Source organism: Prosopis cineraria, unplaced genomic scaffold (genome assembly GCF_029017545.1).
Source record: "Prosopis cineraria cultivar Desert tree isolate PC_DT_omini unplaced genomic scaffold, ASM2901754v1 PC10, whole genome shotgun sequence".
NCBI lineage: Eukaryota > Viridiplantae > Streptophyta > Magnoliopsida > Fabales > Fabaceae > Prosopis > Prosopis cineraria.
In genome coordinates this window covers 2559808-2703664 of record NW_026555341.1, presented here as the reverse complement: position 1 = coordinate 2703664, position 143857 = coordinate 2559808, and the positions used below count along the sequence as shown (strand labels likewise).

General features: G+C 33.7%; 13 protein-coding genes, 1 long non-coding RNA gene and 1 pseudogene across 27 annotated transcripts in view; 8 read left to right on the top strand and 7 right to left on the bottom strand.

Moving 5' to 3' along the window:
• Nucleotides 1-19209: 19209 nt before the first annotated feature.
• Nucleotides 19210-20419, top strand: LOC129323026 (methylesterase 1-like). Its single transcript, XM_054969553.1, has 3 exons — nt 19210-19647; nt 19756-19884; nt 19979-20419. The coding sequence occupies exons 1-3, from the start codon at nt 19273-19275 to the stop codon at nt 20261-20263; spliced, it is 789 nt and encodes a 262-aa protein (XP_054825528.1). The 5' UTR covers nt 19210-19272; the 3' UTR covers nt 20264-20419.
• An 8947-nt stretch (nt 20420-29366) lies between these two features.
• Nucleotides 29367-30697, top strand: LOC129322321 (salicylic acid-binding protein 2-like). The gene is made up of 3 exons (XM_054968594.1): nt 29367-29796; nt 29897-30022; nt 30199-30697. The coding sequence occupies exons 1-3, from the start codon at nt 29398-29400 to the stop codon at nt 30475-30477; spliced, it is 804 nt and encodes a 267-aa protein (XP_054824569.1). The 5' UTR covers nt 29367-29397; the 3' UTR covers nt 30478-30697.
• Nucleotides 30698-34842: 4145 nt separating this feature from the next.
• On the bottom strand, nt 34843-38788 carry LOC129322320 (methyl jasmonate esterase 1-like). The gene is made up of 4 exons (XM_054968593.1): nt 38583-38788; nt 38090-38476; nt 37685-37813; nt 34843-35336 (listed from the first exon to the last, which is right to left on the bottom strand). The coding sequence occupies exons 1-4, from the start codon at nt 38640-38642 to the stop codon at nt 35043-35045; spliced, it is 870 nt and encodes a 289-aa protein (XP_054824568.1). The 5' UTR covers nt 38643-38788; the 3' UTR covers nt 34843-35042.
• LOC129322317 (uncharacterized) lies at nt 38471-49914 on the bottom strand. 9 transcript variants are annotated; one of them, XM_054968585.1, is made up of 14 exons: nt 49718-49886; nt 49556-49627; nt 49313-49462; nt 48870-48956; nt 48222-48794; nt 47173-47655; nt 42299-42360; nt 42108-42213; nt 41931-42010; nt 40739-41071; nt 40546-40631; nt 40287-40414; nt 38809-39201; nt 38494-38683 (listed from the first exon to the last, which is right to left on the bottom strand). In XM_054968585.1, the coding sequence occupies exons 1-11, from the start codon at nt 49793-49795 to the stop codon at nt 40556-40558; spliced, it is 2100 nt and encodes a 699-aa protein (XP_054824560.1). In that variant the 5' UTR covers nt 49796-49886; the 3' UTR covers nt 38494-38683; nt 38809-39201; nt 40287-40414; nt 40546-40555. The 9 variants fall into 9 exon arrangements, with proteins under 9 accessions (XP_054824563.1, XP_054824564.1, XP_054824560.1 ...); XM_054968586.1 differs by lacking the exon at nt 38494-38683 and having other exon boundaries at nt 39182-39204; XM_054968584.1 differs by lacking the exons at nt 38494-38683; nt 38809-39201 and adding an exon at nt 39935-40192.
• A 9-nt stretch (nt 49915-49923) lies between these two features.
• On the top strand, nt 49924-52294 carry LOC129322319 (pentatricopeptide repeat-containing protein At3g50420). The gene has a single exon (XM_054968592.1). The coding sequence runs from the start codon at nt 50018-50020 to the stop codon at nt 52142-52144; it is 2127 nt and encodes a 708-aa protein (XP_054824567.1). The 5' UTR covers nt 49924-50017; the 3' UTR covers nt 52145-52294.
• Nucleotides 52295-53774: 1480 nt separating this feature from the next.
• LOC129321561 (nuclear pore complex protein NUP58) lies at nt 53775-58065 on the bottom strand. Its single transcript, XM_054967365.1, has 6 exons — nt 57666-58065; nt 57081-57195; nt 55844-56317; nt 54643-55171; nt 54452-54492; nt 53775-54261 (listed from the first exon to the last, which is right to left on the bottom strand). Exons 1-6 carry the CDS (start codon nt 57917-57919, stop codon nt 54223-54225), a joined length of 1452 nt encoding a protein of 483 aa, XP_054823340.1. The 5' UTR covers nt 57920-58065; the 3' UTR covers nt 53775-54222.
• A 5378-nt stretch (nt 58066-63443) lies between these two features.
• On the bottom strand, nt 63444-65477 carry LOC129284442 (GDSL esterase/lipase At2g23540-like). 2 transcript variants are annotated; one of them, XM_054919929.1, is made up of 5 exons: nt 65067-65476; nt 64826-64956; nt 64503-64751; nt 64153-64408; nt 63444-64064 (listed from the first exon to the last, which is right to left on the bottom strand). In XM_054919929.1, exons 1-5 carry the CDS (start codon nt 65326-65328, stop codon nt 63841-63843), a joined length of 1122 nt encoding a protein of 373 aa, XP_054775904.1. In that variant the 5' UTR covers nt 65329-65476; the 3' UTR covers nt 63444-63840. The 2 variants fall into 2 exon arrangements, with proteins under 2 accessions (XP_054775904.1, XP_054775905.1); XM_054919930.1 differs by having other exon boundaries at nt 63896-64057; nt 65067-65477.
• A 2690-nt stretch (nt 65478-68167) lies between these two features.
• LOC129323021 (uncharacterized) lies at nt 68168-71784 on the top strand. Its single transcript, XM_054969537.1, has 5 exons — nt 68168-68605; nt 69064-69297; nt 70477-70560; nt 70843-70972; nt 71068-71784. The coding sequence occupies exons 1-5, from the start codon at nt 68325-68327 to the stop codon at nt 71539-71541; spliced, it is 1203 nt and encodes a 400-aa protein (XP_054825512.1). The 5' UTR covers nt 68168-68324; the 3' UTR covers nt 71542-71784.
• A 12907-nt stretch (nt 71785-84691) lies between these two features.
• Nucleotides 84692-88651, top strand: LOC129322724 (uncharacterized). The gene has a single exon (XM_054969075.1). The coding sequence runs from the start codon at nt 85424-85426 to the stop codon at nt 88250-88252; it is 2829 nt and encodes a 942-aa protein (XP_054825050.1). The 5' UTR covers nt 84692-85423; the 3' UTR covers nt 88253-88651.
• A 685-nt stretch (nt 88652-89336) lies between these two features.
• On the top strand, nt 89337-91870 carry LOC129321213 (uncharacterized). Its single transcript, XR_008595955.1, has 3 exons — nt 89337-89670; nt 90407-90543; nt 90728-91870. It is a non-coding gene; the product is annotated as an uncharacterized LOC129321213 (long non-coding RNA).
• A 1775-nt stretch (nt 91871-93645) lies between these two features.
• LOC129321977 (uncharacterized) lies at nt 93646-98796 on the bottom strand (annotated as a pseudogene).
• Nucleotides 98797-99892: 1096 nt separating this feature from the next.
• Nucleotides 99893-106150, bottom strand: LOC129322325 (extra-large guanine nucleotide-binding protein 1). 2 transcript variants are annotated; one of them, XM_054968600.1, is made up of 8 exons: nt 104374-106150; nt 104147-104284; nt 103873-103977; nt 103615-103800; nt 102992-103169; nt 102619-102863; nt 101509-101672; nt 99893-100907 (listed from the first exon to the last, which is right to left on the bottom strand). In XM_054968600.1, exons 1-8 carry the CDS (start codon nt 105679-105681, stop codon nt 100310-100312), a joined length of 2922 nt encoding a protein of 973 aa, XP_054824575.1. In that variant the 5' UTR covers nt 105682-106150; the 3' UTR covers nt 99893-100309. The 2 variants fall into 2 exon arrangements, with proteins under 2 accessions (XP_054824575.1, XP_054824576.1); XM_054968601.1 differs by having other exon boundaries at nt 102619-102860; nt 104374-106149.
• Nucleotides 106151-108589: 2439 nt separating this feature from the next.
• LOC129321244 (protein JINGUBANG-like) lies at nt 108590-110323 on the bottom strand. The gene has a single exon (XM_054966956.1). It carries the CDS (start codon nt 110016-110018, stop codon nt 108795-108797), a length of 1224 nt encoding a protein of 407 aa, XP_054822931.1. The 5' UTR covers nt 110019-110323; the 3' UTR covers nt 108590-108794.
• Nucleotides 110324-133160: 22837 nt separating this feature from the next.
• LOC129323208 (wall-associated receptor kinase-like 14) lies at nt 133161-137109 on the top strand. 4 transcript variants are annotated; one of them, XM_054969816.1, is made up of 4 exons: nt 133161-133472; nt 133746-134493; nt 135445-135519; nt 135625-137109. In XM_054969816.1, exons 2-4 carry the CDS (start codon nt 133764-133766, stop codon nt 136887-136889), a joined length of 2070 nt encoding a protein of 689 aa, XP_054825791.1. In that variant the 5' UTR covers nt 133161-133472; nt 133746-133763; the 3' UTR covers nt 136890-137109. The 4 variants fall into 4 exon arrangements, with proteins under 4 accessions (XP_054825791.1, XP_054825789.1, XP_054825787.1 ...); XM_054969814.1 differs by having other exon boundaries at nt 133653-134493; XM_054969812.1 differs by having other exon boundaries at nt 133646-134493.
• A 2562-nt stretch (nt 137110-139671) lies between these two features.
• LOC129321901 (uncharacterized) overlaps nt 139672-143857 on the top strand; it is a 4532-nt gene continuing 346 nt past the window's right edge. The window contains exons 1-6 of the mRNA XM_054967866.1: nt 139672-140173; nt 141157-141410; nt 142489-142689; nt 142848-142938; nt 143138-143360; nt 143451-143857. The exon at nt 143451-143857 is cut by the window's right edge and continues 346 nt beyond it. Of these exons, the coding sequence (XP_054823841.1) occupies nt 139881-140173; nt 141157-141410; nt 142489-142689; nt 142848-142938; nt 143138-143360; nt 143451-143777 (1389 nt within the window). The 5' untranslated portion in view covers nt 139672-139880 and the 3' untranslated portion in view covers nt 143778-143857. The remainder of the gene's footprint in view (nt 140174-141156; nt 141411-142488; nt 142690-142847; nt 142939-143137; nt 143361-143450) is intronic.

Below are 143857 nucleotides of genomic sequence, written 5' to 3'. Positions count from 1 at the left end.
TTTAAAAAAAAAGAATGCTAATTTGGTATGCTCTACATCCCTTACTTACAAAAACTTGTATTTATATATAAACAAGAGCTCCAAAAACAAGTACAAACATATCCATTGAAATTTGTATATATCCAATATAAATATTTATCTAATTATTTACTCTAATCTTATCCATTATAGAAAGTAAGTATACCAAATATTTTGTATATGTCTCAGCTTTTGCTTGGAATATGACTTTAAACAATTAAAATATTGCATATCAATAAAAAAATATGTGTATGAATATTAATTCAAGTATAGGGTAAGCTATAAAATATAAATTATTTTTAACAAATTGTTACCTTCTCAAATGAGTGGATTAATACCTTGAATGATGATTTCATGCATGAAAATCATCACTTAGTAATGATACTCTACACTTTTAGGTTGTCAAGCACACTGTTAAAAAATTAAAACCAATTCAATTTATAAAATCAATATTATAATCTTTATTCTAATTTGAAAAAAAATTAAAATACTTATATGTATACGTACCCTGTAAAATCTTGTAATATTCTCACTCCACTAAACATAATTAACCAATATAGCTCCTGGTAATTAGAGACTTAACTTAAAAAGATGATTACCAAGGTTTAATTCAAAAGTAAGGGATCCCAAGTTTTTTAAATAAAAATGAGTTTAAATTAATTAAAATCTTTCATATCAGAGTAAATAAGTTACGGAAGCATGAGATATCTCAAAGAAGTGAAAGAAGTTGAAAACAGTTAAAAAACAAAACATATGTTGTAATACAGGGAAATGTGCCGCAGCTTATGCACACTGCGCCGCGGCGTGTTACACAAAAATTCAACTGATTCTGCTGTCATTTAACAGCAAAATCGAGAAACTTCAGACGCGCCCCAATTCTTTGTCCGACGTCTGAATGACGTGATCTAGGTGTCTACGAAAAGCTCTTTACATGAACTAGCTAATGGCATGGGTTTCACTTCTAAAACAAGTTGGACACCTAAACACATTTTAACCACTTTTTAATACTTTTACATGAAATGGGTGTCCAAAACCCTCAACATGTGCCAAAAGCCTTTTCTAACACTTGAACCAAGTCCGTTGGACTCAGGACTACTAATACAACACGTCACTCACATTGAAATCACAGCATAACAAAAATTCACTCCTCAACCCCTTTTTACCCAAAAACAGAGAGGCAAGTATATTGGCATTACTTTATACCCAAAACAATCAAAACATACTCAAATGTCTATTTCTACACTTGTACTAGTATTTTGGCCTTATTAACAAATATATATCAACATACACAAAGATTCAGGGCTCAAAATATAAATATAACATCCCTAACAACAAAATAATACAAGTGTGATGGCAGGCATCTTAGAATTAGCAAACATATACTATTACATAAAATAAACCAAGCTAGAGGCATACAGAAAGGAATATGCTAATTCTTAACCTCTTTAGCCTTCTCCCTCTCAACACTAGAGTTAGAGCCTGAAAAGTGTTAAATGAAAAGGGTGAGTCTAACCACTCAGTAACAATGATAAATCCTACTCTATGCAATTATATATCAATCATAAATTAAGTGTATGCTTAAGAAACCAAGTATGCAAAACAAGCTTACATATATCATAATTTGTCATTTATTATTAAATAACTTCTTTATATCTTATAAACTAGGTGCATTTTCACCATATTCTCAAATATGTGACATAACCCATTATTCACGTGACTTGCCACTACTTAATACGTGTGACACGTTATATATTTACTTAGGCAATGATCAACCAACCTTATATCCTTCTTATTTTCTCAGACCAAAACCGTAGGTTGTAATACTAATTAAGGCTCTATTCACGTGATTGGACTACCCAAGCTCACCAATCATGAGGTCTGACTTAGTTAAAGATCACAGGACTCACTCTCAGACCAGGCTTCTCCTGTTCTTGAATTCCTATAATGTCTCATACCCTAGGCTATTCTTCTCATTGAATCGATGGAGATAGCTAAGTTCTAGTCCCTTAACAAACTGCGGGACAAGGCCATACCCCCGTGCACCGAAGGACAGTCTAAATACCAGATAAATTTTCTCTACTCTCAATCTCTAGGCGAACTCTCGCCACTGATTATGCTATAATCAATACTAACTTATTTTAACATTTTCATTTTTGTTTACTCATCATCACAATAATCACGTTGGACTCACAACTATGCACTACCCAAGTGTGTATTCTTATCACCTTCTCAACATCCATTTCTCATCAACACACATCTATCTCAATAATCATTACATTTATTTTTCTAAAGACATATACATGTTTATATTCAAAAACATCTTAATTAGGCATTTTCATTTCAAGTCACAATAGCTTTATGCACATTCAATTTTTTATATACTCATTGAAACTAGAACATGCTTTTTACATTAAAAATCAACCCATACATACCACACTCACAATAGAAATTAATTTACAATCAATTAATATATAGCTACTCAAAGTAGAGTTTTCCCCCAATTACCTCAAACTGTTGAGAGGTTAAAAGTTTACCTCTCAATATACTAGCTTTCAAGCTTGAATTTTCAATCCAATAGGTGACCAAGAGCCAAAATTACAATCAACTAAGTTGAATTTCATTAACATTACCATTTCAAGCACTTATACCATCAATCCTCTACTTCTAAATTGCCCAACATTCACTCCATAAGAATTTGAGCCTATCCCTTGGGTTTAATAATTACCTTTAGTCCCCAATAACATTAATAAGCCATTAAATTTCCATTAATGGTATCACAGTCTTTTAACCACCTATAATAAATGAGATTTTTTTATATTAATGGTGCCCAACAACCTAAGACACTAAAAATTTATTATACTAGGTTTTAGATATTTTAATCTACTCACATTAACTCCATTTGAATCAATAAATTTAGACTTATAACTCATATGGACTGAAAATCCACTTTCACTATCAAATTTTAACTACAAACTCATAAATGTGGAAGAAATGGGAAGATTAATAAGTGTGATACTTACCTTGATTGTTTGTAGCCTCCAGAATACTCTTAATGCCATCCGCAAGCAAACCTTAGCAGAGCTTGGTGCGCCTCTTTTGTTCTCTCTTTTTTTCTCTATTTTTGTCTCATTTTCGCATTTGATAAATTGCAAAAAATAGCCATGCACCAAAGAGGTCCTCCCTCATATCAGAAGTGTTTGTGCGTCACGATGGACGATCTCCATGCCACAATATGTGGCACAACAACATCAACTCTTCCTTTTCTTCTTATTTTAATACTCGGGTAGCCCGCCTAAATACCGGACCCACAATTAAGGTTGAGATACTATCAAATATAATTATTAGATTTCTCTAGTCACACACCACTTCAACTTACTTAATTATCCTAATTAGGTTTAGTTAATCAGGGGATTAAAAACTAAGATGTTACACACCCACTTGATTTTATATTTTTTATTATCAATTATATCCCCCAACCTTCAATAACGAAGTAAAGATCTACTTATCAAATATACACACTTAAAATATGCTAATAATATCACCAAAAAGAGTCATTCAAAAAACTTACAATTCAAACAATGACTTTATATCATGCTTACTTTCTATTGTAATGAACAGAACTAATATATAGTATTTTCATGGGGACAAATGATACGAAGCATCACATCATTAAGCAATTTTTTTATAAATAAAGAAATAAATTGAAAGTTTAATACCTTTCAACAATTGGTGTAAAAAAATACCTCTTCTTTAAACTATGTATCACGCTTCTAATATAAGATACTTTTTAATTTGATTTGCCAACTGAAGTTAAGAGTGGAGATAAGAACCTATAATAATGATTAATATCAAGTTGGGTACATATTTTTTGGATGGACCTTTGATAATGACCCTCATTTAATAGCATAACAATATATAAATTGACATTCTCTAGGCACTAAACTCTCATTTGGCAAATTTCAACAAATCAAAATAGATAATGAACAATTATAAACAAAATCCACAACTATTCAAATGTTTTTTTACACATTCAAGCTATCAAATAATTAACTAATTAAAATATGAACAACTAATTTACCATAATGGATGTTTAAATTATGCCTAGAAATTTTACATCAATATGTTAAAGATAAATAATCAATCTCATAAAAAATATAAGAAAAGAGACCTGAGGCATGCATAACAAAGGCAAAAAAAATTAAAAAAATAAAAGAATAAAAATACCTCTAGAAGCTAAAGAAGAGCAATGAGAGCTATGCGAAGAGTTGAAGGTGGAGAGGAGTTTAAGGCGAAGAAGAGGAGTTAAAGGGTAGAGTGTTACATCCAAAATTTTAATCCTTGAATAATTAAGAAATTAATGAAGTTTAATTATGAAAATTGAGTGATCTGATGTGATATATGGCTAGAGAGGTCTAATATATATAAACAACTATGATTTCAACCCTAATTATGGGTCCGAAATGAAGTTAGACCACCCAGATATCTAAAGGAGGAGAAAAATGTAAAGGATTATCTTTGTGCCACATGACGCGGCATGCAACACATTCGATGTGGCATATATATGACCACTGAAGCGAGAAGGCCTTTTTGTGCCATATGCCCCAAATTCTCTAATAAACTAATCACAAACTGAGACAAAAAAAATAGAAGAGAAAGAAGGGGATAATAGAGGAGCTCATTTTTACTCAATTAGGGTTTGTCACATTAGTGATTTGGGAGTATTTTGGTTCTAAAAAAACACTTAAGGTAAGTGTTCTGTACCTTTATCTTCCTTTCTCTTTCATTTCTATATGGTTTTTGGGTTAGGGTTTGATAATGAGAGATAATTTTTAGTTCATATAACTTATGGTTCCAAACTCATTAACTTAAATATAGTTAATGGGAGTGGGTTGAGTTGTTTAAACCCTACATTGACGATTTTATAAGCTTTTGGTTGGAAGGCTTCGTTAACGTCTAAAAATAAGGCATTAAATGTGAGCTATGGGGAATGGTTGAGGCATTAATAGCAAGTTGTGAGCTTAATAAAGTTATTTAATGCTAAGAAAGTTAATACACCTATCAGGTAGACCTAAATGTGAAAAATATAGGCATTAGATATTCTAGAAGTGGAAAATGAGAGTTGATAATGTGTTGTTAACAATGTTGATGAACTTATGATTTATTAATTATAGATTAAGCATTTAGACACTATATTTGGCTTAGGAATCAAGCTTGGAAGCTAGTTATTGAGGAATAAACCTTTGACCTTTTAAAGGTTTGAGGTAATCAAGAAAACTTTATCTTAGATAGTTGCTTATAATAAAATAAAATGTGTTTATTTGTATGTATGTCGGTGATTTTGAATGTGTAAACATGCTATGAAAGCATGAGATTGTGTATTTTAATTTGATTTGAACCCAAGATATAAAAGTGATTTTGAAATGAATTTTAAATTATAATGTGATATTGAAATAAGTAGTTGATAATGAGTATGATAAAGATAATTATATTGAGATTGAAAATGATTGATAAATATGATAATGAGATTAATGCTCATTTGGGTAGCGTATTATCATAAGCCTAACATGTTAATATTAAAATAATGAAATTTGTGTAATGAGTAAGCACCATACATAGCATGATCAGTTAGTGAGAGTTCACTTAGGAAAAATAGTTAAAATTCGTATGATATTTTTGACTACCCTTTGGTGTACGAGGATAGAACTTTATCCCATAGTTTGTCAAGAGACTGTCTTATAGTTTGTCAAAAGACTAAAACCTAGCTATCTCTACTAGTTTACCAAGAAGGTTAGTTCAAGGCATATGGCACCTTAAATATTTAAGAGTGGGGAAAGTTGTGGTCTGAGAGTAAGTTCTGTAATCTTTAGCCAGGTCACATCTCATAATTGGTGAGCTTAGGTAGTCCAGTCACACAAACAGAACCCTATTTAATGTTATAGCCTATGGTTTCAATTGGAGGAAATAAGGAGAGTATAAGGATTGTTTGACCCTACATATGTAAACATTTGATGTGTTACATGATTGTTTAAGTTTATGACAAGTCGTGATAATAATGTCAGTCGTTGTCATATGTCTGTGTCTTGTGAGTTGTGATAATATACTCTATGACCTGAGATGATTTGTGTAAAAGTGAAATGAATTGTCAAATTGTAACTTGTATCTCATCTAATCACATGCTTTTGACTAATTAACTCATTTAAGTGTATTTATTCAATTAATATACAACTGTATAGAGTAGGTGTACATTGGTTATTAAGTAACTAGACTCACCCTTCTTTTTTAACATTTTAAGCTTTAACTCTGATACAGAAAGGGAAAAGCTTTTGGAGGGTTAGGAATTTGTGCTTTCCTATTGTAATACCTCTTTAATTCAATTATTTTTTGTAATAGATTTAATATTCTCAATTAAGATGCATTTTGTATACACTTACACTATATTATTGTTTATGATGTTGGGAATGTATTTTGGACCCTGAGATGTTGTTTATAAATATTGTAAATGTCGATAGGATCAAAATACTAGTACAAGTGTAGTAAAATTATCTTAAACATGATATGGATGATTTAAATGAAATGCAATCCTAAAACCTTCCCCTTTTGTTTTTCTTGTTAAAGGGGTTGAGGAGTGAAATTTTGATATAGTGGTATATTTTTGCATTTGGTGTGTTGTATAAGTAGCCTTAGGTCTAATGAATATGGTTTAGATGAGGAACAATTTTTGGCACTTGTATAAGGTTTTAGGCACCCTTTTGTTGAAAAAGTTGAGAAAAGTTATAAAAATATGTTTGGATATCTAACTTTTTGGTGTGACTTTTTTTAAAAGTAAAACCCATACCATTAGCTAATTCATGAGAAGAGATTTTTGTAGACACCTAAATCATCTCATTTAAATGTCAAATGGAGAAATGAGGCACACCAAAAGTTACCTGAGTTTATTGTCAAAATGACAACATAGTTTGCTATCAAACATACAACACGCAGCCACGTATGGTGCCTGCATCACAGCATATCCCACAAAGAGTGACAAGCCATGGCACATTGTGCACAAGCTACGGTGAAGGTAAGGGGAGCTAAAGGTAGAGGAAAGCTGAAGGTGATAAAAGTGTGAAGGCTGAAGGCAAGCAAAAATTGAAAGTTGTGAGAAAAAACAGACAGGGTTTAATGAAAAACTATAATGACAAGCTCAAGGGGACCTATAGTTATTGCTAACCTAAAATGACTTGTCGTTAATAACTTTACATTACTTGTCATTAATGTTATTAATCATAATATTAATATATAATATATTTATTTAAATATAAATATAAATAATATTAATCGTTTATTTAAAATAATAAAATAATTAATTTAAAATTAAAATATTATTTTTTATTTATATAATATTTATTTTATATTAATATTCTTATCAACATTAACAATATTAATTATTATTATTATTAATATTTATATTATTATTAATATAAATATAATATTATTTATAGTACTTATTGTAAGATTAATATACTTCCTCTGTCCTAAATTGTAAGTCACTTTTGAAGGAGTTTTTTGTCGCAAAATATAAAACACTTTGAGTAGATTAAGGTTTCATTAAATGCACTAATTATAATATTACCCTTTCTCTTTCTACAATTAATTTCTGTCCCTTCTCTTTTCAATGCATTAAATGATTGGTATTTTTATAAATTTATATTTATATTTTAAAAAAATAAAGTTATTAAATATATTTAATAAAATTTATTGATATATAAAATTTTATTTAAAAATATTTTATAATTTAGTACGGAAGGAGTATTAAATATACACATGTCGTTAATGTTAATGTATTACAACCAGTCATAAATGACGTGCCGTAATATGATGCAATTCACGACGCGTCTTATGAGACCTGTCGTTCATTACATCTAATTAATACTTCAATCTTATTTTTGTTTGAAATAATATATATATATATATATATATATATTAGAAGAGGTTTAATTGAATTAATTACAGGTCACGTTACACATTTATTGTGTATTAAATAATATTAACATATTGACTAATTAATACTAAAATATTATTTTCTAATTATATAATATTTATTTTATATTAATAATTTTATCAAAATAAATAATATTAAATATTATTATTATTTGCATTACTATTAATATAAATATTATTTACATTATATTTATATTATACGTTCACATTAAATATTATTAATATTACTATTAATAAATTAATTCTAATTATATAATTTTAATGTATTACAACAGGCAATTGCCGTGCTATTCATAATAATTATAATTAATAATTACCAAAAACGACAGGTTTAATATTTATCTATCGTTATAATGCCTTAGGAATACTACAACCATAGTTATTTCTTTAATTGTGGAGAAAAGTGTATCGTTAAAATTACATTTTGTATTAGTATTAATAGGTTAGTCTACCAACTTGCTGCCAATTAGTGGGTTGGTAGAAATATGACCCACATAAGATACAAGTTATGCCAACTTATCTTGCCAAGCCCACAACCAGCAGGTCACAAGCTAATTCATATTACAAACTCTACTTTTATTTGTAAGGAGGATCTTATATGAGTAGAATCTTAATGAAAGAATCAATTACATTTTCGAATGGAGCTCACTAGGGAGAGAACATCCTCTAAGCTCAAAGAATATACTTGTAGATATATATACTCAAAAATTGCTTAAGTGCATGCTTTTATTTGAATTCATGATCCTGTAAGTTGTGTGTTAAATACTTACTAATTTGGACCAACATTTGTTTAAGTATTTAAGTGCCATAAATTAGTTAAGCTGATGCATATATGAAATTCAAAGAAATCTGGTGCATATATATTGTACTTGTGATAATTAATTTCTAAAATTAAAATAAGTTGCTTTTATTGCCGTTCTGTCTTAAAAAAAAAAAAATTCCACTCACTATGGATAAGAATGTTCATCTAACGGCAGAATATCCGGCAGGCCAAGTTGGGTGGGACGGTACGTCGACCCAACAAATGCGCAACTCTGATACAAGGTGATTGATGACAAATGAATGAAATGATCAATTCAATTCCTTTTCTACCTATCACAGCAACAAGTGCAGACAAGATTTCAATCTTATTGACTAAAAGGAATGTATGCATATAATTAAACGCTTATAACAGTTTACAACTACGACGTGACAAATTGAACATCTGTATAGTAATAAACTATGTAATTAACCTGTCAAAGTTGATGTCTCATATAAGGTCACATGTAAACCTGCATTATTGAACCATTAAACAACAATTCCCATGCTAATCACGAATAGTTGCTTTTTATACGTTGATTGCGAGAACAAGTTGCTTTTGCGTAAACTTATGGCTAGAATTTGAATTAAAAATTAATACCGATGAGTAAAAGAACAAATTATGGTGATCAAAAGAGATGCCACCGAGGATATCAATTAAAAAGGAGGGGTCTCCATGTCTCAGATTCTCAGAACCATTTGTCAATCAAGATGTCGATTAAGAGGGGCTTGATTACAGAGTCTAATTTAATCTTATCACTTAAGTTACAAGATAGCCTTGCGTCCAATCAGTACTTACTGTAATCTCCACAAAAGTCTCGGTCATTCCAACTGTTAGTTGTGCAATCCTTTTGGTGCGAAAACTCACGGAATTGATGGATCACTAGGACTAGCTAGCTTTTTATCCGGTGGACCTCTGTTCATTCTTACTCGAGGAATCCAACGCTCCAATGCTTTTGACTATTTGAGCATTAGAGAATTGTCTCTCTCTGTCGTTCACACTGTTATCGATTGTTGTCTATCTTTTGAAAAAGCCAGAGGATGTAATGTTTTGAGTTCACCTGCATAACTCATTAAAATAAAGTTAAAGCAGCGTTTTAACAAATACGACGTAATGAGTCATAAGATTAACAAACTGCACATCATATCTGGTTTGGTTGAAAAGTAGAATCAGGCTACAGCATGCACACACATGTATACCTTTAATTAATTAGTTGAACGACACATTCTTCGATACGGCTAGATATCGGGAATTCAGGACAACTAGCTCGTATCATTAATTCGTTATATCATCAATACATTCAATGTGTGTGTGTCTGTGTGTGTGTTAAAAATTATAAAAAGTCATTATAATTACATTACAAACCATATACAATATAATGCGATTCCGTATAACGTATGGGTTTTAATTAATTACAAGTAATTGGTGTTTCAAAAAAAATAAAGTAATCGCCTAATCGGTAACAAAAGAAAACTGCTGATTAATAATACATGTCAAGACACATCCTATCTTGGTCGAAACTTGTCTCTGTCTTTAGTTAATAATTAATTTGCATTCAGTACAACAAGCAGGTATCAAGATCAATACATTATTAATATAATCCTTTCAATTTCAACGTACATGTTCATATATACTATTCATGCTTACACACACTCTCTCTCTCTAGTATATACATGTGTGTGTGTGTGTGTTAGTAGTTATATATACTATTCACATATAACTTACATCTTCCTTTTTTTTAGCAAACATATATAACTTATATATAGTATGATTTATCTCAAACTCCATACAATATTGCATATAGGTCCCACATCTAATTTGGATTTTAGTAATTTGTAACAACTATTTTATTAAAGACAACCCCTCCTTTGTTTTGTAATCCGTCCATTCAATATTTTAAGGCATTTAACCAAATCACACTCATAATGAGTTAGTTAATTATTTTAAAAATTACAAACTCTTTTAATGTTTAATTTATCTCTATTTAATAGGGTATTTCAATTAGAAAACCTTATTAAAAATAGTTTTAAAAATCATATTAACTTATATTGAAAAGCCTAAAAAAAATACATTGTATTTTTAAACGGAGGGTAATTCTTTTATTGTCATATAAGGTTTTGCACATCGATTAAAAAATCATTAAAATACCATTATTCAGTGTAATAGTTTAGAGAGAGAGTGAAACATAATTGTCGGAAGTTGAACGAGGTTCTTCCTAAAGGAATGAATGGGGCATTGAATAATGTATTTGATTTATTCAAAGGGTTAAGGTTTATTTTTATGATTTTTTTTTTTGAGAAATGCTAGGTGTCTTGTTTATTAATAAGTGAGGTGATTTTCCACCTAAATCATTTTTTAAGGTACAAAAAACTCCTCTGTGTCATGTGTGCAAGCCCATATGCAGTGACAGACTAACAGGTAAGACTCTGATCATATCATTTGGTACTAATTTGTACCTTAAAGTTTTTTTGTAGAAGCGTTAAGCACCTTAAAATCTTATTAAAATAAAATCTAAAAAATATTGTTAAAATATTAAATATTTAAATATTATTATTTATAAATATTCATCCAAAATTTATAAATTATTTTTATATATTAACATCTTAAATTAGTTTTTTAGGAAATTATGGATGACTTGCAATTTTTTTATATATCAATCATATTTTTAATATTAATAAAATTTCTTAACTTTTTTAAGTCCTTCATTGTAATTTTTCTCCAAAATATTGCACTATCTAAATTTAATACTCTTAATATATTGTAGTGTTAAGGGTAAAATCAAAAATATAATAGACTAGTACTAATATGCAGACAAAAATATTTATCCAAAAGATATCGCTTGTCCCTATTAATGTGCAACAAATTTAAAAAAGCTACTTAATGAAAGAATAGTAGCAAGATGGGGGGGGATTCCTCCATCAACTTGGAGGTTTATTTTTTTATTTTTAATATAAAGTTGCAAAGTATCAAAATGTCAAAATATTAAATTTGAGTGATGCAATATTTTAAAGAAAGATAGTTGATTGACCAAAAAAAAATTATAGAGAAGGATCTAAAAATTTAATAAACTTAATATACATAAAAAATTACAAGTTATCTATAAAATTCTAGAAAACTAGTTTAAGCCATTAGTATTTAAAAATAATTTATAAATTTTGGATAAATATTTATAAGTGATAATATTTAAATTATTAAATATTAAAATATTTAATACTTTAAAAATATTCATTAAATTTTATTTTAACAATACTTTAAGGTATCTAGTGCTCCTTAAAAAAGAGTTCAAAGATAAAGTATTACCAAAAGACTTAATCAGAGTCGCTTGCCATTGCATGAGCTTCACACATATACTACATTAGTAAAAAATGACAAAGCTAACAGGTGTAATGGAAGGAGTTTATTGCTGCTTGAAAACATAATTCAAGGGAAAATTCCTTCACTTATAGGTACAGGATGTCCAACACTACTTAAAGAATTAAAGATAAAAATAAACCTTGATCCTTTCACTACTAGAAAAATGCAAATTAGCGAGAAAATTTAGCAAGGGATCATCTATTCCTCTGTAAAATACCAAATTAGTGAGAAAATTAGTAAAAGATGTTGATTTCATAGCTTGATTTAAAATTAACGAGAAAATTAGCGAGAGACTATCAATCTCTTTCTAAAATAAGAGAATTAGAGAGGAAAATAGTGAAGGACTGTCAATCCCTCTCTAAAATAAAAGAATTAGTGAGAAAAATAGCGAGGAATTGCCAATCCCTCTTTAAAATAAAATAATTAGCGAGAGATTCTATCCCTAGCTAATTACTATAAAAAAATTAATTTTTGATAATGACTTTTAATTATACATTTAATTATTTTTATTTAAAAATAATAATTAAATTTAAAAATTAAGTAAAATATTCATAATAAAAATATTTAATATTTTCTTTATTTTAAGTTGATGACATGTCGCTAGTTGATATCACACATGGCGGGTAATGTGGCATAGTTATTTTTAAATATAAGTATATTTAGTGAGGGACTAATTCCTCGCTAAAATTATCAAATTTTAAATAGTATTAAAGAGGGATTAGCAAGGGATTTAGTTCTTAGCTAATTTTAACGAGGGATTGAATCTCTCGTTAAATCCCTCACTAATTAGCGAGGAAAATATAATTTCTCGCTAAATTTAACAAGCCCTTTTTTAGCTACGAATTTAGCGAGAGACAAAATTCCTAACTAAAATGTAATTTAGCTATAAAAAATGACATTTAGCGAGGGATTCGTCCCTCGCTAAATTTCATTTTTCCAGTAGTGTTTATTTAAAAACAACATCATCGAATTTCCTATAGAAATATCTTGAACTTATAGTTTATTATGACAATCAAAATTTAAATGCACCATTTGTAAAAGGACAAAATAAATGAAATAAGGATAGGGTTGAAAAAAATTATAAAAATTACCCAATGTCTTATACTCCTCTGGTTCAGTTGATAGGGCATAGAGAAGATTAATTTTGGCCTTATTTTACTATTTTCTATATTCATATTTAACTTGTTGTCCTTATTAAATACTACAAAAAATTATGAAAAATAATTTTTTTTGTCCTTAACAGAAGGTAGAAATGAAAACTTATTAAATTTTAAGGTATAATAAATGAAGTTTGAAATTTTTATTAATTTTAATAAAATATGTTGAAAGTAACTCCTCAATAGGATTGGATGAAGTATTTTGGCTAAAAAAAAAAGACATCTTCTAAAAATATATCATAAATTATGGAGTGGAGGTAGTGCCTGTTAGGACAAATATAGTTAGCATGATAAGATACTACCTTTACCTTCCCTTTAGTATGAATAATTAATTGTTTGTTTTTAATGAGTATGAGCACGTAATTTTGATACTCCCTCTGATTTTAATTACAGAACAAAGTTTCAAAATCACATTTGATGATAAACATATGAGTTGTACCGGTTTAGTTAGATGTATTTAATTTAATTAAAAGAATGCAGGGAATATTCAAAGGTATGACATTATGAATTGCATGTGCATGTAGATGACGGAAGTGAAGTGATGAAAGGAGCAAGAGCATCATAAATATAGAAAGCAACGGCTTGTTTAGTTTATATTCTTATTTTTTATTTTTAAAAACTGTTTTATAATACAGTTTTAAAAAGAAACTTTTGCAAATATAGTTCATATTATAAAATTAAATTGAATAAACAGCCCAACATTTATTATATTTTGCAATTTGGCCAGTTTATTGTATTTGTTAATAATATATTGTTATATATCAATGATAAATTTTTTATAAATATTCAAAATTTCAATAAAAAATTCTTTATATATCAATGCAAATTGGCCATACTCTTAATTTTTTTAAAAAATTTAGTCTATATTTTTTAGATACAAGATCTATTTTGGTTAGTGGGCTAATTTATCCTTTTTAAAATTATTTTTCAAAATAAAATAAAATTAAAATTTGTTTGGTTTTGTCAATTAAAAGATAGTTTTAAAATTAAAAAAATAGATTGATAATGATAGTTATAATTAATTAATGTTGGTAATTGATAATAAAAATTGGTCAAAGTAACTATAATTTTTAATAATCAAATGTAGTATATTTTAAAAACAACAAAAATAAAACATAAACAACTTGAAGCTATTTTTATTTTTAATAAAAAATAAAAATAATAAAAAAATTAAATAAAAAATACTTATTCAAATAAATTTTAAAATTTTTTTGTTTTCAAAAATAATAAAAAAATTGTTATAAAAAAAGAAGAAGAAGAAGAAGCAAACCGGTCTAAGAAGCAGGGAAGGAGTTGGTGTAAGCCAAGAGAAACAAATCGAAAGGGTTGGGCCTGCACGTCTGGAGACAGCAGAAACGAGACACATGTAAACGGGCGCGCGCAAGGGGTTAGGGTAAAGAAGGAGAGAAATTGAAAGATCAACTCATGCTGCCACTTTTTTTTTTCTTGCAAAAAGAGGGGAATACTTATTCAGAGAAGCACATGTACAAAACAACGCCGAGCCTTGAGATAAAGATCACAGTAATTAAGAATCTAAAGCCTAATAGACCATACGGCAATTACGTTACGTCCGAATCAAAATGTTGAAAAGTTTCCCCGGCTTTGACGAGTCTTGTGGAAGTCGGGAGCGCGCGATCGAGACCTTGAACAGATCAATCCGCCCTTTGTTTAGGCCATCAAAACCTCAAATTCGCATTGGACGCCTTTGGCGAAAGACGACAAAATTAAATTTCCCTTTTTATCCCCACGTCGGCCAACGCGGCCAGTGCGGGCACATTCACTGCCTTCTTCCTTCCGGCTTGCGGGCCATTCCTCCGCTCCCCCCCCCCCTCTTTTGTCAGTCACACCTCCCTCTCTCCCTCCAATTCAGAATGAATGGAACTACACATGTGAATTGGATAAGGATGCCAAACAAACCGGTGACACAAGCAACCCAATGAAAAACCAAGCTTATGGTATTGTATTGACTTAATGGAAGAGCGAGGGATTTTTGTGGGGAACATGTCAAACATAAGTAGAGATTGAAAGGACGAGACCACAATGCATGGGACGTGTGGTCTAAACCCACATTCTCACAGGGCCCCCTCCTCATGTCCCCCCTTATCCAACACTTGTGCAGCTTTCCCAGTCCTCCCTCTCCTCTCTCCCCCTTCTTTTTCTTCCCAAATCATTCAAATCTCTTTCGCTCATCACTCTTAATTAATTGTCCTTTCGTTTTACCTTTTCTGCTTCCCTTTCCTTCCTCTCGTAACTGTGACAGCTACGTACATTTCCCACTCTCGACTCAAATCCCATGATTTCTCCGCTCTTGAACGTCTCTACACCATGGTCCTTGTCCGTCTAAACATCAAACATTGGAACGTTATATCTGTTGTAAAAATAAGCATCTTGTTCATGCATGAGATTCCCTATCTCAATACTACTAATTGAGTGCATGTTTTGCAAGCTACTAGCTTGCTGGTCGTGGAAGCTGTGAGCCGTTAGAGGGAAAGAAAGACGTACGAATTGTATAGGAAACAGAGAAAGTGGTGAAGAGAGATAAGTCATACTCATACATGCTCCAAAAGGAATAAATGGAGATTCTCTGTTGGAGCTTTTCTTTTCTCATAATGGATGGTCCCCGCCTTAAAAGCAATGCATGTATATTATATAAAAATAACAATACATACCCACAGGGTAGGTCACTTGCTCAAATGCCAAAAATGAGGTTGATTAGAACCCCGAAGGAGGAGGGGATTCAAAACCTGCTGACAAATTAAAGCTTCATGTGGGCGGGCAAGAGATTCTTTGTCCGCGACATATATTGTCTCCGGCCATGTGGGGCGGTTCTAATTGGAGAGAGAAGACAGCCACAATATTAAAGCCCACAAAAAACCATGACGATCAAAGGTGAGAGTACCACTGATGGATCATTTCTGTTGCCAAGACTAGCTACTCTCTAGTACAAGAAAAGGTTGGAGGCGATCCTCCTTGGGATTTTGCATGTTTAATTACTAGCGAGCCTTTACTACAATGAACTCATTAGGCTTCCACTTTAAGACTACGAGCATAATTAAATAGGGTTTATTTCCCTGTGCCGTACACTAATTCTAGATATTCCCAAACGAACGTACATGTGGTCTTTCTGATATTATAATTAACCCCGACCGACAGTTACGTCATTACTCGAAATTTGTGATCATGTGTGATCAAGTTAATTAAAAGAAGGGATATTAATATTATTCATTCATTCATTATTGTTGATCTTGCTATTTTTTACCTGTATGCTGATGTTGTTGGTGTTCAATTCAAAGTTAAAGAAAAAGGCATAACTACAATCCATAGCGTCACTGATAAAACGCCCCTTTTCAACCTTAATTGGTTTTAAATAGTTCCGTGCATCTATGATTTTCTTTTTTTTTTTTTTTTTTCTTTTTACACCAATAGTGCATCTATGATTTCCAAGCTAAGGAAAACGATAACAAATAATGACTCGGATGCACTGTGCACAAAGCCCTCAGTCCTCAGATCATGTCACGTGCACGAGCGCGCATATAGTCAGACAGACATACGTACGTACTATGCTAGATAGACATAGCAGACCCCAACACCAATTTGCAGAGCAAGGCCCTATCTCTAAAACAATTGTACGCAGGAGGCCACGTCAATGTTATCACTTGCTACATCTCTGCTGGGGGAAAAATATAATTCACATGTAGACGGAGCCCACTGTCAGTTTTCAAATAGTGGTTAGCATTATATGTGAATCATGGGAACCCTTAACTCTATATTTCGGCTGATCGCAAAACATATGTCTAGGCCATATATCTATCTCTGAATTCATGGAGGTGCGCAAAATTTGATGGCATGAGAGAGAGCTCTGCAGTTGTGTAACCCACACAAATCAACAAACAAAACAAAATATCAGCAATAACAATGAGTTTCGGCAACGGTTTGATCACTTTCTTGTGTTTTTCATCCAAACAAAGCATTAGTCAATATCAATGACTTTAGTGGTGATTCATCTATCACAGACAGTACAGCAACGGTTTGATCAAGTTCTGATGTTTTTCACCAATCACTGCTTTATTTAACTACTGAAAGTTTAATTGCTGGTCTAAACCTCCTCTAGAACACAAAATAACCGTCATTATATTAAAACTCGTATCTTTTTGTAATGGTGCTGGGATATCGAAGATACACGGTCCCAGAGCAGAACTGTGCACCCGAATAGCACCGAAGAGAAGATGTGGCATATCCAAGTCCACTAATGCATTACCCCAAAGTCGTGGTTCAAATATCTTGACTATGGACAAAGACCTTCATTCTAATCCATTAAAATAGTCATGATCTCTGTATAATTTTTTATTTTATGCCATCACTTTAATTTCTCAATCAGCCGCCGACCTAACATTTGCTTGGGGGGAATAAAATAGTAGGGTTTGGGCATAAGCGATGATTAACGCTAATAGAGCAGCCGTACGTACATTTATTGGCGTAATTAGTTTGGTCTTCAGATATAATTTCAAAAACAATTGAATTTTTGAAATAAATACAAAAATAATAAATCAAGATAATTGCATATTAATAAGCGCAAATGTGTCCTGAAATTTTTCTGTGAGCTAGGAACGCCTAGCCTGGTATTCTTAACTTTTTGTTTAACATAATTTGATCCTATTTGAAATTTTCTCTTCACTTTTTACCTCCTCAAACGCATTCATATTATCATACATATAATAACGCATACAACCGTATCAAATATAATGGACAAGCCTCTCGGTAGACCAAATTTCAGACAATTGTGTTTTTTTTTTTAAAAAAAAAAAACAAACAAACAGGCATACACACACGCACGAGCCAACATTTGGGCATATGTCAAGGATCATAAACTAACAAGCACAGTCGGATTTATGACGTGCATATCTGACAAAGGGCCCCTCTTCGGGCACCTACCAGTTCGATAAAACTAACCACAATCACACACTTTTTTTCTTTTTTTGACCGAACCACAATCACACACTTCAATTCAATATTCCGCAATTGTTCCATGGGTGCAATTATTAGCATTTAATGAATATATTATTAGTGTTATTCAAAGTGGCAGTGGCCTGTTCTATGATTTTGAATGTTTTTTTGTCGTGTCTATCAAATTCTCCCCTTGCTTGATCGGGAGGGGATCGAGACATCGAGTCATGTATAATAATGGGGCTGAAGTCATACTCAGTTCCTTTTCATCCACCACGTAATGCAGGACTCGAGTCTCAAGCTTGTAGTTGCTCTTCTTGTCTTCTTATGTTGGAATTTAACTTTCCTATAATACATGTATGGATTCATTTGATCTTATTTTGTCACTTTCCTAAGTTCTTCTATCAAGATGGAACACCCCCAACGGACCAGATTTCCAAAGCCTTTTTAAATTTTCAGGTTAGTGCAAACTTGTAACCAATAAAAACGTTGATTTTCACTCCAAAAAATGAAACGTCGATTTAAGGATATTTAGTTTGGGCTAACTGCTGATCCGTTGTAAGCCCAATGGCTTTGTTAGATTCGAATGCCCTTTGTGTTTATTAACCAACTTGGGATTTCACGATTTGGCATTGGCTATCAACAGGACGTATTGGTGTCGGGTGAGCCCCATGTAGTTGGATCAAGCAATCACAACTAATTTCAAACATGGTTGGTGCGGAATGACATCTGCCATGATGAAAATTACACTTGTTGAAGGAAACTCTGCCTGCAGTGGCCAAATCCTCAACATATTGAGCAATATTAATATAAACGGACGGTTGCTTGTCAAAGCTAGGCGGCCAAGAAACAATAAATATCAACACCCAAAATTAATATAATTAACATCAAAGCATGTTTCTCCACAGTATACCAACTACAATTTTTTATGGATTCTCACAATAGGCTGTTGGTGTCGTCCTATTTATGGAGGTTGCATATGGAGCAATAATAGCATAGAGAGCAAGGGAAGAAGCAGAAATGGTGTCAGAAACAGAGAGCAAGAAGCACTTTGTACTGGTGCATGGATCTTGCCACGGTGCTTGGTGTTGGTACAAGGTCAAGCCACGTCTGCAATCAGCCGGCCATCGCGTCACGGTGCTGGACCTTGCAGCTTCAGGCATCCACCCCTCCAAAATCGAAGATCTTGGCTCCTTGTTGGATTATTCTCAGCCTTTGCTGAAGCTGTTGGCGTCCCTCCCTCCCGACGACAAAGTAGTTCTAGTCGGACACAGCTTTGCCGGCATGAACTTAGCCCTCGCCCTCGACCTCTTCCCTCACAAAGTAGCCCTTGCTGTTTTCTTAACGGCCTTCCTCCCAGACACCCATCACTCTCCTTCCTATGTCTTGCGAAAGGTACACTCCCGACATTCTTGATTTCGTTTCTTGTTATCATCAGTACTGACTTTATAACATGGTCGATCAGGATTTGAATTTTAAGGTTTTGTGTTTCTCTATGGACAGTTTCTGGAGACGATCCCGACCGATGCAGGGTGGTTAGACACGGAGTTCTCTAATCACGGGACCTTGCGAACTCTGTTGTTTGGTCCCAAGTTCTTGTCCTCCAAGCTCTATCAACTCTGCTCCCCACAGGTACTGATCGGAGCTGCTTCCTGCTCTTTTGCCTCGTTCACTTTCTCACAAACTTACGTACTGTTACCGAGGAGGAAGATTAAACTTTTTGCAGGATGTAGAATTGGCTAAGGCATTAATGAGGCCAGCATCCTATTTTGTGGACGACTTGTCTAAAGCCAACAACTTCTCTCAGGAGGGATACGGGTCCGTTCCACGAGTTTTCATTACTTGCAACGAGGACCTGACGATCACGATAGAGTTTCAGCACTGGATGATCCATAATGCTGGAGTTAAAGAGATTCTGGAAATCAAAGACTCAGACCACATGCCTATGCTTTCTAAGCCCCAGGAGCTCTGCGACGCTCTCCTCCTCGTTGCTTCTAAGCATGATGCTTAGATTAAATTAATGTGGTTTGCGGTGTTCTTATTTCATTTGCTTATCAGCTTGTCACTGGAGACCGGGAGGCATCAATAAATTAATTGGATTATCGTGTTCACAAAACGGTAATTGAAGTCAATATCAATTTATCAATAAAAATTATGGTCCACAACTCCCTTAAATTCCTCCCCCCCCCCCCCTATTTTGAGTGTTGTGTGAGGCCCATTTCTATATGGAGGCCGAGAAAGCCTCAACAACACATTAAATCGTAGCTTAATTAGATGGCAACTCTACACAGAGACACAATGAGTAGGCGACACACTATAAATATTAGTGTTTGACAAAAATGTGCAAGGCGCGCTAGAAAATAAACAGTCGCAAATGCGTGATCTGACTCCTAAATCTTAATCTGCGATATGGTCTTTGGATTCACTTGCCAGTTTCCTCAAATATTTAAGACGCAGACGAAAATGTAAATGCAACGGAAAGTAAAATTATTTAATCAAATGCAAGGGGTGGCGGGCTAATTTAGCAACACAATGAGAATATGAAAGGAGTATAATCCCATGGGGGCTAAAAGAAAGGAAAATGGCTCTAGGAACGGTAAAGTAATCAAGTGTTGAGAAGTTGAGAGTAACGACGAATGTCTGATGAATGATTTCGATGATGATGATGGTTGCCTCCCTCATTAGCCTATTTATAGGTATTGGCTGGCTCCTGTTACTTTGGTTGTGCACATCCATTAATACTCCCAGTCATAAGGAGGTCATGCAGAAATAATCCGAACTGTCCAAATTTAGTTTGGATCATTTAGACATCTGCGTGATCCAAATTTAAATTTATAAAATTTAATTAATTTATTAATTATTAATATTTGTAATTTAAAAAAATAATATTAAATTTAGATTGATTTGATAAAATATGAAATGTACATATTGATAATTAATAAATTTATTCAAAATTTTATAAATTTTTGTTTTAAAAAATAAAAAATATTTAAATCTACATCATTGAAATTAAATTTAAATATTCTAAATTAGTTTAGATGTTTATGATCCCTAATGAGTAAGGAATGTGCTCCCCATATTCTCTCAATCCTTCCCACCTCACTCTTCTCATGATTGGTGGTCGCTTGGGAGATCTTGAGTTTTGCTCCTTCTTGCTCTTATTTGGCTACTTTGATGCCCAACTCACATTTCACCTTAGTATCCAGAAGGAAAAATTACATACAAGTCCTACTAAAAGATAATTAATTACTTTCAGATTTATTGACAACTGAGTTTGCATTGTCATTCTCCTAAACTCAGTTGTTAATAGACTTGGGAGTAATTAATTGTCTTGAGTATGACCTTAAAGTAGTTATGCCTAATTAAAAATCCTTGACAACATCTAATCTTAGAAATAATTTTGAATTTCTAAACTAGTATGGTCATCATTTTAAAAATAAATTTCAAATAACATGTAATAGATAAATTGCTATTATTAAATTTACCATAATTTGTGGTAATCTATTAAATAATCAAATTTCAAATCAATTCTTTTTAGGCAAGAAAAGTGTAATTGTTAACAGTGGTAAAGCAATCTTTATGAGAATATATATGAAAAGTGCAAATAGAATCAAGAATCCAATCAATTCTATTTCTTCTATCAATAGAGGAAAGAGACAACAAAACATCACCATTTGATTCTGTCTCAACAACACTAGCTTTAGTAGATGATTTTTGAGATTGCTTATTTTGTTTTCCTCTTTCACATTTCTTTTTAAGACCATAACACTAAAATATTTCATGAATTGACTTTTACAATAATTGCAAGTTTTATTATTGTTGTTGGATTTATAACTTCTCGACTTAGATCTAAATTTTTTGGTTCTTCTTTCTTCATCACTTCTCCCCTTCACATTTAAACCAAAAGTAAAAATAAATAACATATTTGGCAAATAATATAGTATAATAATGTTTTTGACCTTGATCTGGTCTTAATAATTAAAGAAAACTGAATATCCAAACATTTAACTCGTCCCTGTCTTACATTTATATATATATATATATATATATGTATATATATTTTCTTGGTAAATGATGTTTTACATAAACTCATACTAAGTGACATGATGGTGAATAAGACACGAAGATGGTTATAGAAAAAGTGGAAGGAATGCATTATGTTCTGGATCATAGCTGTGGCCACGAAGCATGGTGTTGGTACGAGCTCAAACCACTCCTACAATTGACCGGCCATCGGGTCACGATGCTGGACATGGCAGTCACTAGCATCCACCTTAGTAAAATTGAAGACGTGTCATCTATGTCAGATTACTCTCAGCCTTTGTTGAAGCTGCTAGCCTTCCTCCCGACTGACAAAAAGGTAGCTCTGGTCGGCCATAGCCTCGAAGCCATGAGCTTGGCCCTCACCATCAACTAGTTTCCTAACAAGGTGATAGGGGACGTGAAAGCAAAATTATGCTAATTTAGAGATAGAACCCTAAAACATAATAAAAATACAAAAACACAAAGAAATGGATGAAATTTATGAAGAAACAAAGAAAAAAATGAAAATCAAAAGGATAGGGATCAAAGAGAAGATCATCTAAAGTACTTGCCTTTGAAAACCTCAACTTTCATAAACATCACAAGAGTTGATCAAGGTCTTGATCATGTCTGTTTCTCATGCGAGATACCACCACCAAGCACTTAGGCTCGCAAGAGTTATAAATTCTAAAATAAGTAATTTTATTTAACTGCTCTTCTTTCAACAAGATGAAGCGTGTCTAATATATATAAGCTCATAAAAAAACTATTTTTTAAGATTAAAATTTTAATTTCCTAATACTAAAAGGGGAATGAAAATAATATAAAATAAAGGAGAAAATATTTAGTCATATAATTTAAGAGATTTGATCCTAAAATTATTACAAAACTTAAAAAATAATATAATTAATCATATTCTTTGACTAGACTTAAAATAGAAAACTATGACTAGTCTTGCTTCTTAAGAAAAGAAGTCAAGTTAAAGGACCATCAAGTTAGGAAGCAATTGAGGAGACAATTAAGGAATTATAAGGGACTTAAAATATGCCACCCTTGACCTCTTCACTAAAGGTTTCAAACCTCCTTGCTTGTAAGGGGCTTTACTTGTAGTTTTTCTTGCATTGGACTAGGGTTTACGCCTCTTGGGCTTAACTCTTCATGAATTTAGATTTTAAGCACATTATACACATCTAGATGCTCTCCTTTGGGTTTAAGAAGCGTATTCTAATGCTTTTCAATCTCTTGGACTTTTTGCTCAAGACTAAATAAAGCTTATTTCATGCTTTAGTTTGAGCTTTTGTCATTAGTCCTCCAATATATTGTAAAAGGGTCCTTAGGCATGTTGAATTGAAAGTGTTAAGCTCCTTGTTCCTTACTTTAGGCTCCTTTCATACCACCATGCTCATGCTGCCATGCCATTAGTGCTTGAAGTCCATCACAAGGTGTCCGTTGCCATTTTCTCAATCGCTTTTCTGCTCGACACCCATTGTAACATCCCAATTTAAATTTTAATAGTTAATTTGGGTTAATAGAAATTTAAAAAAAATATTTAGAGGTAAATAAATTAGTAGAAAATGATCATTAAATCTAACTTAGGATATAATTCTAAATTAAATGTTTTTAAAAAAAATTAATTAAAAAAAATTATTATTAATTAATTAAAAAAATATTATTAAATTATTATTATAAAAAAAAGGTATGCAAAAAAAAAAGAGAGAGAAGAAGAAAAAGAGAAGTTTGCTTTGGCCGCCGCCTCAATAGTAACAATAGTAAAATAATAATAAAAAAAAAAGAAGAAGAAAGAAGAGAGAGAAAAGAATAAAAAAAATGTGTGGGACCCACTGAATTTTTTATAAAAACTCACCTGTTCCTTCATTCCTTCTTTTCCTGCGCGCGAGCTGAGGCAGAGAGAAGCAAGTCACCGATGCAAAATATCTAAATTTTTAAGGTAAGAATTTTTAATAGGATATTTAGGGTGTGATTTTAAGCTTTTCAAGACTAAGTAAGTGTTCTAAAATTTTTTCTTAGTCATCCTTCTTCTTTAGTTTCTGAGTTTGTAGTGGTAGAAAATTTAAGATCTGGAAGAGGGATGAATTTATGTTGAATAAATATGGTTTTTGAGGTTGTCAGTAGTATAATAAATGTTCTAGAGTATAAATTTATTGATGATCTTTGAATCTGTGGCTTATGGATCAAATTCTAGACTATATCTGAAAATATATGTTGATTTATTGAGGTTTAGATGATTATTTGGGATGAGAAATGAATTATTATGGCTATAGGATTATGATTCTAAGCTAGAGACTTAATTTTAAATTTTTGGGTATTTTAGGTACGAATTTATGAAATAAAAAGAAAATTTTGATAATAAAAATTAGTTTAGAAGTTGATTTTTAGATTATTAATGTTTATTGATAATTAAAAGAGGAGTTAAAAATTTTACTTAATAGTATTGACTCTAGATTTGTATTAAGATTGAGATTAAAAATTATGTTATATTTTGGAATTATTTATTAGTTTCAAAAATTGAAACTAATATTTATAAATAATATGTTATTTGTAGATTGTATTACTAGTGAAGATTGTGGTGAGAGAGAAATTTTAAGGAATAATTTATTGAAAAAGCCACGAGGTAACCATGCTTTTAATTTGTGATTAGTGTTACTTCTTGTTAATTGGGTGATTATTGAGAAAATTATGAATTTTGTAATATTGTATAATTGTGCAAGATTATTATGAATTTGTTTAATTATTGTGGGAGGTGTTGGGAGACTTGCTATTATTGTTGTATTTATGTGCCACGTGGTACGCACCTATTGGAGCTCAATAGGTGGCTTGTAAGGGCTCGGGCTAATCTACCTTTGGCCGCCGTAATTTAGCACCGAGTGAGGGCTACGGCTCGAGGTTAATGGAGGGATATAAGGATGGTTGTTTGTGTGTATTGTATTATTTCTTATATTTATTGGAATTATATTATTTTTAATTCTCACTTAGTAAACACACACTTAACTGTTTGTATACACTATCATAAATTGGCTTTGGTTACTGAAACTTTTGAGTCTCATTATGTGGTTAATAATTTTCAGGAGAAGAGCCACGAGTGACACGTGGAGGAGTCCCAAAGGCTTAGTGATATAGATCCACTGTCTCTTTTGGGTATTTAATTTATGATTTATAATGTGTTATATTGCTAATATTAGGGCTTTTTGTTTATTGTCAATTATATGAATATATAAATGTAATCATACTTTTCAAACTACTTCTATTTTTGGTACAATTTAGATGACTGTAATTTTAATATTTGGTTTACTTTGAATTGGTTAAAATGGCATGATTATAAGACCAAATAACTGGCTTGTGTTGAAAATTGACTAAATTGCTTATTTTACTTGTTGGGAGCATAAGGATGGACAAATGTGATTTAATTTATTTGTTGGGAGTATAAGGATGGACAAATGTGATTTAGCCTAATGGCATGTGGGAGGTAAAAATTTATCTGAAATGTTATAGTGTGTGAGTTGAAGCCAATTATAAAATATTTTATATCGAAATTATTGATATAAAAATGTGTTGGGTGGCTGTAACCCAACTATGGTTGAGTTAAATTATTTAAAAAAAAATTTGGTGTGTTACACCCATCACAAACCATTCTATGTTATGAAACAGGTATGCGAGCCTCTGATCATCATTCTCAAACAATAATCTCGATTCATATCTTAGATAATGGACTTTTCTTTTCCAACAGTTTATGGAGAGCATGACAACCTCTGGAGGGCAGGGCACCAAATTCTCCGAATGTAGAGGCAAAACAATGTTGTTATTTGGTCCTCAGTTCTTGTGCTTAAAGCTCTATCAATCGTGCTCCTCACATGTGCGTATGTAGATGTGGTTGCTTCCTCTTTTAGCTCTAATTTTAATTGTTGGTGGATGAGTTTTTGTAGGATATTGAATTAGGGAAGGTGTTGTTCCAGTCAGGGTCATTCTTCATTAAAGAGCTCTCTAAGGCCAACAACTTGTCTAAAGAGGGATACGGGTCAATTGCTGTGTTTTCATGGTGTACAATGAAGACTTGACCATCCTACTGGAATTTTAGCAACGGATAATCCAAAACTTTAGCATTCATGAGACTCTGGAGATCAATGAGTCTAATCACATGCCTATGCTTTCCAAGCCCCAGGAAGTTTATGGTGCTCTCCTGCAGATCGCTTCCAAGTATGCTTAACTTGATTAATTAGTGCATGCTTTTTCTAAGTTCTACATACCTCTCTTTTTAGTTCATTTCTGTTTAGTACCACACTACATACAGTAACGGGATGCAATTAAGTGTTTGTTTGATTTTTAATTTGCCAAAACTTCATTTAACAAAAGTTAGTTCAGTGAAAGTCGGTTATTTTAATGAAAATTGTGTTTGAATATATTTTTTCTAAAATCAATTTTGCAAACTAAAAGTTGTTTGAATTAATGATGATTTGTGCTTTTAAAATGTGTTTTTAAATATACAATGACAAAAAAAGATATTGATTTATGATTATTTATAATTTTTGTTATATAGATATAATATATTATAAATGTTTAAAAAATGTAAAAAATTTAAATTAACATAATATTTAATAAGTTAAATAATAAGAATAAAAAAATATATAGCTTAATATGTTTAAAAAATTATGTAATAAATAATTCAGCATTCATTAGTATTGAATGATAACATGATTGATGGTTCGATCTATAATGTATAATTTAGTCTCTAATTGAATTCAGAAATACTCATCTAGTCCTATTTAAAAAATTTTTAAAACTCATTAACTCTATCTTAAAATTTAATAAATTTTTAAATTTATCAATATTAAATATACATACTTTAGTAACATATTTTCTTTATCCAATATTCAATGAAGGGTAAAAAAATTTATAATAAAAATTTAATAATGTGACTTATAAATAGAGTAAAAAAAATTCTTCTCTTTTTGCCCTATAAAAAGGACCAGAGGAAGTATATTCATTTATTTATCAAAAGCCACACCTGGAGGAGAAGGGTGGAGACAAGAAAAAGCTCAAAAATACTCATATCGTCCTATTTATAACTCACTTTTAACATGTTTTACTAATATAAAAAAAATTTTAAAACTCATTGACTCTGTCTTAAAATTTAATAAATTCTTAAATTTATCAATATTAAATATACATACTTTATTAACATATTTTCTCTATCCAATATTCAATAAAGGGTAAAAAAAATTATGATAAAAATTTAATGATGTGACTTATAAATAAAGTAAAAAAAATTTTTCTCTTTTTGCCCTATGAAAAGGACCAGAGGAAGTATATTTATTTATTTATCAAAAGCCACACTTGGAGGAGAAGGGTGGAGACAAGAAAAAGAGAATCAAAGGAGAGGTGAACTTATAGTGCACAAAGAAAAAATAAAAAAAAGAGTAGTATGATCGTTTACAAAATTATGCCCCCTCCTTAAATGCTTTAACTCCCATTTGACATTTCAAATCCAATTCTCACTTGCTTTGGAAAATTCACTTCCAAACCCATTTTTAATCTACATTTTAAAAGTCACTTTGCTTCCTTAAAAAACTCTCAAACAACTTTTAACATTTGAAAAGCCAATAAGTACTTTTCAAATGCCAAATGCCCCTTACCCAGGCGGATCTAAAGCGTGTTTCCTCGAGCCTGCAAAAATGTAGACTCTTTGTACAACTGTATATCAGATTCTGCGTAATTTTCATTTTTAATTTGTAGCAACAATTATGACTCGAATTTTGCATGAATAAATACAAAATTGATATTCATTCTTGAAGTCCTGAGCAAGGTGAAATTGAAAGTGGCAACGATGTGTCCGTGGAAGTTATCAAAATCAGGGAGGGCAGTCTCATTGGTGGTGTAGAATATAGATTGGCCTCTATAAACTATCCGCACATCAAATTCTAAGCCTTTTATTTGGATTTAAATTTAAAACTAAACTGCCATTCTTTCTCTTATTTCTATAGCAAGACACGACAAATAGACATGTTTGTGGACGGAGAAGCTTGCCAAAGGCCAATTTTGCTTGGCTCTTGTAATAAATGTGAAGTTATACATGTCAATAAATATTAAAAATGTATTTCTATTACTTATTAAATAAAATTTCATAGTTTAGAATAGAGTTTTAAAGGTTAGGAGTGTAATTGTAAGAATTATGTGTGAACTGATCTTTTTAAGTCGATGAGGAGCCTAATCACAACTTTTTAAATTTACTTTGTGAAGAGGGTCTTGAGTCTTGACACCTGATGCCCAAATAATTTGAATATCTTATCTGTATTTGAAATGTCATCATAAAAATTCTCCTCTGCTACTCCCCTCCCATTTTGGACACTCACGGGATTATATTGATCTTCAATATTCTTGTTTCTAAGGATTAATTACTATGGGATTGTATTGATATTCAGGGATTTGATTCAATAACTAGAACGCGAAATTAAGTAGGTTCTAAATTCTAATACATTCAAATGGTTCAATTCAATGTGTTCATTTTGACTTCAATTTTTTCGATCGCCAATCTCGAAACTATGTATCTTGGTCGCACCCTTTAAAGTCATTTTTGGCTGCCTCTCCTAACACTACTCCATGGCCAAGAGCAACACGCAACTCTCTATTTTTCAGGTTTTGGGAATAAAACAATAAATTATTAAATTTTCCAACATTTGTTTGTTTCCAGATAGCAGAAGCAACCAAAAAGATTGTCGCTTCTCTGACCCAACTCCGTTGCCAGGAAAGATGCAACTCTACATTTGGGATGCTGGAATAAAAAATATTATAATTTCCAAATGGTTGGATCTGCTGCTGCTGGTGCTAGAAATTATCTCCTTTAAATATTGATGGCAAAGAATAAAGTAACAACTTAATAGGAATAAATTTCTAGAAAGATTAAAAGAAGTTTTAAATTTTTTAATTCTAATAACATATATTTAATGTGATTTATAAATGTATTATCCGAAGGGAGAACGTACATGCCTTTTGCTGACCCAGGGCCCTCTTTGTTTGATCCACTTTGCCAACTTCATTGACTTTTACTTATAAATTGGTCTTCACCACTTGGGCTTCAGAATCAGATCTGACACGCTTCTTCTTTGCTACATGTCTCCTCTATCCAGGGAGAACACGGATCCGGAAAACATGGAGAACAAGCACTATGTTCTGGTGCATGGTGCTTGCCATGGAGCATGGAGCTGGTACAAGCTCAAACCTCGTCTCGAATCCGTCGGCCACCGTGTCTCCGTGCTGGACCTGGCGGCTTCCGGCATCTACCCCTGCAAAATCGAAGATCTCGCAACCATGTCTGAATACTCTGCGCCCTTATTGAAGCTGTTGGCCTCCCTCCATCCCCATGAAAAGGTGGTTCTTGTGGGTCACAGCTTAGCAGGCTTGAACTTGGCTGTCGCCATTGACCGATTCCCTGACAAGGTCTCGCTCGCCGTTTTCTTGGCTGCTTTTATGCCCGATACCATTCACAAGCCATCCTATGTCCTGGAACAGGTATGCTTCTCTCTCATCCTCGACACCAAGTAATTTACTGTATACTGAATATTTTATATGCTCACGTTCGTCTTGGATCGCACTTTTCTTCATGAAACAGTACATTGAGAAGATGCCAGCCCAGGGATGGATGGACACACAGTTCCGTGAATGTGGAAGCATAACGACCATGTTTTTTGGACCCCAGTTCTTGTCCTCCAAGCTCTATCAACTCTCTCCTATGGAGGTATTTAATTTTATCTCTGCTTGTTTAATTTTAGGGTACAAGATGATGCTCTGTAATTCTTTTCCCCTTCTTCTTCCGCGAGATTGGAAGGAAATCTCCGAAAGTGAAAATAAGTGGGCTTTGATGCGAGGACGAGTGGGAATTTAGGTTGGAAATGGAATTGAATTTTATTGCAGGATCTTGAATTGGCGAAGGTGCTGATTAGGCCAGGATCCCTGTTCGTTGAAGACTTGTCTAGAGCGAAGAATTTCTCTAAAGAGGGATACGGCTCGGTTCCGCGTGCTTACATTGTTTGCAATGAGGACGAGGCAATTCCGACGAAATTTCAGCGATGGATGATCCAGAACTTTGGGGTTGATGAGACTGTGGAAATCAAAGACGCGGATCATATGGCCATGCTTTCCAAGCCTCAAGAACTGTGCAGTGCTCTCCTGGCGATAGCTTCTAAGTTCTAGGCATGATTGGATTTATTCATGTCGTTGCGATGCATTTATGTGGTCCCTCTTTTAAAAGGTTCTCAGTGGAGACAACAAGAGGTAAATGAAGTGGGGGCTTCTGCGAACTTCTTAGTTTTAGCTACCCCATAGGAGAGTGTCTCTGACTCTGACTCTGCTTAATTTTCTTTTCTCTGACTTCTAAGGAGGAAAGATTTGAATTTACAAACTATACCCAACATATTCTACCGCTAATTCACGCCAAAAGACTCCAAAGTCTCCGATATCCTTGAACGGAGAACGGCGACATGACGGCGAGTGAGGCCATGTTTGTTACAACTTTTGCCCTCTCAAAAGCTCTTTTGAAAAATAAGAAACTGTGCGCGCGTATATTTTTTCAAATTACAAAATCTATTTTAAAAGTTTTTTTTATTAAAAGTTTATCTCAGTTATTTTCTAAAAATTATTTCTTTGAATTACTTGTCAAATAACTTTTAATATGTTGAACTGAGCCGAATTATAAATTGTTACATTAACTAATGTTTTTTCCTTAAACTAGCTTTTAACTAATTAAAAATCAAAGGCACACCTACCAATGGAATTGATTAAAAAATAAAAATAAAAATAAATTAAAATACCCCATCCTTCATGTTAAGCATGAAATTTAAATTCTCTAAAGTTAGAAATGCTAAATTTATGTGAAGTTTTTCTTTTTAAGAGGGAGGAGATAATGTTTTATAAAAACTAATAAAATGAGCAACAATATATACTAAAAAGGAAAGTTTCATGTAAATTCATCAATCTCAATTTTGAAGGATTTTGATTCGCAAATGCAATAAAACTCAATAATACGAGTTACAAATGGGGTAATTATTGTACTCACTGTAAATTTTATAAATTATAACTCCCAATCTAATAAATTAAATAATTTTTTTTCTTCATGAATATGATTGACTTGTTTATTATTCACATCTTGACCATTCTATTTTTATTTTTACTTTTTAATTCATTCTAACAAGCAAACAAACTCAAAGGGTGGTGGGATGCGTCATTCACTTTAGAAAATGGATACTCTAAATTAAAAGTTTGTGAGCTTTTTTAAAGTTCATTTTTTTAAAACAACAAAGCAGATTTTGTGTGTTATAAAAAATTAATAAAATAGAAACATATAAAAAATCCATGCACGCACTCACATATATATAAGTAAAATTGGAAATCGGCTTTTGAGTAGATTTGAAAAACGAACGAGCTCAATTCTTAAAGACTCTAGCCCTTAAACTCAATTTTCTTAAAATGTCTTATTTTTTAAAACACGACCCTTATATAAAGAGCTCAGAATCAAGCCTGTAAACCCTTATTATTATTTTTTTATTTTATAAAATATTTAAAAATTAAAATTTTTAAGTATAATATTTTATATATATTTTTTAAAAAATTATAATATTTAAAAATTAAAAATAAATAATATAAATTCTAATTTTAAAGTATAAGCATATATTTTAAAGTTTAAATTTAATTTAAAAATTAAAATTATTTTATTTTTTCAAGCAAAAACAAAAAAGAGCCTAAAAAGGCAGCCCAGGCCCATTTTTTAGGGCCTATCAAGGCTTTTCTTAAAAAATATCATTTTTTCAAGCATGAACTCTTATAAAAATAAATTTAAATGGACAATCTTTTAGGTCCGACCCTTATTCCAACTCTACTTTCAAGCTCAACCCATGTCATTTAATTCTATCAACTTCTTTTTATAATTTCAAATTTCTATTTTAAAAATTTATTTAATTTTTTGATAAACTTTTAAAAATTATTTTATCTTAATTCAGTTTTTTCCCATTCCTCTCCCATTATCTCTCCTATAATCCCACTCTTTCATCATTGTAACTCCACATAATTATATTCCTATTTTTAAACATTTAATTTTGGAAATTAAGATCATGGCAAGATAAAAATAGAAATGATAAATAATATAATAACATTTTAAATCAAGTGTGTGTGAGTAGAATTGCAAGTCGCTTTCTAAACTTGACAATTATGTATTTGTTAAAATGTTGTAATTATATAGGTTATTCATGTCAGCATTAATTTTTAAAATTAATTTTTTAAGTTTGACATGTGTTCTTTTTTTTTTTAAATGCTGGAAATACAAAGTACCACATTAGCTTCATTTAATTCAATTAACTTATTTTTATAGTTTTAAATTTCTATTTTGAAAACTAATTTAATTTTTTTTGTTCACTTTCAAAAACTAATTTATCTTAATTCAATTTTTCCTCATTCCTCCCTTATTATTTCTCCCACTCTTCCATCACTGTAACTCCGCCTAATTTTATTGCTATTTTTAAACATTTTATTCTAAAAACCAAGAGATCGTAGCAAGATAGGAATAAAAATGATGAAAAGTATAATAACATTTTATGTGTGTATGTGAATAAAATAGAATTGCAAGTTGCCTTCCAAGTTTGACGAATATCCATTTTTTAAAATGTTGTAATTATATAAGCTATCCATGTCAAAATTAATTTTTTATGGACAATAAAAACATTATAATTGAAATGCCAGAAACCACTTCCTTTTATCTTTAAATTTTTCCTTTTATGATCTTATCCATTATCATAACTTCCTAACTTTCTCACCCCTAAAAATATATAAATTTAATGTGCACACTAAATTTTCTATCAAATTTTCTTAAGTGTTAAAAATTTTTGTATTTAAAATGAATTATTTTAATTTTTATTTGCCCTAGTTCTTCTCCCATTATCTCTCCCACTTTTATATCATCATAACTTCTTATAATCCTTTCTTTTTTAAGTTTTAAAATTATAATTGCACAAACTCATGATGAGTTTAAGCAGTTATAAAACACACAAGATTTTCTTTCACTTCTAATGTGATCCAGACGCTTCATTCCCTCACCAAGACAAGCAAATCATAAAACTTTCATCCTCTTTGGCCCCTTCCTTAGTCACCAATGTCTTCTCGCCTGCATTTGTATCATCTTTTGTGAAGATTATTTGTTCTTGGTTGATGGCTCACTCATGGTAGATACCAAATAATTGTACATAATCATGATTTCATAATTTTTTCTTGACTTTTCCTCCATCATTCTAAACCTCTTTTTTATAAGCAATAGAATTGAAAGAACTAGCTATACATTATTTTCTTGGAGTTATGCTTTCATAGAATTTGATAGTTTTTGAAACATTTATTATAAATTGTACAATGACTTGTTAATTATTTTACGACTCTGCAGATATATTAAATTTGAATGAATAGAAAGATAGACGTTGCTATTGTTCTTCAAATACATACAAAATAAATTTTCTTCCTCCACTTATACCTTGGACATCTGTTTGTAGAATTTTGTTTTGAAAAGCACGTTCATGATAATTTACTCATATAATAGATTGTACATTATCCAAATTTTTTAATTTTGATTAATATTTTAATGATATTTGTTTAAGTTTTATTTTTATTTGAACTATAGACATTAAAAGAACTAACTAAATTTTAAAGTTTTAATTTATATATAATTTGTATTTAAACATAATGATTTAATCATCAAATTTTTATTTTAATCTTGATTATATTTGATATTGTAATATCTCAACTACAAGATTTTGAAATATTGATGCTTCACTTGAAAATTAAGTTTTTAAGACATATTAATATGTTTATTTGTTGATTGTTTGGTATTTATAAATCATAAATAAAATTACAACACTTCAAAATTTTATTTACCTTTACATAATTTAATAGAAAAAATAGCGCCATGCAACTTTTATATTTACTTCATAGTTTTTTTTTTTCATGGATTGCATGTGATAAAAATATTATAGACTATCTAATTATTAGATAGACATGCAAGTGATAAAGAAAAGCTGCAAAATCGCACAATCAACATAATAAAACAGATAAATTATATTAGGGTTTATGAAGAAGACAGGCTATAACAGAGATAAAGCCAACTTGCGACCTATTAAACTATTATGGGGTGTATTTGGAGATTCAAGATAAATTTTTCAGTCTTGTTTTTCATAACTATGCACTCATCTTATTAATTAATATTATAATTTTTTTATATAAAAATTTTTTCATTTATATTAGTTAATACTCTAAAATTATTTAATTTTAGATTACAAAAATATTCTTTACATTGCAGGGGCACCATACAAGTTAGCTTTGAAACTACATTCACTCAGTATGTTTCAATCACCCACGTGAAAGTTGTGCTTTAGCAGTAGTTTCCTTGGGCCAAAATGGCGGGCCTACTGGTCCTGGTGGCGTGCTCTGCTTCAGGTTCGGGCATAGCTAGAGTGGACCGATCGTTGTAACAAACTTGTTCGATGATTAATAATTAAAACCGTAATAAAACTCTAATCAAATCAATTATAATAAACAAAATATTTTATTAAATCAATCAGGTTTAACTGGCAGATTTAGCCTGATTTTCTAGATGATGACTAGACAGCATGAGCTTTCAAGTCATAGGCCCACGCGAATGAAGTTTCAGGCCACGATGGAATTTCTCGATGAAAAGAAAAGGAGACGGGAAAAGTCAATAACATGGTTGAAGATGAGAGGGTGAACTAATAGTAAGTGGCGGCAATGTGGTGGAGCTCGAAATTCAGGCGCGAAGGATTGGAAAACATGATCATGTGATCAGAGGCAGAGACGACGACCTTGATGTGTTGTGCATTTGGATGCTTGTGAATCATCCACTCCTGAAACTCTGGCTTCAGCACTCGGTCTTGTTCGCACACTATGTACACCGTGGCAACGCTTCCAAACTTATCATCTGTCACTTCGGTTTCTCGTGCAAGCACTTCTTCGTCTCCGTACAGCCGAGTGGGTCTCACCAGTGTCAGCGCCAGGCTCAAATCCTGCTTTCACATCAATCATACAGTGATGTCATTCATACATTTGAAAAAATCACTATTATATTCTCATTTCATTATAAAATATAAAATATTTTTAATTAAATTTTATTTTAATAAAATAATTTTTTATTTTTTAATTAATTCTATTTTTTTATATTTTTTTAATTAAACACCTCAAAATAAATATAAAATTATTTATTAATAAAAATACTTAAAAATAATAATAATTATATATCAAGAGGTTAAAAATATTTTATATTTTTTAACATTCAATTTTTAAAAATATATTTTATATTTTTTAATAGAGTGAATAACTTATAAATATATTTATGATATTAGAATTAAAAAATAAATAATTATTAATGTATTCATAAACGTGGGTTTCAGAACCGGTATATTAACCACAAATCAATTATGAATTGGTAAATAATCTCATAAATTTATTATTATTTGTGAATTTTATAAAACCAATTGTCAATAAATAAATGATTTCGTCAATATATATTATCATTTTAAGAAAAGTTACATGTGAACCTACAGGATAACAACTGTCAATAAATATAAATAATTTTACATGATTCATGGACGTTCTCTTATTTTTAAATATCTATTTATAATATATTTTTTATAGATTCACAATTTTTTTAAGATTTATAAGTAACTATCATCAAATTCTTTTTTTTTTTGCCAGTAACTATCATCAAATTCACAAAGAATAATTTATAAATTTATAAAATTATGTTCATTTATAATTGACTTTTCATAAATTTATAAATAATTTTTATTAAATTTACAACTAACTTTTTTTTAAATTTATGAGTGACCTTCCATTCATTACGTCAACAATTAAAAATTCTTTAATTGTAAATAAAAATCATGATTATTCCGTAACATTTTAATAATTGAAGTTTTTCAATTACCATTAATGTATTCATAAGATCCATAACTTTCTACCTGCTAGTATCATTTTTCCAACATGTTTCTTCTTGATAAACCAATAATTAAATGGCGGTCGGTGCATTTGGCCCCAAGGAAAATGATTAGCAGAAAAAAAAATAGCTTAATGATTTTAATTATTATGGACATATTATTGCATAAAATGTTAACTACTCTCCTGCAAGACCAGATCAGTGATGACCCAAAGTTCCATGATAAACAATGCGATGATAGCAAAAATTAAACTTAAGCGATCTTAATAGAATTTATTAACAATCTCATCTTAATTACTGAGTCAAATGGGTGGGTTAATCTCAATATATCGACTAGGCTTACATCTATTTCAAGAGGTTTTACAATAGGCGCGTTGACCTGTAAAGAAATGGATATAATTGTTATTGTTAGGAAAAATAACAATTAAAAACGCCATAAAAATATTAATAATAATAATAATTATTGACTTTGAATTATTAAAATTTTAATAATAAAATATGATTCTTACTTGTAATTGAAAAAATAAGAATAATCAGTTAAAAAAATCAACAAAAACTACTTTAAATCATTTGTAAAGTTAATTGAAAATTTATAAAAATTAGTTGTGAATTTTAATTTTTTAATGTCAATATAATATAGGAATAAATCATTTAGGAAATAAAAAAATACACTTAGAGATTATTTGCAATTTTAATTGAGAATTTATAAGAGTTAATTATGAATCATAAGTCAATTACTTGCACTTTTTTTTGTCAATATATCAATAAATTGGTCAAACAATTTATAAAATACAATTGTAATTATCTATAATATAAGTTGAGAGTTTATAAAAGTCAGCTGTGAATTGCAAGCCCCAAACACTAGTGATTTTTTGCCATCATTTGAAAAATGAATGAAAGATACTTTAAATTTTTATAATGTTAGTTGAAAATTTATAAAAATTTATTATAGATCTTAAACCAACTAACAAAAAATAATTTGTTACAAGGAAGGGTTAATGGATCATGGTTTGTTATTGAAATTTTAATAATTTGAGGTTTATAATTGTCATTAACTTTTTATGAGGTCCTTAATGGCCAGTTTCCCTACTTGTTATTGTGGGCTTTATATGCTTAATTATCCATCATCAATACAATGAATCATGACACACAAGCTTTGAAGAGCCGCACCATTGAGAAGGTACTAAACATAAAATTTCTCCAATTGCGCGGAGCCCTCTTCTAATTAACCATGAATCCCTGTTTGAATGTTAAATTCATCTGAATCGAAATAACAATGACACGGAATCAAACTAAGTGATTTGGATTTTTTTTTTTTAAAAATTGATTTGAAATATAATTTTGAAAATACATACAAAATTCTGGTATGGGTTTATTTATTTAGGCAGGAAAATGTTTCGAATCCAATGCTTCAGAAATTACCTCAGCGGGCGAGAGATTGTATAACTTGGAGGCCAGGAAATCCGGCCCGAATGACAGGTATCCATTTGCATGGGGGCCTTCCTCATACACAATCTTCGAGTCCATATTGGAATCCAATCTTCGCCGATACTGCCAAAGTGCCAAATGCCATGCAATTTTGGAAATTACAATATTAGGCTATTACAATAATTTGAAAAACGCTGTGTGGCGCGTGTGAAGTAACCAAAATCAATGCTCTCTACTCACTAGTTATGAACGAATGAATCACAGAGCCTAGATGGACGCACATGGGATGTCCTTGGTATGATGAAATTGGGAACGTGAATTGATTTGAAGTGGGTAAAAACACAAATTAAAGCTTATGTAATCTACTGAACTGTGGATGAAGAGAGAGAAAGGGAGGACCTCGTGGACGAGAGAGACGGCGGAAAGGTGAGGAGAAGGCAAGAAGGCAGCAACGAAAACGGCGGCGGCGATCTTGTGGGGGAAGCGTTGCATGGCCATTGATATGCAGAGGCCACCCATGCTGTGACCCACCAATATCACTCTCTGCTCTGCCTCCAAACACCCCACAAACTCCATCAAAGGCTCCACGTACTCTGCAAACGAGCTCAGCTCATGCACTTGCTTGGGATGGGTCCCACAGGCAGCCAGGTCTAGAGCTGTTACGCTGTGGCCTTGAGATTTCAGAAGAGGGATCAACTTGTACCAACACCACGCTCCATGGCAAGCTCCGTGAACCAACACAAAATGCCTCTCCTTCCCCTTTTCCATATCTGCCTTCGCTCTAACCTGCCCTCGATCATGTATGCACACACACTGCTGGTTAGAGTCTTATGCGTGAAAGGACAAGAGACCTTGCGTGAATGAATGAGCTCTCGTGTTACGTGGCACCCACCAATTTGCCAACTGTCATCCCCACTCTTTTATCTCTGGCTTTCACGCCACACCTTTCCATCTTGACTTTTATTACACATATTCTCCTTCCTTTCTTCCTTCCTTTGTTTTTGTCCCCAGTTAGTATAGGTTACAGGGGGAATTACATTATAAAAAAAATTAATTATTATAAAATTTATTAATAATTAAATTAAACTATATTGATAAATGATTGAAATATTTCATACCATCCTCCCCCTCCGTCTCTGTCTCTGCGCATTCTTACTCAGCTCGGTTGGTCCGAAAAAACAGGCATGACAGTGGCCCTAAAAATGCATCCTCAACAGTTCTAAACATGCAAAACCCATTGAAATATTTTAGCATCTCCTATTTTCTACTAAATTCCTTGGTTATTGTTCTTCGACTTCGCCGACATGCCTTCTTTTCATCTTGACTTTAATGACAGATATTTTCTGATTTTCTGGGCTCTTTTTCTGCCTTTCTTTCTTCGCTAGCTCGTTTTTACCAGTCAGTATAATTTATATCATCCTCTCACTCCCTCTGGCGTCTGCGCATTGTTACGCATCTTGCTTGGTCTAAATATACATATGTATGGCCCTAAAAATGCGTCCTGAAGAGACCTGCTAAAAACATATAAAATTCAAAACATCGAATTAATTATTAAAAAAAATTAGAGGGCAACATTTAATAAGCTCGATAATTTCTCGTATCTATACACATTCTCATCGTTCGGCCCAAAAAAATACACATTCTCATTGTTCACAAAGTGCATTACTCATCAGCATTGTATTCTATCCGATACAATGATTACCCCCCGTACACTCCAATGCGTGCGGGCACGCCGGCTACTGTCATAAATGGACAATCAAGCAAAGCCATGTACTGTATTTTGGGAAAGGACACATGAACAAATTACCAACACCCAAAGGAATTTATAGAACAGCCAAGTGTGAGTTAAAGTTGTAGTTGTCTAGTTGGGATGCCTCGAGCATTTAGAGTAAGACAAAAACTGGCAAAACTGAACTCAAACCATTGGTTTTACTAGTTTTCACAAGCTCAAGGCCAGTTTGACAGGTTTTCTTTTACCTTGGTTCACCCTCTGCTCTAGACCGGACTAGAAACCAATTCATCAGTTTTTTTTTTTTTTTTTTTTTGGTTGTTGTTGGTAAATCGGCCGGTCCAGTCTGAGTTTTTTGAACATTGCTTATCAGCATTTCCACGTCATTATAAAGATGCACTCATCTCGCCAATGAACTTGCAAGGGTTAGATCCTGCATATTAGCGGTGAATTACTTTGTCAAGGAAGGATAATGTAATTACAACACTGGGAATTGAACTGGTCAAATCACTTGCCTCGGGTGAGGGGATACTCGGTTAATTTGGAAAGCCAAGAAGTTAAATCTCAACAGCATGGTGGTTGAAAACTCTGTCCATTTAAGAGTCTATGTGCTTAGACACCTGCAAAACCTTCCTCTCGAAGTCACAGAAGCAATTCTTAGACACATCTCTGGTTGATCGTGATTCATGAACAGGATGTAAACTGTGCCAGGGAGCTTGAATGAATGTCTTGCAATTTCCCTGATCACAAGCTCTCTAGTCTTCTGAACTGGCCTATTTGTTTTAGAACAATAAATTCATGCAAAGATCCTAAAGCTAAGTCAGAGAACTCAGAATAGACTGAGATGGAAAAATAATATGCATATACCAAGCATAGATACCAGAAGCAGCCATGTCCAGACGCGTGGCTCTGTGACTCTTCCAATATCTTTCTCTTCTGTTCATCTGCATCACCTCCCCCTTTATCCTCAGCATCAGTACCTGCCAATCAACAAACTGACAAATATACACAGACTGTCAAGCATTGAAGAGCAATTCTGCTACAGTATCCAAAATACACTCAAGCAGAAGAACAGGCCATGTTTAAACAAGCATTATAGTCACCACTAACAGGTCAGAAAACCAACCTTCCAACATTCATGAGTTTGTGTTAGGATCAGTTTTATGTTGTAATCCTTCTTCCTTGCAGCTTAAGTCTTGAAATTTCTTTAGCCTGCAAGAAACAACCAAAGAATAGTATCAATTTCTAGATTCATCATATCATCTTTCTCATAGTCGATCCTTCTGTTGAAAAAATATATCCAATGTTAAGCACCGTACCGTTTCAAGAGCACTTCAGGATTATATGGAAACAACTTCTTCCGATGAAGATTTTCAACAGAATCTTTCAATGATAGTAAGCATTCTTTAGCATCCTTGTATGGGTTTGTATAAGAGGGATTAAGTCCATATTCACCATCTTGCTTGTAATTCTTCACAAGCCCCGGAGTATAACCCTTGTTGTTCACAACAAAAGGTGTAACATTTGACTCAAACTCTAGGTCATCTGCTATTGTAACTCTCCTTTTCTTGCTCGACGATTGATTTAACAGGTCTCCAAATGATGTAAATTCCACAAATGACCGCCATGAATTACTTACCAAACTCAAGCATCTATCAAGGAACATGCAGAAGATTAAGTGAGAACTAGGATGGAAGAAAAAGTTGAAAGGCAAGATGTCACATTGATGTGTCACCACCATCAACAGTCACATATCAAGTCTTTGGGCAATAACATGTTATGACTCCCACATCAGGAGGCCACATTAGTGGAGTGTGGATTATAAGTCAACTAGGCACCCTTCCCCAACAAAGGGACTTTTAGGGGTGAGTTTTACCTAGAGGGTTTGTGGTTGTGACATTGGTGTTCTTGTTGAGGCCGGTAACATGAAAAGGATTACCCATGGAGGTTCTTTGACTGACAAGAGGCCGAGTGAAGTACCCTAGAATGGAACCGCTGGGAAAGTCGGCTCTTGACGGGGTGGCATTGTCATGAGTCTCATATCAGAGAGTCTCACGAGTGATGTGGAGTTTACATGTTCAAGAGGTTCTCCCACCTAACGGGCTAGTCTTTTGGAATGGACTCTCCTTTTGGCTTGTGCTCGTTACACAATACAGGCCAAAGGTTTAAAGAAAAGAAAACTACATTAAAACTCCATGGGCTGGGGAAAGCCCCCTTAACTAATACTTGTCTTTGGCTTATGAAGTTCACTTACCATGCACCCTGTCAATTCTAAACTTGAGCTCACCTCCAGGATGATCTTAAAAGCAAAAGCAATTCATTAAAACAACTATCCTAACCCTGAAACCATCACATATCAAAACTAGACATGCTCAAATGATCTAGCAGATTCCTGGTTCTCACAACAAGATCTGATAATAGTTCCCCACACCCGCCCATCCCTCATGTGCGAATTCATTTATAATTAAGATTTTTTTCTCATGATAATAAAGAGGCAATTGATAAAAATACCTTAGGAGATATTTAGCACAGCTGATTCCTGTATCTTTTGAAATGAGGTAATCAAGAAGCACTTGATGGTCATAGTGAATCTGCAGACCAGCAGGCAATGCAACAGATAATCAATAAGGCTATTTTTTTCCATTCAAACAATTCAACACAATCAGCGATATACTAATAGTTACTTGCCTCAGAGAGAAATAGATGAAATAGTTGCACAGGATTAAAAACATCCAACAGAGAAAAAGAAAAATCTTTCTGTATATCATGAAATGCAGTTTCCTTTTTGTTATATCTACATAAATCAAATAACTAATTAGAGGGGATTCCTTCATGCGGCAGCTCACAGGAAAAGGATAAGGCAGAATATAATGACTTACTGTTGTTGTAAACAAGATGTTATGCCAAGCAGTTGCAATAGCACTTCAAACAAAAGATCATCCTATCATTTAAGTGAAGAGAGAAGAGTAAAATACACACGTAAAAAGGTTTAAAAAAAATAAAATGAAAAAAACTGTCAAAATGGTTGTGAGTGTTTTAAAGGAGAATAATAAAGACTCCAAGCTTTGATTAGTGTTCATGCTCAGTAAATAGCATGGCCACCTGGCACAACTTATCAGCATAAGCTACCGAAAATCCTGCCCAGATGGTTATTAACTAAAACTCTGTTATATTTTTATAATGTTGAAATTAGTTAGTTATATAGCCATTGGGGGATCCGTACTCCTATAAATACCTTTAGACTCTTGTACTCATTATGGATTATGAATGAAGGCTGCATATTATTCAGTTTATCTCTACGTTCTGTAAATCCCTTCAATTCCTCTCTATCTTCTCTGTCCTTCTCTCTACCCTCTCAATTCCCCTTAAATCTCTCATTCTGAATTATTCTACCACAACAATGGTATCAGAGCTAGCCAATCCTTGGCCATTGGCTCTTCTTGATCTCTTCTCCTCACCCTGATAGTTTATGGTGCAAACTAGAAACTAGAAAAAACAAAAGATAGATGATTGTGATACAAGATTGGAAGAAAGATTTGAAAAGGTTGACACTTTAACAGAGATGATTGAACGCATCTCTAATCACTTGCAGTTACTCATGTGAGAAAGAGAAGGTTCTCCCAATCATGAAAGAAGACGACGACGTGATCATAGGATAAAAGGTCATCAAGCTCAAGACGAGGATGCACGTATAAGCGATAAGTACTAATGCAAGACCCAATTTATAAAAATGAGTTTCCCAAGTTTTCTCGGTCTAACGTCGTGGGGTGGCTTATGCGTTGCAAGTGATTCTTCAAATTGGACAATACCCTAGAAAACGAGAAGGTGCGAATGGCGAGTATATACTTGGACAAGAAGGCGTGGTATTAGCACATTGCAATAAAGAAAATGTGGCGTGGTTTTAAACCCACTTGGCAACAATACGCCTAGTGGCTTTGAGAAAGGTTTGAGCCCGCACACGAGAGACCTATGAGCGATTTGATGTGTCTTCGGCAAAATGGGTCATTGGCATGCCTTAATGATGAGTTTGATGCAATCACTTACAAGCTTCATCTTCCCCAAAATTAGCTTGTTCATGCTTATCTGGAAGGGCTGATTGAGGAGTACGCAGGAGTAGTATGTCTCTTTAAGCCCAAAACTCTTTAGGAGGCTCAATCTTCAGCTCACATGCAACAAATCTTGATTCAGCTCATGATGGAAAGGAAGACAGGTAGCAAGAATCAGAATCATGTGTTTGCCTCTATGAATATCTTGTCTTCGCCAAGCCAAACCACTTGGCCATCTTATAAAAATCTCCTTCTAAGTTGTAATACTTTTAAACCTTTGTCTGTAGAGGAAAAAGCTGAGCATAGAAGCGAAAATTTGTGCTTCTACTGCCATGGCAAATTTTCCGGAGATCATAAGTTCCCCTAAAGACAAAGGAAACAACTCCATTTCATTGAGGTTCAAGAAATAATAGAGGATGAAATTTAAATTGAAGATGCAGAAAAAATTGACAGTACAGTAGAGGTGGTGCCCTTGATCTCATTATATGCTATTGAAGGGATTGAAAATGACTCATCTATGAGGGTTGTGGGTAATTGTCCAAGGAAACAACTCCAAATTCTCATTGATAGCAGAAGCACGCATGATTTCTTAGAACTGGACTTAGCAAGAAGATTAGGGTGCAGCCTAATAATAATCATGAAGCATGGGTTGAGGTTACTGGTGATCAAAAATTAAAATTACATGGAATGTGGAAGGGTTTCAGATGGTGCATGCAGAGCTTGGACTTTGCATTTGACTTCAGAATTCTGGAATTGCATTCATACGACATGGTCTTAGGGTTACATTAGTTGAAAAGCATTAAAAATGTAGTATGAAACCCTCACTATGTTTTTCTGGTATGAAGCAAAGCTGTGTAAACTCCAAGCTAACATTCCTAATCAGTTAAAGGTAGGGCAGCCAAAGCATTTACTGATGAGAGCCTCTCAGGAAAATCAAGCTTATTCAATACAACCTGTCATTGATCATCAAACAACTCTGCAATATTTTTCACTTCAATCTCCCGAGGAAACTCCAGCAGTAATTGCAGCTACTTTGAAGGATTTTTCTGACCTATTTGAGGAGCCTTAAGGGCTACCAACTTTTAGGGAAGGCCATAACCATCCAATTGTTCTAGAAAAGGGCACCGATCCAATTAATTTAAAGCCTTACAGATATCCAGCTGTACAGAAGGATGTAATTGAGAAATTAGTTGGGGATCTTCTGCAAACAGGGGTTATCCAAGAAAGCTCTTCCCCTTTTTAAGCTCCTATTGTCTTTGTTAAAAAAAAAGGTAGCACTTGGAGGATGTGCATATTATAGGGAGTTGAACAAGAAGACTACTAAAAACCAGTACCCTATTCCCTCAGTAGAAGATTTGTTTAATGAATTGAGCACAACGAGGTGGTTTACAAAGCTGGATTCAACAGCTGGGCATCATCAAATCACAATGATGCCAGAGGATGTACATAAAACTGCATTCAAAACTCATAGTGGATGTTATGAGTAGTTAGTTATACCTTTTGGCTTCACTAATGCTCCAGCAACATTTCAAGGAGCTATGAACAACATATTCAAATCATTTTTAAGAAGGTTCGTTTTAGTATTTTTTGATGATATTTTGGTTAATAGTGCTAAAATTAATGACCATATGCAACATTTGAAGCAAGTTTTCTCTATTTTAAGAGAAAACCATTATTTTGTCAAGAAAAGTAAATGTTCTTTTGCTGCCAATGAGGTAGAATACTTAGGACATTTGATTGGAAGTGGCACAGTCAAAACTGATCCTAAGAAGTTGCAAGCAGTAGCTAATTGGCCTGAACCACATAATGTTAAGCAATTAAGAGCATTCTTGGGTTTGGCAAGGTACTAAAGACGCTTTATTAAAGGATATGAGATTTTAACTAAGCCCTTAATCCTTCTCTTCAAGAAAAATGGATTTGAATGGTCACAGGCAGCTATTGAAGCATTTAATAACCTCAAAGATGTTTTGATTTCCGCACCTGTTCTCATACTTTCACATTTTTCAAAACAACTTATAGTTGAGGCAGATGCTTGTGGAGTGGGACGTCCTATTGCTTATTTTAGCAAGGGTTTGGCTGAAAGGCATCAAAAGCTTTCAATTTATGAAAAGGATTAATGGCAGTGGTGCTGGCAATACTTCATTGGCATCAGTATTTGGAAAGACGGGGGTTTATCATTTGATCAGACCAGAAAAGCTCAAAATATTTGCTTGGACAGAAGTTAAAAACATCTTTTCAGATGTTTTGTATTGCTAAATTAGCTGGATTTGATTATGAAATTCAGTATAAAAGGGGCATGAAAATTGTATAACTGATGCTCTTTTCATAATTCCTAAACAGCAATTAATGCAGATTGTTTAGACACTTCTTCGCCTGAAATGCTTGATAAAATCAAGGGGAGCTAGAAGAATGATGCTGTAATCACAGAAATTCAGACGAAAGTTCAGGCGAGTAATGGGAATTGGGGCCATTTTTCTTGGGATGGTGAATTATTAATGAGGAAGGGGAAGTAGGTCATGGGACAGGATCCTAATTTGAAACAAGAAATTTTTGAATGGTTGCATTCTAGTCCTCAAGGGGGACATTCAGGGATTCAAGTTACATATCATAGGATTAAAGCATTAATGTGGTGGAAAAAGCTTATTAATGATGTCATAGATTTTATCAAACAATGTGATACCTCTGCACGCTGCAAGTATGAAGCTGTTGCATCTCCAAGGCTGTTACAACCTATTCCAATAACAAGCAGAATTTGGAAAAGTTTTACTATGGACTTTATTGAAGGACTTCCTAAATCCAATGAGAGGTCCTTCATAACTAGGGAAGAGATGATAAAGATTCTAAAGCATCATTTGTATCGTGCTACCAATATGATGAAGCAAAAGACCAATGCTCACAAATCTGACCGAGAGTTTGTGATGGGACAATGAGTTTTTCTTAAACTATAACCCTATAGACAATTATCAGTTGCTGTTAGGAGCTCTCAAAAATTAGCTCCTTAGTTTTTTTGGTCCCTACAAGGTGCTGGAAAAGATAGGGACAGTTGCTTATAAGTTTGATTTACCACCTGACTCTAGAATACATCCTACCTTCCATGTGTTTTTGTTGAAGTTGTGCCCTGATCCTAAGGTGAAGCAAAGACATCCACCATTTGATTGGCCAGAAATTCCGGCCACAATAGAACCAGAGCAAATTTTGCCGAAAAGAGTGGGTTGCAAGAGGGGTAGATTCACTACTAAAATTTTAGTTAAATGGAAGCAATTGCCGGATGAGGAAGCACCTTGGATGCCTTTGTACTAGTTTCAACAAAAGCTTCCTCACTTAGTTGTAATTGATCCTTGAGGGCAAGGATCTCTTTGGGGGGGGGGATATTGTTATATTTTTATAATGTTGACATTAGCTAGTTCTATGGCTGTTGGGGGATCCGTGTATTATTCAATTTATTTCTATTGTCTCTGAATCCCCTCAATTTCTCCCTATCTTCTTTGTTCTTCTCTCTACCCTCTCAATTCCCCTTAAATCTCTCATTTAGAATTATTCTACCACAACAAACTTCATGATCTTTATCTAAATCAACTATTCCACACGGAGCCCCAAAATGTAATAGTTATCTAGTACAAGAAAAAAAATGTTTTTGGGGAAATCACTACATCACATGCTTACACAATATTCTGCAAGTTTAGTACCAAGGGGATGACGAGACAAACCTCCCCAAGATATAGCTGGAGGAATGAAGACATGAAGTTTACACATATTTCCAAGTACTTTTCATCATTGAAAGAGACCTCAGTCAGAAGATGTCCTTGGAGCCACTTGTAAAGCCCAACCAGTCCCTTCCTTTTACAGTAAAAATTAGGTTCTGAATCTGAGTTATTGGGCAAGCAGGAGTTTAAACCTGAACAAATACAGCAGTCCGCAGGATCTCCCTTTTGAGAGATCAAACTGAAAGAGCAATCCAGGAAGAGGAATATAGCTTGCCTCCGTAAGTGATGGGAGTGCATACCACTCACTTCTCCATCAGATAAATTCAATAAAAACGGAGAACCTTCCAAACATTCATTTTGATCCAACTGAAACTGAGTAAATGGTTGCCACAAAAGCTCTTGAAAGTAATCATGAAGGAGTTCCAGCCAAGAAAGAAGGATAGAACAATCCAGACATTTGTTTAAACGAAGCCTGATCATTAGAATCTGCAGAGTGTAGTAATTGGTTTATAAAGGGATAAAAGTGGAATCATGAATTCATGGCAAACGCAGGGAAGGGGGGGATTCTGTCCTCAAAAGTTGTCCTCATAAACCTGCTCCCATTCTAAGCAGAATAAAGTAGAAACTATTTTATCATGAAATTGTGCACTGAGTTATTTGTTCTTTTCTTTCCTCTGAAAAATTCCAAAACATGAAAAAATTATGATAAGTAAAGCAAGACAAGCAAATAAAGTTAACTCTGAAAACGCTTTTATTTATTTATTTATTTATTTTGTGGTGCTGCTTTTGCCGTGAATGAGGGAGGCATAAGGAGCAAGGTTAGGCGTTAGCATCCAGTAGGTCCCACCATCCCACAAAGATGAAATTTGAAATCGAGATCAAATAAGCTTACCAAACTATGCAAGCACTAAAATTCTACATCATCTTGTTTTCTTCATATCATGATAAGAAATTTTCAAAATAACTGCTGCTTGCACATAAATTTGACAACAATTATTTATATCTGTATTTATTAAATGAGGGGGAAATATTCTCAGGTACATGAGCCATACCAGCAGCTTGTGTTTCAAGTACTGAATGATGCATGTTTCAGCGCTACCTCCTTTCTTGTTGAGACACCACTTAAGAAGTCTGGGCACTAGATTAACCACTGTGACAAGAAGTGGATGTTTATTTGCAGAAGCACCTCCAGTTTCTACAAAATCATTTTGGTCAACCAAAGAACAGAGTAACTGAAGAAATGTTCCAAGAAATTTGACTCCAGGCTCCATAGCACTGAAATTGTCAACATTCAATGGATTCGTAGAAGAACTTTTCTTGCTTCCATCAGTCAAATAAACCTGAAACTGATCTAATAAATCCCAAGGGACCTTTGAAAGAGAGGAATTGACAGAATCATAGTACATCTTGACAAGTTCATCATCATAATCCTCCTTCAAACATTTAAATACAGCACGTAACACTTGGTTGATGCCAGCCACAGTAGACCAATCGCTTCTTTTCAGTTCATAAGGCCCGAGAAATCTAACATCAGATGAATCAAGGTTGTTTCCAGCTCCAGATCTAGCAATTGCCACTTCCCAAAAACAGCACAAGAATTGAACAAATTCATTCAAATAGCTTCCCTGCAAAATATTAGCAGTTAAGATGATGAAGCACATTTAGAAATTAAAATCACCGAGAAAGTAATTTTTGCATACCATTGTGAGTAGGAAATTTGAAGTCAAGGCAAGAGCCTTGACTGCCAGATGTTGAACAAATTGACTCTTGGCAGTGAGCAAAATCATCTGCCAGGAAAAGCAATACATGATCAGATGAGGGAAAAACGAAACGGCATGCTTAACAGCAACATAGTTAAATCTTAAAGTTGGTAGAAGTGAGGGAAGAAAAAGAAAGATAGAGTGCGAAGCGTCAAGCTTAAGATGACACGTCAAACAAACCATTCACTGGCATTGAATGGCACGAATCCTTATATAAACAATATGGCCTGTATTATGCAAGACATTTTTCGCATTAACATTCCAAGGAACCCTCAGGCAAACCCAAATTTTTCCCCAAAAACAAAAAAAATCAAACAGAACCTTATTATTAGAGCAATCAATAGTCAATAGAATCTGAATAAGCTGCTGATCACGATTCTCACCATATCAGTTACTACATTAGACATACAATGATGGGCAGCAGAATGCAGGTTCAACCCACATAGGCTCTCTTCCTTCAGAACAGTTTTTACCACTGTTTCCTTTTCTTTAGAAACAGATTCGTGTATCCGCAGCTGAATTTTTCTTAAGACCTAACATGAAAATAGTTAATTCCAACAAATCCAATAAAGTTCGCTTGGTAACTTGATAACGTAACAGCAAGTGGAGAACTGAGAGAGATAAACCTCAGAAAGATTAATCAGAACTTCTTTTTCCACCTCCTTCTCTTTGCCAATAAAAACTGCCTCATCTGGCCCCTGAGCCACATTAAGCAGTTTAGCCAGTCAATTATTGCATGAAAAGAAAAGAAAGAAGAAAACTTAATGCTGGAGAACAGGGAAACAGACTATGTATGAACGAAGAGACTCATCGATCAGTCGGCAGAGCCATGAGAGTTCACCGGACGGAGACATTCCGAGACTCATCGAGCTGGAGAACAGGAGGGACGTCGCAACAAACAGTTTGAAGTATAAACGGCACTGGTTGTCGTCTAAGATGCACTTAGCTGTCGTTTTGCAGTTTTGGTTTTTTTTTTTTTTTTTCCGGCCCTTTGGGTTGGGATGTCCCATTAAGTAACAACGTAATATAGTAAAGTAATATGCAACTCTGAAAAACTGAGTTTTTAATTTGGCGGGTATTTCCTGCCGATGCCATTGCCAGCGTTATGTGAAGCAAATTCCCAGGCAGCTCTCGCGCTCTTCCAAAGATGCAGCGCCATAACCTCGTTGAAGAAGGCGCGTCAACTCCACGCCATGATCTTAACCACCACCGTCATAGGCTTGCAATCACCGTTTCTGTACAACAATATAATTTCCGTCTATGCCCGATGTGGATCCCTCAGGGACTCCCAGCAGGTGTTCGACACAATGCCTCAAAGGAATCTCGTTTCTTTCAACTCGCTTATTGCGGCCTATTCTCGAGTGCCAAACAAGGCGAATTTGGCCCTCAAAATTTATAACGAGATGGAAACCAGAGGCCTGAGGCCTAGCAGTTTGACTTTCACGAGCTTACTGCAAGCGTCTTCATTGCTTGAAGATGGGTTGGTTGGTTCGTTATTTCATGCCCAAGCCGTGAAACTTGGTTTACTTAATGAAATTTGCGTTCAAACATCTTTGCTGAACATGTACTCGAATTGCGGGGATGTGTACTCCGCAGACTTAGTTTTCGAGGAGATGGCAGATAGAGATGATGTTGCATGGAATTCCTTGATTGTGGGGAACTTAAAGAATAATAAGTTCCAAGAAAGTCTTCGCCTATTTAGTGAAATAGTGAGGATTGCTTTTACCCCTACAAAGGTTACATATTCTTTGATTTTGAACGCATGTAGCCAACTGAAAGATTATCAATCTGGGCGATCGATTCATGCCCATGTAATTATTAGGAATGTCTCGGCTGATTTATATCTAGAAAACGCCCTGCTTGACATGTACTGCAATGTAGGTGACACACCCATGGCAAATAGGATTTTTTGTAGGATGGAAAACCCAGATTTGGTTTCATGGAATTCAATGATTTCTGGATATTCAGAGAACAAGGATGGAAAGAAAGCCATGCATTTGTTTGTTCAGCTGCAGAAAGAGTGCTATCTAAAACCGGATGAGTACACTTATGCCGCCATTATTTCGGCAACTGGCTCATTCCCATGTTCCAGTTTTGGAAAACCTCTTCATGCTCTGGTTACCAAAGCAGGATTTGAGAGAAGTGTGTTTGTAGGGAGTAATCTAGTGTCTATGTATTTTAAAAACAATGACACTGAAGCTTCTCAAAAGGCATTTTATTCAATCTCACAGAAGGATGCTGTTCTCTGGACTGAGATGATAACGGGTTATTCTAAAATGGCTGATGCCAAAGGTGCAATTAGATGCTTTTCAGAAATGTATCGTGAAGGCTACAAGGTTGACAATTATATTCTCAGTGGAGTTTTGAGTACATGTGCTGACCTTGCAATTTTAAGAGCAGGTGAAATAATTCATTCCTATGCTGTTAAATTGGGCTATGATATTGACATGTCTGTTTCTGGGAGTCTGGTTGATATGTATGCCAAAAACGGCAGCCTTGAATGTGCACAAGTGGTTTTTTCCCAAGTCTCAAACCCGGATCTGGGGTGTTGGAACGCAATGCTTGGAGGATATAGTCGCCATGGAATGGTTGTGGAGGCAATGAATCTCTTCGAGGAGATTGTTGAACAGGGTCTGATTCCAAATCAAGTAACATTCTTGTCTCTATTGTCTGCTTGCAGTCACAGGAGATCGGTTGAGAAAGCAAAGTTTCTCTGGAATTATATGGAGAACATCGGTTTGATTCCTGGGCCTAAGCACTACTCTTGCATGGTAACCTTATTGAGTCGAGCGGCATTGCTGGAAGAAGCAGAAGAAATTATCAACAAGTCACCTTATGTTGAAGATAATCTGGAACTTTGGAGAACTTTGCTAAGCGCATGTGTCATAGATGGAAATTTGGAAGTGGGCATTCGTACAGCCAATGGAGTGTTAAAACTGGATGCAGAACAAGGTCCGACATTAATCTTACTTTCTAATCTGTACGCTGCTGCTGGGAGATGGGCTGATGTTGCAGAGATAAGAAAGAAGATGAAAGGATTGATGCTGCAGAAAGATCCGGGTCTCAGTTGGATAGAGGCCAAGCATGACATCCACGCATTCTCTTCAGGAGATCAATCGCACCCTAAGATTGATGAGGTGCAAGCCGAATTGCGCAGCCTAAAAAAGATCATGGTCAGAACAGAAATTGAGGCAGGGGAGTACATGCTTCACTAGATGTTGAGGTTACAATCAATTCATGCACATGAACTTGTTAGGATCAATTACATTTTAAAATTTATCCTATTAATATTATTTGTGCATTACAACATCATTCAAAAACTAGGAAATTTTGGAAGTTCATTTATAATTTATTCCCTCTCAATATAAAATTAAATAATTTGTAAAGAACTTATCAATATGTTATATGTTTACAATGTTATATTAGAATGATATTACATCACATTGCGTGGTTGTAAAACTAATTGCCAACTGGCAAGAGTGATCATTTATGACTGAAATTATATCACGTTACATGATTGGACACCAAACGACATAATTGGTTGATTGTCATTAGATAATTACTTTTACCAAAGACATAATATTATTTCACATGCATATAACATACTACAGTTATCCAAAATAATATGATACATGAAATGACAAAATCAATATCACAAAAAACCATATGCTTCCCAATTTGTTTGCCACATAACTTAATTTCATCATTCATACATCACCCAATCATCTTGCCTGTTAGAATGAAAAACACCAATGAAGATGACGTGATGGCCATTCTCATTTTCATTTATTATCCATGGTATAATTTTTCGCCATTCCAAATATTTTAATAAGGGAATGAAAAAGAGGCATTTGCACAAAAGAACAGTCTTAATAGAGTTTTAATAAGGGATTGACCCGCAGGCCCCTGCACGCAACCCAAGTCGGGTTGGGATACGAGGGGAGCATCAGGCTCAAGATTTACAAGCTTTCATAAATATGGACCCGGGCAATGAAATGTGTGTTTTATTTTTAGTTTATTAAAAGTTCATTTAGTAAAAATTTATTTAATATAAATTAATTTAATAAAAGTTAATTATTGTAATGAAATTTATATTTAGATATATTTTTTTAAAAATCAGTTTAATACACTGAAAGTTATTTGATTTGTAATAGTAAAATATGTTTTTAAATGAACAATTATAAAAAAAACATTGATTTATAATAATTGATAATTTTTATTATACAAATATAATATATTTAAAATATTTAAAAAATGTGATAAAAATTTTAAACAACATACATTTTAATCTATAATGCTAAAAATTTAATCAGTAATTATTTGTATTTTTTTAATTTATAATTTTAGAAAATGTGATAAAAATTTGTAATTTATATTATACATTAATGTTAAAAAATAACATGATTAATTATTCAATTTATAATGCTAAAAACTTAATACCTATTATTATTATTAAAATAATAATTATATGAATCAACTATTATTTAAATAAAAGAATTAAACTTGAAATAATATAATTAAATAACATCCTACTTTTTAAATTTATTTTTTAAAAATTTTAAATAGTTACATTTCAAAAATCTACGTTCAGCTACTGTTTGAATATATTTTTAGAATATACTTTCTTATAAAATATTTTACCCAAACAACTTTCAATTTTTTAAAAGTAAAATTTTACTTTCTGAATATAAAAAATAAAAATACCAAACGGACCTGAAAGGTTACTCCTTGCAGAGCCCCTACCAGTTTTTCACTCAGTATTGAAAACTTGAAATCTAGTAAAACGCATCCAAAAATAAACTGCCTACCTATTAAGAGTAGTTTACAACAAATAAATCATAAATCAAGCTCAAACTGGAAGCCAGGAAGAGCAAACTTGAGACTTCCAGGAAAAAATGCTTCACGTTCATGTTGCCAGAAAAACTACTTTTGTCAAGGCAGCTCATGAAATTCTGCTAAGCTTGCTTTGCTGGCACTACAAAGCCTAGTTGACAAGCAGGTTTCTCAACAAACTGGGTACAATTCTCCTTGAAATGTGATTATAATTAAATGATCTAGCGTATAATTCTTGATTATGTTACAGAAAAATGGACCCACTAATACCCTGCTGCAAATTGTTTAATGGAACAACCTGATCGCATGATGCGCTGGTGTCCATAATCCAGCATCGACCTCTCCAGATCAATCAAATTCCAAAAAAAGCAAGATTTACACCATTTAACCAATATTCTCAACACTAAATGAAGAACTCTTTAGCACCAAGACGTAGCCTGTCAATTTCACATGTTATTTATTATCGTCGAGCAGTTCTGGATTTTGGCCTTGATGATTTCTGCAAGAGCATTGACGAAAAGTACGCTCAATAGATAAATTCTTAAAAGCCACCAAAAAAGACAAAAATGAAGCAGGAAAGCACAACGCTTAATTCTATTAAATCAAGCATGCTAAGGCACTATGCTATAGGCTTTATTATCGCAGTAACATAGTCTAAACGTAAGCCAGAAAGGCAGAAGTTCACTCACTGATGCAGCCCCAAAGCTTGCCCCTGATCCTGTTGCAGCACCTGAGGAAGGAAATATCAGTAAATATAGCCGTGTTTAAAGTTACTTGGCCCTCGACAATGAAATTCTGTTTTCTGAGTCAACTTTTTTTTTTTATATATATAGTCAATATTTAAAAGACACTATGCAGACTAAAAGCTCAACATAATTACCTGAAGCAAAGGGAGTCGAAAAGAGTGAACCTCCGGTACTCGTACCAAATGGTGAAGCAGAACTACTGAACAGAGAGGGAGTGGAAGAAGGACCAAATAAGGAAGATGATGAAGAACTAAAAGCTGCGGCTTGGGGTGTAGCACTGGATGAACCAAACAAAGAGGATACTGGAGCAGAAGTTGTTGGTGTTGTAAACATAGATGGTGTAGAGGAAGGTGGAACTGAAGATGGTGTGCTAAATAGCGAAAATCCACTTCCTGATGATGACAACGTAGTTGCTGCAGATGTCTGTGAGGCAGTCAATGTCCCTTGAGTTGCTGAGCTAGAAAACAACCCTGCAACTTGTGTTGAAGGCTGCGTGTTTGCAGGTAAGTGTAATGTTGGATGAACTCTTTTTGAGGCAGCTTCTTGTCTTGCTGTTTCTCGCCGATCAGCCTCTAAAAATGGATCATTTACCTCCCCCCAACGACGCTGATCAGCTAGGTAAGCTGATTTCATAGATTCAATGTACTGATGAATGCTTTCCGCCTAATCAAGAATTTAACAACTTGTTATACCATAGAGGGAATGTAACAAAATGGCATCCCTCATTTATTTCCTTATGATAATTTGTTCTGAGCAAAGGAAGAATGTCACAAGCAATCGAGCATCAACTCTAAACATGTTTTTTTTTTTTTGGGTAAACTCTTAAATTTGTCCTTGGTTCATTAAAACAAGAGGAAAACAGTACATGATACTGGGTATGGCATTTCCACATGGAGAACAAATTACAACTCGTTTGCTTACACTATCCATTGAGAATCTAGAATTCAAGAAGCCAGAGAACTCAAAAAAGTTGAAGGATTCCAAGTCCATTTCAGCACCAAAAACCCAAGGATATAAACAAATAAATTACTCATACAGCCTAACCTAACATAAAGATAAATAAAAAATAATTGAGGTATATCTTTTAGCAAGTTAAATAATATGTGGTGCAGAAAGAAAGGGAAAATCAAGAGGAAAGAAAGGAAGAAAACAGTTCAAAGTGATTTAAAATTGAGATTTTGGTGATCACAAAATCATTCATTTCACATGCTGAATATCAAATACAAATGGGAACAGAGAGAGTTGAATTTATCACGTAATATCCATGATGAAGTGCAATGTACTCATCTTTCTATTGAAACGTCAATTTAAAATGCTATATTAGTCTAACTATACCTTTGCAGCCACATGAACAAAAAAATCATGCACATTTGTCATGACTTTGGGAAGAGATTGCAATAATGAGGATCTGTTATTAGTAATGTTTCTCTCAGAATCTAAAAGAAGCAGTTGCTCCAACTCTTCAATCCACTGGCGGCATTCACCCAGATACTTCTCAAATCTTAAGACTGATTGCTGTAAAAAGGGTGACGGTTTCTTTGGAAGCCCGTAATAAAAATCAAAAACAGGCACTATCGTTGTAGTTGTTGGTTGGCTACTTGAACTAGGTGTTACAGTGGTTCCAGGAGTCTGCAAAGGGGCTGTAGCGCTTGAAGCACCCCCTCCACCAGGATGAAGGAACCTTGGACGTAACATCATAAAAGAACGAATAGCAACCTCTGTGTTGCGTAACATATCCTTAACAACAAACATCAGTTCCTGCAACAAAGTTTTCTGTCGTCCCATGGCAGTACTGATGCCCCCAAGTTCCTGTCAAACAGAACGAAACTGCCATTGTTCCTATAGAATCAAGAGAAAGAGAGCAACTGGTTTTGCTAATAGTTCATCAGGTAAAAAAACAGTTAAACAATAGACGCTGTGTACAAGTGACCGTATCATGAACTTGAAGAAAACTCAAATGCTAATACATCTTTTGATGTCAGGCCTGCAAGTTTTCCCCAAAGTGTTAATTGGGTTCATTTAGTTTGAGGAATAGAAAAGAAAATAGAATTAAACGAGTGACCCTTCTAGATGTGAAATGTCATATATGACCTCAGATAAAAATTAATAATAAAAAAAATGTTGTTATTAAGTAATTATTAAAGGGACATAGTAGACATTTCACATCTTGATTGTCGCGTGATTAAAAAGCCTTTGTGCTGACCAAATGGGCCCTAATAGTTGTACCATCTATTCAGTCTTACATTGTTTATGCTGCAGCTAGCTGCTCTGCAATTGTTTTAGGTGACCCAAAAATTACATCAAACGCACTAAAATTTTTTCCAGTAAATAGGTTATATTCTTAAAGAACTACCACAGTTTAATGAGCATACTTTAAATGAACAGAGCCAACACAAATGTCGATTAACTTTGCTATTACATTTTTTTCGGATTTGAGGGAGAAAAAACAAAGTTATTTAGTTGAAGCACAAAAGACCATTTATCTGAATTATATAAAAGAACGAAACAGATAACCAAACAACCATGGTGAGGCAAAAACAATGAAAAACGAGAATGAAAGATAAATGAGTACCTGAACAATGTGGCTCGCATCAAGCTCAAACCCTTCGTTTGAAATTGAAGAGTCGTAGAGACGACCACACTGATCCAGTCTCAGGCTCTCATCCCTATACTCTAATATCCGCTCCCTGTGTAAATAATTAACACTTCAGCAAAACTGCATATTAACGAATCAAACATTTTTATGTAGAGAAAAAGAGTTGAATGTCTGGATTTTTATCAAATCCACGCCAGATATATTATTAAAACTAGAGGTCACTTTAAAGTTTTAATATATTCCCTTCCGGTGCAATTCATCAGCAGATATAAAGATAAAAATATTATAGCTATAAAAAAAGATAAAAATATTATAGTAAGTTTAAGCAATAGGGAGCTAAAAATTTGCCAATTTTTCAACTACTGACATCCTTAGAGCAGTTTCACAGTTCTACGCATGCGTGCTGCAGATACAATTGAATTATAACTCAGCAGGTATCCGTTAATCCGTTCCCTTCAAAACTACGAAATATGAGAGAATTGTTTAAGCCATAGCTTTTTTTCTCCATTCATATTTTAGTGGGAACTGCGACATATGAGAAACAAACAAGTATCAACGTACTCGATCTGAAGGAGAACCTTCTGAGAATCAGGATGAAGATCCGCCCACTTGGTACTATAATTAGCGGGAGTTTTATCGGTAGTGAACAGAAACAATTGCTGTTGCGGTTGCTGTTGCTGTTGCGGCTGCTGTTGGAGTTGCAATTGCGGTTGCTGCTGCTGCTGCTGTGGAAAGAACAAACTGCCCTGCTGTTGCTGCTGTGGTGGCTGAAAAAGCGGTTGTTGCTGTGGCGTCGAGAACACAGAAAATGACATTGTGTTGTCTAGCTTCAGAAGGGGTCGTATCTGGTTCGGCGAAGGTCCTTCTTCGAGATTTGGAATCGAAACAAAGAAAACCCCACTTTAAACCCTAGAGAGCAGAATTCCGGCCTTCAGGCAAAACACCCACGAGCCAACTTTATGAATTCATTGCGTACTTTTTTTCTTTTTCTTTGTTTTTTTTTTAACCAGCAATCCCTAGCGTACTTTGAAAAGTGCTAATTTAATAGCGAGAATTATTTGGTTATGTTTAAGTTCCTGTTTGATTAAGCAAAATAATCGATTATTTTACTGAAAAAATCGATTAACCAAAAAAATATTCAAACACATGAAAATTATGAAATCGATTTTGTTGGTTAAAATTGATTTTTTTTAATTAAAAATTGTTTTTTTTAAGCTGGCAATTTTCCATGAATAAATGTTGAAAAAATAACAAAGAAAGACCCAAGCAAAAATTATTACAAAGGCAAAAAATTTAATAAAAATAAAACTAATATTATATTTTACTTCTTAAATAAAATGTAACAACTTTAATAATATTAGATACAAATTATCAATAATTTAATTTTGAAATGCATTATTTTTTATGATAATTTATACAATTAAAATTGATTTTGAATAAATTATTCAAATATTTTTAATTATGTTAAAATTAATTTTAAAAAAATGGTATTCAAACAGATTGAGTTATAATATAATTAATTATAATTAAAATCTATCATTTCATAATCTAATATACTTAATTAAAATTCAAACGGACGTTAATTATGATTGAGCATTCTAGGATGGGTTTTAGATTGACTATGGATAGAGGTCAAATCAGACCCAACCCAAACAAGTACCATTTCTGTTTTTTTAAAATTTTTGTGTAAATGATATTTATTTTATCTTTTTTTTTGTTAAAAGTTATCATTTACATTATTTTTTATCATTACAGTTTTTAAAATTTGTTTTTTTACTTAATATCATGTAAAAATAATTTACAATTATTAATTATATGTACCTTTTTATTTTAATAATTTTATAAAAATATATTTTAAATGATGATAATGATACTTTTTTTAAAAAAATTATATTCCTTTAATTTAAAAATATATGGCACTTTTAATCAAATGCTATATCCAATAAAATAGTTACTTACTTTTAAACTAACTATATCTTTTTATATTTATTCCTATTAAATATCTTACAATAAATATAAAGTCATTTATCAATAGGTAAACTTTTGAAAAAAAGACAATAATTATATTTTAAAATATTAAAAATATTTTATATTTTTAAATATATAATTTTTTAAAAAATACCTTATATTTTTAAATCAATGGAGTATATTTTTTTAAAAAAATTCTTGTAAATTTTTTTTTTTATCAATCAAGCTAAACCCTACTCAATACTAGGATATCAGACTGGCCCGACATGCACCAAGCAAGGGTGCAGCCTTAACTATGTTAATCAAATTTTATTGAACCAGAGTAGCCATGTAAACTTTTTAAATTTTCAAAATGTTTGTTTTAATAAAATACTGTGATCACACCACGCTTTTTTTCTGTTTTGCCAGATAATCACGCCTCTCTTGTATTTGTGTTTCTACTCGTCCCTCCAGCTCTTTTTTTTTTTTTTTTATCACTCCATATTATGAGAAATCTGGGATTAACGTGTTTTTACTTTAGAACTATAAAATTGAATAGGTACTTTTTTCTTAAAAAATGTTAATAAAAATTACAATAAATAATATATAATAAGATCTGCATGATATGTAAGATGAAAGTTTTAATATCTCTAAAATGAAAGTTCTGACATTATTAAAATAATGAATTAGTATAACTATTTTTTCCCCTGGAAAATCAAGATATTTTTTATGGATTCAAATCCCCTAAAAATTCAAAATGCCTCGGGTCAAATATGGATGGTCCGCTCAAGACAGTAAACTGCCATCCGAGAATTCTCCTTCCTCGGCCACTTGGAGTAGCATCGCCAAGGTTTGGGATAAATTCATGATGAGTGTGGGCGAAAAGATCCAAAATGGCTCATCCACATCATTCTGGTGGGAGACATGGAGCTCGTTGGAAATACCCCTCATTCAATACACTTTAATTTTAGCAATAGCAACTATCCGAATGCCAAGGTGGCTGATTTTCTTCACAATGATGGATCTTGGAATCTCTCCCAATGCCACAAATTCCTTGATCCCAACATTGTTCGAACCATTACTTCAGTTAGACCCAATGTGAGGCAAGGATCCGATTTGTTTATATGGCGCAATGCTTTTGACAACAACTTCTCGATTAAAGCAACATACAAACTTATCAAATCCCAAGATCACATTCATCAAGACCAGGCTTGGAAACACCTTTAGACATGCAACAACATTGAGAAGATTAAGATATTCCTTTGGCAAGCTTTCCAGGATAGGCTTCCTTCTAACTACATTAGAGCTTAAAGAAATTTAACGAGTGAGACCTTTTGTCCCTCTGCATGTAAGAGAGAGGAAAATACTTTGCATATCTCGAGAGACTGCACAATAGCCCTAGAGGTGTGGGAGACTATTACTCATCCTAACACATTTCTCTCTTTTTTTAATGATGATTTACAGGATTGGATGCGTAGGAACCTGAAGCAGATAAGGAATTGCAACTTCAAAAACTAGCTGTGGCAACAAGTATTCAGCACTGTGTGTTGGTTGCTGTGGAACTTAAGATGCAAATTTACTTTCGAAGGAAAAGAACCAAATCCACATCACACGAGAAGCCTTTGTCTCCACAAACTAATGGAAGGAAGGTCATCTTAAAAACGTCAGGTTACAACTGTTTAAGTCGGCAGCAGAGAAGATACTGCACAGTCAGCCCCTCCACCGGAACCCTCCATATTGATGTCGATCCCTCAATTCTCGACTCTCAACCTGGTGCATGTGGTGGATTAATCAAAGACTCTCAAGGCTTATAGATCTTTGGTTTCAAAAAAAACCTCGACTGTGTCTGTTGCACTGAAGTGGGGTTGCTTGCCATCAAGGTTGGAATGGACACTTGTCATCAACATCAATTCCCCCATGTTCAAATATTTACAGACTCTCTTGAAGCTCTGAACCTCATCGCTAGAGATGGTACTCCTAAATATTCACTTTGGGATATTAGTCATCATATCAAGCGCACCTCAATGGCGCTGCAAGACTTTGAACTCTCTCACATTCATAAAGAAGGTCTTATCTATGCCGACCTAATTTATTGCAAAGAGTGCACACGATAGCGTCACTTGCTTTGATTTTGTGATTTCTGATTGCGCTCCTTCACACATTCATGAAAGGAGTTAATTTCGTTTCCTTGTAACTGTACTCTTTTCAAGCTGTTCTTGCTCTTTCTTATTTCAAAAAAAAAAAAAAACCCCTCTAAAAGTAAAATTGGTGACTTTAGGTAAAGTTTTCTATCTTCAGTATTTTTATTCATTTTATCATTTTTTATAAAATATAAAATCTTCTCTCCCTTTCTCAAGAAGGAAAACTTCACATCCATTAACATCAAATTGAAAGGATTTAAATCCAATTTTTTATCCCTTCCTCTGGCGCTCTAATCAAACAAAACAAAGCAATGTAACTGTATCTGGTAGTCATTATAAAAAATAAAAAAAAAAACCAATTGTCCAATCACTTTCTTGATTTTATAAATTGCAATTTTAAAACAAGACCAAACACTGTGCATGTTTTTTTTTTTTTCAAAATTCCATATTTTGTCAAAACAACAATTACATATAATTTTTAATGTCATGTAATTTTAACACATGAAATGAGATGAGATTCATCCGTGCTCCAAACCGACTTAATATTGTATAAATTAAGGAAGAATATTTATAAATAGATTTCAAGTAAAAAATAATAATTAGTTTCTCAATTCTATTTATATGCCGAACTTCCTATATAAAGAAACTTTCTGCATTCACAAGTAACAAGGGTACGTGCGTGAGTAATTGACTTTTTTTTTTTATTTTTAATTTGAAATGTTGTCTGTGTGTGAGAGAGACACTGCCAACTCAAACTCGAGCTTTGAGGTCGAGGAGAAGGAAGAACACTTCATCAATCTCGAGCCACGGGTTTTATAAGAGGTTTTATAAGAATACATATTTCCATTTTATTATATTATCATGTACAACGCCCACGATACTTGGCCAGAAAAATTTCCCCGGCCACTTGAACGAAATTAGTGGTCTGACTTAAACCAGCAGTTTCCATACACACTAACCCTTGAAAAATGAAAGGCTTTAAGATATCCTTGTATCACATTCCGTGCATTTTAAAAGACTAAGAGAATATTACAAGACATTCAGAAAAAATTCAGTATGTTGTAAAAGCATTTAAAACAATCAAAAAATATTTAAAATAATCTAAAAAATTTTAAAAACTTATGAAGAAATATAAAAATATCTAGAATATTATCAAATATTTTAAAATATTTTAGATATATCTTGAAATAATCTCTAAAAAAGTTTATGTAAATATTTAAATATTTTTATAAATAATTTTAGAGAAATAGTAACAATCCTAAGATTGAATTAATCTACACTGTTCATTTTTATTAAAGAGGTGGAAGTATTTTAAATATAAGAGGAGGTCTATAAATACCTTACTCCTTTATTTTTAATCATCTTTGAATTCCTCTCATCTTTAAATTTTCAAACAATATAAATCTCATGTTTGCCCAACTCTCAATCATCTTTTGTTCTCAAATTTTTTCTTTTTTTCAAATTAACCAAATATCTCGTTTTTTTATAAATTAGATTTATTTAGCATCTTTTAATAAATAGTGTTTAAGTGTTGTGCCGGTTGAAGGACTAGCAGGTGACACTTGTCTTCCTTCATGCAGCTTGGGATATGTGCTCAAAACATGTGCGCCGCCACTTCCTCGGAAAAAACTCCTGTTTATTTCACATGAAATGGCACGAAATAAAATCCCTGGTGCTGCATGACCTGAGCTCCATTTCAACGTCAATGCACAGGTTGACAGGACAAATAAAGATAGCCGAAACTGATCTCGTTTTCCAGCCAACCTTATTGTATTTAAAAACCATCTATCGCCCATCTCTTTTCCTTCTCTAATGTGGGAGAGAAAAGAGGTTTTTTTTCATGTCCTTTCACTTCTCTCATCTCAACTATTTATTAATTTTATAATTTTAAAAAATTTCATTTGATAAAATAATATGTGTGATTAAAATGAAAGAAGTGAAGGACCCTTAATCCTTCCAATATAGCTTGAGGTGGACACCTGTAACTTTTTCAAGTTCATGTGGTAAAACAAAGGTTTGAAAATCACAAAGTCATTGTTCAAGTACTAACGTCTGATTAATTACTGTATGTATCGGTGAAAATCAAGTTACAAGAAATGATATGGTACGTTGATGATTGATTGGGACTATTAAAACTACCAAAATGTGGTTGTTGAACAAAACACTTCTATCCATGACTTTGTAACTTGCAATTCACTGGCTTAAAAGGCAGATAACGTGTGGTCAGATTAAACTTGAGGGAAAAATTAGGTCAACAAAATAAGTCGCATAGAAGGTCAGATTTCAAAGTACATATTTTAAAAAATTGAGTTGAATATTTCGAGTTGAAATTCAACTCTGACTTGGATCCCGAACACCCCCGTTGCATCAGACATATAATATGTCTCAATAAATTATAATATATAACACGACATGAACTTGTCCATATATATGCATCATTTCATGCGCCAATCAGAGCAACTCCACGGCAGCTGCTTGATTTAAACAATACCAGAGAAATGATCGCATATGTGCAATAATAAAAAGACAAAATTGTAAAATGGTGGTTATGATTGGAGGAATAAGAAAGACAAAAGGATAGGGAGAAAAGCATGAGAGAAAAATGAAGGGGAAATTATAAGGGGCATGGCCGGGGACAATTACACTAATTAAAGGTCTCGAAGCTGGCGAAGGTTCATGGGAGAAATGAATCTCTTGTCTCCGTCAACCAGCTGATGGGCGAGTACTAAGTTGGCAGCCTCACTTGGATGGTACGGATCCCAGAACACATGCTTGTACCTATCTGTGCACAAGCTTGACGTTGGCCCACATGGAATTATCCCTGCGTACTGGCCTCCATTTCCACAGCATGCTATACTTGCTGTTCTGAACCCTACCCATCATCATCATATATAACTGTTTGTTAGTTCATTACCATTTCCGCCTTTCGTTATTCCTAAATCCAAGAAGAAATTTCTTACCGTATTTTTCATAATTTTCGATGAGTTCCATCACCAGATCGTACACATTGGCAAGCACAAACGTGGCTCCGGGCAGGTTGTCGTTTAGCTCGGCAAGCAAATCCTTTAATCGATCATTGTATTGAACAGCAAGCTTGTTTGCCAGATCCGCACACTCATTTTCATCCAGCTGATTTATGGTCTTCTGGTAAGGTATGCATCCTATTGGACCAACGTTGGCGATCACGAATTTCCGTGCATCCAGCTGGTAGAGTCTCTGTCACATACATACAATCACCCCAATTTAATTAATATCTCCATGTGTGTGTGGTGCAGTTTTGTTGAGAGTTAATTGATGCATGTGTGCATACAATGAGCTGGGCTCTGAAGTGATTGATCATATCGTCGACGAAAGTATCTGGGCTTTGAGAAACTCTTGCTCCAATGGACACTAATGGGAGAAGATAATTGTTGAGAAAATCATTTGATCCCACTGTGATGGAGAACAAGGATTCCTTCATTATGAACTCCCTCGCCGTTGATTTCCCCATCAATTTATCTATCTCTTTCCTTGTCATGTTGAAGTAGTCTACTTGAACATCCATTCCCAGTCTATTCACCTGAAAGCGACAGTACGTTTAAGTTACGTTTCGCACACGGCATTATGTATTGCTTTTGGATTTGAAGTACTCACAAATATTCTTCCTGTTGCGTTCAGAATCCCTCCTCCTCCTGAAGCGTAATTCACTCCGTATAGTATGGCTTTCCCAGTTGCATTTGGGGCCAAAAATGGCACAGCATAATTTGGTTGCCCCAGTTTCTCCCCTAAGAAGTAAAAAATGCATGAAAAAGAGAACAGAAATCCTAAGAATACACATGCATACATTGAAGACATATACTTAACATAGAGAGAGAGAGAGAGAGATTTAAATTACCTACGATATCACCAATGGTTCTTCCATTGGTGAAGCGGCCGGTGGGTTGTCCTCCGGAGGCCATAAAATCAATTCCATTGGGTGTCATGTTTGCCCTGGACAGAGTTGACAGATAGTTGTTGTTTCCAGCATCCACCAAGGAGTCCCCGAATATGAAAGATGCTCCTAAACTGTCATTCTTGGCCGCATCTCCACGATAACTCAGGTTCATAGCTAAAACTAGAAACACAACAATCTTGTAATAACGCGTCATCCAGGCCATGGCCTTCGCGTTCCCCGACTTCCTTCTAAATTAAAAAGCACTTGAGCACCGATAATGCAAGAGCGCAAATCCAATAGAAATACTTATAAGGAGCCTGCTGCTACTTTATTCGACAGGAGAAAACTTCCTAATGAGCTGCTTGCTTTCGTTGATTTCCAATTGGTTTGACCTTTTTATAACATTTTTAAAGAAGTGGACAATTTGATGACAGGTTTTCATGTGGTAGGTCATCAACATGTATGCCAAGACTTCCCAGTCTCGACGTGCTGCGGTCTTGGAGATTTTGCTTTTACTGATCAGCTGGCTGTCGACCTCAATGTCAGAGAGCCTTAACTTTGTTGATGGTGACGTGTTTAACTAGGCGCCACTGGGGGAGAATATTCTGGGAAAGTTTAGGTGTTGTTTGGTGATGTTGCGTAGTTTGTGTGATGGTTCCCATTGGTCACAGATATGCATGTGTTCGCTTGATCCTATAAATGATGTCAAGCTTCATCTGTATCCAACAACTCAAAGAAAGGGGCTCGGTCCAAATGATGGAAGTAAATTCGATCTTTTTTTTTTTTAATAAAAAAATTACCTTTCGGTCGATATAAACTCAATCTATACAGGTGCTTCACGGTGCACCGCTGGAAAGGGTTTTGGCGGTTTCGGCTTTTGGGTCAATCCTGTGAAGGAACAGATTCATCTAGTAGACCTTAAATAAAATTATAAACATGCCTTGCGTATGTTAGCATTAACACTTTAACGTCATATCATATTATTCAATAAAGTTTCTTTGCGGATGCAATCAGTTAAGGAGAAAAGAGTGGGGAAAATAAACTTTGATTTTCAAGTTTAGATATAATATTTCAAAACAATTTATCAAGGAGGAATGGCACTTAAGGATGATCTAAAGAAATTAATTATTATGAAGGATCATCGATGTTTAAAATGACAAGGAAGATCCAAGTTTAAAAAAGAAGTAAATGAACGAAAATGTCTTTAAAGACTCATTTATTTAAGGCTAGCTAATAAATTACTCTCTTAAACTTTAAATTACGTATATATAACTTTCTTAACATTAAAAATTTTACAATAAACCCCTATCAACTTTTATATTTATACAGATAATTTTATATAATTAATTTTATATATTAATTATCTATACATAATTAAAATTTGAAAGGTTTTTCATATGTCAATCAACATTTAGGGATTTAGATGCACACAAAAATAACATTTAAAAAGGTATATAATTAACGGCTGGAGGTTATTTGCACAAAGCTAAAAACTTAAGAATGTTTATTATTAAGTTTTAAAAGTTAAGAGGTTATTTGTAAATGAAAGTTTAGAGGAGTTTTGCATAATTTAGCTTTTATTTAATATTAAAAATAAATAATTTTTAGATGGTCTATATATTTTATAAAAAGAGATTTATTTTGTAAAAAATTCATAAAAAGTATATATTATTTTATGTTTGGTAACAATAATAAAAAATAATTATTAGTTGGTTATTTTTAAATTTTATAATATATTTCTTAATTTTTATTTTATAAAAATAATTTATTATTTAATTATTTTAAAATTTATTATTTTTCATGAATATCACTTTTTAAAATATTATCTCTCATCTATAATATTATATTATTTTTAAATTTTATTTAATACAAATTATTAAAATAATTAAAATTTTACTTTTTTATGTTTTAATTATTTTTAAAAGTTTAAATAAACATCTTAAAAACTCATAAGATATATTTAAAAAAATTATTTTTTATAAAATAAATTGAAACAAATGGGTTCTAAATAAAATAACTTAGTTGTAAAATAGTTGAAAATAAGTTGTAAACTCTAAAAAATTAGTTGTAAATACCAAAATATAAGCTACAAGTAAGTCATAAATTCTGAAAGTTTTGTGATGTTTTTAAACTCACTGGTAAATGTCAAAAGTTATGCTATAGATTATGGAGAATTAAACGCAAATGATAAAGAATTTTCAAAACTAAGCTTTTAGAATTTACAAAGCTTCCACAATTTATAATTCATGTGTAACTGTGAGCGATCTTCCAAATTTGCAGTTGGGCTTATGCAATTTGTAACTCATCTCGTATCATTAGTAACTGAATGTCAAATATGTTTATACATTTTCGCACATTCACTTTTTAAAAAATGGTATTTCTTGTAATTTTAAAAATGTACGGTCGTTAAACACTATTAGCTTTCCAGTCCTCTTGTCATCCTGTGTCATCTATTTGAATTGAAAATAAATATTTTTTCTATTTAAAAATATAAAATATATTTTTAAAAATTAAATGTTAAAAAATATAAAGTATTTTTAATTTTTTAAATTTTAAAAGTGCTCTTGTTGATGGCGACTTTATATTTATTATAGGATAGTTAATAGAAATAAATATAAAAAAAAATAAAATTAGTTTGAAAATAAATAAGAACTTTATTGAGGGATAAGATTTAATTAAAAATATCTTATATTTTTAAATGAAGGGAGTAATTAAAACATATGAAAATCATTTCACTTGCAAGATCGAAACTTAATGGAATTTTATTTATATAACATATAAAATGTATAAAAAAGAGAGAATTACATTCAACAACCTTTTAAAAAATATATGAAATTTTTTATTGTTAAAATATTAATAAAAACTTATTTTTTTGTTAATACTAATTTGTTATTGTTTTTTATCGATAAATAATTTTTTAAAAAGATCCTTGATATAAACAAAAACACACACACAACCCAAGTACAAACAGGATCTCCTCTCACGCGGAAGTGTTCATCACTTTATGTTATCAATGGAATTATGGCCAAACGGGGGAAAAAATATTTAATTGATGAAATAGTTCCCTTTTTAACGCACAGATGACAGACCTACACACACAGGAGGCCGACCCGTCAGCGCATTGACGCGTTCGCTATCAACGTTCTTCCAAATTCAAATTCCAAACCGACCGTTTGAGATTCAAAAAATCAAAATCAGAGAACGGAGATAAGGGCGAGAATGGCCGCTTCAGTGAAATCCAGTCCCAATACCCCCCAGTTCGGCAACAATGGTCGAACCCAAACGACCGAGAGTCAGAAAATGTCTCTCTACGAGCAGTCCAGAGAGCAAAGAATCAGAGAAAACCGAGAGAGATTGGAAAAGTTAGGTATTGCAGATCTCTCCCACAAGCTCAAGTTCCAGACATCTCAACGGCGCAGCCGATTGGACCCATCGCACTGCAAAACCCCTCAGCGACCATCTGCTCCGAAGTCATCCGGACCCCTTCGCCGCTCTTCTAGGTTGTCTTCAAGCCTCTTTTGATTTATTGTTCTGAGATTATTCCTGAGTCTGCTTATGATTTCTGTAAGAAATCGGGTAACGGGAGCGAGTCTTAAAAAGGCGATTTTCCTGTCCGTACAATGGATTAAAAAATAAATTTATGTTAACCGGGTTTATTCAATGGATATTCCAGCTTCACCTTGCTTCATTGCAGTCGGACATCGGCAAACAAACATCTCAAGTTTGATATTACTTTTATTTTTCCCTCCCGCATTTGATCGACTGACAGTTGCAACAAAAACACTAATTCTTCGTATCTGCGTAGTTTGTTGTCGTACTGATACAGTGTTATCCTGAAAATACATGGATAAATGATCAAACACAGTAGCCGTTCTCTCTTACACATCATCATCACCATCAGGATCATCTTCTTTTCCCTTCATTTCCCCCTTCTCAATATGATTTTTAATGACTCCAGATTGCAGAATGTGGCACCTGTTAGTTACTCTGAAGTGCACCCAAAGAAAGATGAGTCTCTGGAAAATGGAAAGTATGTGACAGAAGCAGGTTCAATGCCAGAGATTTACAACGAAGAACACGAGAAGCTGCTGGGTAACACAGAGAAGCCCTGGACGTTGTTCATGGATGGGTATGGGAAGGATGGGAAACGGATATATGACTCCATCAATGGGAAAACTTGCCATCAGTGCAGGTCAGCTCTAGTTTTTTTTTTTTTTCTTTTTTAAACCTAGAGGAAAGGATTAAATTATCACCGTGAGATCTTTAATAATGTTATCTTGAGGTGAATCGCCTGCCTTCATATAAATTCTATTTTTTAGGGAAATATTTATTTAATACAAGCCCATGCGTAATTGCCCGCCACTTCAACGATTGTGGTTGGTGGGCCTGCCATCTTTTGTCATGGCCAACATGACAGCCATTTTGTCAATAAATTATTTGAAAAACCAACACCTAAAACGTGGCCTTTTAGGCTGTTAGAGGTGATTTCAGCTGGTGGATGCAAGAAACGTGAATCTGAAAATGGTCATCGTGCAAACTGTTCTACTTCTAATTTAATTGATGATTTAATCCCCTTTTATTCTTTTTGGGCGTGTGTTCTTAGGTATTGTGTCTCTATGAATGGCCTAATTGTCACTCCTTAAGTTTATGTCTTTATTCTTTTTTTTACTTGAGAATTTCTCTGAGTAGCGTATCATTAGAGTGGGCGACCGCTAGTTTTCAAAATTGGGTTGAAGCTGCAGTGCAATTGAGGTTAATCTTGTTTAATGCAGCATATAAGTTTAAAGATCCATACTGAGTTAATCCTAATTATATCATCTTCTTCACACATTCAGATTTTGAGTTAACATGTGGTGTTGAATCCACTTATATGCATCCTCTTCCCATTGCACTTGTCCTAATTTGTACTCTCATGTTTTTGACATCACGTCCCATATATAGTCAAGTCTATTCACACGTAATGTCCTAACAACTTCCCCTTCAAGTGAGTCCATACAAACAAACTCCTCGTACTGAAAACACACATAATAGGCTAGCCCAATAGCTCATCACTTTAAGGATGTGGGCTTATAGGTCTTTCAATTTCTGTGGCTCTTATTAAGCCCAATTATAAACCATTCACACTTGACATCCTAACACCTTTTTAAATTTGCTCTTTTCACACTTAGATATCAATGCATGTGAAATTAGGGTAACTTGCATTGGATAAACTTGTTTCTGTTTTCTTGATGATATTGAAAAATGACTGTTGTTTAAAATGGCCTTATTTGAGTCATGATTTGATAAAGCCTACTGTGTTTTTTTATTTCACGATTTTCCTTTGAAGTTTGCCAAGGGTAATTTTGATGGTCTCCTCTGTCATAATATGCAGGCAAAAAACCCTGGGCTATCGTACTCAGTGTAGCCAATGCAGCATGGTACAGGGGCAATTCTGTGGAGATTGCTTGTATATGAGGTATGCTTTCAACAACAAGCTTTTCTCCTCTTACATTATCCACGACACATCCTGTAGTCAATGATGATGTTTTCGATATATTATTTGAACTCTGAAGTCTTTCATCAGTCAGCATGAAGTGTATGACTAGCTTGCCCCGCCCAATCAATTTAAATTCTCTGGCATGTAAAGTCAGCGGATAACTAGAACCATCTTGAATGAGATGATATATCTTGCCATTCATTAGTGTTGATTTAAAATAAGCATCCCAGCAATTTTACAATCTGCCACGAGTTCTTGTAGATATGGGGAGCATGTACTTGAAGCCTTGCAGAATCCAAATTGGATATGTCCTGTTTGTCGTGGAATTTGCAACTGCAGTTTATGCCGTCAAGCAAAAGGATGGGCCCCCACTGGCTATCTTTATAGAAAGGTTACCTCTCGAAGTACTGACCAAATCTTAGCTTTGCTCTATCCTTCATGTCCAGTTCTAGTTTTGCCTTAATTGTTGCCTTCTCCATATACAAGGTATCAGCATTGGGCTACAAATCAGTCGCTCACTATCTCATTCAAACTCGTCGCTCTGGTGCGAATGTGGAGGAAAATGCAGATGTTTCCGTCCCAGTTTTAGCAGAGAAGTCATTGGGCTTCTCAGACGTAGGAGGGTTGTCTAATGATTCTGTCGAAGTCAATGAAAATAATTCTGTTGCGTCATTGAAACTTAAATCCGAAGATGATGGAGGTCAAGTTTCTGCAAAGAGATCATTGCTTTTTTCAGATGTGAAAGATCAGCATGACCAGGATGAATGCTTGGATGCTATGAAACCTCAACCGGAGAGTGATGGAGGACAAGTTTCAGCAAAGAGATCGTTGCCTTTTTCTGACATGCTAGGTCAGGATGAAAAGGTTGCATGCTTGGATTCGAAGATCCCAAGCACGTCTTCTACGGAAGTTAAAGACTGTGTTGCTAGAAGACTTAGACCCAGGGTTCAAAAAACTTGAATTTGGAGGGATGCTTTTTCTTTTTGGGCTACTAACCTACGGTTATTTTGGAAATTGATGCATGCTTAATTTCCAAGAAATGGTACACATTTTGTGGTTTTAACACCGAACTTGAAAATATGGTGGATAAAGAAGTGTAGTGTAGCGTTTCTTTTGTGGTATCTTCTGTGGTTAGTTCAGCTTTCTCTCCTCATGTATATTTTGAAGACAAATGAGGTACAAAATGGAAGATGATTCCTACGAGTTGATCATTGTCTATCTTGCAAATGATGTGTCTATAATCATTTTTTAAAACCAGAAAAAGAAAATCCATTCATCACTTGCAATCATTAACCTTAAATGCCTGTATATTAAATTATTTTGAGCATTGAAGAGGTGCTTTTCTTTCCCCATTGTTGATGAGTGATGAAGAAAGACATTAAAGCCAAACGAGTAAAACAGAGCACGGCTGACGACATGCTAGAAGCCAAAAGACGAGATACCTGCCGCGTTGCAAAATCCGAACATGCAAACAGAAGAGCCAATCAAGAAGAGACTGAAAGAATTGCTCGCTTTTGGTATATGAGAAAGGAAAGGATACATTCAGGAATGGCGCACGTGGCGGCGTTTGGTTTGATGGAATGGTGCAAGGTGCCATTCCTCCAGGGATCACTTGCGGAGATTGGGGAAGGGATGGAATATTACTATTCATCTTGGATGGAAATTTAAAGGCCAAACTGCCCCTCGAACAACTCCAACTTTTCTATATTCTCTATCCAAATCCTTCGGTTAACACCCCATAGCTTTTTGCTCTTTTTATCTTTCGAGAAAATGGTCTAACCCCGGTGTATGAGAGAGATGACCCAAAAAAAAAAATTGGAGCCTAGGTTAAAATTTTGTGTTTTTATTAGTTAAGGATATTTTGGTCTTTGCATTATTCATCTCAATTTATTTGTTATTTATATCATACTAAATATCATAGAGAAAAAAATGATTCTCTCCGCCATGCATACCAAGCATAGTTGTTTGATTTCCATCTCCGTTCAATTCTCCATCTAATATTAAGGTCAATGCTAGATTAGGTCATTGTAGTTTTTGATGAAGAAATTGGAATTTGGAAGCATAGTCAACTTCTGAAAACTGTTTTTTTGGAAGGGAAAACAAGGGGGGACCTAACCATGACCTGGTTGACGGTGTGTACGTAAATGGGTGGTGAACCACCCTGTTCCTGACCAAAGGTTGACCCATCAATATGAGTAGCCTGGTTGAAGCAAATCAATTTCTTTTTCATTCATTGAAACAGACAACCAACGGGATCCCAGGAATTTGGGGACAATCCATATGAAAAGGCCCAATAACTGCACAGTAATCCATCGACACTCCCTATAAACTTGCTCCGACCACAAACACTACCTACCAAAACCTCTGTTCTCACCAACCTTTGGATTCCTTTGCTTTCAAAATTCTTTCTGAGACACCTTTGTTTCGAAGATATATGAAAATTACCAATCAATCGGTCTTACCAAATTTTGACTAACTCGTGCTGCGGAATTATGTTTCCAATAATGTGAGAAATTTTTTTCAGTTAACTGATAGTAACCGTTTATTTAATATTTATAATATATGTGCGCACACACCCCCCCACCATATACAATGAACAATTCAACGGTGAAGAGAAGCAGAGGGTTTCACTTTATTGAGACCATTGAACATCATGCAAAAGCCGAACGAGCAAAATAATTAAAAAAAAAGGGAAGAGAGAAAGAAAAAAGGACTATGATAACAAGATAAAGAACATCCTCAGCTCATGATTTTGAATTGTCAAATGAAGTTGGTCCTTTGGAAAAAGCTAAGATTGTGGTCTAAAGCGCATCATTATAGCTTTTGCGCGAACATGGACAACACAAGATGCACTGAGTTGATGCCCTGACTGAGTGGGTGAGGTCCCCATGGATGGATCCTCCACTGAAGCGAAGTCATTTTCTTTTTCATTCTCAAGACCAGAACACTTCTCCAAAACCCCTTTTTTATTTTCTATTTTAAATTTTTTTATTAATTCCCCTCCCCATTTTTCATGAGTGGGGTTGTGTGTCGGATGGCGTGTTGTGTGTTGTGCCGATTGGCCATTGACATGCTCCCTGCACACCAAAGGATTAACGTACAGGTTCTTTCTCAGTCTCTCTCGCTTTGCCTTGGTTGCTCCCATTTAATTTACCATTTCATGTGACCGTGTTGTGAAGATTGATGTGGTTTTGACCCGAGGGTAATTTTGTCCATTTTAATACTTGATGAGCCCTTTCAATACGATTTCAATTATGGCCCTCGACCTTCTACGCGTACGTGCCGTCCATCTCCACTAAATATATAAGCAAACCTCCCTTAAATAAAATAAAAAAAATTGAGTTAAAGGGCAATATTTACTTTTAAAATATTAGTCAAGAGCGTCTCAAATCTTGAATTTATTTTTAATATAATATTTTTTTTTAAATTTAAAAATAATGCAATATTTTACAGTTAACAAAACTTAACTTTAACTCTTAGTTAATTAAAAAATTTCAGATGAGTGCCATATACAAAATATATAATTCTTTGCTCTTTTATATAATTTTTGAGGTTTTTCCTGTAATTTTTAGGATCCTTTCTGAAAATCTTTAGATTTTTTTATATAATTTTTTAATTAACTAATAATCAAAATTAACATTTATTAATGAATGGGGTGGCATTGTCCCGCTTTCAAAGATTTATAATTTAATGATAAAATCGTCACTTAACCCCCAAAAAAAAAAAAATCTTGATCTTCCTTGTAACTTCTTTGTATTCGCTTTCCCTCTGTTTATTTCGTTACTGGCTCATGACCCTTGAAATGTCGGGCTCACGAGTGGAACTAAAAGACATTAATGCTGTAGTGATTTTTCTATTTTAAAAAACAAAGTCAAAACGGGAGGCACTGACCGAGTAAGCAAAGCAGAGCTTATGAGTTTTGACTGATGTGGAAACTGCCTTTATTAATCGTTCATCGATTGCTAAAGCGTTCTCTTATAATAAACACTGTTTTGTTTTCATTCCTAAACTTCAAATCTGCACCGTGATGTACGTTTAAAAAATTACCCGTGTAGAGTTCAGCATACGATCACGGACGAGTACTGGTTAGGAATAAATCCACCGCCCTTTTGGCTTCCTGTGAACTTATCAGTAATCTAATCCCGTTTCATTGATTTGTGCCGTCAAATATGCGTCCCTTTCCCATCCCCGATATCACATGTTTTTACAAAAAAGATTAAAGGGCAAAACTACTCTAAAATTATTTTTTTAGAAACGTCTAACACTTTAAAATTCTTTTTAAAGTATTTTTATCCTGAACTTTTTAAAAAGAGAGTATTTTTATCCTACTAGTAAAAATTTTAAATGTTGATTGTTAACTGAAGTTTGACCAAAGGTTAAATAGCATATTTGTCTTAGAATTTTTTTTTAAGAGTGTTAAATACCTTGAACTTTTGTTTGCAGCTTATTTACCCTAAAAGTTTCAAAAAGAGAGTAATTTTACCCTGCCTTCTTCTTCATCATTCTCCTCCTCCTCCTCCTCTTGCTCTATTTCCACTAGCAAATTCCCACATTACCATGGATAAGAGTCCAAATACGAAGCTGGGAAAAATAAATGTCTGAAATCTCACATCTATCTTAACATTTGCACCCCTAGAAATGGTCACTCAAGCCCACGATGTCGCCGTTTTGTCCATCAAAGGCAAATCCACCATTTTTAACTTCTCCTAGATTGCCTTTGTTCTTCCTTAACAATTGCCACGTGCTCCCCACATAACATCCAAGCTGTTGTTGTTGCTACAGCTACCATGGTCAATTTTGGTATTGTGAGGCCCTCAAAAGAGTTCGAGTTAAGGTCGAAGTCCACAGAGTCATCATAGTTGTATGAGATAATGGAATTATCGAATATAGAAGAAGAGAGCTTTCATATGACCGAGTTTATATGAATTGACTCAATGAATAGTTGATTGTTTTTAAGTATAGACATGGGTTTGGATAATTTAAAATTGATTGCTATTCATGGAATTGTTTTTGCTGTTATTATTGATGTCAATGAAGGTGTTCTTGCTATCTAGGTGCTTTTTTTTTTAAATGCCGCATGGCAGCATATGGTAATTAAAGTTAAAGTAAAGGTCGATATTGACGGCAGAATAAAATTACTCTCTTTTTAAAACTTTCAAGATAAACAAGCTTCAAATAAAAGTTTAGGATACCTAACACTCTTGAACAAAAAAAAATTCAAGACAAATGTGCTATTTAACCCTTGATCAAACTTAAGTTGATAATTAACATTCAAAATATCAAATGGCAAGGTAGAAATACTCTCTTTAAAAAATTCAAGATAAAAATGTTCTAAAAAAAAGTTTAAGGTGTCAAGCGTCCTGAAAAAAAAAGTTTTAGGATAATTTTGCCCTATAACTCTGACAAAAACTTTGCCAAACAATCTTGAATAAAAATAGTATTCATTTGTTTGAGCTTGTACAGGTTCGAACAATTCGACAGGCTATCCATGTTTTTTACAATATAAAGTGTAGATCATTGACCTTGAGTTGCTCCAAGATGAAAGCTACGCACAAATCGTGAAATGAATAAATTAGCAGCTGAGTCAAAGGGGAGATCTAGCAAAAAAAAAAAGTCAAAGGGGAGAAATATATGGACAAATTAAAATAATTTTAAGCAACTAATCAGGAAGGTGAACAGCCCCACCCCTCCAAAAAACAAAAAAAAAAAAAACAAACATAACTTAAAAATTGATTTGCTGTGAAAAATGACAGAGATCGAGCACGGTTCAAGATATTTTATCGGCTGTATTGATGGGGAGTGTCGTTGATTTGAAATAAGATTTTTTACAACACAATAAAAATTAAACGAATTGGCAAAATTCAATTACAGTGTGATAAAATTAGCGGACCAAGGATTATGAGAAATAATATATAGTAGAATTGATGTGCATCAGCAACATTAGCAAGAAAATGATGGACTTGAATGAAGGAAGAGGGTTGGAGAATACAGGTAGAAAGCTATAATTTTCAGGGTGTGCCTCCTTTTGACAAACAATAAATTCCCGTTCAACAACTCGCCCATTTGCCACTACTAGTCAAACTGTTCCGTGGAAAACGAATAATAGTGTCAAGAAAGTGGAAAACAATTGTAATGTCATAAGTGCTCTCTCTCTTTTCTCGCCACTTTAGCTTCTAGGGTTTTGGGTCTGCCCATCCATACAATGGAATCCTAGACTTGGACTTGTGAAGGCAGTATCTTTTGGCCCCATGCATTGGACAGCGCTAGGATTTAACAATAAAAGAATCGAGATTAAAACATATACATGTTAGAAAGTTTTTATAAATTTTAAAGGTAAAAGGTGTTTATATAATATTAAAAATATTTAAAAATTTGAAAGGCTGTAACCCCATTAATCCCTCGCTGTTATGCTTATGCTAATTCCTAGTTTAGATTTTTTTTTTCCTATCTCATTTATGTGACAAATAGAGATAGAGAGATTTTTCTTATTATACTAAATCATGTTACTGACTTTTTTTTAATTATAAGTTTTCCTTTTATCCTATTAAATATTATTAAGAGATAACACATTATGAAAATATATATATTATAGAGACAGAGTTAAAAACTTATTAAATTTTTGTAAGGCACTAATAAATTTTAGTTTTTTCCCAATTTTAATAAAATAGGTTCACAATGGTTTATAAATGGAATAATAATGATTTGTAAATAGGATTGGAAGAGCAGCGTAGGTGTATTGGAAGGACATGATAAAAGTGATTTTGCTCCTTTCAAGCTCAAGGAATCATTGCACTCTTACAAATGCATGCGTGTTGTGATTCAGTTAATAATAATGCATGTTGATGCAGTGAGTGACTTGACTTTACCACGTAGAGAAAAAGCACCCGCGAACCAAATAAAGGCTTCCGACTTTTTCATTGATCCTATTCTTCCTTAATTCCTTGTCTTTTTTTTTTTCTTTCAGATTTTTCACCTGCAATGAGCAACAAGGCAGCGGTTTTCCTTTTGTGGTTTAATTAGATCCCACGTAAAATTTCCCTCCACTCTCTATCGAGTTGTGGGTCAAACTCAATTAAATGCATGGAGTTTTTGTAAAATATTTTTTAATATAATATCACATAAAATGATTCAACCCATCAAGTTATGTCGTAATACAAAAGTTATATAAAGTAATTTTTTTAGGTTGAAGGGTGGTGTTACCTTCTAAATATAAGTCTAAGAACGTCGGAATCATAAACTCATTTTTAATATAATATTTTTTTAATTTTTAAAAATGAATAGTAAAAACATTTATAAAATTATCAGTTAAGAATATCCAGCAATTTATAATGAAAAAAATAGTAAAAAATACTCATGATATTATTTAAGTTGGTGCAAGAGTAGTCACTCTGTTAAATCTCTCAAACATTGATTGTTTAGTAAACACCTAAGTAGATGTTGACCATTCTTTTCACTGATGTGGAATAAAAAAGATGCAAAAACATTTATAAAATTATCAGTTATGAGCATCCAATAGTCTAAAATAAGAAAAAAGATAGAAATACTCATATGATAGTTTCAAAACTAGGCTCTCCCTCAAACAGAGTCGATTGTGCTGTCCTTCACTTCAAACTTCAAAACAAGCTTTAGAGTTTTTTGTTGATTGATTTTTGATTGGAAGCACAATTGTTTCAGTCAACAAGAAGGATAAACCTACTCCTTCGACATAGACTATGGCCTCCTCTTGGTTGGAGAATCAAGCTTGGGTGATTGAATCATCATGAGAAGTGAAGCCGTGAGAGGTGAGTGAAGAAGAATGAAACAAGCTTGAATGACCTCCTTTTAGATGGAGTTTGCATAAGAAGACTCAAAATTCCTTGAGCAAGAGTTGCTGCACAATCCACATAATGGAGGGAGAAGGTCAAATAAGAAAGGAAAGAGAAGGGAGGGGGCAGGTGGAGCTACACATGGATAGGGCCAGACATCACCCTTGCTCGGTGCCTAACTCAATGTGCAGTTTGGGCTAGCCTAATGCCCAACTACTTAAACAAGGTTTGGCTTGACCAACTTAAAAATATTTTTGCAAGTACTTTTTTAATATATATATATATATATATATAAAGGTTTTCTTTGAAAAATATTAGTATTATCATTTAAAAAATACATTTTTCATAAAACTAATATTAGAATCAAAAGAAAATTTTCAAAAAGTTTAAACAAATAGTAACTGTCAATTATTTGTAAAGTTAAAAACAAAATTTAATTTTGGAAGAGACTTAAAAAATCATAATGATGAAAAAATATCTAAAAGACCTTAAAAATAATATGATTTATAATAACTTTTAACAAAAAAATAATATCATAAGATTAATATTATTCATAGCAAATTTAAAAATAAAAAAACTAGCACATGTTCGGGCCAAGTAGGGCAAGGCACAGTTTGACCCTTGCCCAGTGCTCGAATGTCTCGAGCAAAGCCAGGGTAATCGAACATTTGAGTATAGTGCGTCGCCCTAAAGGGAAGGATGGCCAAATGAGAGAAGGAAGGAAAGCGAAGGGCAAAAAAGGAAAATTTTTATCCAGGTAGGCATGAGACATATGCATTAACGGGTCAATTAATAGTCAACATAATCAAACTTGACAATGGAGTGATGATGTACCAAATTAAGAAATGTTAGGGCAACAATGTGCAAAAAAAATTGAAAATACTAGGTACACTTGTTTGAGGTGGAGTGATGATGTATTGAATTAAAAAATGTTAAGGCAACATTATGAACAAAAATTCAAAATATCAGGTGCATTTGTGTGAAAATATTGAAGGTAGATTTGTACCATAACTTTTAAAAAATGATTGAAGTTCAATAGAAAATAACTATTAAAGTGTTTCATGTTATTCAAGTTAAACTATTCACCTGAGTAATAATGTTTTGAAAAAGATGAGATCATTTTAGGAACGTAACTTAACCAACTTTTTGTTCAATTTGTGAATTGTGAAAATGAATTAAAAGTTGTTTAGAGACAAAAATAGAGCGCAGGTATTAAATAAACATTCTAAAAGTTTTATTAGAAAAATTATGAGTTAACATCTTAGGAACATTAAGCAGTCAAAAGCAACATTTAAAAAAAAATTTAAGAGGGAGAATGATAGAGAAATTTTAAAAAGAATAATTAATTCAACTTATATTTTAAGTTTTCTATGATGAATTTGCATTTTACAACTTGTGTTTTAAATTTTAATAAATTATATTAAAATTTAAAAATAAATTATAAATTTATCATAATAAAATTATAAAATTAAAAATTAAACTTATAGATTAACACTTAAGACAAATTAAATTAATTAATTTTTTTAAGTACTTGATGTCATTATACCTTTCTTTAAGGCTTTGATTTATCATCTGGCAGTGGTTGACCAGACTGCCCCTACCACGTCATTTAAATCGTGGAATAAAATATTATATATGCAGAAATCTCGTTTTTCTCGTCCAAGGGGTAAATAAATAATGGAGTATGAAGATGGCACAACAACTAAAACCCTCAACCAAACTAGCATCCTTCTTTCCGGGGCCAATATCAAGCATGTCATGCTACAGTGACCAGCTTCGCAAATTTTATAATTCAACAATTAAGTTTGGATTATGTATCTTTTTTATGGAATATATCCTGTCATCAAAACAAAACAAAAATTAAAAATAATTTCACAAATAAGCCATAGCATCTATAGCTTGTAAACATTGCAGTAAATATACAAAATACAAGAACACATGCTGCATATAACTTGTGGATGACACAACTCATTTCTTTACTTTACATAAATACATTGCATTCACTTTGGTATCCAGACACAAATCAAATTTTGACACTGCACTGGAATATATACTTTTATGCAAATAAGGCGTAATTTATATGGTTAAATTTGTAGATTTGAACTTGAAAGCAAAATCTTTGGAGGCAAAAGTGAAGCAAGAACCTTTGGGATACCAATGCAGTTTCATGAAGAAATCCAGGAGCTCTATACTGTACCACAAGAAACCTAATTAAACTTGACAGTGTTGTATATGAAATGAAACAAATGGTCCCAATAATATGGTCATCATGGACCAAATTAATGGCCACCCCTAATTCCCTGCGAAGACGTCACCGGGGACCAAATTTTATTCAAATGAAAATTAATCAATTCTCTAGTTAGGTTGTCTCGTATGATTAGTTATATTTTATGCACATTCGATTGTCCATCATCTTATTATCAAGAGGTGATGAATGATAAAAGGAAAGTAAATATATGTTAATCATTTCCTGTAATATTTTTTATTAATATACATTTCAATTTTTATTTTTTCAAAATATCCCCTAGCACCGATTAAAAAAAAAATTCCCCAGCAATTTTCAAGTGTTATAAAATTTAAGAGATAAAGGTCGTAATGTAATCAATAAAAAACCATTTTTCAGTAGGTGAAGGCTCGCGTGATTATTAATTTATAATATAAATTAAATTAATAAATGTTTTTATTTAAACTATAATCTTTTAACTAATTTTTTCAAAATAAAGTGATCATGAATATGTCTACAAAAAAAAAAAATTGACCCCGAAAACACTATTCTTTTGATTTTTTAATGACATTGTTGGGAAGACTAAAACTGGATAATCAAATTTAGACTGCACGCTAATAATGGCACATGCTTTCATTTATCATTGGGATACCCTCCTTGCTCTTTATTATACTCCTTTGTCCCTGTATATTAAAAGTTTTCTAAAACCTTTTTATATAATTAAATATAATAAGTTGTTAATATATTTTTTAATGAATGGATCATTATATTCTTATTAAATTAAAAAAAGACTTATTTTTTATTTACAATAATCAGGGATAAAATTAGAGTGTTGTTGTGCTTTTAAGTAAATAACTAATTTTTATTAATTTACGTGGTTCAATTAAAAATATCTTATATATAGGGATGGGAGAGTATGACACTTTCAACCGTTTCAAACATCTTAAGTAAAGTTAGTTTTCTTCTTGATATCATAAAAAAGTGAGATGCACTTTTATTTTTGCCCTTAACTTTAAATAATGTTACAACTACATTAAATATGATCGTGCTAATCAAGAAGGGATAAAATTAAAAAAAATAATTTAATTATTACAAGATGTCTTATATTTTAAATTAAAAATTATTCTTAAAAGTTACTTTCTCCATCTCTATATATAAGATGCTTGTAAACAAACCTCGCATATCAATAAATATTTATTATTTAGTTAAACTCACATAAAAATACAATAATTTTTTAGTTTTACCTTTAATAATATCATAATTAATATTACAATAGTGGTAGGAAAACATAAAATTAATGATCTATTACATTTTCCAAAACAAGGATAAACTTATCTAATTACTCAAAAATATCATTACCATTTCTCATATTTAGGGACAAAATAAGCTTTTAAAAAATACTTTATATATAAAGACGAAGGGAATATTTTATAAATAAAATTGGAGGGGGAAACAGAGAAATTATATCAAAGTTTTGGCCACGGCAACTAAAGAGAAACATAGCAGTAAATTTTTTTAAAAGATTAATTTATTAATTTTAAACGAGTAAAATAATAAATAAAAAATTAAAAAATGTTAATTTAGCGAAGAGACTTTGAGGCTATGTTTGGTACAAAGCATTAGAAGGGTGGGATTGAAATTAATATTAGGCAATTCCACCTTTTCATGTTTGGTATAGAGTAATGAAAAATTTAATCCTAGTACCAACCTCTTCAAGGTGAAATTACTCAATATCACCTACCTCCTGGCATTAGAAAATCAATTCTGTGATTGATTATTTTTTGGCCAAAATGCCCTCCCCTACCCCTTCGTCATGTCTCCATCTGCCCTCCACCCCTTATCCCTCATCCCTCCCTCTGCCCTCTAGCCTCCACCCCATCTCATAGCCACAATGAGAACGACAATAACGACGGTGACAGCGACCACACACAGGCACAACATCGATGCTTGAATCACGATGAAGAACATCAACAACAATGATGCAAGGAAAGAGTTGAGCAATAATGGACAAACGATTACATAACGGCGAATGAACGATGTCTCTGTTCCCACGTCAATGATCGAAAAGAGAGAAGGGGAAGGTCTCACTCTGTTAATCTCCATCATTTCATCAATCTACATCACCAATGAATAACGGGCTTTCATGCATTGAAAACCAGAAAGCCATTTGCATCGCCGTTCACTGGTGAGCAAACCTTTATCACTCTATCTATCTACATGAAAACCAAAAAAGGAATAGCAAGAAAATAAAGAAGAAGAACATTGAGCGTGGCAGAGAGAGCAGAGGGAATGGCCATATGCACTGCCATGCTCTTTAGGGGGGAAGGAGAATAATCGTAGATGTGCCGTCATGCTTTCTAAGGGAGAAGGAGAGTGAGAGCAAATGTGCTGTCGTGCTTTCTGGAGCAGGAGGAGAGTGATTTCTGGGGGAGGAGCAACAAAAGCTAGGTTACAGCTTTTTTCTTTTTATTAATTTAAGGGCATTGTGGTCTTTTTATGATTTATGTTTAATTGTAAAATAAAATATAGGTAAGTATTATTTTTAAATATTACTCTATACCAAATATAATTTTAAAATATTATTCTCACTCTTAATACTAATCTTAATCTTAATGCCAATCTCAATTTTAATCTTTTTAAATTGAAGCCTGCATATCAAATAGAAGTTAATTTCCCCCCTCCTCGATTGAAGAGAAGGTGCTAAGCGAGTACTAATAACGACAATAATGAAAATATAATTAAAAACGAACTATGATGATTGCGAGTGTTAATTAATCAGGGATCTAGGGATACGGATCCGCATTCCGTGCGTGTTCATCACCCACAAGGTGATGCTCTTCATTTTATTTTAAAATATCTCTATTGTTAATTTTAAATCATTTTTTTAATATTTTAAATATTATATTTGTAAAACGTAAAAAATTATTATTAAATCTTGAATATCTAAAATATATTTAAATAATTAATTTATAGAAATTAAATATTAAATTGGATTGTTTAAATTATATAAGTACTATTCAAAATATATGTCAATAGTCAATATATAAAAAATATAAAAATTATATTAAATTAAATTATTCAAATTTAATCTATATTAATTAGATTGATGATTAATAAATATATTAAAAAATTGATCTTTTTCATGCATTTTTATTTTGATAAATCTAGAATAAAAATAACAACTTAAATTTAGATTGTTCATATTCTATTACTATTAGGAGTGATTTGAACCATAGTGTTCATTATCTGAATGTAAATTAAGATTGTCCAAAATCTGTCAAAATTGATGTGCATGACAGTGCTCATCATCTAGTGAGCATGAAAGGTACTCCCTCTATTTTAAATTGTAAGATATTTTTTAAAAAAATCTCATATATCAATAAATCTTATTAAATATAATTAACAACTTTATCTTTCTAAAATAAAAATATAAACTTTTAAAAATATCCATCATTTAATATATTAAAAAGAAAAAGGATAAAAATTAATTATAAAAAAAAATAATATTAAAATTGATGTATTTAATGAAACTTTAATCTATCTTAAGTGTTTTATATTTTGAGATGGCAAAACTCTTTCAAAAATATCTTATAAGTTGGGACAGAGATAGTAGTTTAAATTTAATATTAATTTTTTTATAAATTTATTTTTACAAATATAATATTTAAAATATTTAAAGATTAATTTAAATTTACATCAAAGATCATTCTAAAATAAAATGAAAGAGTAGATCACCCATTTGATTATGAGCACGGAATGCGGATCCGTGTAATACAAAGCCAGAGCTTCCCGGAGCATCGGACTTTTAACTATAGTTTGCCCAGTTGGACAGAAAACAGCTTTTAGAAGGCAGCTGATTATTTGACTTTAGTCATGACACCATGGCAGCAGGAATGTGAAAAAGCCCTTGTGGGTCCCATTCAACATGGACTAGGAAACCACAATTTTAATTTCAATTGAATAAAATAAATGCGGGCTTGATAACCGTAAAAAAAAATCATCACAATTTGGATTTTGTGAGAGTCAATGTCCTTGTTCCCTGTATGTTAAAGTTGATTTTGGAGCGAAACAAGATTGCGGGGCACGGTTTTCGGTCAAAGAGATGCAGTAGGTGGGATTGATTAATCTCCAGCACTTGGTTTTCTTTTCTTTTCGTTTTTTCACTTTTTCTGTTTGGTTAAAAAAAAAAAAAATCAATATCGGTGTGTTTTGGTCTTTTGGATTTACTTCTCTCCTGGTAAAGGAGCATTTGATTTTATGTGAATGGCCTTGCTTCAACTACGCTGCACTGAACGGAGAGATCAGAGGGTGGGAGGGAGACAGAGAGGGGAAGGAGGAGGAAGGTCTCCGAGGTGTTTCTGGAGTTTGGTTCCTGTCAGTTTCTTCTAATTATTCTTGGAACCCATTTCTCATAGATTCGTTTCTGGTGGCCGTGAGTTGGTTTGTAACTGGTCGGGATCCGGGTTGGGTTTTAGGTTTTGAGTCTTTGACTTTCTTTCTGTTTCTTGATTTTCTTTTCTCTTTCGAGGATTGGGTGTTGAGACCCATTTTGGGTTCTGGAAAAGCTTTTGTCGGTTTTCGCCTGAAACGGTGAGCTAAGTTGTTCCTTTTCTCCGTTTGAGTGCAGAGGTGCCCGTTAGAGGTTTGATCCCCCGAGAAATCTAAAGCACCAGTGTTTACGATCGGCTTCCAGATTCCTCTATTTTCTGTTTTAGGAGTCAGGGGTTTGAAACCAAAATTGTTTCACATGGGCTAAGTCCTTCTGCTGGTGTTTGTTTGAACTGTCCGGTTTACTTCGACACGGGAGGCTATCATGCATCTTTCACTGTGGAAGCCCATTACTCACTGCGCTGCTCTGATCATGGACAAAAAGAGCAGACGAAAGGATGAATCTACGGTTGAAATGAGAAGAAGCCGGTCAATTCTCCGGAAATTGCAGGAGAACAAGCTGAGGGAAGCTCTTGAAGAAGCTTCTGAAGATGGGTCACTCGTCAAATCTCAAGACATGGAATCCGAATCGCCCGCCAAAATGGACGATAGCCTTGGGAGATCCCGGTCACTTGCCAGGCTTCACGCTCAGCGTGAATTTCTTCGAGCCACTGCGCTTGCTGCTGAGCGGATATTCGAGTCTGAGGACGAAATTCCCACTCTTAAAGAAGCTTTCAACAAGTTCCTTACAATGTACCCCAAATACCAGTCGTCGGAGAAGATCGATCAGTTGAGGTCAGATGAATATTCGCACTTGTCCCCAAAGGTATGCCTTGATTATTGTGGATTTGGACTGTTCTCTTTCGTTCAGACCATTCACTATTGGGAATCCTCTACATTTAGTTTGTCTGAGATAACTGCAAATTTGAGTAACCATGCACTTTACGGTGGCGCTGAAAAGGGAACCGTGGAACATGACATAAAGACTAGAATCATGGATTACTTGAACATTCCTGAGAATGAGTACGGCCTTGTATTTACTGTCAGCAGAGGATCAGCTTTTAAATTGCTGGCTGAGTCATACCCTTTCCACACAAACAAAAAATTGCTGACCATGTTCGACCATGAGAGCCAGTCTGTAGCTTGGATGGCTCAATGTGCCAGGGCGAAGGGTGCAAAAGTGTACAGTGCATGGTTCAAGTGGCCTACCCTCAAACTCTGTTCCACTGATTTGAGAAAACAGATTTCAAACAAGAAGAGGCGGAAGAAAGATGCCGCTACTGGTCTTTTTGTGTTCCCTGTTCAGTCTAGAGTAACTGGGGCTAAGTATTCTTACCAGTGGATGGCTCTAGCACAGCAAAACAACTGGCATGTCTTGCTTGATGCAGGTTCATTGGGTCCCAAGGACATGGATTCGCTTGGCTTGTCTCTATTTAGGCCAGACTTTATAATCACGTCTTTTTACAGGGTATTTGGGTATGACCCCACAGGATTTGGATGTCTTCTGATCAAGAAATCAGTTATGGCAAGCCTTCAGAATCAGTCAGGGAGTACTGGCTCTGGAATGGTGAAGATCACTCCTGAATTTCCTTTGTATTTGAGTGACTCTGTTGACGGTTTGGATAAATTGACTGGGATTGAAGACGATGAAGTCACTGGGATGGTTGAAAAACCTGCTGAACGTCGTCAAGGATCACAGTTGCCTGCCTTTTCTGGTGCATTTACATCTGCTCAGGTACGAGATGTATTTGAGACTGAAATGGACCAGGATAGCTCTGAAAGAGATGGAACCAGCACCATATTTGAAGAAACTGAGAGTATTTCTGTTGGGGAGGTGATGAAGAGCCCTGTCTTCAGTGAGGATGAGTCATCGGACAACTCTTATTGGATTGATTTGGGACAGAGTCCATTGGGATCTGACCACACAGGTCAATTGAATAAACAGAAGATGGCTTCTCCTCTTCCACACTTTTGGTTCAGTGGAAAGAGGAATCAAAAGAGACATTCTCCTAAGCCAACTTCCAAAATATATGGCAGCCCCATGTATGATGACAAAGCAGTAAATCTTGATCCTCATGATGACCACCACGTGCTTTCATTTGATGCTGCTGTGCTGTCAGTGTCACAGGAACTTGATCGTGTAAAAGAGGTCCCTGAAGAGGAACATTTTGCTGAAGCAAGTGACTTTTTGAGAAATGGTAATGGGTCTGATCATTTGTATGTCAATGAGATTGAAGAAGAACCTGGAACTAGCAAAGCAGTTGATCTTGGATCTGTACCGGATGATCCTTCAAAAGAATCACAGAATAATAATTCATCTTCTGTTTCTCAGCATCACAGCCTTGAAAATGGCTTTACCTCTGAGATATCCTCTGATATTAAAGAGAGTGCCATAAGAAGAGAAACTGAAGGTGATTTTAGATTGCTTGATAGAAGGGAAGGGAATCGATTTGGTGGTGGTAGATTTTTTGGTTTGGAGGAGAATGAATCATCTAGCAAAGGAAGAAGAGTCTCATTTAGCATGGAGGACAATCGTAAAGAGTATCTTAGCCATAACTTGGAACCAGGGGACATATGTGCAACTAGCTTAGAGGATGAAGAATACACAAGTGATGGAGAATATGGTGATGTACAGGAATGGGGCAGGAGGGAACCAGATATAGTATGCCGGCATTTGGATCATATTAATATGCTTGGTCTCAATAAAACCACACTTAGACTTCGGTTTTTGATCAATTGGCTGGTCACCTCTTTGCTGCAACTGAAGTTGCCGGGCATTGATGGGGAAGACAAAGCAAATCTTGTCCACATCTATGGTCCAAAAATCAAATATGAAAGAGGTGCAGCTGTGGCTTTTAATGTCAGGGATGGAAACAGGGGGCTAATCAATCCAGAGATTGTTCAAAAACTGGCTGAAAAAGAAGGAATCTCTCTTGGCATTGGCTTTCTCAGTCACATACGAATTCTTGATAACTCAAGACATCATCGTGGGCCTTTGAATGTTGAGGATACAACTCTTTGCAGGCCAATGGAGAATGGCCGTCGTGATGGAAAAGGTGGCTTTGTTAGGCTTGAAGTTGTTACAGCTTCTCTGGGATTTCTAACTAATTTTGAGGATGTGTATAAATTCTGGGCTTTTGTCGCAAAGTTTCTTAACCCTTCATTTATCCGAGAAGATAGTCTTCCTACTGTTCAAGAAGGTTCTGAGACATAAGACCAACACAATATAGCTGCTGGTGATTTTATTCAATTTTGGAAACTGAACTTGAAAGAGATTATTTCCAAGAAGTTCCTAAAATGGGTGCCTTCCAGAATCTGCAAAAGAATGGATCAATGATCTTTTGTATGCTGCCAGATAGATAAATACTCATCTCTACTTCAAAGCCACAGAAGGAAAGCTGGTGAATTTTTTAACATGTTTCCTGTTGCTTCATATTTTACTTTCCTCTTCCAATTTGTTGTAGAGTTGGCTTTAGAGATTTGTTACTATTAGAAAGTCAGTGTACTTGACTCAGATTGTATGAGTGGAACTACTATCAGTAAACATTTTGCTTCTGTTGCATACAAAAGGATTTGCAACTTCGGTACAAAATTGGAGCTTGCCTTTTGCTGTTGTCTGAGACCATTCAGATCAATAACCCTCTTGACTTTGATGTCTTTGCTTGTTATAACTGAATTAAATTTGACTGGGAAGTGAGGACTTCACTAGCATATGCATCCCTTGCTGTCTTTAAATTTATATCAGCTCCGGAAAGATAAATTAATTCAGTGAAGTTTTTCTTTCTTTCTTTGTTTTTTTTTTTTTTGTCAATTGAAGGATACAAGATAGTGAGAATCAAATTTAAAAATTTCTTTGAATTAAGTAATTCATGTTCAAAATACCAAATAATAACCTTCCATTTGATTATTTTATACCTTAATTTGGGGGTGTATAAGGCTTAGTCCTTTATCTGGGACTGTAATGGATGCTACATCGATCAACAGTTTTTCTCTGCATGGCTCGGTACCATCTTGGATCCCCGCCCCCCCCAAAAAAAAAAAAAACAGAGAAACGAAAAACACAAAGGATTGCATCACTCATTTTGATTGAGGCTGGTAATTAATAGGTGTCATTTTGTGGAAAATCTTCAACCAATAGGTATACTAGATCATAGGAAGGTTGCATTTATTTATATATTTTCTTCTGCCATTGTCTTTTTGTATCAATCTTGATATGCAGGAATTTTCTTCAGGAAGCTTAGATCAAATGCTGTTTTGGGAAAGAAAAGATCCAACCATATATATATATATATATATAGAGAGAGAGAGAGAGAGAGAGAGAGGCTAGAATACTTTTTAATACACTTACGAAATTTTATTTTGCTCTAACACCAAAATTTGAAAGGCCGTGGATCTGTGAATATGCAAAAGAATAGTATTCGATTGATTGTAAAAGAAGTGAGGATTTAGATGGCACATGTCTATCACAGTTATACAAGTGGTGCCAATGACTTAAGTAAGTGTGAGCATTTGTCTATATAATTGCTTTATTGATTTCTTCTCTAAACCTATGCCCAACAGCTTATATCAGAAGTTTAGACCCATTAATCAATAGAGGATGTACGCAAGTGGAACTACTACATCAATCACCAGGTTCATTGTGTTCTGTTTTGCTTTATTGTTTGAAGGTTTCCGTTTGTATTGATTTTGCCATAAGTTCATTTTTTTTGTTGGCTGATTTTGAAGATCCCCTCCTGCTGTGCCCTATTGATAAAATATAATGGTAAATTAATGTTACGATCTGCTGGTTTGTTAGCACTTCCAGCTGTAGATTGTGATATGTATACGTTTTGTCTTGGATTAATGTTGACTTTGCATGATGACACTGGTTAAAAAGATATTTTTTTGGTTGGAAACTTTCTATCATAGCACAGCCGTCAAAACTTGGACTCTCTTTTGTCCTTCCTATTTTGCAATCAGAGATTCATACTACTGGAATAGTGATAAATATATGTATCTTTTTTGAAAAGGAATAGCGTGATTCAATTTATTCTGTACATGATGAAAACCTGCAGCAAGTTCGCAAGCTGTGAATGGTAAAATTTATTTTGATTTCCACGACTGCAAGTATGATTATGGGGCAGTTTTATAGAGATTGCTTGCACACGAGTGGTGCTTTGTATAACAAGCTTTCCTCTAGCATTCCTGCAACACATCCTGCAGCCTGTCTTTCAGTCAATCTAAATTCTCTATCATTCAAACTATGAAGATAGCATGCTCAGTCATCCATTCTATCAGTTTTGTGTTAATTTGGAGTAAACATGATTGTTCTATATATATATATATATAAAGCTGATCCATAGTGTCTTATGCCTCATGGATTTTGTAGGTTGAGGAGCATGTAGTTGAATCCTTGCACGATCCAACTTGGATATGTCCCGTTACTTGTGAAACTTGCGGTTGAAGCTTATGCTGTCAAGTAAAACTTCAAAAGGATAGGCCCCTACTGTCTGTCTTAAAAGAAAAGTTAGTCCGCTAAATCCCTAGTAACATATTCACCGGATGCTGAGTTTTGTTTTGACTTATAGTTCAATTTTGATCATAATCTTATCTCGAGTCTTTTAACATTTTTTTCTCCATTTATTAGATATCAGCACTAGGCTAGACTGCAATACATTTGATCATTTATCTCATTCAAACTGTTGCTCAGACGCAAACGTGGAGAAAAAGGCAGTTGCTTGCATCCTAGTTTCCTACGAAGTTGACCCTTCCCAGATGCAGATGCAGGTGGTCTAATTAGTCTTTGGAGTTCAGTAAGAACCATCTTGGATCATCATTTAGTAATTTGAAAACTCTATCTGAATACTATTGGAGGACAAGTTTCAACACACAGATTGTGGCCCGCTTCCGATATGCTAGATACGAAGAATAAGCGATGAAGAAAATCATGAAAGCCAAACAAGAAAAACAAAATGGCAGCAAAAGCTTAAATCCCAGATCCCACAAAACATGAAGCAAGCACCGCCAAATCAGAGACCAAAGAAGCCACCTAGAGCAGCTAAACAAGACTTGAGTGTTGTCCTTGTGCTGCATTTAAGCCTCAAAGAAACACCATGCAGTCAGCTTTAGAGTTAAAACGTTATCCAACCCAACTGATGATCCTACTCTTAAGAGCCACCATTTTCTAATGAGGTGAAATCGACAAGGACAACAGGCTAGCACATTTTAGGTGGGATGCGACCAGTTGGTTTGATGGGTTGACTTATTTAATCTATTAATTAGTTATAAATTTTACTTATTCTGGGCCATATGGTTAGTTAAGACTAGGAAGCTTGCTTAACCACAAACAAATGAGTTGACATTTGATGATGAGCAAATGGCATGCCACCTTGAGTGTGACTGGGAAGTTGACCCTTGGAAGTGGATTTGCCTGTTTATCCCGAAGCTGATCAGTTTCCTTATTCAGCTATGTATAGCTGTCAACAGGGTCCATTACATTTTACAATCCAAATGAAAAGGCCCACTAATAATAAAAATTTGAACACTACCAAACAAAAAAGAAGCATACACAGCCGTTTTTCAAACCCGCCAACCCTTGGGGGCCAACTGCAAGAAAAATTATATCTTTGGTATCAAATATATATATATATATATATTTTAAAGAAGGGAGAAAAGGAAGGAAAGAAAAAGAAACCTGATAGCAAAGACAAAGAAGATCATGAAGACATGAACTCATCATTTTGAATTGTCAAATGGTGATGGCGCTTTGGAAAAAGTAGAGATTGTCGTCTAAAGAGCATGATTATAGCAGTATGTGCACTGTGGAGAGGCGCACGCTAATGCACCAAGTGGATGTGGAGTAAACTGTAAAGGCAATCTATCCATGGATTCCCCACTCAACCGCAATCATTTTCTCTTCGTAAAAGAAATTATATTTAAATAGTTCAATTCATTTTCTTGTCATATTAACCTAGTGTTTTAAATTTTAGATGACAGAGATAACATAGTAATTTGAGAGAGAAAAGAGGAAAAAATTGGTAAATGTTTGAAAAATAAATTAAAAATATTATTAAAATCAACATAATGAAGATCATAAAAAAATCAAATGAATGGACTTTTTTGGGAAACTAATATTTTTTTATTGTCATATTCCATTGTGATTTGGTAATGAAGAATTTGCTTTCTGCAGTAAAATCCAAATTTATTTCCTTTTGAACGTGTTGAATGTGATCATGAGATGATGATCCTCGTTCCAAACTAACTTATAGAGTGAGCAAAACTGAAGCAAAATTAAAAATTAAATTAAATTTTTATTATTTAATTCAATCTATTCAGTTTTTTAATTCGATTTTTTATAAAAAAATATTTTAATTAATTAGTTAGATTTGGTTAGTGAAATTTAAGATTGAATAGATCGAACCAATTGAGTTATCATATATATAAATATATGTATATATAATTTAATAATTTATAAATTATATTAAGTTTATTAATTACATTATTTTATTTTATTCTTTTTAATTTTATACTTAAATAAAAAGTAAGTATATAAGATGATAAATTGAAACCCTAACCCCTTATTAAAATGGACAACTACCATTTTACAAGTTCAATTTTATATATAAGTTTTGTCTGTTTTAGTAAAAAACAAAAACAAAATTGGCCTAAGTTTAAACAGCTCAACATGAAGCCCAAAACTAAATTAACCGATTGAGTTAAATTGTCAAATTTTAATTTGGTTCTTATTTGATTTGATTATCATATTCGATTCATATTTTTAATATTGTTTGATTGATTAATTTTATATATCTTGGTGCCGAATCAACACGAACCAATGCTCACCCCTACCTCTAAGTGAATCCAATTATTGTTTCCAAAGAAAGTATCTACCAACATAAAATATGAGTTATCATCAAGAATTTTAAAAAATTATTTATAAATACCAATTCTAACAATTATATATAAAAGCCTAGTTAAAAATTGAAAGTTATTTTTAATATATAAATGTCGAATTTACATAATCTTAATTTTGTACTCCCTACGTTTAAAAATTTAAGGTATTTTTTAATCGAATTTCATCCCCAATAAAGTAGTTATTTACTTTTAAACTAACCCTATCTTTTCATATTTATTCCTATTAAACACCCTATAATAAATATAAAGTCATTATCAATAGGGGCACTTTAAAAAAAAAGTCAATAATTATACCTCTAGAGACTAAAAATGCTTTATATTTTTGAACGGAGGGAGTAATATTTTGAACTTTTATTTTAAGTTGATTTTAAAAAAATTATCACAGATCTTCTGGAACTTAATTATGATTTTCTCATGATTAAACTCCTTTTACCTGGTAAATTGTGTATTAGTTATTTTTATAAAAAATTAGTATAAACCCAATGTATTTCATTAAGTTTGAAAAATGAGTTACACAGTGTGATTTGCTAAAATTTTTATATTATGCATATATTTATATTGTGATTGAAAGGTCAAAAGTAAAAAAATCCCAATATTCATAGGAGCAATGAAAACTCCGAAAAGAAAGAAGAAGTTCTAGAGGTTTTGGCCAATACAATAGAACCGTTGAGTTCCAAGAACTGTTCTAACGAGGGCACTCAGAATATATGCGACTCATCTCTAGCGATCAGTGAAACATCAAAACTGAATTTGCATGATGATCAATGTTATTTACAGTTGATGAAGACAATGATCAGAGAGTCCCCAGGAAAGCTGCAATCGAATATCTATTCGTGCACAATAAAGCAAATAAACCATGTATTTATTCTAATGTGCACAGTGAACACTGGGTGGTCAAGATCAATCGGCACATCTAAGATTCCATCATCTTAATAAGAAATGCAGCTTCTAATGCTGATCCCTTGCTCTGCAGATAACGGTTTTCCTCTACTATATCCACGGTCAAATTTAACAGTATTGATCTTGGGTCATGAATGGCAAGATCACGGACTTGTGCAACCCATTTTGCTGCTTCCCAGAGCCCGAATCTGAATCATGACCAATATACAACCGTAAGTACAATATTAGCTGTAAGCAGTCCACACAAAGATCGCTGGTGTACATTTTAAACTACCCAGAAAGTCATCTAAATGTTCTCATAGGGTGCAACGCTTGTCTGTATTCTACAGTGTCGAGAGCCTTGAAACAAAAGGATCGTTATTAGGAAACCAAGGGCTTGAAGATCATCTATTCCGATCATACACCATAAGATAAACCTCAACACAAACTAGTTTTGAAGGATTTAGAAGTCAAAACAAGTCAAACCGTATTTTCCATAACTGCAGACTCAAACTAGGCTGTCCTCTACACAACAGACTAACTTCTGACATGTTCTAAATCTACTCACATTACACTTCCAAATAAAGGAGAATTTTATCATTATTTGCTTCAATTGCCACGTGTAAAACTGATGTTCAGAACGAAGACATTTTCAAACTACTACGTTCGTTAATATTTAAGTTCTGCATTGAAACAGCTGACAGCAAATCCAGTCTTAATATGAAGAACTGACTGGGACAAAGGGGATTCAAGTGATGAACATTTTTATATGCTCAAAGGTCAAAACAAGATTTATTGATTGAATCCAACCAAAGGAAAGTAATCAAGCATAATTAAGTTTTAATAAAAAACACTATAAATAAAGAACGCTAAACGAACAAGGAAAACCACTCAAGTTTCTCTTTTGGCACTTCTCACTTGGGCAATTCCATGCATACCACAGCTCCATAAATAATGCAGCTAGATAATGCTGTCAGAAAAAAAAATAATAGTCATCAGGAAATTACCGTGTATTGAAAGATGAGGTCACTAATACAGCTGGGTAAAGAACACCCTTCTGAATATTGCCATAAGGAGAATAATCCCGAATAGCAAGAAAATCATCAAGGTCCCCAGGGTAGCCAAACTATTCATAGTCAACAGGCAGAAGTGGTAAGATAGGATACAGAAGAGTGTTGGCCGCATCTAAGAATGGTACCTAAGGTAGAAACCAGAAGAAAGAAGGGAATGAGAATTAATAAGATCTACAGCAAATAAATATAAACTTCAAAGCCAAAGAAATGAAAAGCCCCAAGTGCAGAAATTCTTGGAATCCTTCAAGATTGCACCACGAAATAAATCTGGGCAACAGTTGATGGCTGAAGCAACCAAAAGGCCTCCAGCATTATATCCCCAACCTGCCAGTTTATCTTCATCCACCATATCTCTTTCAATCACGTACTTGGCACAAGAGATGTAATCATTGATTGAATTAGGTTTCTTTGTACATCTGCCATCATGATGCCATTTCTTACCGCAACCACCACCACCTCTGAACTATAAAAGCCAAATTACAACAGGCTAAAGAATAAACTTCAGAGAAAAATAGAAATTCGCACGGAAAATTTGCAGATATTCAGAAACAAACAATTACATTTGATAATAAGTACAACAATCTAAACATTTTGGGAAAATTAATTTACAAGTCCTTCCAGTTTTCCTCAATTTTGTTAGGTGCTTGTAGTTTATTTGGTTTTAATCAAGTCCTTGTAATTTGATCAATTAAATATATTAGTCTTTAAAAGTTAAAATTATCAATAAAATTGAATTTTTCAAAATAAAACACTTTTAAAATCTTATAGAAAGTTTGATTTAATACTCCTAGCAAAAAAAGTTTTGATTTAATAAAATATTTACATTTGTATTAATTTTTTAATGAAAATTCTATATGTATAAAAGTTATTTAAAAAACATAACCTAATTATAAAAATTTTGAATTATAAAAATTATGAAATTAATTCTAAAATCATATAATCTTTTTATAAATATATAGAAGTCCTTAATTTTAATTTTTAAAAGAGAAAATTCAAGGATTTTAACAAGCAAGGATTAACATATTCAATCGATGAAATTACAAGGGTTTAATTAAAATAAAATAAGTTATAGGGCTTTAATACAAAATTGAGAAAAACATGAAAAACCTATAGATTAATTTTCCCAAGAATGTTTACATAAGCAGCAGAGCATATTGCCGTTTTACTAAGGGCTTACCTAACATCAGCATGGGCAAGTGTCCAACTACGATTCAGGAGGCTTTTCAATTCACCGTGCCACCGTTTATCAAGCTCCATGTCCATGCAGTAAACCAGGCCTTTTATTCTTGTTCTTATTGTCACGTGCAAAAACAATAGTCAGAGGAACCATGACCCATCAAATGAAGGGACATCATATTGTTCACAAGCATAAAACTCACAGAGACTATTCCATAAGAGATCATCTTGAACGTTACCATTCAAAGAATTGAAAAATTTAGAGTATGCGGAGTCCCGGTTCATGCTTGCAGAACTTATACCATACAGTATCCGTGTTCTTTCCTGAAGCAGGTTTTGCTGTTGTATGATGTTCCAACAACCAGTTGTCCGGTCATAATCAACCACAGCATCAGGCATCTGCAAAAAATGCTTGACATGGTAAATAATTAGGATTCGGAGATGGGTTCTTTCAATCAAAACAGCTAGTTGGAACTATACAATGATCGATGAAGGCCAGAGTGAATGAATATGAGTGTCTCACAATCATATCTCATGTCAGAAAAATATGTAACAAAAGGCTTATAATAGATTGGTATGGATATGGAATAATTAACAAGGACTAAAATAGTAGTAGACAGAACAGACTTAGAAAGCAAAAATAAAATGTGTAATGTTAGCATACACCCAAAAAAGTGTGAAGTGGTGGGCAAATCAAGAGAAAGAGATTCACCAATATTACTATGAAATAATTGAACTTTTACTCAGTGTTTGCACCATCATCCATGTGATAAATAAGTGATATTCCTTAACAGATCAATAACAAATTACTATCAAATCATCCCAATGGGATTAATTCCATGGGAACCATTAAGCATTGGCTGGTCATTGGCCATTTATAGTTCGTATGATATGGGAATATATAATTGTCCACAAAAGCAAGTCAAGAAACCATCTCCAAAATCATTAAAAACATAATCACATACCACGGGTGATGATATTATAAAGCACATGACTAATGAATAGCAGTCATAATTAGGTCCGGGTGAAATTTGACAAACATGTTTCGGAAGAGACAAATACTGTAGGTCAAGCTCCCTCAGTTTAATAGCCCCCTGTTCACAAAAGCAAAGAGGCAAAAAGGAAACACTCCATACGATGATAAAGTATACATGCAACAAAAGTTTTATCTGCTAAAGCAAAGACACTTGAATGCTTTTTCATTACCTTCCCAAAGGGCAATGGCAGGCTTATAGAACAAAGCTGAAACTTCCGCCCTTCCCTTGTAATGAGCACCAAGTATTTACCACAAAAATCGACATCCTCCACAATCAAATTTTGTTCATTAACAAATACTTCCTGCGGTTTATAAAACATGTTACATGGAATTTGATTATTAAAATCAAGCAAAAGCTATATATATTTAAACAAGTCAAGTAAGTAATGTAACTACCACAAGATAGTGTCTCAGATTATATTTGATCGCCGGATATAATCAATTCTATACTTCTTAATTTCAAAGATTAATTAGAAGGGGGGGGGGGGGAGCCAACTACAGATAACTAACCAATGCTTCAACCTACCTCCTATTTTCTTCGATTTGAAGAATCACCCACAGAACTACAAAGAAGATAGTGATTATCCACTGATTTGCCACCTTTTGGAGAATCTGTAAATAAATAAAGGTAACCTTGATGATGCTCTGTTATGCTGTGAGCCGCACTCCCAAACTAATGTCATGACCGACAATGGATCAGCTGCATTTATCAGAAAGACCTAAAATATGGTCACAATTACTAAATGATTGGAGTTGAAAAGGATCTTGGCCAGTTGGATTCTACGATACCTTAGAAGATATTATAGAGCATGTATTTACACTCACAAAACGGAAATCTTTTGTGTGCCTTGTATTAATGTGAACACCTTCATCCGATTCTTCCAGAAGCAAAACATCCTCATCAGTTGATCCAATCATACTGCAGTAGATCCTATACAGTGGAGTTTGGGATAAGGAAAAGTTACATAAATTTCAGTGCTGATAATCTCAAATAACCAAAAAACAAAGCTTTTTTTTTTAATTGTTCTGATGCTTGAGGGCACAAAGAAATTAATAAACTGAGCCATTTTAACAACCGGTAGGGTCTCTTCCTGTGATCTGTTACAACATAAAGCAACGCCTACCCATCTTTTGCTCATGCCAAATTCAAAACTCGATCTGCCTGAGGCTTGCTATATAATGAACCAGAATTTAAGTTTCTCACAGATAGCTTAAAATAGTCATTGTCTTTATCATACATAGTGTATGCAAGAAACTGATGATTTGGTGAAATTTCCGACAATTCTTCACAAGCATAACCTATATAAGAAAGGAAAAATCACAGTCTGCCCTCTTCTAAGAGAATTAATCACAAATAAAGATTAATGTGAAATGAATTGCTGTTAAAATAGAAACATGACTTATTTTTTTCAAATAAAACTTGTTATTGGTCCTTATTTATAATGAATTTTTTTGAGAGGGGGTTGGATGTAATTCTTCTTATAAAAAAATATTTAGAATAACTCCATTTACTTGCTGAGAATCAAAAGTTCTTTCTCTTTTACATTAAAAAGCAATTCAACCCCTTCCTTGTCATTAGATTGATTATATACAACTAAAAAAAGTCCAACCTTCATTGCATAAGAAACAAGTAACATTGGTGATACCGCCAAATCTCTTTGCTTCGTTGGGGCCCTTGGTACATAGGATTTTACAGATCATGAATGCAATTTGATGAAAATTTAATGGTAAAAATTTGTGATCCCATTTTAAAAAAAGTTTAAGTATTATATGATTTTACAGACAATAGATGCAAAAGTTGATGATTTCATTAATGAATTTAAAATTTAAATTAATTGGTTACTTAAAATTATCTAATATTTAAACTTTTTTCAAATGGAATCTCAAGTTTTCACCATTAAATAAATAAATATTATTTAAAATAATATTAAATTAAAGTTATAGAGTATATGAAAGCATAAAATGCTAATCGTTTGGAAAACATTACAAAAAAAAGAACAACAAATGTCATTTTATAAAATTATAGATTGTTTGCCACGACCAACAATGCATTCACCGTGACGAATCATGTTGAGGTTAATTTGATCTATATAATAACCAATGTTTTATACATAAATAGTGGGGTTAATTTGCTTAAAATTTCAAAGTTTGAGATCCAGAATGCTATTAATATAATAGTTTAGAATTTAGAACGCTTCTAACATAATAGTTTAAGACTTATAGCACTAATTTACAATGACACGTTAGCATTAATTAGAGTTCACGATGAATAGTATTCACATGAACAGTAATGACATTAAAAAAATTAATAGTCAAGGTTTATTTTATTATGAATTTAAAAATTTAAAATTTATTTTGTAAATTTTAAGAGTTTATAATTTAAAATGATTTTCGAATAAAAGTTTGAAATTCTATTTGCTCATTAACTCTAAAAGTATCGCCATTGCCGACAATAATGGGGGGCGGCTTTTTTTTTATTATTTTAAACTTTATAAACAATTTGATCATTTCATGTAAACAATTAATATCAATTAAAGACCAATAGATTGTAGTGCAATTTCAAATTTCATTAATCCTTGACTGATATTTTTTCCTTAAAAATATATAATTCACAAAAATAAATAAAAAAAATATTATAATATCCATGCAATACATGCTCTAACAATCGTACCCTTAAATTGTAAAGAGTTATACATGTGGGGAAAACAAACAAAAACAATGGGCACAGTTTGACAACAATTTTTCTTGCCACCATTCACAACTGCATTTTCTCATAAACAACACCCACAAACACGCCTCGAAAGGAAATGTTCCCCTGGGAGCTCATGCATTTATGTATCACTCTAATAAACACAAATTGTCTACAACTCTACATCATCTATTAATGTATGAAAGTCGATTTGGAATTCAAATTGTAAATGCAAGGAGCCTGCCTATCAGATGTACAAATACAAACCTCAATATATTACTTTACCATGTTAAAAAAAAAAAAAAACAATATTACAGCCCGACCTCAGCCTCTGACCTGTGCATAACATACCGTCACAACGACACGCCTGAACCGCGGGAAACCTACAGGTATCTAGTGCATCTTACAACACTAGTGTTTGTGGAAGGAATGCACTTCCCTGTTACTCTTCGTTAGCAATATATGTATGTACAAGGGCATTACATTAAGTCAAATATGACTTGTAATTCTCCTCTGAATTAGCAATCAATGAGAGAATGAACTCGCCTCAGTGCTATACATCGAGTACTCGCTAACGCTGAAGTTCGGTTTCTCCTCATTCCACTTTAAAATCTCTTTCCCATATTTGAGTGCTGCGTCAACACTTTCAGGCTCCAACCCCTTCACTAGGGACACATACAACTTCCGCCCGGTTAGCGATGAATAAAGCCTCTTGAACTTCACTGCTATGTAATGGGAAGCCAGCTGAGCAACGGAGGGGCTATTGTTGATGCTGTTGCTGTTGCTGTTGCTGCTAGGGCGATGACGGCTAATTACAGGATGAAAATCAGAGAACCATTCACACCGGGTCAACGAAACTTGCTCTATTTTCTCCTCAAATTGATCGAATTTGTTTAATATCAGTAGGAAGTCCATCTGATCAAAGGTTGGATGGGTGACGATGGTTTCAAAAAACTTCCTGCTCAATATCATTTTGTTACAGAGACAACCATTTCCATCAAGGGAAAACTGATCATAGTCATTCAAGGCAACACAGAAAAGAACCATCCCCACATCCTCAAACATCTCTAGCCACTTGCAATTTTCCCCAAGACCTCTTGCATGTACTCTAATTAGTTGATACCTGTGAACCAACCAAAGAGAAGCAATAAAATAAAGTACAGGTTAAAACCACTTCATTGCAGCGGGCATATTCCTCACTTTTCCAAGAAATTTATTAGACACAATCACATTTAGTAAGTCAACATCGTCACAAAATGTTTCCGTCACAGTTTAGACAATGCTTTAGCAACAAATGTACGTAGTTGAATGCATCTTTCCAACAAGAGTTACAAGGAACAGAGGTCTTCAAAATTGATTTCGAAGGGTATCCAAACAGGCACTAAATGCCACTTAAATTACATCCATGTTGGTAGGAGATCCCTCCTTGATTGTCCATTTTCATAGTACCAAGGGCAAATAAAAACATTGTTCAACATATGCAATTTTATAGCATCTGGTGATAGGTTAATATTTCAGTAGGCACCATTTGTACCACTTTGTTTTGTTCAGAAGTTATTTTCTGGATCAGGTGTACTTGACATGAACTGAGCCCCTCGGTGTTTATGGCAAAATCATTTATTTCGCAAGAGCAAAATTCAATAACGAAAACAGGGTGGACTTGTTCTCACCACTCTCAGCACATTTCTCACATATAACAAAAGAAATACAAGAAGTTCACCTACCTTATCAAAGAATCATGCAGGTCAGTAGTGTCAACAGTTTCATCAGGAGTTGATTGAGGAAGTGAGAACTCAACACAAGCAAGCCCATTGGATGAAGTAACTCCCTCAGCATAGAGAATATCCAAATCTGAGGGTTCATAATCAGTCCTCAATATCTCAACGGCCTAAACAGAGTTATCATTGTTAGAGAGATTATGGATGAGAAGCACAAGTTCCAAGGTCAATTCAACAATATTTTCCTATGAAGAGTAAATAGAAACCGAAGCACTAAAAAAGATTCAGTATTCTAATGCTCAGCAGACTGAACAAACCAGTTTCTAGCTTTGTTCATTAAGAGCAGAATTAACATTAACTTTAAGCCCATCTAATGAAGTCTGGCCTAATAAGCGAGATTAAAATGTGTCCTTGAGGATTGATCAATCCTCAGGAACAATAGAATGAACTTGTAACTTTTTAAATGAAATGCATCAGTCTAGTGTCCAGAGCACAACTGTCACTCTCTCAATCTCTCTGCCCAAGTAACCTTTTCAGGGGGTTAAAAACAATATGAACTAGCAGTCTGCCACCACCTATGTTTATCACCACTGACAAAAACACCTTGTGTAGCTGTTAAGCTTATCATTCCACAGGATTGCTTATTTTTCAGAGCCGACTGATTGAAGTGAATTCCTTGAACGCAATGAAATTACTTTCCATGAGCAATTGTGCTGAATTTTGCAAAGACTTTTACATGACACTTCAATAAACTTTTTTTTAAAAAAAATTGACACTGGAAGGCTACAACCCTTCTGTGGAAGATCCTAAGCTCAAACTTAAATCTGAAGCAATGAAAACTTCTTAACAGACTGCAGTGATTAGTTGTTCCCTCTAATACTCACATATATCGATCATAATGTATTCCCTAATTCTCCCCTAATGACCTTTTATGTACCATCTCCAGCTATGTGAGAAAAAATAAATAATGTACCACCAACTATGCCTATTGCCACTGATGAAAACAAATATGCAGGTTTAATGGTGAAAACCAAGTTAGTCATCATCTCATTGAAAAGAGCACATAGAAAAATTAAAATGTTGATAAAATCAATTCAATAAACAAGAAGATCTTACCCGCTCTAAGAAATAATTGGCCACATCAGGTAGCATTTCTAATTCACTTCTTCTTTCATACGTAGCCTTTATAGCAGAGTCATTCCACAACTCCTCAATTAATGGTGCATATTCACGAGTGGCAGCTGGAAAGATAGCATCAAGTTTGCCCGAGACCATAGTTTTGAGCAGCCAATCAGAGAATGCTTTCAGCCTTGTGCCAATTGAATAAATTGTTTTGTCATCAAAATCTGGACAGTTTCCTGCTGAAATTTAAGTGTACCAGTAAATTTTTCATCGCAAATGGTCAACAAGAACGTAAAATCTACTTCCTTGCTGTACAGTGATTAAAAACATCCATATAGTGGAAATGAGGTAAAATTTGCCTCCATACCTGTGGTGTTTCCTGCAGAAGATTGCCTGTTCTTTAAAGCTGCAAGACATTCATCTTCAAAACGTTCACGACCCTCTAGGAGTATGCCTAGATAGGCATAGACATTGCTCTGAATAGTCAGTTTAATATTTTCACGCTCATCTTCAGAGAAGGGGGTACTTTGATACAGAATCTTGGCCTGACAAGCATTTTGCAGTTCTATAAATACATTGATTTCTTATGCTGATGCGGCACAAATCACATATGATATACATAATCTCATCCAGCTACACTATCACGAGGAGGCAAAGAGTGAAAGTACAGAAATAAAATACACGCTTACAAAATAAAATACAGAATATTGACCTCATGAAGGAGCTTTTTCCCAAATCTTAAAAGTGGCTATATAGAAATAAAATTTTCCAAGCAATAACAGTATGTTATGAAATGGCTAAATACTTTATAGTCATATTTAGACCAGTCCCAAGAAGCCTGCCTTATGTCATTCTCAGGTGACTAAAAGAAATGACGATTTTCATCAATGCATGCTTACAAAATTATATATTTGTCATATCCACTGATCCTAGCTCAGACAAACAAGCATCACTTGATTAACAGACTGAACTATGAAATAATATTCTCACCTGCTTAAAAATAGTGCTCGTTCCAGAACCACTGTAACCAACTAACAGGAGCTTCTGAACTATTCCATGCTCAAGATAATCGGGAACTGTTCTGCTAACTGGATTGGTGATTTGTTCTCCACAAGAATTTGACGATTTAGAAGGAACAGGGAGAGACAGGAGAGCACATACAAGCTTCGTTCCAGCCTAATAAGTAAAATTATTAAAAGTCTAGTACCGTAAATTAATATATCAGAGGCGAACAGGTAAATAGATTACCTTTCCCCATATATATCCTCTTGTATTCTTCTGCCCCTCTTCTTGGTATGAACCATCTTCATTGACCCAAAAATGCGGGTTGCCAGCACATTGAACCCCTGCCAACTGCCAAACAAAAACAATAAATAATAAAAAGTATTGTCAGCACAAGATCCTTTCTCGGGGCCAAAAGAATTTAAAGGAAAAAAGTGAAAGATTCTTTCATTACAGCAGAACTAGAATTCAATTACAGAAAGCCCTTCAAAAATACAGTTTCAAGCACAAAAAATTCAACCTGTAACATTCGAAGCTCTGCTTTTGTTATTTCCCGACCATTAATGAAAACCTGTGTGTTTCCATTGCTAGCATCCGGTTTGATGAGACCCCCAACATTCAGATGGGGACTAATAATTCTGGAAGGCTTCTGTCCATCCTGCGAATTTCACAAAAAACACAAAGAAGTCAGCATCCGCAATAAACCAAAGAATCAAGCAGAAAACAAATTAACAGAAGAAACAATACCTTCCCCCAAAGACCAGATACTTTATCATACCAATAATTTCCCGGCTTAAGCTTCTTCGGAGGGTTTGGGCAGTTCAGCAGGGTAACCAGTTCCTCGTGCGAAAGAGACTTTCCATTCACATAAATGTATTCAGCCGGCAACTGATTTACTTCACAAGACCTCTCAGCCTTCAGTACCTGTCGAACCTCCAAGTCATTAAGCAGCCGTTTGATCATCCGAGAACATTTTCCCAAGTTCCCTCTTTTTGATTCGTCAATTGGGAATCCGATGCAAGTAACACATTTACGACCTTCAGGCATTGACCCCATAGCTCTTAACACACAATTGCTACAATACTTCGCATCACAAACAAGGCAGACTTCTTTTTCAGTGAATCTATTTCCTTTAAAACATCGATAGCATGACCCTTTCTTTCCCTTTGTTAGAGGTTCTTTTTTCACTGGCCTTGTTTCACTATCTTCTCCGTATTCCTCGTTCAAAGCATCATCCGAGTCGACATTGAATGTAACAATATGGGGGCGTCTAGAATCGCAATCTGGTTCATTGTCACAATCCGCAGTCTTTAAGGAATAAACCCCAGAGGATGGATAATCTAAGCTCAACACAGACTCAGTGGAAGCCCAATCTTGTTGATTTGAATCATTACAGTCAAAACTCTCTTTCCCCCCATTCGAAGTCCTCAAAACACTCGAGCTTCTTCCTGACTTGTCAAAACAGTCAGAAAATTCCCCAGTGCTCAAGCTTCCAGCATCCCTCAGTAGCTCGTGGGAGTGTTCGTTACTAACCGAGTTGGAGTCCAGCAACCTGGAGCTGTCGGCCGCGTCCAACAATTCACCAGAGACGTAATTCCCATTCGAGAACTCAAATGCTCCCGAGCTACTCAATTCACCGGATAACTCACAGCCATTACCCTGCGTGACACTATCTTCAAAGGCAATCACCGAAGTTGGAGACACTGTTCTTTCGGAACCCAACTCTAGTTCTTTCGAGAAGCTACCGCCACCATCCTTCTTACTCGGATCAAGGGCAATCGCCGAAGTCGGGGAAACCGAAGGTTCAGCGCCAAGCGGGTTGAGCTCCTTGGAGAATCTCCCCCTCGGAGGTTCCGGTGCCAAGAGAGGTTGCACAACCGGCAAGGATCGTTTATCTGACAAGGGAACCTGAGAAACCACTGCAGCCACCGGGATTTTCTCAACGCTTATGGGCACAGCCTTGGGAAGATCGTAGGAAACCGGCGGTCCATTATATTCAACAGCGAATGAATACGAGACTCCATCATCGCCCTCAGGCGTCCTCGCCGGAGACATACTCAATAAATCTAGAAGAAATGGAAATACTCTCTAACCCTAATTTCAAAGCGAAGCCAGGTCTGAAACCTCCAATAGGAGGAAGACAAAGACACCATCAAAGTAAGCAGGAGCTGAATCTCCGTCCAGAAAGAAATTGAATTTGAAAAAAAAAAGCAAAGAATAGTTTGTGAAAGAAAACAGGGCCAGGTTAGAGGTAATGCGCCGAAAAAGGAGAAAGAAAACCTAACGGGCAGTGAAAGCAGAGGGAGAGAGCAATGGGCTAAAGGAGGAAATAAATAGGATGAACAGAATGCTAGTAAGAATGAGCTGATGTCGAGAGCAGGGGAATGCAGGGTAAGGGTAGAAAGTGGAAGAGGAGGAAAAGAAAACCAAATCTGGGAAAATCCACAGGGAAGGTGAAGTGGGCGTCGGAATTGCGTTGGAGAGGAAAGGAAAAGTGTAGAGAGCAAAGTGAATGAACCAAATGAAAAAGAAACGGCGATGGGGATAGGCGAGGGGAATCTCTTCGCTCTCTCTCTCCCCTTTTTTTTGTTTGTTTGTTTGTTTGGGCTGTGGACTCCAGGCTAGGGAGGAGAGAGGGCCAGTCATGTGTTCTTTTCTGAAATTTAATAATTTATGTTTCAAGGGTGGAATTTTGAATTGAAGAAGAGGGTCCACCATCATCCCCGACGTCCGCTTCTCGTTTTAATTGTACAATCTCGTTCCACGGGTTTCCCATGAATTTGTTAACTGCTCCTCTGCTCGTATTTGCTCCCCGTACTGGATGTGCATGGCGTCCTAATTCTTTGCGTAGCCTCATCATTTCCATGATAATTAATTATGGGATCCTCTTTTTTTTTTTTCCTGATAACTAATTATGGTATCCTCTCCTCGGTTCCAGGGAATACAAATTTTAACTTTTTATCATCTTAACTAAAAAACAATGATTAAAAAATCAATCAAACTAAAAAAAATCATTTAAAGAGTTGAGTCAAATTAGATCGATTTGAATTGATAGTTAAACCGAGAATAAGGATCCAGATGAAAACTAGATACTGTTCTCAAAAACTGAATTATTAAAAAAAATACTTTTTTTTCTAATTTTTTTATAAAATAATTAATTTTTTAATAATTTTATATTATGTTGTATCATGTGATTTATTAAATCATAATAAATTTAAAATATTTAATTTTATTTTTAAATTAAATAGTAATTTCATGTTTCTTTTATATATAAAATATTATATATATATATATATATATAATTTTTTAAATTTAATTATTACGTTATTAATTCAATCTAATTGAATTATACGGATCATAAGGCATCAACTACTAACCTTTTTAGTGTAATATTCAATCTGGCTTTAAAAATATTGCTACAAAATAAACAAGTTTTAAACTTCCAGCATACGTGTTGTTTTTTTATTTCCCAGTTATAATTACTTTTCATGATTATTAAAAAAGAAAGTATCCTACATGATCACGTATATAGATGCATTCAAAATCCAAATTCATGCAGTGACTTTTTCAATTGAATAAAATTAAACTCTCATGAAATGCAAATCAGCTGGTGGAAGAGACTGATGGCTGCGGACTTTACAGAAGACATAATGATACATGAAGGCCCCGTTGGAGAAAACCAACGTTTTCCAGCAAGTACTTGCATGCAGAGACCTGTTGACAAAATGTTCCTTTGTGGCAGAACTGACGATGTCGCCACTTCGGACGTTTTGAACATACATCTACGCTAATAAATTACTTCATCCAGTCTCTTTTATAAACACTTTATTAAATGCCTTCATAATATTAAAAAATTAGTTAGATGTTAAATTTTTTATAACTTTTTAAAATTACCCTTTTATAATTATTGATATGGTTTATTGTGACAAAAATAGACAACCGCGTTTTTCAAAATAAATTACAAATGCTTTATTAAATTTGATAAAATGTATATTGTAATTTTTTGATCCAATAAAATGTCTTTTATTAATCGATGAAAAATGTCTTGTATTTACCGCGGATAGATGGGAGGGCGTAATAAGTAAGAGGATTACCAGCATCTACTAATTTTAAAATTAATTATTTTAGCAATATATTTGAAATGAAATGACTTTAAATTTCCATATGATCTCATGCACACACCTTCCGAAGGAGCTGATGTGATGAGCACAACAACGGTGCTCATAAATTAACGTGATCTGAAACATTTAAATTTTTAATTTAAATAATATAAATTTAAAGCATTATTTTACATTTTAAATTCAATCTAAACTTAATTTAAAAGTATAATTTAATATAAAATTTTGCTATATATTAATTATTTATATATACTCTATACAGTCCAAAAGATTCTCAAAATTAAATGTAGACTAAATTAAAAAGAAGCTAAAATATATATTCAGTCTTTTAATTTTATACAATGTTTTATTTTAATTCTTTAATTTTATAAAGTATCTTTTTAATCTTTTAATTTTAATATTATTAGTTTTATTTCAACAAATTTTTATATTAAACTTTTAAATATTGATAAAATATTTTTAAATATTAATATAGTAAGTTTAATTTTTTAAAATAATAATTACTATTGACATAAAAAATAATCATTTGAAACTAAAAATATTAGGGTTAAAGGATTGAAAAAATTTTTTACAAAATTAAAAAAAATTAAATTAAAAATTTGTATAAAATTAAAGGGCTAAAAGTATATTTTGAATATTTTATAATTTTAATAAACTTTAACTTTAATAAATATAAAATAAAAACGTATAATAATACATCACACTAATGAGCTCGGTCAACGGACCCCCTCCCGAAGGGCCTCGATGTTAACTGACGAGGTAATTCCAACAAAATGCTTCTCAATGGCCTGGTCAAATTTCTTTAAAAATATTGAAAGGCAAAATATTATTCGAATAAAAATCAAATAAACATAAAGAGAATAATAGAACTCAGATTTTTTTTTCTCATAATTTATGCTATGGATTTTTTTCTTTGATTACATGTGCCATGCATTCATAATAGTGGAAATGATTAGATTACGTTCCCAGGCTCTCAAAAATTACCAGAAAAAAAAGGACAAAGGACACTCGCCCTTCTTTCAATCAAAGTGTGGGTTAGCGAATGCTCACTCAGTATCTTCTAGACCCCATCTTTCGCATGGATAACGCTCTGGGATGAGCATCCATACTTAGACGCTGCTGTTGGTAGTTGTGGGCGGTGGCAGGTAGTTTCTCCGACACCTTCCACTTCTTCACCGACTTGTCCAGACTCCCACTATACAATATCCATCGTTGCTCTCCGATAGCTGCTTCCGGATCTTTCTCCACGGATAGGCACTTCACCGGTCCCGTATGGCTTGTCAGTGTCGACACTAATCTGTGTTCCCCGTTCTCTAGCCTTTTCCACACACATATCGTCATATCCGCCGATCCGCTAATCAACAGCTTCCCCACCGTCGCCAGGCATAGCACCGCCAGCTTATGCCCTCTCAAATTGCCGCCATGCGACTCAGGTTTCCCCTGCTCCCAGTAGCAAACCATGCCGTCGGAAGATCCGCAGTATAGATAGCTAGAGTCCGGGCTTAATGCCAGTGCCGTCACGGCGCACTCTTGCTTTAACAATGTCTGCGAGAAGAAATGCTTCGTTCCTTTTCCTTGGACCTCCCTGCGCCAGACCTTAACGGTGCCGTCAGCCGAACCCGTGAATACCAAGCCATCGGTTCCGACCACCAATGCGTTAACGGCGTCGTCGTGAGCGGTAACGGATTCTAAGCATTTGAAATTGGAGGCTCTCCAGACTTTGAAGGTTTTATCCCATGAAGCGGAGTAAATAAGAGAGGCGTCTTTGGTTAAGCCGAGGCAAGAGATGGCGTCGTGGTGTTTAATCCAGAGGACACTGCGGTTTCGTCTGCCCTCCACGTAATTCCTGGGCTTCATGGAACATTTGATGTAATTTCTGAGAGTCGGCAAGGTAGCGACCCGCTTGTAGACGGTGTTATTCTTGCCGGAAACTTTCCAAACCCGGATGCGTCCATCTTGATGACCCGTGAGAATTTCTCTTCCAGCAATAATAATCGCTTTGACTAAGCCGCTGTTGGATTTAAACGCGGCATACTCATTCTGGTTCTTCCATACCCGAATATTCCTGCTATCGGACCCTGTGAACAGCAAGCCGTCGCATGCCGCCGCCAAGGAGTATATATGTCCTTCTTCTCGGACGAGTGAACCCAATAGAACCGTAGAGACGGATTCGTCTTCGGTGCTAGAGGGAGAGGCGGCAGCAGATGTGCCCGTGAGATGAGAGGACCATGGGGACTTAGATAAGGTATCGCTTTCAGAATACTCTGCTGCCATTGAAAATGTATGTGTGTTATGGAACCTAACTAGTAGCTGTATCTAATTAAAGAAAGGAAACTGCATTTCATGCATGGAACGATATGATTAATTCCACCGAGGTAACTGGTACGTGGCCTTAAACCTCATTTTAATTATAATTAGACCTGTCTCTATTAATTCCTTCCTGAGTTTGATGCAGAGACGAGAGAAAATTGATGTGGGAAGGAATTAATAGGGAGACAAGGTCAGATGGCTAGTGGAGAAGGCCGAGGGAGAACAGAGCAGAAGGGAAAATAATTCATAGGCAGGGGGGGGTGAGGATTTTGTTTGTTTAAGATGGAGAGGAGGAGGTTAGGAGGTCAATGTTTTTAGAAAAACCACGAGAGAGAGGTCAACGACAGAGAATGTGTGTTTACTGTTTGGTTAGATAACGTATTCCTTTGTTGGATGATTATGAGATTTCAGATTTCAGATCGGGATTGAGGGTGGGTAGGCGAACTTTTGGACATCTTTAGAGCCCCTAAACTTGGAGTTTGATTCGGTCAATGAACTAACCACTTTCCTTTTTAAACGCCAACTGACTGTACGGTATTCTACTAATTTTTCTCTCAATTTTTAGCCTAACATTGACATCATCAAAAATTGGTCATGTAAATGTAAAGATTTTTTTTTTTTTTGCCAATATATATATATATATATATATCGGTCTTTCATGATTAATCTTGTTTGTATGGTTTCCTCTTGCAGATGAGGTCTGTTTTGTGTGGATTGGAATTTAACAAAAAGTTAAGCTGCATCTATATACATTTTCGTTATTTCCTGATAATAACTTTAAAATATATTAAAAAAATTAATCATTTGGTTCTCATAATTTTGATCCAGTTGCAATTTAATTTTTCAATTTTGACTCGTTATGACTCAATTCTTAAAATTTTGATTCGGTTACAAATCAATGCCTGAACTTTGCCTTTTACAATTTAATCCTTGAAATTTAACTTCTTAAATATTGATCTCTATATTTTAAAAAATAAAATTATAAAGATTGAAAATATTTTAAACTTTTAATATTTATAAAGATTAAAAGGGTTTAATAATTTAAAATATTAGTAATAAATTTTAAAATATTTTTAATCTTTTTAATTTTATTTTTTAAAATATAAAAATTAATATTTAAGAGGTTGAAATTTTAGAGATTAAATTGTAAGAGAAAAAAATTAGGGACTAAATTACATTCGTGTCAAAACTTCAAGTACTGAATTATAATAAATTAAAATTAAAAATTAAATTATAATTGAGTCAAAATTATAAGGACCAAATAATTAATTTTTTTAACTATATATGAACTTATAAAAGTACACTCCTGCACGTCTCACCCAGAGATTGATCGATCTCGAAACTTGATCTGGTATATTGATATTTGGTGATTAGAAACCTGATTCCTCATGCATGTAATTAAGTAGACGCAAAATCAACTAACTTTTGTTGGCCATCTTATATATGCTTAATGTGTGCATGGGAAGTAGAGAATAGGATTTGCCACGGAGCGTTATACCTCATAAAATTCAAGTTTAATTTGGACAAATTATTACTGCGGACTACTATTTTTGCGTAGGCATGGGGATGAATGAATTTGAAGGGACGTCGAAATGCATCGTCTCATCCCCCAGGCCCCCACCAAGGACATGGGTACCCGTACGGCTGCACTCGTACAATTGTAAATTATACTGAGCCTTTGGAGATATCTTGAACAATTTTTTCAATTGAGAATTCCATTTCGGTGTATCGGGCTAGGCCAATTTAACCGATGCCCGGTTTCAGCCCTTAATTAATATCAGTTCACATGGAGACTCGAATTGAGCTCTTGAATCATGGACACGGATCATATGCAGTGACAAATGGCGCAGTGGCTTGGGAAGTAGCAAATCCTGATAGTAAACTTTTATCTAATGGCCGGTGATGAATAAGTACATAAAAAAGTTTCTCACTTGTTACGTTTTGTTCAAAATAAAAATTTATAAAAAAATATAATATTTTTAATAAGTCTGTTAATTATTAATTTGGATAATATAGATTTTATTTAGAAGGTCCAGTTTAATATAAAATTTTTTATTTTTTATAAATTGATTATTCAAATGCACTCTGTACGGTTTAGATTTAATTTTAGTTCACATTTAAAATTTTAACTTATAATTTTTTTAAAAAGATATTTTTTGAAAAGTGATATAAATATTATCTTTATTTTTAAAATGTATTTATCAAAATAAAAAATTAAAAGGATTATACAAAATTTTAATATTAATTATAAACTGTCCAAAGTATATCTGGATAGTTAATTTATAAAAAAAAATATATTAAACTAAACAATTCAGGTAAAATCTGTATTGTCCAAATTAATAATTAATAGAATTATTAAAATATTATATTTTTTATGAACTTTTATTCTAGATAAAATGTAATTACGTGGTTGCAAATGAGGAACCATTTTATACACCATTTTCTTATCAACCGTTAGATTAAAGTTTATGGTTAGGATTTGTTACTTCCCAGCCATTGCACTGTTTGTCATTGCATATGATCCGTGTCGCTTGAATCATAGTCCTTCACTACTGAGCGCTTGGGTTTTATTTTTATTTTTTTCCTAGATCAAAGCTGGCCATGCTTAATTTATTTGGCAATGCCACCATTATACTTCATACTGACTGTTAATTTCAGTTTTAATGCCGAGCTTGATAAGTAATTTATAATATTTTTGTAAAATTTTATTAGGGCGGAGTACTTGTTTTACTTGTATTCAAGTGACGTCCCTTTAACTCACCTTTTTTTAATAAAAAATACATTTAATTTAAATTAAGAGTAGTGAAATAAAATTAAAATGTTGAGAGGAATGATAAAATTAACCATCTTTCAAATTTCATTAACCATCTAAAACTGCTTGCTTGTTTTTTTAAAAAGAAGAAGAAGAGAGAGTTTTTCTTCTCAATCGTAAAGCTTCACATGAGCATCTATCTTCTTCTTCTACCATTATACAATTTGAATAAAGATTTTTGGCTAAATCCATCTATGATTCAGTTTACATTTTTAAAAATAAGCTCATCTTAGATCTTTTTTATTAAAAGATCAAACTAAAATCACGCACTCTCAAATTCAACTTTAAAGGTCTCAACTTTTACCTTAATTTGATTTGGTGGAAAAGGAATCAGGCTATCCATAAGTCTTCCGATCTGACTCCTAAATCAATTTTGTGTAATAAATTGTATACTAATGATTGCTACAATGCCTAAGGTGTTTGTAGGCTTAAATAGCTAGGGTACAAACCCTAGAGTACAGAAGATGCATACACGTGTATACAAATCAAAGAATAATAGATATATATTTAATACGTACATTTGGATTGGATTGAGCCCATCTCTTATAATCTATTGGGCTTATCCTTACACTTGGGCTTCTGCTTTTGTATTCTTCTCTTTTGAGTTACAACTTCATTAGTCTTAATGCTCTTGAATGAATTATTTCATAACTAAAGTCTCGTTTGATTACTAAAAAAATATAAAATAAAAAAAATTTTAAAAAATAAAGGTAAAATTGATATGATCAAAAGAAATGCTGAACCAAATTCATAAAGAACATGTGTAATTTAATTTATAAAAATGAGAATTATAATTTATAAAATTTTTGAAAGGTGTGATTATTTTTATATTTTTAATATATATTAATGAGTTTTATTATATTTATTATGAAAAAAAAGGATGATTAATTTATTTTTATATTAATTTTTTAATTCATTTTTTTTAGCAACTAAACGAGAACTAAATGCTTGGCTTCATTGTAGAGATGCAATTTGGCACACAGCTCAGGAAGAACCTTTGTTTCCCCCTGTGAGTTCCGATTTCTTGAACTCTTCTCTTGATTTGCACGTGTATCATCATGGCTGGACTCTGTGGTTCAGAAAAAAGAAATTCTTTGGTCCGAATCGACGGTACTGTATCATACGGTATTGTGGAACTATTCTTCGGATCTATCCTGAGCCAGGTTTATGTGGAGCCGTAAATTCGACTTCCCTTGTGCTGTTGGAGCGCAGCACTTAACTGGATCTCTCTCTCTCACAAGAGATGGACAAAGGCTGCTGGCTTCGATTGGATAAGCGGGCTTTAAGAGGAATTCTCTCAGGACCAAGCTTTTTGAGAAAGAGGAAATTTGTGGAGCTGCAGTCACGCAAGATATTTGTTCCCTACTTTTGCTCTTTGAAAGAGTGTTTTATTTTACATGCAATTCTGAAGCTTTCTTTCCTTTCTCATGTTCGCCAGGTTTTGTAATCTCAAGCAATATGTAATCTTTTCATTTAATGAGGTTGTTCTAATTCAAAAAATAAACCTCCACCTCCAGCATTATCAGCAATCACAATAAGAGTGGAAGTTGTATTAATGTATTGCAAATGAAGCCAAGTGAATATAGATCTCTTAGTGTCACGACTTTGGAGTTCAACGCCTGATAGAAATTTCACAATATTATTATTATTATTATTATACCATTCTATTTGTGTTTAATTTCTTGACTTGTTCAAATAATGGGATTATATACGCTTTTGAAAATATATTTCTGCAACTGTATTTCATTTTGCTTGGAAACTGAAGTTTCAAGAAAAATTTGAGGGATGTAGGGAGAAATCTCCTCAATAATTTGTTATAATTATGAACAATTTTATATAGGGAAACGAACAACTTTAGCGTAGGTAATGAACAGCTCATTTTATTATAATTACAATTGTTAGAATAAAATTAAGATTTAGCAACGACACAAACAATTCATATAAGGAGATGAATAACTTCATGAAAGGAAGGGAACAACTTCTATATGGGCAATGTACAACTCATTTTATCATAATTATAACACTTAAAATAAAATTAATACTTAGCAATGGCACAAACAACTCTTATAAGCTAATTAATAATTTTATATAGGAAGATGAACAATTTCTTTATGAATAATGAATATCTTGTTTTATCATAATTACAACACTTAGAATAAAGTTAAGATTCAGTAATGACATAAATAACTTTTATAGATTGATGAACAATTTCATGTAAAAAAAAAAAACAACTTCAATAGAGAAGCATAGGAAATAAGGGATAATGAGGTAATCGTACTCTGCATTTTAATTTTATTTTTGTGTTCTCTTGGTTTGGAGTGAATTTTTAAAGTTTAAAAAGCTTTCCTTTTTATTAAGCCTGGTTAAGGGATTTTTAAATGAAACTTTCTCTAATTTTGATCCCAACACATGGTGCATGCTAGTTTCTTAACAAATCTGTTCATTATTAAAATGATGTTTTATTCATATCCAGGATGCTATAATTAATGGCGGAGAATGATGTGGTTACCACCGTTCGCCCAACAGCAACGTTTAACTTTTTTCACATTTGATGGGATTATTATTATTATTTTAATTCTAAAAAAGTAATTGACCAGTCACAGTTGCTGACGAGCGGTTGCAGTTTTTGTTCCCCCTTCAGCCAAGAGCGGCCACAGGCTAAGCGCAATTGATTCTTACATTTGTTCCACCGTCACATGCTGCAAAGAAGGATTGTTGCGAAATGTTACATGATATTCTTGTTAATTAGAAAAAACACTGAAAAATCAATTTTTTTAAATCACATTTAAGAACCTTTTAAAAAATTTATTTACAAATAAAAATTAATAATAACTCATCATTTAAAAAAAAAATTCTCTATTACCATTTCAATAAAAAATAATTTCATATTGCTTTTTCTTTGTGAATAATTTTTTAAAAAAATTTAAAATTTGATTCTTCCAAATTCTTTTAAGATATATTGTGAGTTCATAACTTTTCTTACATCTCCAAGCTAACCCTATTTCGATAGGGAGGAATATCCCACACACACACCATATATATCGCACGAACCTATAATCACGTGGAGGTTTAATCTTGGAATCTCTTGCTGCAAGAATACTACAAAGAGGGAGGGTGATGAGGACATCGGTGTACCCCTAGAGTATAAAGGGCCATTGACGTGAGAGATAGTACCTGGTATTAACAAGAAGGAGAGAGTGCAAAATGAATTAAGAGTCCTTTTGATCATCATCCATTTGTCCACTTCCCTAAATCTATAAGGTGGAATTTGATCAGAGTATATCTGCACTATTGAGTCCCTCCAGCTAACTGATAAGCAAAACTAGCGGAGTCATTATATATACGGATGGTTGTTTTAGAAGATAGGGGAGGAGACTGGTTCTGGGAGTACTTGGATTACAGAACGTGGCTGCCGACGAGGGACAAATAATAATATAATAAAATCCCATTGAGAGAGATAGTACATGATGACTCACTCAACCTCAAAAAGCCTTGAATAAATGTCTAATTAACTAGAAGTGGGTGGAAGTTGTGGGGTTGCGCCCTCTGTTTACTTTATTTGCTCGGGCCATAGGCCATCTGTTTAGCTAGAAACAACATACATGTAGCCCATTGTTTTCGGCTGGTCTTGTCACTTGTTTTGTTTGGACTTTGGACGGATTAAGCAACTATCTCTTCCGCTTTCACCCCCCCCCCAAAAAATCTGCCCCCTGCATCTTGAATTTCTTGTCTCTCTTTATGCATGTACATAAGTCTATTAGACGCCACTTTTTCTCCCTTGACAGATAATTTGTGCCCTAAATCTTGCGTCTTATCTGTAGATACAGTGCTCTATTGGATTCAAATTTTATAGGTTTTCATTTTCTTCTCCGTTTATATGATTCAAATTTTAAACCTTTTTCCCTTTTTCTCAAAAAAAAAAAATTTAAACCTTTTTCCCCAACAAGGATTGCTTTACAAATCGTAAGTTTTTCCTGTTTTCAAAAAGACGCATTTTAGATTTTTGTGAAAGCTGTGTTCTCGAGTATCTCCCCCTTTTCTCCAAACACAAGCGTTCCCTCCCCAGATAATCAATCATGAGATTTGATTTTTCTTTTTGTCTGTGGCCTTCCGTCTTGACCTGCTAGCGGCTGTAATGCAACATGCATTTTTGGAAAATCTAGCTTGTAACTTTTTTCAAAAGAACATGCTTATTCACACAGACCATTTAAAATAAACGACGTGCACTGTACTTAGACTTTTACTAATTACTACATCTGTTTTTTAAGTTTTAATTCAATTTTAAAGAAGAAAACTGGGTTCCATGAAACGTGGCATGATGCAGGGTAAGCTGAAGGCATTTGAGTTTTTGTTGGTTGTTGCTTGCGGTAAGCTTCAGCGTGACGTCGTTTTGAGAAAACCACCGGCCTCGACACCCCTGGAAGCCTGAAACCACTCGCTCTATATCCTCGATATATACACACATCCTGCTCTGCTATTCTCACTCTTGTTCTTTGTTTTGCGATATTATCCACATTGGTTTTCCCATCAAGTGAAATAAAGAGCAAATGGCTTTCAGGTTTTCCGGAGAGAACGAGAAAACCATCAGCAACCTCGATCACGAGGACTCTTCTGCAACCATCGGGCCCGTCTCCAACCAGCTTCTCTTGAAGCCTTGTTCTAAAGCCTCGTCCCAAGGCCTTGACAAGAACCTCGTCCTCCGACGCATCCGTCACCATAAAACCTTACACAAAGTCAAAACCGCTCTCGACTCTCTTCTGCCCTCCTCACAGCCCGACCCTGCCTCTTCCCAACACCACTCCACCTGGCTCCAACAAGACGACGCCTTCCCTGCTCCTTGAACTTTTATATCTAACTTTCAGTTCTCAAACTATATATTTGTGCATCTAGTGGCAGAATTCACGCGATTGAATTGTATGATAATCAGCCACGAACGGCTGTTCCGCCGTGAAAATTTTATCTGTTTATATAGCAAGAAATTGTCTTTCCTATTCGTTATTCTCTGAAATCAGAGTCACCGCCTTCATGATAAGTTCTCGCTTACACGCAGCAAAAGAAATCCCCCCGATCCTGTTCTTTATTATTTCTATATCTTGTTTCCTCCTCTCTGCGCATTCCAAAAGGATTGAGCATCCGTCGCCCCGACACGTGAGCGCTTGTAATTGAATAGATAATTAGCTACATCAACTAAAATTTTCGGTGAATTTTTATGCTGCGATTCAGACCCGTGGAAGAACAATATTTCATTCTATTTGAGTAAACATATAAAAGTGAAACACGCTATCATCATTATAGAAAAGATGTAAATCCGCACGCCCTGTGTTTTTTTTTTTTTTTTTCAAGTTATACTTTTTCTTTCAAGGTTCTCTCCACGTTTTCTCGTTATCAAAGCTTGGCAAGAAAACTTTTACTCGCCCCAAAAAATAAATTTGACAGGAAAACTGATCTGTAAAAGAATCATAGCCTAGCTTTTGGCTGGGGAAATTGTCTCGAGACAAGCATAAAGAATTGCCCCAGCGAAAGAAAAATGATGCTTCTCACAAGCTGCATGATCAGTGTTGTATGGAAGGGATCCTGCGTCTGGATTTGAGTTCTTCCGACTTGCATTGTATTAGCGTTATTTAAATCTACTAAGCCAAAATTGAAAGTTTAAACTCTTTCAGTTAAATCATTGCATATCAACTAACTAATGCAAGACATGGAATAGCTGACGGATGGTCATGGTATATGGGCATTTATACTCGTCATCATTTAATGAACTCAAGTGAATATTGCTTGGGAATTGAAGAAGGTTATAAGGGGGATCTCCTCCTGTTCGAATAAAACATTGGTTCATAAGATGGGCAGAGTCCAAGAAAAAGAATGAACCATGCCTTATTTCGTCTCTCGGTTTTCGTCGTCTTCTTGTACTCTGAGAAACGCACGCTTGTACTCGTTTTCCTTTTCGGCCATGAATTATTGTTTACATTTCACACACACACAGGAGGCATGAAACTGTAGAATTTTAAAAAATAAAAAATAAAAACAACCCCCGGGGGTGGGGGGAGAAGTGGAGGTGGAGGTGTATCTCTGAGATATCTCAACTCTCAAGGGTCCCTGAAACTTGAATTCAAGAAGTGGCACTTGAATCTGTTAACTTTGTCCTTCTTAATCCTTATGCTAATCAAGCCATTAGTAGGGACTGATCCTGAGTTTCCCTCTATTTCGGATATTCGGGCACGAAGTTTGTGGGTCAATAGCTGGGTCCACGGTTGATCTATGAGGTGATTCATCAAATTGTCGGTCTCAATTGGGTTTAGTTAACTGGGCCTGTGCCATCTCCTCTGTTATTGTTTTAAATTCAATTTTTTATTTTATAAAAAACTTTCTGAGAGCACAATGTAAAGTAAGGGCAAAAAAACAAATAAATTTAAAAAAAAAATACTCTCTCCGTTAAAATATATAATATATTTTTAATTAAATTTTATCTTAATAAAATAGTTACCTACTTTCAAACTAACCCTATTTTTTTATATTTACCCATATTAAACACCCTATAATAAATATAAAGTTATTATCAATGGAGGCATTTTTAAAAAAAGACAATGATTATACTTTAAAAATTTAAAAATACCTCACATTTTTTAACATCCAGCTCCTTAAAAAACACCTCACATTTTTGAATAGAGGAAATAGAAAAAAAATAATAATTTGATCTCATAAAATGTGATAATGTCTTTTAAATCTCAACGAATCTAATTATAATTACAATTTTGATTAATGACAAAAACATTCCTTAATTTAAAAAAATGTAACAAAGTATTATCTTGTTTACAACTTTAATTTTGAAATTTACAATTATAGTTCAACAAATAATCAAAGTATTTTAGTCATTTACAACTTTTTCTTCCCATTTTTTTCAATCAATAAAGTTCAACAAAGTTTTTTTCATTCACATTTTGATTCTATAATTCACAACTTTAATTTAATAAATGATTAAAGTGCTTTAATTTAACAAATAATCAAAGTATTTTAGTCATTTACAACTTCATCTTGCTAACTCCACAAACTTAACCATAATAGCAAATACTACCATGGTAAATAGGAAATGATTGCCCTAATCACTTTATTATAGTAAAAAGAATTTAAATATAGTTAAAAGAGGTAACCATGGTAGAAAAAGGGAAAGACTATGATTAAAGTATACTATAGTTCATGTAATTGAACATACAAAAAATATAATTTTCAAATAAAACATACAGTAATGACCCCTACCATAATAGAAAATACTCTATCTTGGTATAAAAGATTAAAACTACACATTTAGATATTGTTATATTAGTAAAGTATAAAACCCATTAACAAGACAACAACCATATGAAACAACTCTTTTAAATTATTGGGATCCCGAGTTTCAAAAATTAAACAGATAAAATAGAAGAGTAACAAGTTCAATTTAGAATTGTAAAGTGTATGTAAGCATGGAATGCCTCTCATAGATAGAAAAAAATTTAAAATATGTTTTAAAAAGTCATTTTCCAAAATTTGGAATCATCTGCCATGGCCAATGGTGTGTCTGCAGTGACTAGCACAACACTTGTTGTGGTGAGCCTCCTTATATCATGTGCCATGGCCATCTGCTGTGACATACTATATAGAATTAACAGCATTGTTGTTGTCACCGGACAAATTCGGGGGCCAACTTTTAATGCATCACAAGTCTCCCTCCAACTTTATTTGAGGTAATTTAGGTATCCATAAGAAGCTTATTCAATGAACTAGTTAATAGCATTAGTTTCATTTTTTAAATTGTATCATGTTTAAAAGTTAGACACCTATAATCAAATACACACCTTTTTTACACTTAAGCCCTTCCAAGGTGTCTAATACTATAACCAAGTGACAAGAGCCTACATAACCACTTAGACCAAGCCCAAAAGACTTAGGACAACTCATACAATGCACCATTACTCATATATACATGTATCTCATATTTATACTTCTCAACCTCAATTTTATCAAAAAGCACTGGAGAGGTATATTAGTATGTAAGTCATATTAGATATGCATCTTTGTCCTTCAAAATAAATATAAACTTACTTGCACCAGTATTTAAGTCCTGGCTAAAGATTAACAACACACATAACAAGACTAAGGTACTAATTACAATCAATCAATACAAAATAATATGAAATGGTGCAAGTAAACAAAAGAATCATCCTAGTGGGCAATTGTCATAATCAATTACACATGAAATAAACAATAGAAAGGGATATATAGTAGGAACAAAAAAGTCTTTTCCTGGAGCTAATACTTGTAAAATGTTAAATAAGGATGAGTATAACTATTGAGTGACTAAGAAGAATCTAAATTATGCAAATACGAGTCAAACTAATTAAGGCATGCAAAGTAAGCATTTAAAATTCACACATGTATATAATACAATATCACATCATATGATATCACAAATGCATGACCAAACACCTCTCATGTCTTTCATATACTATCGACTGAATTTATGGACTAACAAACTTAATAGGGCTAAGTTCGTGTGAATGGATTAGCCTAAGCTCACTAATCGTGAGGAGCTACCTAGTTAAAAATGCTAAGCTTACACTTAGACTACAAATTCCTCCATTCTTGAATTCATTAAGGGTATCATACGTCCTATCCATCACCCAATTAAAGACTAAGGGTTTAAATAACCTATGCTTACACCCATTTCTAAGTGCGTTTTAAAAAACCCCAACCATAAACCAAATCATTAGAGCTACTCATGACATCGGTCATATTCCATATAGAAGTAATAATACTAACTCCTCTTAGGGTAATTCCTTGTTCAATATGTGATAATGCAAACATACTCAATTCATCTATGTGGCATATCAATCTCATAATATAATTCAACGTTACAAGTTTCAAACCACAGTTTACTTGCTCAAAATGGCATAGTCAATTTAACATTAAATCTTTGCTCAATTTCTCAAACTTGCCACACCTACAACATTTTCAAAACACATAGAATTTGGCTTCTTTCTTAGCTCTGAATGCCATAAGGAAGTAGAAGTCAAAAAACCTTATCTTGAATGCATCCCAAGTCCATTTAGCTCTACCTATCGGCCTCACTGAATTCCACTAATGCCTGGCTTCCTTCACAAACAACATTGAAGCTAAGATCACCTTCTGTTCCTCTAAGCAAGGTATCACTTCAAAGATGGTCTTAATCCACCCATTTGATTCACCTTCTTTTATAGTCCTATCAAAAGTAAGTAGATTGAACCATGAAGAGCTCTTCCAAGCTAGGTCCATAAAGTTCTATTGACTACTGCCACCCATGGCCCTAGATTATTGGATGTATTTTCCTTATATGCTTCATCCTTTTTCTTGTACATATCTTCCTCATTTTAAATAGTTCTACTATCACCTCTTGCCCTTTCATTTCTTGGTACACCTTGTCCTCTCATAATGCTACGGATTTCTCTCATGAAATCCCTCATCTATAGTTATAAAGCTTTATTACCCTATGACTCATTTCTCAGTTATTCTAAGCTTTGACCGATAGGAATATGGTTCTCTAGCGGCAAGTTATTTATTTTTGATATAACATCCATATTAGATGGATTATTGCTAGTAGTTCTTACATATAATCTTATTGCTATCCTCTCTTCCTTTCTAAGGATAGAAGCAATCAAAAAAATAGTGAGTGGATAAATTAAACAACTATACAAAGGAAAAGTAAGTGTAATGAATATATATGCTAACTTTTATGCACGAATGCAATGTACAATATAATCAAATACACCAGTCACGATATACCAATCTCCAAAAAGATTGAAATTGATACTAAATTATAATGCTTGCCTTGACATTACCAGAATACAGTACACAAGAAACATAACACTGTTATGATAATCAGGATTAATCAAATTCTTTATATTAGGTTATTATAACACAAGGGCTTAAAAAATAGTTTAAAAGATTGGGATCCCAAGAAACTCTTTTTGAAATGATGTTTAAGCCTAAATAATAGTTTAAAACACATGAAAGTAAACAATAGATGTACGAGAATACATTAAAGTGCCTTCAAACATTGAAATAAGGCAAAATAGATACCTCTCAAAATGCCCTATCCACCATAGTCGATGGCACAGAGGGGAGAACCCCCTTGCTGAGTAATGCGCCGTGCTGCACCCTTGCTGTCATGACAAAACTTCAAGATCAACTTTCAGAGAGCATCATTTTGTCATTTGATATCTAATTTGAGCGATTCAAGTACCCACACATAGCTCTTAGAGCCACTAGTTATTGGCATCGATTTCATAGCCATACATTATACCATTTAAAAGTCGGACACTCGAACATGAAATTAGATGTTTTCAATTTAAAACAACCATAAGGGTGTCCAAACTCACCAATCTAGTATTAATAACCTTGTAACCACTTGAACCAATTTAAATGAACTACAAACAATCTAATTAAATAGTCATATATCAACAAGTACATTTCAAACATATTTTGGCCATTAAAACCCTAATTTGACATATATCAAGGATATGCATAAAGCTTAAAATAAGCATCTCATGGCCATCCACATTTATATCAAACGTCATGATAACATTAATTACATTAGTATATTGACCTCTAACAATATTTTCATTACAAATACATCATTCTAGGTCGATATACCTATAATTACACTAGTATCTTGACCTCTAGCAGCATTTTCATTACAAATACATCATTCTAGGTCGATATACCCATAATTACACATCTTCATGCGAGTGAGCACAAAAATCAATTTATGATCCTAAGTTGGCACAATTAATACACATCATTCATTACAACTAAAAGAGAGGAAAAGAGCTATACAAACTTAAGCTCTTCAATTTTTGGTAGTCCCTTCCTTCCCTTTGCTCCTATTAGAGTTTTCACTTATAAAATATAACTATGGGGTTGAGTTGAAGATTCAGTAACTAAATAATCTAATCTATTTACAAGTATATAAGAGTATAAAGTGGCAAGTAAAAAAAGTTATCGGATACATTTTAAACACATCTTTTCATATAACATTGCATATAATGTATTATCAATACTCTCCACCTTATACCCTCTGTATTATCTCTGACTGAATCTGTGAGCTACTAACATAACAGGATGTAACATCTTAAGTTTTAATCCTTGGATTATTAAAGAATTAGTCAAGTTTAATTATGATAATTAAGTGATTTGATGTGGTGTGTGACGGGACATGTCTAATAAGTATATTTAATTGTGATTTCAACCTTAATTATGGATTCAAAGTGAAGTCAAGCACTCAGATATCAAAAGAAGGAGAAAACACAGAGGAAGTGTCTATATGACATATGCTGTGACATGTAACATGTCCGTTGTGGCGCATTGATGGAAATGAATAAAGAAGGACCTCTCTATGTCATGTGCCACGGCACATGCTACATGCATCATAGCACACTGCTAAAAATTCTAATACACTGGTCATGAACTAATACACAAATCAAAAGAGGGAGAAGAGAAAAATGAAGGAGCTTGACAAGGCTTTGTTAAGGTTTGCCACATTAGTGGTTTGTGAGTATGTTGGTGTTAGAAAACACCTAAAGTAAGTGTTCTACACCTTAATCTTCCTTTCTCTTCCACTTTCTTGAAGTTTTTAGTTAGGGCTTGATAATGGGAGATAATTTTCAATCCATATAAGTTATGAGTCTAAATCCATTAACTCAAATGGAGTTAAGGGAAGTTATTTGAAATATTTAAACCTAGAGATTATGGGTTTTAACATCTTTGGTTAGTAGGCTTAATTAATGTCCAAAAATATACATTTAATTTGAAATTATGGAGGTAGTTAAAGCACTAATGGCAATGTGGATACTTAATGAAGCTATATAATGCTAAAGAGAGTTAATAAACCCAAATGATAAGCCCAAAAGTGAGAAATAAGGATGTTGGCTATTCTAAAAGTGAAAAATGTGATAGTGAAAATGTGTTCCTGACAATGTTAATGAGGTTAAATTTTATTAATTTTAGATTAAGTATTCGGCACCGTATTTGGCTTGTGAATCAAGCTTGAAACCTAATTATTGAGGGACAAACATTTAATCTTCCAAAAGTTTGAAGTAATTGGAGGAACTTTACTTTAGGTAGTTATTTATTAATTGAGTTTTATTATGAAAATGTGTTAATTGCATGTATGATTATATTGTTGAGTATGAAAACATGCTCTAGACCTTGTTGATTAAATAAATTATGAATATGCATGATTGTGTCATGACTTAAATTTAGGAGTTGAATTCAAAAGGGTTTTCAAAACTATGATTAAATGCATATTTTGAAATAAGAAATGTGATTATATGTGATGTGATGATCATGTGTGGGAGAAGGAATTAGTAACTTAGAATTCGAGAAAGTATAATGTTGTGAAAATAATGATTGATGCTCACTCAGGTAGTGTATTATCATAAGCCCAATGTGTTGATATTAAAATAACAAAATGGTGAATTTAGTGAGCATCGTACATAACATGATTAGTTAGTGGGAATTTGTCTAGAAAGAGGAATAGTTAAAATTTACATGGTATTTTTGACTACCTTATGTCGAGGGACTGTCCCATGGTTTGTCAAGGGACTAAAACTTAGCTATCTTTATCAGTTTATCGTTGAGATTAGTTTAAGGTATACGACACTTTAAAGATTCGAGAGTGGGGGAAGTTGTAATTTGAGAGTGAGTCTTATGATCTCTTGTTAGGACATACCTCACAATTGATGAGTTTAGATAGTCCAGTCATATGGACAGAGTCCTATTTGATGAAGCACATGGTTTTAATTAGAGAAAATAAAGGAGCTATAAGGATTGTTTGATCATGCATATGCAATTATAAAATGTGTCACATGACTGTTTAAGTTTATGGCCAATTGTAATAATAAATTGAATCATTGTCACATGTCTGTGTATCTTATGGCAATGTATCGTGTGATTGAGAAAAGAATAAGAAGAGAATGAGTTAAATTGAGAAATGATAATTTGCGTTATATTTGTTAGTATGTATATTTTGAGAAAATCAACTTCATTTTATCATGTGTTTATTCAATTGATATGTAACTACATAGAATAGGCTTACATTAGCTATTAAGTAGCTAGACTTACCCTTTTATTTTAATATTTTATAGGCTTCAATTTTGGTGTAGAAAGGGAAAAGGCTCCAAAGATTTAAGAATATGTATATTCCTGTTGTAATTCCTCTTTAGCTCATTTATTTTGTATAATAGTTTAAATATTGTCAATTAGGATACATTTTATTTACACTTACACTCTATGGTTGTTCATGACATCTGTAATGTATTTTGGGCCCTGAGATATTTTTTATGATAAATTATGAATGTTAATAGGGTTAAAATACTAGTATAAATGTAGTAAGGTTATTTTAAACATGATATGGATGATTTTTGATAAAATGCAATACTAAAACCTCTCCCTTCTATTTTTTGTATTAAAGGGATTAAGAGGTAAAAATGTGAAATAGTGGTATATATGTGCATCTGGTGTTGTACTATTAGTTTTAAATCCAATGAATATAGTCTGGATGTTAGGAATGGCTTTTAATGCTTGTATAAAGTTTTGGACACCCTTTATTGTGAAAGTTTGTGGAAAGTTATGAAAATATGTTTGGGTATCCAATTCCTGGTATGACTTAATTTGGAAGTGAAACCCATGCTATTAGCTAGTTTTTGAAAAAAGATTTTTATAAATACCCAGATCATCTCATTTAAACTAAGGATAGAGAAATAAGGCACGTTAAAAGTTGTTAGGATCTGTTATTAAATAACAATAGAATTGCTATCATAAGCATGCAACACACCACAGCGTGTCACACAAAGAGTGGGAAGCCACAACGCATTGTGCATGAGCTATAACGCACTGCTTTATTTTCATAATCTTGAGATTTTTCAACTTATTTTGTATTCCTTTACTTTTTTGAAGTGTCTCATGCTTCTAAAATAATATTTTACTCTCATTTAAGGTATAATAAATGATTTTGATTTATTACAAACTATGAAAAACTTGGGATCCATTTACTTAGATTACAAACTTGGTAATTTCTTCATGAATTAATCCCTTACTTACCTTGGAGTATGGTTTTAATTGTAGTTAGATAAAGGAGATATTACACAAGACCTAGTCCATATATTTGAACTAGCAACAGCTCACCAATCATGGGAAGCAGCCTCAACCAAAGGCACCTTTGCCCATTATAGACCACAGATTCTTCCTTTTCTAGAATATCTAGGGTGTTGTATGCCCAGCCGATCTTAGGTAGTACAAGGACTTTCAAACAATAACAAGACTGCACTAAGGCCTCCACAGTGTTAGCATATCATATGAGTTTCAAACAAATGTTCCTTGACAACTCTAGGGTGAACTCCCACTCTCTCAAAATGATCAATCTCACGTAATGCCAACATTACATATCATTCATAAGAAACGATCATACAATACTTAACAATTCATGCTCGTATCCAATTCACAATTTGTGCAAAAATACATAAAAAGGTTTCATGTATGGAGTAAATCTTTAATTCAATACCACTCCTCACAAGTTTTCTGAACCAACAAATCATACATAATTCAAACTTTTTATAATAATACATAATTATAATTTCATAAACCCATAACCACTCAAATATAAAAGTAAAATGACTAGATTATCCGATTATCTCGACCCCTTTTGTCACAAAAAATATTATTGTGGCAAGTTTTCCAACTTCACAAACGTTTACTCGTACAACAATACGTGATCAATATTCAATCTTATAGATTAAATACCAACAATCAATTACAACTCCAATTAAACCTATTTTTCATCTAATTTTAGGTATCTGGCAGATCTAAAATCTTACTTTAATGTCATTAACACTTTCATTACACTTTATTAATTTCATTTAACACCCAAACACTTAAATAAGCACAAATTTTCACCCATATTGCTCTCAAACTCCTAAATTTCATTTAGGATTCATCCAAACCTAATAAAAAATCTCAAATCATTGCAAAATCCTCAAACTTAAGTTTAAAAATTTGATTTAGCTCCCAAGAAACTTAACTAAGCCAATGGTTTGGTCAAAACCTAAGAGAAAATGAATCAGAGTCCTAACAATACCCAAATCTATCAAAAATTCACATAAAAGAGAGGCAGGATGTGTTGGAAGCTTGCTAATGTGGATTCTAAGCTCAAAATACCTTAAAAACCATCAAATAATAAATCTTTAGTAAAGCTAAAACTATCTGTTTTCGTTTCTTCTTTCTTTCCTTCATCCTTTTCTGTCTGCACACACCCGATTTAACCAAAGTTAGCCTCATCAACTGTGACGGACAACACAACAAGGCTTGAGGAGATTTTGGGCCTTACACTTGGGCCTATTGACCCAAACACCATCCTAGTCCATTTCCAAAACTATCCGAAGGTCCAACAATCTTAATAGCAACCCCAAAACATCATTAGTTCATCAATTACTCAATTTTGTTATTCTAATCCTTTTAACAATTAAAACTTTAAATTTAAAAATCTAGGTTGTTCATGTGACACATGGTGTATCTGTCAAAGTGGATGGCATAGAATGGGCCTTCATAATTTTGTTCCTTTATTTGGAGCCAAGTGGCACACTTTGCCTCCAACCTCAGTTTAAAAGCTATACCTAAAACTATTAGCCCATGAGCCATCACTAGCCATTATTAAATTAATTAACACCTAATTTTTACCTAATTACCCTTGAATAGTTAATTAAATCTAAAAATTAAAATCCAAGATACTATAATTTAGGCATTCATGACTTTCTCTTACCATTTTTTTCAACTGGCAAAGTGCAACAAAGTTTTCTTGTTTACAATTTTGGTTCTAAAATTTAGCTAGTCTGGTTCAATAAATAACTAAAGAGGTTTAGTTATTTATAATTTTTTCTCATCATTTTTCTTCACTTTTTTAAATTAAGGGGTGTTTTTGTCATTTTAGCAAAAAATTTAGTGACAATTAGGTCCTTGAGACTTAGAAAGCATTATTACATTTCACAAGATAAAATTATCATTTTTTTTATTTTGGAGGGATTTGTTTATCATTTTTTCTAAAATAAAGCCTGATAAAATAACTCTTAATAATAACAGGTATGAGATAGACTATTGATCCTATATAACGCCGTGGGATGCTATGATGCTAGCATTTAATGGGATTATAACTTGAAAAGTAAACAATTTTTTAAAAATATTAATTTTTCAACTAACTTTTTTTAAAACCATGAAGTAGTTAGTAAATATTTTACTCAAATGAAAATTAAAATCACATAAGTAAAAGTGCATATTTGATTATCTAGGTTGACACAAAATTTAATCTTGGTTTTTTAATTTTATATTGGACAAATAAGGTGTATTGTTCAATTCTCTAACTTTTACACTGAATTTTAAATGTGATGAAATATTATAAAATGATAATAAGGTGCTTTTATATATATAGCTTATTTTATAGAATCAAACTCAATAAACAACCTAATATTTAATATATTTTACATTGTGGCCATTTTTATATTTAGTTGAACTTTATATGATAAAATTATCCTTTTTGTAAATAATATGACCTTCTTTCAAATATATATTTTTTAGACAAAAACATTCTTTCAAATACTCAAAAACAGAACAGTGCTTCATTTGACACTCTTTCAAAAAAATAATGATGAGATTAAGCATCCCATATCAGTGATATATAACTATATATCATTGATATACTATTGTAAATTAGAAACATGAAAAATAATAATAATTTGCTTGAAACAAATCAAATGCAATCCATAAAAAATTCTAAACACCTTAACTTATCATAAGAAATCAAATACTTAAACTAATTAATTTTATTTTCTACTATAAAAAATGATAAGATTAAACATCTCCATATCTACAAGATTAAACAGTGTTAATAAGTTTTTACTGATATAATTTATTAATGGTATATAATGATATACTATCGTGAATCAAAAACACAAAAAAAACATAATTATTTGTTCATAACAAATCAAACATAGGCTGTAAAAATTACGAATATCTTAGTTTATCACAAATAATCAAATACTCATATGCAATGAAAGTTATGGGTTTACATTCATCTTCACATAAGGAAGCCTAGCAATGAGACTCATTTGCAAAGGCACAAAATTAAACTACTCATGTTTGGACATCTCTTATAAAAGAATGCACTTGTTAGGACAATAAAAAAGTAATATATGAATATCACCTTGATTCTTTCGCCCCACCAAGAAAGGGAAGAAATTATTATGAAAAGAAGAAAAATATAATGAACATATGTACAAGGATTTGATTTAATTAGTTAAAGATTAAAATTATTTGTTAGTTATAGAAAATATATTCGTGGATCAATTTATGTAGTGTATTTTAATAATATATTTTTGTGAATAAAAAAATATTATTAGTTAATTTTATAAATGTATCATATTTTAAAATATTTAAATATTTTATTTATAATTTATGGGAAGTATAATTTTTACGATCATCACATTAATTTACTTAAATACAAATGATTGATATAGAAAATTATTATATGGGACGAATAATATTTAAATTAAAAAAATTGATAAGATGTTCTCTGATCAGTAGGAGGCCCAACCGACCACGCGGTTCCATCTCAGCTACCTGAGGTATGCTAGAATGTCGTGGACATAATAATTGATAGCCAAACAAAGTCACTGCCCCTGCTCACGTTCACGTTGCTCGAGTTGTTTGCCTAACGCTACCGCTGCACGCATTTTGACATTATGTTGGTATTATCAAATCGAAATGCCCTTTTCGCATTATTAACTACTTTTTTTATTTTAAATTATAAAATATTTTTAAATAAAATCTCACACATCAATAAATTTTATTAAATATATTTAATAATTTTATTTTTTAAAATAAAAATACAAACTTTTAAAAGTATTCATAATTTAATATATTAAAAAAAGAGGGAATGAATATTAATTATAAAGAGAGAAATAGTGATACTAAAATTATGTATTTAATAAAATTTTAATTTATTTAAAATGTCTTATATTTTAGGATTAAAAATTTTTTTTAAAGGTGCTTTATAATTTAAGATGAAGAGAGTATTTTTCTTAATTTTTATATTTCGTTTCTTTCTCTACGATGCTGTATCAATTTAAAGCACAAATTGCTTTCAGCTTCAACCAAACCAAATCCGGAGGCAAATAAAAAAACACGGGTCGACATGGCAGTAGAAAATTCCCATTATCCCAATTCACCCGTCGGGAAATCAGGAAACGGACAATCCAATTGACCCGTTTCTTATAAAAAGAGTAAAATGCCGAAAGGTCACCGCCGTCTTGAAGGCGTATCATAAATACAACGGAGCAACGTAGATGGACTCCAAACGAGACACGATGGATTGTAAATAGACTGGAAGGACACGTAAACACACGTGCCTGTGTTATCAAGACAGCCACTGCACACGTGACATGAGTCGGGGAAAAGGGCTTGGTTCCGGTGGGCTGACTCACAATACTATTTGCTTTTGAGGAACATGTTCTTCTAACTAATTCACCCGGATGGGTGGGTTCTATCTCCCCACTTGCGCCACCCTACGCAACCATCACCTCCTTCTGTTTCTGACTCTGATCCTCTTTATAAGATTTTGACAAAGACTGGGTTTTATTTTTTATTTCCTTATTGGTTATTGTTTTAAAAAGAATTAACTCAAAACTAAATCATGTCATCAAAGTGTAATGCAGTGGCCTATCAACGAGTCAACCATTGCGAGCTCTCAAATCGGTGCTTGTCAGAAGGTAAATAGGGAAGTTTTGGTTGGGTCCTACCACCCATGTCACCCATGTTTCTGGTACTTGAATTTAAATGAAAAAAGTGGGAGCGTGTCAAAACATAATAAAAGTTGCCGCTTGATGCTTGAGAAGGCGATAGATTAATGGTGGTGAGTCGGTGTCCGCGCACAACACGCCCCATTTTATGCTCCGGTCAATCCTTTTTATGATCTCTCCTCTCACCGTCACTATCATCACGTCTAGATTCGGAAGCTCATTACTGGACGACTATTTAGACTGTTTTGATTTTTAAATTTTTATTTTATCTTTATTATAAAAAATTATAAAATTTTAATAAATTTATCTCATCAACAAACAATATAGATTTAATTTAATATTAATTTTTTATAACTTTTATAAATTAATTAGTTCAGTCTAGATTTCAGATTAATCTTTTTTTATAAATTTTATAAATTTTTGTTTTAATAAATCTAACATTAAAAAATAAAAGTATAGATAATATTAAAATTGTCTTTTTAAAAAATTAAGAAAAAGTTACAACTTAAAAATTCTAGATCAAAATGGTACAAAATATATCAAAATGATCAATTTATAAAAATTATAAAAATATTTAATATTAAATTGAACAATCCAAATTAAATTTATATTATCTAAATTGATAATATAAAAAATTTATTAAAATTTATAATTTTTATTTTAATAAAAATAAATAAAGTATAAAAATAAAAACAAGTAAATTTATACCATTGAAAATTTTAATCTGTATAATTGGTGAGCATGGAAACCGGAGGCCCATCATCACATCCCTCCTTTCTCTCGTTCGTTATTATATTATTATATGTTGATCCCTTCTACATATAAATATTATACCGGCAATGGCATCTTACAGATCTGGCATTCCTCTGGCAAGGTATCCATTCTGGTCCTTGATACTAGAATGGATATTATTAATATTTTACGGGGCTTGTCCTACACATATCCATGAGCCCCGCCTGAGGATGGGTGTACAGTGTACCAGCTGTAAGATATCTTTAACTGGGGATTACATGTAAAAATTGTCAAATTGGCGAGAGATAAAGATTGAATAGTCATCATCGTTTTGGGTCCAAAATCCAGAGATTTGGAGATATCAGGAGCAAATCTAGTCAAATATTTTGGCTGGGGAGAAAGATATCATTAATAGCATCGTCATCAGCATCGTCATCGTTAGTATTAGGGTCTTAGTATTCTTTTAAAAAGAGCTGGTTTTGCAACTGTTGGGTGGGGCTCAGGTTACACAGAGAGCCACGGGAGTCAACCCCCTATGTATACGACTTTTCGCCATCGCTGTCTCCTCCCCTGACCTTCGCTCCCAGGGTATATCTCTATCCCTGCTCTCTTATACTAATGTCAATAATGAATCCCGCGTTTAATAAATTAATGTCAAATTAAGTTTAACACGGACTGGTGGATGACATATATTTTGCTGAGGTGAAGGCTATATTCGTCTTTTGACTGAAATCCTACAAAACTGACTGTCTGCATTCCATGATGGGTCCTCCAAGTGGGAATGACGCGACCGCTCGAACAAATCTGCGACTTGCCTTCCTATCTCTCGTTTTATTTTAGGCCCGACCCTTTTAGTTTTTACACAGTTGCCGGAGAACAACTTTAAAAATCTGCCGCTTTTCTCTTTTCCTTTCCTTCTTAAATGAAAATTTATTATCTTCCGTATTCAAACTCGTTATGTTCGGCTAGCGAGATATTTCTGCCGCAGCAATTCATATCAACCATTGCAGAAGCTTCAAGGTATGATTTATTAGTTCACGACCATCCCTTTAGAACTGAAACGAAATTCAAATTTTCATTTTTGAGCATTTATTGAAATTGATGGCTGCCCAACGGAAACGATGGCAGGCTTTTACTTCTCATTTAATAGGCAACTCAATCAGATACTCACAGTTGAGATTTTCTAATTTAAGGAATCAGAATTCATAATTTGAGTCGAGTCTCCGGCAACAACTCTGGTTTCTTTTATTTGGTTGCGGAAGCTGATGATTTTCTTGTCTGGTCCAATACCAGTTCAGTTTGCATCCAACAATGTTTCGTTACCGGAAAAGGTTTTCTATTCTTCTCACACTCTTGATGATTCACTCAACAAAAGCCGAAAACAAGAGCACGCACCATAACACGTGCGGAGGAAATTCCTTGCCGTATCCTTTTGGGTTCTCCGAAGGTAGCCAAATCCAACTGAACTGTAGCAGCGACCAAATGCAAATTAGGGAGTTTCTGGTTCAGAACTTAACGTCTAGCAGCATATCCATCCATCTTCCAGCGAAATGCAACCGCACTTTGCAATCCATTGAGCCCCTTTTCACCACGAACTATGCTCCCATAGTGAACAACAGCCTTCTCGTGCAAAATTGTACATCTGCGCTTGGCGGCTGCGTTATACCCACCTCAAGTTTTATGAGCAATCAGATACAGTTGGATGGCTGCGATAACAGAAGTGATAACATAAGTTGCTTTACGCGAGGCCCAGGCCTGGCAGCTTTTGATGTTCTGAGATTCGAGGATGTGATCCAAACTGGGTGCAAATTCTTGTTCTCGTCTATAGCTGTTGACCAGAGGAAAGAGGAAGACCCAGAGGTTTCGCTCCAGTTTCAGACGCTAGAGCTGGCGTGGTGGCTTGAAGGCCAATGCCAATGCTCTCCCAATGCCACGTGTACAAATGTCAACGTCGCTCCCGGAAAGTTCGGTTTTAGGTGTCACTGCCTTGAAGGTTATCACGGAGATGGGTTCTTGAATGGCACCGGTTGCCGGGGATCAGGTGAGTTTACTATTATTTTATATTTTGATTCTCATGGATAGATATAATAATATAACGGTAATGGATGATCTAGTGATTCATTAATGATGGTAACGGGCATTTATTTTAGTTTGGGAATAATGAAATGATTAGGGTGTGCTTTATGCAAGGGTCACTAAGGTGACATTTGATTTGTTGGGTCGTATTTGGCATTTCAACCTTTGCTGCGGAATATCAACGTTTATCACTTTGAATATTAGCTAGAGGCTCTATTCCTCTCTCCTTTGTTTGATTAGTTGCCCTTGCCCAGAAAGTTTTTAAGACAATCACAACACACGCACTTCTACGGGCTAGATTGAACCCGAGTGCTCTCCTTGCTAGGGAGGAGATAGCACCGTTGGATCAATTTGGTCCTTGGCCAGAAAATGTGCATTGTTGCTCAGAGAGTTAACTTGCAAAATAAAGAATGCTTGAAAGGTCAAAATTTTGTAGCTGCTCGTCTAGTATGGATCGAGATTAGGATAAGCACGTGTCTGGTAAGATGTGTTCAGACGTCAAACTTTTTCTGAGCTGGCCAAAAGCGAGGATCAGAGACAATGCATTCACAACGTGGGAAAAATGCACAGGGCATCGCCGACATGCTTTAAATAATGTTTATTTGTTTGTCAAAAATTTATGTCTATTTTGACGACTAATAAAACAAATTCAAATCGAAGCTGTCTGAGCACAATCCCTATTCGTACGCGAGAGTCGAGACATGGGAGACTCAGTAAAATAAATCATAGCATGAAGATCATGAGCAGTGTTTGAATAAATTCAGATATCCTGTTTTTGGGCCTTACTAATTGCTTATAACTCGCAAGTCTATGGAGTTTGGTTAAAACTTAGGAGGCGTACGTGCTGCGTGCTTAGAGCTTCCTGTTTCTAATATCTCTCTGCTTATTTCTTTTTCTATTGTTACTGTCTCTTCAGTTTCTAATTGCAACGCTTCGACACTGAGCTCTGGAGGATGTGGGACAGCAGCTAAAGTCGGTTTTCTTGCTGGAGGTACAACCTCCCCTTTAATTTGTAGCCAACTTGATTATTTAATTTCGTCAGGTCATACATAAAAGTTTTTTTGATTGACCAACACGATTCTTACTGTGCTTACAGGGATCATTGCGGGAGCTTTGATAATGGCAATTCTGTGTCTCCTAGGTTATTATGTACGTCGCCGTTCCTACTGTTTGAAGAAGCAAATGACTGTAAAGCGCCTATTGCGTGAAGCTGCAGGCAACTCTAGTGTTCCTTTCTATCCGTACAGAGAAATAGAGAGAGCGACGAATTTTTTCTCAGAGAAACAGAGGCTTGGAACTGGGGCTTTTGGTACAGTTTATGCAGGAAAACTCCACAACGATGATTTCGTTGCGATTAAAAAAATAAGACAGAGAGACCCCGATAGTGTTGACCAGGTCATGAATGAAATCAAGCTCCTTTCTTCTGTCAGTCACCCAAATTTAGTTCGTCTACTGGGCTGCTGCATAGAGGATGGTGAACAGATTCTTGTTTATGAGTTTATGCCCAATGGAACGTTGTCTCAGCATTTACAGAGAGAGAACGGTAAAGGGCTTCCGTGGACGATTAGGCTCACCATCGCCACCGAAACTGCTAATGCCATATCATATCTCCATTCTGCCATTGATCCTCCAATCTATCACAGAGACATCAAATCCAGCAATATACTGCTGGACTACAACTTCAATTCAAAAGTAGCAGACTTTGGGCTTTCCAGGCTTGGAATGACCGAAATATCACATATCTCAACTGCCCCGCAAGGGACTCCAGGCTACGTGGATCCTCAGTATCACCAGAATTACCATCTTTCTGATAAAAGTGATGTTTATAGCTTCGGAGTGGTTTTGATAGAGATAATAACAGCCCTCAAAGTGGTTGACTTTGGTCGACCTCACAATGAGGTTAATTTGGCCGCACTGGCTGTCGATAGAATAAGGAGGGGTTGTGTGGACGAGATCATAGATCCCTTCCTAGAGCCGCACAGAGATGCTTGGACACTCTATTCCGTTCACAAAGTGGCTGAGCTTGCATTCAGGTGCCTTGCTTTTCATAGTGACATGAGGCCTACCATGATGGAAGTGGCAGAGGAGCTAGACCACATTAGACGCAGTGGATGGGTAACCATCGACGAAACCTTGTGTGTGGCATCATCGGTGGGATCGGTGCGTTCATCACTAGCAGATAAAAGTGAGAAACCACTTAGTGATGTTCAAATTAATGAAGAACGAGTAGAGAGCGAGAGATTGATTGTTGCAGAGAGGGCAGAGGTAAGGGATAGCTCCCCTGTGTCGGTACATGACCCCTGGTCAAGTGGACATAGCTCGCCTTCTTCGAATAGCTTGTTGGGAAATGTGGCTCAATGACTTGTGTAGTCTTGCTTATTAATTTTGGACGGGAAGCTACAATGTACGCTAACGAGGTCCGATATAAAATATCACCGTTGATTTGGATTTGAAATGTTCATGCAGAAAACTACAGATAGTACCTAATTCCCATGTAAAGTGTAAGCCTAAATTTACCTACACCAACACAGTTTATTTGTCCTTTTAATTCGTTATGTTAAAAAAAAAAATCTTTTAACTACTTGTTATGTATGAATATAAACAAAAATACTTGTAAATGTCCAAAAATGAGAGGAATGAGCATTCCCACTGTGAAATCACCCTAGGATGTCAAAATTACATGTTTAACATTATGGTCCTCTCCTCTTCTCACTCCTTTCTCAGATCCAATAATCTCATACACTATCCACCTCATTGTCATCGCGAGCCATCTCCTCGAACCAGCCACCATCTTCACAGCCGCGCTCCACCAGCTCAAATGCTCTTCCTGTTTCTTTCGTTTTTCACTGAAGATGCTGAGCAATATCCATGGTTGAGATTTTGGTTTTGATTTTTTGACAACATTCTCTGCATGCAAGAGTGCATGACTACTTTTCAAGCAAGTTTTTAATGGTATCATAACACTTAGGTTTTTAATGGTAACCTTGAATCAAGGAAGACGTGAATTGGGGACTAGTGTTCACTTCATTAGAAACCTCGGCATAAAAGATACATGATTTTATTTTTACTGAACACTATAACTATTTTAATTATAGCATTATTATCCAATGATATATTTACTATATTTTAAAATAATCTTAAATATAATAAAAAAACAGAATGATGACAATAAAGTTTCAAAATAAGTAATAAATGATAGTTAGATTCCTGATATTTAAATTTAAAAGATGAGTGATAAATATTTATTTATATAGTTATTGACAACAATTTTCTTGCAAATTGAAAGTTATATTTAAAATTTAAATATCTTATATGTAATTAAATATTTTCAATTTATAATTATATCTATAATTTATTTTTTTAAAAAATTATTAAAAACTAACCATCATTCATTCTTTTTAATTGCAATGAAAATAAGCATATGGAAGTCAACACATGTTTGGATAACTTTGATTTAACTTTTTGAAAGTCTTTTTGGAACTTTCAAAAAGTTGAAAGTAGTTTGGTAAAATTTTTTTAAAAAAGAATGCACATTCTAAAAATGCACCCTGAAGGTAGCTAAAACTAAATTTTTCAAATGTAACTTATGATAGATTTTTGAAAAAATTAATTTTTTAATCCTTCAACTTTTAACTCACTTGTAACTCAATCTCTCAACTATAATTCGTAACAATTCAATCCCTCAACTATAATTTGCTGTGACTTAGTCCTTCAACTTTTGATTCACTTATAACTCGGTCCTTATTTTTTAATTTTTTTAAAATTTTTTTATCAAATAAGAGGGATACAAAAATGCTCATATATTATCTTAAAATATTCTCCCCTTACCCATTGATATGAGTTATAAGCTAATATAAAAAAAAATTAACAAAAGTTTAGGAACTAATTTGTAAGTGATTCAAAAGTTGAGGGATTGAATCATATACGAGTTATAATTAAGGAATTGAGTCATAGTGAGTCATAGTCAAGGGATTGAGTTATAAATGAATTAAAAGTTGAAAGATTAAAAGATTAATTTTTCCTATGTTTTTTAAAGGAGTTTTTACAGACATAGTTCATGTTATAAAACCAAACAAAATAAATAATTTAATATTTATTATATTTTAAATTATGACTAATTTATTATATTTGTCAATGATATACCGTTGTGTATAAATGATAAATTTTTTATAAATTTTTTATATATTAATATAAACTGGCTATATTCTTAAATTTTTAAAAATTTAGTCTATGTTTTTTAGATACAAGATTTTTTTAGGCTAGTGACCCAATTTATTCTCTTTTAAAAGTGGATTCCAAAAGTGTATCTGTGTGTTGGATATTATCATCTTGTGCTCAGGCAAATCCAAACTCCCATCTTATCAGGTTGTTATTTATTAATAATTTTAATTTTCAGTATTATTGTTCAACTATTGATATAATTTTTATCTAATATATCAAATATTATATTTTATATGTTTATTATTTAACATATCAGTTTTTATGTCATTTAAAATTTTTATCACATACTCTCTCCATTCAAAAATATAAAGAATTTTTGAAAAAGTTAAATGTTAAAAAATGTAAGTTATGTTTAATCTTTCGAGGTGTAATCATTGCTTATCTCCAAAAGTGCCTCTATTAATAATTACTTTATATTTATTATAAGATATTTAATAAGTGTAAATATGAAAAGATAGGATTAGTTTAAAAGTAGATAACTACTTTATTGGGGGTAAAATTTGGCTAAAAATACCTTACATTTTTTAACGGAGGGAGTATTTTTCAAACATTTTTAATATATTGTATTTGTATAATAAATATTATAAATTATAAAAATCAATCTCCCTTTTAAGGTGATAATACATTCAAAAATTATTTTTATTATATATAATTTAAATAAATTTTAGTTTATCAAATTAGTTTTTTTAAAAATATATTTAAATGTAAACTTTATTATAATAATTAATTTTAAATAAATTAATTTTTATTAAACGAACTTGACAAATTGATTTTTGATTAAGGGAAAGCTATACATGCACTCGGTCTAGTGCTGCTGCGATTCTTTTATTGCTATGTTTTTGGGCTCATAATGCTTATTGCATCCCGCCATACATGATTTGCGCCATTTTCAAGCTGGTTGTTGAACGACGCGGGTAAAGTTCTTTATCGGGTCACTTTTTTCCGACCCGAACTTTTCGAATATGTGTCAGTGCCATTTCCGCCCCAAGAGGTTTTGAAGTACGCAAAGAAGAGAGACACCCAGCTAGTGCAGACCTCGCGCTGAAGCAGAAGGGACAAAAGTATACTCTTTCTTCCCCGTCTACAGCAAAACTCGGTGGAAGAAGCACTAACACCTACACTTTAGCAGCCATGGCCGAACAAACCGAATCCCAAAAGGTCGAGGAAACCCTAAACCCCAATGCACGTGACAAAAACCTCACCTCTGAGGAAGCCGCCTTAGAAACGGACTCCAGCGCCCATACCAGCACAGAATCAACCATCACTAATCACAACGCTGCTGAAACTTCGGCTCCGGCGTCCGACGTCGATCGTGAAAAGTCCCTGGAATACGCGGATGAGTTGTTCCAGCTGGGATACAAGGCAATGAAAGAGAACGATTTCAGCGAGGCAGCTGAGAGCTTTAGCCGTGCTCTGGAGATCAGGTTGAGCCTTCATTTTTTATTGGTTGCTGTAAAATCGTTTTTCTTGTCGTTTCCCTGGAATTTAGTTCCGGAAGAAACTGCGGGAAATAGAAATACTTATCCTACTGCTTCCCATTGGTTCTTTCCTTTCATTTTTCGGTCATGTTTTCTCCAATCCATTGGGAATATTCATTCGTTTGGTCATTTCAATTCAATCGTTTCTTATATGGAGTCCGGGTGACCGGTGCTTAATTGGTAAACTTGACTTCTTAAGTGTTGTGAGTAGAAGCTGTGGCGGTTAACCCTTATACAATAAGAATGGGAATAAGATTAGTGAAATTCTGATGCGTAGGAATGTAGAGGAGAGAGAGAAATGGAAGAAAAACAGAAGAAATAGGAAAGAAAGATAGAAGGAAACAGAAGGGAAGAGACGAAAGACAGAGAAAGAGAAAATAAGAGAAAGAGACTAACTTCAGAATGATATCTCAAAAAACATACCATTTTCAGGTTTACACGTCCTATGTATATAGACGCTATCCTGACTATGTTTATTCCTCTCATATCCCTGACTACTAACTGACAAGTGTCTAATATTTCTTTTATGAGTTACACATCAAATTCTCAGAAGGACAGACTGCCATGCGAATGCTGCCTGTGTTTGTTTATTCAATTATGGCCGACAACGCTTCCTTTAATTGAAATCCTAATTAGTTTGCTTTGACTTATTTTTGTGAGATAAACATGTCAGTGCCTTGTCAAAGGTCAACCTCACTGACTTATGTGTTTGATTCTGTAGAACATACGCTTATCCAGTTTCCTTTTTAAAAGCCTTGATGTAGTAGTCAATTGATGCTACTTCACAACTTTATCACTTAATTTTGTAATTATCAATTGTTATCACTGCTATGAGCTATCATTTTGTGGTAACCATGCGTGGATTGTTAAGCAAGTTTTGTTTTGGCTGCTTGCTCTACAATGACTATTTGTGTTGTTTAAATCAATAGAGTTGCCAAGTTTGGTGAACTTGCTCCTGAATGCGTCCACACTTACTACAAATATGGGTGTGCGCTGCTATACAAGGCTCAGGAGGAAGCTGATCCTTTGGCTGATGTTCCGAAGAAGGAGAGTGAATCTCAAGAAGGCTCCACTAAAGATGGGTCTATTAAGAATTCTGCTGCTGAATCTTCCACAACATCCATTTTAAGCAATAACGAGCAGGATGTGAATTCGAATAACCAGGATGCAGCATTAGATGATGGTAAGTGGGTCACTTCTAGTTTATACTAATCTGTAGATTTCAATGCAGTTCACTTCTCTTTCATCCTTGTGTTAAAAGTGCTCTAGTTATTGCTTTTTCCCTCCTCGTGATGTTGTGGTGGTAACTTTTATGATAATATATAACTTATTTCTCAATGAAAAAGTGCAGGTTATACTTGATGAGACATTGGGGTTCCTGTTTAATATACTATTTTGATCTGCTTTCTTCTGCCTCTGTCACTAATCATTGCAGATAAGAGAGAGGGAGGGTGGGGAGGAATGAAGAGTATCCAATATTGCACCTTCTATTCAGGGTTACAATATTATAATGTGTTATGTATAATATGCTGTGGTGATCTGCTTTCTCATGTTGTTCATGTAGCACTACAAGTAAGGGAGCGGTAGCGATGAATATCTGCTTGATCCACCTTCTATGTAGTATTGCTATATCAAGTGTCCATCTGTTTTTGTGTTTGAAGGTTTTGATGGCTTCATCCCTGACGTTTGAGAATCTATAACTTCATATGGAGAAACGAGTGCAATTACTAGAGCACAACGTTAAAATAACATATTTGCTGTTAGATTCAGTCATTTGCAAATTCAGACACATTTATCGCAGCTGTTTACTTGTGAAGCAACTGAGATAACAAAAACTAAAATGTCGATGAAGTGACATAGTGGCATATGAGGCTTGCAGGTGGAGTATTGCCTCAGGTTTTACGGTAGATTCTGGTTTGCCAGTTACCTAATCTAGTTAGACTTTCCTTCTGTGGTGCATGCTATGAGAGATTTAAAAAAGACTATGGTAAGATAGTACGATAAAAAAGCTCATGGTCAGTTTATACAACTTAGGAAGGTTAAGAATACAAATGTGTCATAGTGTCTTCTGAAATTGCTGAGATACACGCCAACTTTGATGATGTTGCTTGTCTGATGGAATGAATCTAGCATGCAGTCATTTCTGTAGCTGTATATTTGATTGCATCATGTTTTATGTCTTTAATTATTTCATGACCCTGAGGTGTTGTTTGCATGAAAACTGGGTTTTCAGTATTAGCTGTACCTTTTTTTTTAAACAGTGTCGACAAAGGAAGACCAAGAAGATGACAAGGATAGTGATGATGATGACGACTTAGCTGAAGGTGATGAAGATGATTCTGACCTGGATTTGGCCTGGAAAATGCTTGATATTGCAAGAGCCATTGTTGAAAAGCACTCTAGCGATACTATGGAACATGTGGACATATTGTCAGCATTGGCAGACGTTGCACTGGAAAGAGGTTCTTGATTTTTTTTTTTTTCCTGGCCTGATAAATTCATGTTATTTAGTTTGAACCTTACCTTTTCTCTCATCCCCTAACCCCAAAAAATGAATGAACGGGATTAAGGCTCTGACCTTGCTAAAAGCAGGATGTTTCTTGTACTGTGTTCTGTACAGAGGATTTTGAAACATCTCTCAGTGATTACAAGAAGGCATTGTCCATCCTAGAGCAGCTGGTTGTACCAGACGATAGAAAAATTGCTGATTTGTATCCTTGTTACTTTCATGACCTTCCCTTGTTTTGAGATGTGATACGACTTGACTTGACTGAAGAACTTAGACTTAGCCTGAGTAAATGTTACAGTAAAATGAATCAAGTTAAGAGGTTTTAATAAATTACTGAATGCAGATTACTGAGCAGCGTGATTTAGGAATGTGTAGGTTGAAACCTTAGCTGGCAAATACAGAAATTTCCGTATATGTTTGTGTCTGGAGGTTAATTCTAAGCCTCAAGAAGCAATGTCATATTGCCAGAAGGCTGCATGTGTCTGCAAGGAACGAATACACCGCCTCACAAATGAAATTAAGTCAGAATCAATAACCACTGCTTCTGAATCTGATAAGTCAATTGCAGATAAACAAGCAGAGATTGACACGCTGACAGGTCTCTCAAGTGAGTTGGAAAGGAAGGTAGACTCAATAAACTTTCGGAAGATATTTAGTGTGTTTTCGTGCTGTTGTTTTGATATCAAATTTATGACTCTTTTGAATCATATGCAGCTTGAAGATCTGCAACAGTTGATTTCGAACCCAAAATCTATCCTCTCTGAGATTCTTGGATTAGCAGCTGCCAAGGCAGGTGCTGGGAAGCCACTATCATCTTCACAAGTAAGTTCTTCACAGATGGCTACTGCTAATAGCAGTGGAGGTTTTGACTCTCCAACTGTTTCCACCGCTCATTCAAATGGATCTGCTGAAGTCACGCATCTCGGCGTGGTAGGACGAGGGGTTAAGCGAACTTTGAATGCCACTGTGGAAGAAGCAAACCCAACGAAGAAACCATCGCTAGAAACTTCCAAGGATAACAGTGATGCCAGGGCCTCTTGATCTAATTAGGTCTTTGGCCTACTAATATGTGGAGATTTTATTTGGAAAGCAGTTATATATCTCGGTGTCTTTTGGAGTAA

Coding starts and splice junctions, on each gene's coding strand:
- LOC129322317 (XM_054968585.1), bottom strand. CDS start 49,795: ATGAGTCTCGGAATGTCTCCGTCCGGTGAACTCTCATGGCTCTGCCGA. Junction 49,628..49,717: donor AGTCTCTTCGTTCATACATA/GTCTGTTTCCCT, acceptor AATGTGGCTCAG/GGGCCAGATGAGGCAGTTTT. Junction 42,011..42,107: donor TTCATCTATTTCTCTCTGAG/GCAAGTAACTAT, acceptor GCTGGTCTGCAG/ATTCACTATGACCATCAAGT.
- LOC129323208 (XM_054969816.1), top strand. CDS start 133,764: ATGTTTCGTTACCGGAAAAGGTTTTCTATTCTTCTCACACTCTTGATG. Junction 134,494..135,444: donor CACCGGTTGCCGGGGATCAG/GTGAGTTTACTA, acceptor CTGTCTCTTCAG/TTTCTAATTGCAACGCTTCG. Junction 135,520..135,624: donor AGTCGGTTTTCTTGCTGGAG/GTACAACCTCCC, acceptor CTGTGCTTACAG/GGATCATTGCGGGAGCTTTG.
- LOC129322320 (XM_054968593.1), bottom strand. CDS start 38,642: ATGGAAAGGTGTGGCGTGAAAGCCAGAGATAAAAGAGTGGGGATGACA. Junction 38,477..38,582: donor GGATGACAGTTGGCAAATTG/GTGGGTGCCACG, acceptor GATCGAGGGCAG/GTTAGAGCGAAGGCAGATAT. Junction 35,337..37,684: donor ACAATCTCTCGCCCGCTGAG/GTAATTTCTGAA, acceptor ATGTGAAAGCAG/GATTTGAGCCTGGCGCTGAC.
- LOC129322319 (XM_054968592.1), top strand. CDS start 50,018: ATGCCATTGCCAGCGTTATGTGAAGCAAATTCCCAGGCAGCTCTCGCG.
- LOC129323021 (XM_054969537.1), top strand. CDS start 68,325: ATGGCCGCTTCAGTGAAATCCAGTCCCAATACCCCCCAGTTCGGCAAC. Junction 70,561..70,842: donor GGAGATTGCTTGTATATGAG/GTATGCTTTCAA, acceptor GAGTTCTTGTAG/ATATGGGGAGCATGTACTTG. Junction 70,973..71,067: donor CTGGCTATCTTTATAGAAAG/GTTACCTCTCGA, acceptor TCCATATACAAG/GTATCAGCATTGGGCTACAA.
- LOC129321561 (XM_054967365.1), bottom strand. CDS start 57,919: ATGTCATTTTCTGTGTTCTCGACGCCACAGCAACAACCGCTTTTTCAG. Junction 56,318..57,080: donor ATGCGAGCCACATTGTTCAG/GTACTCATTTAT, acceptor TCTGTTTGACAG/GAACTTGGGGGCATCAGTAC. Junction 54,493..54,642: donor TTCGACTCCCTTTGCTTCAG/GTAATTATGTTG, acceptor TTCCTTCCTCAG/GTGCTGCAACAGGATCAGGG.
- LOC129284442 (XM_054919929.1), bottom strand. CDS start 65,328: ATGGCCTGGATGACGCGTTATTACAAGATTGTTGTGTTTCTAGTTTTA. Junction 64,752..64,825: donor ACGCAACAGGAAGAATATTT/GTGAGTACTTCA, acceptor TGTCGCTTTCAG/GTGAATAGACTGGGAATGGA. Junction 64,409..64,502: donor ACTTCAGAGCCCAGCTCATT/GTATGCACACAT, acceptor TGTATGTGACAG/AGACTCTACCAGCTGGATGC.
- LOC129322325 (XM_054968600.1), bottom strand. CDS start 105,681: ATGTCTCCGGCGAGGACGCCTGAGGGCGATGATGGAGTCTCGTATTCA. Junction 104,285..104,373: donor TATCTGGTCTTTGGGGGAAG/GTATTGTTTCTT, acceptor TGAAATTCGCAG/GATGGACAGAAGCCTTCCAG. Junction 103,978..104,146: donor CAGAGCTTCGAATGTTACAG/GTTGAATTTTTT, acceptor TTTGTTTGGCAG/TTGGCAGGGGTTCAATGTGC.
- LOC129322724 (XM_054969075.1), top strand. CDS start 85,424: ATGCATCTTTCACTGTGGAAGCCCATTACTCACTGCGCTGCTCTGATC.
- LOC129323026 (XM_054969553.1), top strand. CDS start 19,273: ATGGTGTCAGAAACAGAGAGCAAGAAGCACTTTGTACTGGTGCATGGA. Junction 19,648..19,755: donor CTTCCTATGTCTTGCGAAAG/GTACACTCCCGA, acceptor CTCTATGGACAG/TTTCTGGAGACGATCCCGAC. Junction 19,885..19,978: donor ATCAACTCTGCTCCCCACAG/GTACTGATCGGA, acceptor AACTTTTTGCAG/GATGTAGAATTGGCTAAGGC.
- LOC129321244 (XM_054966956.1), bottom strand. CDS start 110,018: ATGGCAGCAGAGTATTCTGAAAGCGATACCTTATCTAAGTCCCCATGG.
- LOC129322321 (XM_054968594.1), top strand. CDS start 29,398: ATGTCTCCTCTATCCAGGGAGAACACGGATCCGGAAAACATGGAGAAC. Junction 29,797..29,896: donor CATCCTATGTCCTGGAACAG/GTATGCTTCTCT, acceptor TTCATGAAACAG/TACATTGAGAAGATGCCAGC. Junction 30,023..30,198: donor ATCAACTCTCTCCTATGGAG/GTATTTAATTTT, acceptor ATTTTATTGCAG/GATCTTGAATTGGCGAAGGT.